This window comes from Danio rerio, chromosome 7 (genome assembly GCF_049306965.1).
Source record: "Danio rerio strain Tuebingen ecotype United States chromosome 7, GRCz12tu, whole genome shotgun sequence".
Classification (NCBI taxonomy): domain Eukaryota; kingdom Metazoa; phylum Chordata; class Actinopteri; order Cypriniformes; family Danionidae; genus Danio; species Danio rerio.
Window position 1 is genome coordinate 58,501,406 of NC_133182.1, and position 144,179 is coordinate 58,645,584.

The 144,179-nt window shown below is 35.8% G+C and overlaps 2 protein-coding genes across 8 annotated transcripts; one reads left to right on the forward strand and one right to left on the reverse strand.

Annotated features, from left to right (window-relative positions):
- Positions 1-9,154: 9,154 nt before the first annotated feature.
- pde5ab (phosphodiesterase 5A, cGMP-specific, b) lies at positions 9,155-110,817 on the forward strand. Of its 7 annotated transcripts, none has more exons than XM_068222294.2 (21): positions 9,155-9,397; positions 36,804-37,443; positions 46,711-46,800; positions 47,510-47,581; positions 47,668-47,757; positions 48,098-48,235; positions 60,275-60,342; positions 64,329-64,437; positions 64,655-64,739; positions 69,492-69,667; positions 75,426-75,485; positions 82,537-82,683; positions 92,270-92,395; positions 96,156-96,250; positions 96,325-96,412; positions 100,786-100,886; positions 101,017-101,094; positions 101,195-101,258; positions 105,849-105,923; positions 106,032-106,115; positions 109,457-110,817. In XM_068222294.2, the coding sequence occupies exons 1-21, from the start codon at positions 9,393-9,395 to the stop codon at positions 109,577-109,579; spliced, it is 2,514 nt and encodes an 837-aa protein (XP_068078395.1). In that variant the 5' UTR covers positions 9,155-9,392; the 3' UTR covers positions 109,580-110,817. The 7 variants fall into 7 exon arrangements, 4 of the variants coding, with proteins under 4 accessions (XP_068078395.1, XP_005166620.1, XP_009301761.1 ...); XM_005166563.6 differs by lacking the exon at positions 9,155-9,397 and adding an exon at positions 29,392-29,554; XM_009303486.5 differs by lacking the exon at positions 9,155-9,397 and adding an exon at positions 29,392-29,554 and having other exon boundaries at positions 75,426-75,476.
- A 9,157-nt stretch (positions 110,818-119,974) lies between these two features.
- Positions 119,975-128,373, reverse strand: mad2l1 (MAD2 mitotic arrest deficient-like 1 (yeast)). The gene is given in 5 exon segments (NM_001017739.1): positions 119,975-120,291; positions 122,548-122,651; positions 122,829-122,949; positions 126,972-127,118; positions 128,201-128,373. Coding segments are annotated over 5 exon segments (609 nt in total). The 5' UTR covers positions 128,265-128,373; the 3' UTR covers positions 119,975-120,118.
- Between the last annotated feature and the right edge of the window lie 15,806 nt (positions 128,374-144,179).

A 144,179-nucleotide genomic window follows, 5' to 3' on the forward strand; every position in this document is an offset into this window, starting at 1 on the left:
CTTGCTGATGGAACTGCAATGCCAGCGTAAACAAAATTTAATTTAAATGTAGTAATGCTCAAAAATTCTTCATAATAAAATATACAAATTTTATATAATTATCATGTAAATTTAATAAAATATATAACGTTTTTAATTTTCCCCAGATTGCTTATAGATTAACGTTGTGCATTGCTAGATCTTTACTGTTGGTCATGGACTGCGTTAACATTATATCTTGATTTTAAGCAAAAATGTGTTTATGAACACTCTTCTTGTTTAACACAAGTTTACAACTGGACGTCTTGTCTGTCACTAATAGTCGGACTTTAATTTTGCTTTCTGGACTGAAGGAGATTGTCAAATCCGCGCTACTTTTAACTACTTGCCAGTAGTTGTTTTAGTTTGACATAATGCATTAATTATATTGATATATATTTAAATACAGACAATTGTGTGGTGAAATATTTTAATATTATTGGGCTAGTTTCGGGCTCTTTTTGACTGGGTTCTGTGATACTTTTGTTGTGAAAACCTGGCAACCGGGAGCATTCATCAGTCTGAAGAATGGCCTGAAGAAGGAAAACCCATTTATTTATTCATTCATTTTCTTTTCAGCTTAGTCCCTTTATTAATCTGGGGTCAACTTATCCAGCATTTTTTACGCAGCGGATGCCCTTGCAGCCGCAACCCATCACTGGGAAACATCCATACATTCTCATTCGCACACATACACTATAGGGTCATATTTAGCCAAGTGGTACTCACTGCAGAGCCACTTGGCCAGAGCTGAGCTCTTATAGGAGGAGGAGTTGGAGCTCAGTACAGGTGAATTGTCCATAGTGTATGAGTGTGAATGAGTGTGTATGGATGTTTCCCAGAGATGGGTTGCAGTTACCCAGAGATGGGTTGCAGTTACAATGCTATTATATATATATATATATATATATATATATATATATATATATATATATATATATACAGTTGAAGTCGGAATTATTAGCCCCCCTGTTTATTTTTTTCCCTGTTTTCTGTTTAACGGAGAGAAGATTTTTTCAACACATTTCTAAACAATATAAGTTGAGTTTTTATGAGTTTTAATAACTAATTTCTAATAACTGATTATTTTTATATTTGCTATGATGACAGTACATAATATTTGACTAGACATTTTTCAAGTCACTTCTATACAGCTTAAAGTGACATTTAAAGGCTTAACTAGGTTAATTAGGTTAACTAGGCAGGTTAAAGTAATTAGGCAAGTTATTGTATAACGATGGATTGTTCTGTAGACTATCGGAAAAGAAATTTGCCTAAAGAGGCAAATAATTTTGTCCTTAAAATGGTTTTTAAAAAATTATTAACTGCTTTTATTGTAGCCAAAATAAAACAAGCAAGACTTTCATTAGAAGAAAAAATATTGACAGACATATTGTGAAAATTTCTTTGCTCTGTTAAATATATATATATATATATATATATAGCAAGGACATTTTCACAGTATGTTTGATCATATTTTGTCTTCTGGAAAAAGTCTTATTTGTTTCATTACGGCTAAAATAAAAGCAGTTTTTAAACAACATTTTAAGGACAAAATTATTAGCCTCTTTAAGCTTTTTTTATTTATTTATTTTTTATAGTCTACAGAATAAACCATCAATACACAATAACTTGCCTGATTACCCTAACCTGCCAAGTTAAGCTGAATACGAGGATCTTGAAAAATATTGTCAAATATTATTTAATGTCATCATGGCAAAGATAAAATAAATCAGATATTAGAAATGAGTTATTAAATCTATTATGTTTAGAAATGTGTTGAAAAAAATCTCCACTCCATTAAACAAAAAACAGGGGAAAAAATAAACAGGGGTGCTAATAATTCTGACTTCAACTGTATATAGCATTTTGTAAAGAATATGCTTTTGTAAACTGTTTATATTATGATAAATAAAGGGAAAGATCTTTGTAGTCAGATGATAATACAAGTTAATGAAAACTTGAAGGTAATGAAAATCAAACACTGTGATCAAAAATGATGATTTAATTGATGTGTTGCAATAAACAGTTGTTTTCTTTTTACATGCAAGGCATAATGAATGTACATAGCTCTGTATTGTAAATTATTTAACTATATCCTATTATTATTACTATTATTATTATTATTGCTATTCTTCTTCTTCTTATTATTATTATTATTATTACACATTTTTATGTTCTATCAATAATTTTATGCATGATGGGATGTCTGAAAATAAACATATATTAATAGTAAACAAATGTGGCAACATTAGTTTTATAATAAAACTAACAAAACATGCCATCAAACTCAAGCAATGGTCATACCAGATGTCAGCTAAATGCGATAAATATGATACATTTTTGATAACTGAAAAGAGAGTACCAATGTTACAATACGCCTTTTTAAAAATAAAGATAGTTTTAGACTTGAAAATAAAGCACCTTTTCTCAGTGCATGGCTGTTTTGATTGGAATTCTGTGTAAGTAATTTTAAATGTAATATTTATATTAAGACTAGGGGCATTAGTGCAGATAAATATACATTTCTGTAAAATGACCCTTATTACATGTGCGGGGCTGGGCGTTTTTCCTTTTTTTCAGTCTACAGGCATGACCCTCAGTATTCTGGGACCCTTTTTTTATCAAGAATGTTAGTTATGTTGGCTTTCCCTTCCTTGTTCGGTTTACATTCAAACCACCAGATGGCGCTGTCGACTACAAGAACGGAGGAGAGCAGGGGTGTCCAAACATTTTCTTATAAAGGCCAAAAAACAATCTTAAATAAGGCTAGTGGGCCGGAGGTAAATATAGTTGCCATTGGTAATTTTCTAATTTATTTTTTAATATTTAAAAGTAACTATGTATAGCATTATATGAACTAATAAAGAATAATTATTTAACATTTGAAGAGCCAACTGAAAAAATCGATGCGATGATCAGTTATAGCCGCTAACGAAAGCAGACGTGGTAATGAACTGGGAGGTGGTCGTCGTAAACTTACAGATTTGGCATTTGATCAGGTAATTAAAAAGAAAAAGGGCAAGCTTATTTATACCTACAAACATATCACACAATATGCTTCTCTTTATATCTAGCACATAGATCCTCAATTACCGGAGTGTAATTTAGAAAACCATGCGTCGATCATATTTAATAATGAACCTATTACAGTCAATACAAAAATAATTTAATTTACAACAGAATGAACTTACACTAATTTAGGCCTTGACTTGCTCACTGATGTCTTCTTATCTGCCGAGGGAAATGATTTACATTTAAAAAAAAATTCATATCCAACTTTTAATTAAAACAATTGAAACATTAATGAATCGTTTCAGCCAGCTTTTTTGTATATTCAGCAATAAAACAAACAAAATAGGTTACGTTAAATTAGAAATTATGATCTATTTTAAAGGCCCCGACCCTTTCCATCCTTCTCACTGTCTTCTCACATGGGATGGTTACAATAGGCCAACATTAGAGGAAGTAAAGATTTTAGCATTTTCCTTCATTACTCACAGATTATTTAAAAAATCTTTCTCGAAAAAAGTATACCTCAAAGTAATCAAGTTTTTAATGTATGTGGTTCAAAATATTTAAGATGTCAAGTAGGCCTCTATTAAAAAGCAAAAGTCCTATTTTTTATTTTATTGTGCATAAAAATAGGGAACTATTCTAGTGGTAACTATATTTTAGTTATTTAAATCTATATCTTACTCAAAATAATCAGCTGAAGAGTCGGGAATATTGTTTTAAACCAAACTTTATCTGATGGTGCAACCCAGCAAGCACAGGACGTCAACATGACTTCAGATTAACATTGTACCCCAACGTCGTGGGATGTTACATTTTGTTTAGAAGTTAAAATCAGGTTGATCTCAGAATCCAACATCAGCCTGACGTCAATGTCCAACATCGAACAGACATTGCATTTTGGTCACTTTATTACGCAATGTAAAATAAACAAAATATCAGCGTCTAACGATGTTACAACTTGATGTAGTGTGTACGTCACCAATATGGAGTCTATTAGACTTTGGATTTTGGTTGCCATACTTGATGAACAAATGTCAGGTTTTGACATCAATATGACGTTGGTTTAAGATGTTGACTAGATGCTGGATTTTGGTCACTTTCTAACACATCCTAAAATCAACAAAATATTAACATCATTTCGCATAATTATTGGATGTCAAAATAACGTTGTCCTTAGACGCTGGTGATCTAAATCTAACCTAATATTCACGTCTTATAACACTGTGTGCCTGCTGGGAGGACAGAAGAATAAAACAAAGTAACAAGATTATCTACAGAAAAAACATGTTTAGAGTTGTATTTTTAAAAATATTTGTAAGATATTGTATTTCACTTTTAAGAATTGTGTTTTGCAGATGTTGTGTCAGGATTGTCACATTCGTAATAATAATTTAAGCGATAACCAAAATGCAATTTCTGAAGGTCTTTTATTTCCAAACATAAAGAAACCGATATACGTTTCTGTTTCACTTAGTTGATATTTTTATTCAGTTTATTTAGTTTCAGTTCAGTTTTCCCCATTTTTATATCATGTATGTTCTAAGTTTAACTAAAATAAAAACGTCCTACATAAAGAAAACAAACCAGCAACTAGCAATAAAGGGGCTATAAAGACAAACTAATCAGAAACAAAACAGGTGGGGCAAATGAATTAATAATCAGGTAACAAGAGGGGTAGAAACATGACAGGGGAACACATGGCAACCCAAACAATGTGTCACAGCTCTGCCACAAACACAGAAATCACAAAACCGAAGTGGCAGAACTGTGACAAGGGTGTTATATGAATGATATTGAAACAATAAACATTGAAGCAATATTCATAACATATATCAGAACAATGCAATGAATTAGGAAGTGGGACTGATGAGGTAGGAAGTGGGATCTGATGGGCAATTACAATGCCACTATTGTCTGACCACTGGATTTCCTGATGTAGGTGACCTGTGTTGTCCGTGCCTGGTGTTGAAGTTATTTTAGGAAAGGATCTAATTGTGGGCAAAGTGTTAGCCATTGCTTTGTACAGTAGTTCACCATTGCTTAGTAGTTTAATGCTTTTTGTTGAACTCCTAATTTTTCTCTTTCTTTTATATTTGTGGTGGATGCCACAGTAGATGAAGCAGGTGCTGTTTTATTGCAGAAGGATGGAGAAGGTATTGACAATCCAATTTGTTTCTTGGAAGTTTGATAAAATTATTTTCAAGTGAAATTATTCATGAATTGAGAAGGAGTCTTTGCCATTGTTTTCGGCGTTGAATGTTGAATGTTTGATGTACTTCCTATTCAGATAGGGGTCCACTGTTCATAATTTTCTCACTTTCTGACTGTGTTGACCAGAATTTAAGGGGGATGCAGAGGGCTTCAGTGGTTTAAAATGACAACATTGAGATCCGACACACAAAAAAAAGAATTGGACATTGTTGTTTCTGACATGCTTTCTAAAGCAAAATGGCACTGATGATCTGCTGTAGGTGGGGTATTACTTGCTTTTGTTCTTGGTCTTTCTGTTTTTATTTGCTCTCTGCTGTCCTTCTACCATCCAGATATTTCAGTTGGCTTGCAGAGTTTTTGGAAGTGGACCAATGAGGAAAGGATGTGTGGTATTAAAGCTTGCAATGATGAGTTGAAAAAAACAGAATGCCCTGTCTTTTGTCACTGCTCTCTTTTTTGTTACACTTACACTATGTTTTTCTATCATTGCTTTGAGTTGTACTCCGTAATTCTGAATGTCCTAACTAAGCAATTTAAACAGTTTAGAGGGAAGGTAAAGTATGTCGCATGGTTATTTTCTTTGATTTAGCACTGCCTATATTTCTTCCCTCCAAAGGTTTTCTTCAGTTTGTTCGTGTTTATTTTTTGTGTTTATTGTACTTTTTTGTTAATATGTTTTGGTGGTTGATTGGTTATTCTTTAATTTTGCACTATTGTAATTAAAGCAAACCACTTTTTTGCAATGTTCTTGTCTCGATTCATAGCACCTAACCTCTTAGGGGAATTTAAAAGTTATAGGGTTGTGATTAATATATCAGTCCCTTTTGCATCCTCCAATCCACACAGGGCATAACACTAAACATAATACAAACCCATATTAAACAAAATGATGGAATTTTCTCCCCTGCTTTCCTTCACAAATGGCAAAATAATGTATAGACCACTTCAATGTGGTCATGTCATTGGTCCATGACCATTTCAACTTGTTATAAAACTATTTCAGAAGTGTAACAAGAGGCAATTCAATCATAACATTATTCATCAATATGTTACTCTTTTTGTCACATATTGATAAATAATGTGTTTGATAATGTTTGATCAATATGTGGCTCTTTTTGGATTCTTGGAAGCTATAGAAATTAAAAATGTAAAACAGAAAATACGTTGCAACCATTGTTTTTTTTTACATCCCTCAAAATGTTCTATATACAATAATGCATAATCTAAAATCACAAAGCAGAAGCAACAGTGATAAGCTAAATATTCTATTTTAGAAACTAAGATTCTATTTTTTTACCACACTGCAGCAAAACCTCAGGTACTGCTTATGTGTTTTATTCAGTGTTAAATGCTACCAATGTGAGTGAATTTTCTGTGACATGTATTGCCATACCTCAGATCTTTTTTTAAAGAAAGCCAACGATTTGAAAATCAAAGTCAGTGTCTCAGTGCAAACCAACAGCATTAGTGCTCATTATATGTATTTTTAATCATTTTAAATAAGTTATCTTTGTATTAAATAGATGAAAAGTAAAACTCACCATTTTTCGGGAGTGTCATTCATTCATTCATTCATTTTCTTGTCGGCTTAGTCCCTTTATTAATCCGGGGTCGCCACAGCGGAATGAACCGCCAACTTATCCAGCAAGTTTACGCTGCAGGGAAAATTTTCGGGAGTGTAGTGGCTGATATTTAAATGAATGGCTGATATTTAAATGTTTCTTTTGCGTCGCATCACGTTGGGTGCAGACAGCCAAATTGCCTGTCGCTAGAAACTTGTTGAGTCTTGTGTAGTAAGGACGTGGTGTTAATACAGCACTATGCCTGCAAGAAATCTCAGCACAGCAGTGCCCTTTATTTATTTATTTATTTTTAAATATAATCTAATGCTTTTAAACATGGGAAAGCAGCTCAGGAAAGAATATCCCATATTTTGTGCACAAGTGTGTACAGATTAACCTATAAAATAAGTCATGCCAGAGAGAATGAATTTCAATGAAAGTGAAATCAGATGGCATCTCTTCATTATAATAAAGCCTGCTTGGTAGATCTGCTGCTCTCCTGAGTCTTTTTTCTCTCTGTGTTTACCAGTGCTGCACCCCAGAGTCTAGTTACCTGGTTTTGTTAAACTCAGTGGCACAAGTCGTTCCTTGCTGGGACCCGACTTGAGAATACTTAATGACCGTGCATGTTTTTGTGTCCCAAGTGCAAATGAACCCTTTCATTTTCAGATTTCATCTATAGTGTTTTTACAATGCTTCATCAGTCACCACTGAACCAAATGAAATTTGCATACTTTGTTGATTACTGCTTTAGAAAATGATCAATAATTGTCAAGGTTTGGCATGTAATAATCAGTTGGACCCCAAAAAATAATATTTTAAGTAATAAAAACTTCAAATGGTATTGTATAACAGATGAAGGAGTATACACTCTAAGAAAAGCTGGTTTATTTAAACCAAAATTGGTAAAATATGGACTAACCCAAACTTTGGCTTAAATTTGTTCCTTTTAATAAAAAATAATCCAGCAGTTGGTTTAGTTTACATTACACCCAGAATTGGGTTAAAATGACCCAACATATTTTTATTTGAGTGTAGAGCCTATTAAATACAGTCTGTCAGAATATGTTTTTTTTTTCCTGCTTACTGAGTTAACATTACAAAGATTTAGCAGATTACACACATTTTTTCCTGTAGTTTAGACAGCCTAAAAGAAGCAGAACAAAAGTATTAGTGATTACATTTACGTACCTCCATCTTGACAAACACTGTAACCCTAGAAGCAAAGAATTCTGGCCCAGATTTGGCATAAAGCTGGCACAGCAGGCATTCATCCGGCACTGGCATACAGCATGTGGGCCAAACATGGCCCGGGTTTGGTAGAGGTGGCACCGTCTTTAAGGCGGCACACAAGATTTGGGCCAGATGAAAAATGTAGTATTTGGCCCAGATTTAAAAATTTGATAAGTGGGCCATGTGAGTTTGGCCAGTCTTGACCCACATTTAAAATACACTAAAATCATTTTTGAATAAAGAAAAAAAATTCTACCTATCAGGTCACTTTGAGAAAAAGGGTGCCCATAGTGTGCCTAAAGCGCATCACTCCATGGGTTTTTCAATTTCATTGCAATCGTGACACACCAACCTATCTGGCCCAGTTCAGGCCCAGTTATGAGTTATTAACTTGGCTGAGACTTGGCCCAGATATGGTCCATGTTTGGCCCTTGTCTGGAAGCCAGATTTGGTCCAGTCATGTACCGTAATTCACTGCGACATGTGGGCCAAGCAAAACCTGATTGTGTGGGCCAGAGCGGGGCCAGAGACATTTTGCTATGTGGGAAGTAATGCAATAAGACAGACAGGGAAACACACAAGTCTTCGCATTGAACCCATGGCCCAGACTGATCACCCGCCGGGCTTTCTCCAGCCTCCGGCACCTAGACTGCAACTGTACACAAGTAGTTTTGCCAGAGGAAAAACCTAACTGATTAGTTTCTCCCAAGGTTTTTTCCATCACTTTCGTCAATTGGTAAAGTTTTGTTCCTCGCCGCTGTCGCCACTGGCTTGCTTGGTTTGGGACTTGTGGAGCTGCGCATCAATGGATTTGCTCCTTAGTGCTTGGACTTTCAGTAGTGAAAATTAAACCACACTGAACTGAACTAATCTGAAATTCAGCTCTGACACTGTTTCAATTTACTAGAACTTCTATGTTAAGCTGCTTTGACACAATCTACCTTGTAAAAGCGCTATTGAAATAAACATGAATTGAATTGAACTGAACATACACAAGTTTCAATTTAAACACAGTCTTGTAAAATATACACAAAACACCTGGGTGTTATTTTCTGTGATTGGTTAAATTTACGTTTGTGGGGATTTGCAAGGGAGGCAGCCAGAGAGAGAGAGGGTGAGAGAGAAAGAGAGAGGGAGAGGGAAAGCAAAGTTTCTCGGGTATAACTGCAAGGGTGCAATGTAATGTTCTGCAAGCTCTCTCCATGCACTACAATCCCAAAAAAGGACATAAATAAAAGCAAGTCCACTAAAAGCCCCTTAAAGAGGCAAAGTTTGAAGATAGAAAGAGGAAAAGGAAGAAGAAAAGGGATATTCTTTTATTATTGGAGACATCTCATCTGAAGATTCAACATGGGGTGAGTTAAAAGTGCATCATTGTGTACTAATGTAATTGTGGCACAAGTGAGTCATGTGTATATATATATATATATATATATATATATCTGCACTGTGAGGTGGTTGATGTACCTCTCGACATTAGGATGTGCTGTGTTTGAGTGGGTGTGGGCTGTTACTCGCTTTTAGGCCTTCTATGAAAGCTGTGAGGTTGTGTAATGACAATAAAGCAAATATATAATTCATTCACTTTATGATTTTCTTCGTATCATATGACAGATATGGAAAAGGTGAACAGGTCTTTTTGTCGACACGACAGTTTTATGTTCTTTTGATTTACACTCTGCTTATGCCGTGACAGTAATTGTGTGCTTAAATTTCCTGCCTTGATTTGTTGAAAGTTATTGGGCTCATTTATCTCGCTATAGTATCTGTAGTTTCTTGCCTTGATTTGTTCAGTGTTATTGGGCTCATTTATTTCACTTATCTGCAGTTTGTCAAAGTTATTTTTGGACAATGTCTTAAAGGGCTCCTATTTTACCACTTTCACAAGGTGTAAGATAAGCCATATCTGCTAAATGTTTCTGTAAAGTTTCAGCTCAAAATACCCATCAGATTATTTAATAAAGCCTCCAGAATCTGACCATTTTAGTGTCTGAGTATACTGTAGCTGTTTTTGTAGCCCGTGGCTTTAAATGCAAATGTTTAAATGCTCCCCACCCATCGCTCCGACGTGCACAGTGACAGAGACAGACTCGGATGAAGCTGAATTACAGTTCATTAGTCACAAATAACAAGTAAGTTTATTTCATGAATTTGTGGTGGAGTTTAGCCAAGCCTTTCTGAATTGATGAGTCTCACACAAATTAGCGTTTACTGCCGTGGTGATTATAGACCATTTCAATGTAGTGAAGTCTATTGTTGTTGTTTACATCCCTCAAAATGGTTTATAGTGGTTAAGAATTAGATAGCAATTTTACTGTCTTTATTACAAACATGCTGTTTTAAAAACATTTTAAACTTATAAAAATCACAGAGAGGTGTAACAGATATTTTAATCCCGTTTTTTTTTTTTTTTTTTTTTTGCAAAAGAATGTTCTGTGGACATGTGTATAAATGTAATTATGGAAACATGGCGTCTGTCAATTAATTCGGTGGGTGGGAAAAACCGCATTCCTACGTCACGTTGCGGTGGGCCTCAATATCACTGGCATTTGCATCTTATTTTTACGTCAGGTAATATAATTTTTTTAATTAACGTCAGGAAAAATTTTGGTCCCACTTTATATTAAGTGTCTTTAACTATTATTTACTTACATCAAAAAATAAATACAATGTACTTACTGTGTTTATAATGTATTTGAGAACACTTGTGGTGCTTTTGAGTTGGGATAGAGGTTGGGTTATGGACAGGTTTGGTGGTATGGGTAGGTTTAAGGGTGGGTTAAGGTGTAAGGGATGGTCAACAGTGTATTTACAAATGTAACTACAAAAGGTAATTACATATGTAATTACATACATGTATTTAATCAAGCATAAGTACACAGTAAAAACATGTATTTACACAATGAGTACATTGTATCTAACAAACTATTAGTTCCTATGTAAATACATATTTGTTAAGGCCACTTCATATAAAGTGGGACCAATTTTTTTTTTTTAATTCCAATATGACTGTGGACACAGTATACCTACACACCAAACAGATACAAAAGATGATTTTCATCATAGGTGCCCTTAAAAAATAACTTTCAAGATTATAAGTTAAGTTCAAAGCTATGCAGCCTGGAAAACTTAACAATTAAAGAAAAAAGGTAAAACTATTTAAAAAAAAATATTAAAAAACAAAACCCTTCCCTGGCCTCACTTTAGGAGACCCTGTACATGAGTATTTTTAGCCAACATCAACTGTTCTAATGAACTAGTTTACATCCTGGAGTTAACATCCTTTTCACTACCAACAGTTAATATTTAAAGGGATAATGAGAATTTTAATGAGAATTTACTCACTCTCAGATGGTATACTTTTATGAGTTTATTTATTCTGTTGAACAAAGAAAGTATTTTGAAGAAAGCTGAACCCGTAACCACTGACGGACATAGTTGGAAAAACAAATACAAGGTTACATATTTCCAGCTTTCTTCAAAATAAATATAATTAGTAGTAAAATTCAAATGATAGTTTTGTGTTCAACAGAAGACATGTTTGAAACAAGTAAACGATGTACAACAAGTAAATGATGACAGAAGTATCCCAGTTAGTATTTTATGATGGAATTAATAAACTAATAAAGTTGCTAGCTAGGCCAGTTGGCATTTCTATGTAAAGTTTGAATCTTCTCTCCGGGTGCTGGGAAGGCAAGGAAAATGAAATTAATGAATGTTGTTATAAATTTTATGCTGTAATTTTATCTGTGGAACATTAAAGGTAGAAGTCATTCTCGAAATAAGAGCTAAGTTTTTTGTGACTGAGAAGAAATACTAATGCTTGGGTAAACTATTGGTTACCATAATGGTAAACATCTTGTTCAGATGGAAAGTGTTGTCAGTTGTGTAACCCTTGGTTAAATTGGTATTTTCAGCATTTGGCAAACATATGCAGTGTTGGGGAAAGATAGTCTAGAAAGTTCTGCATTACAATCTTGAGTTACTCACTAAAAAAGTAACTAGTTGCGTTACTTTTTATGGTAAGTAATCAATTACGTTACTTTTGAGTTACTTTTATGTTACTTTTTCGGAACTTTGCTGAGGCTTGATCTATTCAGAACTTAAGTTTTTTTTCTTTCTTTTTTTCAAATAGAGGAGCGCTGTGATTAACAACACTACTGTATAACCTTCATTTACCAAAAAAAAAAAAAAATAATAATAATAAAAAAATATATATATATATATATATATATATATATATATATATATATATATATATATATATATATATATATATATATATATATATATATATATATATATATATAATAAGGATAACATTATCTTCAGAAAAACTTCTTAAACATAGAGCTATACATGCCGTATATACAGATTAATATACAGGGAATATTAAATGTATATTTATAGGCGATTTCAATGTGGTCATGTCATTGGCCCATAAAAATTTAGAAGATAGCGATTGCTTACCATTAAAGGGCTGACTCCCCATACATGTTGTTTTGATGTCCTTCAGGGGGATCAAGCATTAAACAGGAGGGGTCAATTCTCCCCTGTAATTGGCACTCTGATTTTAACAGATTTTTAGTCCGCAAGACAAAACTTTTGGGAAAAAGTGGATCATGCATATCTCAGATCCCTTCAGAGGAAATCCAGTTTCCTCTATTATTATTTGGAGATCCCCTTGTGGTATGGTGTATGTTTAAGATTTGCATTTTTTTCCCCCCTCAAGTACTTGTATAAGTCACACATTCCCACAGGGGATAAAACTGCAGAGCCAAGTTCTCATTGTGTTGATCTTAAATTTCCATTTCTAGGCAAGAGTTATTCCAAGTCCCCTTACTAAAAATAACACTGTGATGAGATGTGATGGCTGAGAGCAGATGTGTTGATGGAAGCCAGAAAAATGACTAAATTCTCAACTTTTAAATATTTATCTTTAATAAGATTCTAGGGTATTAATGTATCCTTATCTGAATCATCACTGTCAGTAAATGTGCTGTTCTTTTTCTTCTTTTTGTGGTTTATAAAGTTTTTGTGGTTTTATGAAGTCTATTAAAATTTATGAAGAATTAAATAGTCTTGTTTAGCTTAAGGAAGTACTTAATTAAAAATAAATATAAAAATGTATAATATATAGTGGCCCAAAAAAATATTTGGCACACTTAAACATATGAATTTTATTAGAGTCAAAGCCATAACCATGCCCCAATCAACAATCTCTCTGCATATTTAAGACAATTCAATGTCATTGCTTCATAAATATGTTACTTGGTTTAATATTTCAATATCTAATCATATGTGTGTGAGATATACTGTACCTTGTATACCTTACTCAGTGGCAATCAAATGTCAAAGGCCAGTAAATTTTGATCTTGTTGGCTCATAAATCACACAGAATGAAGTATTTTGATTGTAAAAATGCAGATTGTTTCTTTTGAAAGGTTGATTTTAGGTGAAGTGGAATAGAATAGAATTTGTTCATTTATTCATTTTCTTTAGCTTAGTCTCTATTTAAAAATCATTGCATATATGGGAAGTCCACATTAAAATAGCTGCTCAAATGTGTGTGTGCAGTGTTGGGGAAAGTTACTTGGGAAAGTAATGCCCACAATATTGAGTTACTCACCAAAAACCTAACTAGTTGCTAACTAAATACTAATGCTTGAGTAAACTGTTGTTAATATAATGGTAAACATCTTGTTTAGAGACTTGGAAAAGTGTTAATGTCAGTGGTGTAAACTTTGGTTAAAATTGTATTTATAGCATTTGGCAAACATTTGCAGTGTTGGGGAAAGTTACTTTAGAAAGTAAAACATTACAATATTGAGTTACTCATAAAAAATAACTAGTTGCATTAATATACATTATTGTACAGTAATGCATTACGTTACTTTTCAGTTACTTTTGTGTTACTTTTTTTCATTTAGCTGAGGTTTGATTTCTTACAGAAATGGTAGGGTTTTTCTTCTTCTTTATTGTAAATTACAGCTCTGCAATTGACAACACACTTTATAACTTACACCTTCAGTTACCTTAAGAAAAACACATACAAAACAATAATTTAGGATAACATTATTTTCAAAAAACTTCCTGACTCTAGAGCTATACGCAAGCTATATACAAGCTGTACGCACAGATTAACGAAAGTTTAAAAGGGTGTGTGAACATAAACAACAATTCTGATTGAAAGGCGCTCAAAGTTCAATGGAAAGGGAGGGAATGGCTTTTACAGAGTTAGCTTAGCAAAGCTTACAGTGAATGAAGTTTGGAGACTACAAAAAAATGCATGTGGGTTAATGAAAAGCAGTGAAGGGTTATGGCCAGAGGCGCTGTAATGTTATAGCAGAGAAAGCTAAAATGCCATCCATACGCTGCAATTTCCACAGAGCTTCTGCTTCTGTGGCCGTCTAAAGGACACAACACAAAAAAAGAAATACTTACAGTTTTATTTTAATTATGTTCCAGAGCATTATAATAAAGATCTAGCTCTAGCATTTGACAAAGGACAGCTTCCAGATTGTCTCTCAGTTTAGAGCTGGATTCAGTTAAAACTTCTCTGACCAACAAAGCTGAGGACTGTGAACCACAACCTGTAAGTGTTTTTATTTGTTAAAATTGATCAATTACATGCACAGTTTCTAGCGTAGGCGACGCAGTGGTGCAGTAGGTGTTGCTGCTGCCTCACAGCAAGAAGGTCGCTGGTTCGAACCGCGGCTCAGTTGGCGTTTCTGTGTGGAGTTTGCATGTTCTCCCTGCCTTTGCGTGGGTTTCCTCCGGGTGGTCCGGTTTCCCCCACAGTCCAAAGACATGCGGTACAGGTGAATTGGGTTGGCTAAATTGTCCGTAGTATATGTGTGTGTATGTGTGGATGTTTCCCAGAGATTGGTTGTGGCTGATAGGGCATCCACTGCGGAAAAACGTGCTGGATAAGCTGGCAGTTCTGATATTTTCTTATTATATGATTCTACTTTGTCTGTATAATCATGCAAACAGTTGTTTGTAGAGCAAGTAGTTTGACCGTTTTCTGCCATTTATTATTCCTAGCCATTTCTCCCATTGGCAACTGAATGAAAAGTTTTATAACAATCGCAAAAATGATCGCAATTTCGCATGAAAGAATAAGGTCAATATTCTAATGAGAATTAGTGGGCATTTAGATGCAATGTATCTTAATTTCAACTAAATGTGTAAAGGGACCATCAAAATAATGTGATACTGAATTTACAATTCTTTGTTAATTATGGCTAACTGATTAAACTGTATTATACTTTGATTTTTGCTTCAGTAAACTGGTGTATTGTGTATTAGAAAACTACAGTATTTGATTGTTTATATTTTTATAGTTGTATTACCACAGAAACTATAGAATTACAATAATAGACTCATTCAAGTGCTTTACTATTCAACTTAGTCCCTTTATTTAGCTTATTATATTCACCTATAGCATATCCTATCTGCTAAGGAGCCTGAGGTAGTCTTGAGATGAAGGAAGGACTGGGCGATTTAACTGAGTAAATTTTCATCTGCATTTTGCCAGTAAAGCCGGTTCTGGTAAACCTCCAGCAAGTGTGTTTAGATGGAGCAGAGGTTACTTCACAGAATTGTAGTACACTGATAAGATACTTACAAAAAACGTTTAGAATTCATTTAATTGGCCAATAATGGCATTGAGATAATTGTACAGCGATAATGACAGCTGTTGTTTCACCTGTCAGTGACCCAGCAGGCACATAACGTCAGAAGATGATAATATTAGGTTGATTAGGTGATCCAAATTCAATGTCTAGTCAGCGTCTAAGGACAACATCGTTTTGATGTACATAATGACATTGATATTTGGTTGATTTTAGGCTGTGTTGGAAAGTGAACAAAATCTAACGTCAAGACAAGATCTTAAACCAATGTCATATTGATGTCAAGTACTGACATTTATTCATCAGGTATGGCAACCAAAATGCAACCTCTGATAGACGTCATAGTGGTAACGTGAACAAAATGTCAAGCTGTAACATCATTAGACATTGATATTTGGTTGATTTTAAGTTGGACAATAGACACTGACATCAGCCTGACGTCCAAAAAAAAAAAAAATGCAACGTCCCTGCGACATTGCGTTACAGCATCAATCTGATGTCATCTTGACGTCATGTGCTTGCTATAGGGAACTACGACTGTAGTAAAAGCTGCATGTGCTACTACATAATAATTTTTTTTCTTCAAACTCACTTCACAACAGCAGTTAAGTGTAAAATAAATCCATCTGTGAGATGATTTCACAGTCGTGTGTTTGTTAGTTTTTCAGAAACAGTGAAAGCAGTTAAATCTTCTGTTTATTCAGCAACTGCTCTTTTCCCTTTGCAGTGGATTTCTAGGGTTTCTTTGTGTATTTCCTTAAGAAATTATGTTAATTCAATTAATCACCCAGCCCTAGTGATATCGATAGAGAACTGCAAAGCACCAGTGGGGCAGTGACATCTGAACTGTGTGTAGTGAAGAGGAAACAATGCAGAGGGACATTGTTTATGACTGGGTCATCCACTATGATTTTGTCTGTGTAGGGCAGACTGGATAGTAACTTTACCGCAGTTAACATCTTACAATTCCAACAAGCACCTGTGCCTTTTAAAATCAGGATATCAAGTGTTTAGAAAGTTTCCTTTCTGATGTTGTGAGCTTTTTCAGAATCATTTGAACATTTATTAGATAAAAAGCAATTACCTTTTTTTTTTCTTTGGCAAAAATGGGCTTCAATACTTGATGTAGTCAGATATTATTGTGTCAGGTTTGGATGTGACTTCAGTAACTGCATGTTGCAAGTTTTGATGTTCTTTGCTGACAAATCCTAAACTAATCTCAAATTGCAGTCAATCAATGTTTGAAAAACAAGTGGACATAACTCCATTGCGTCAGCCTAATATATTTATATTATGTTTTCTATTACACTTTTAAAAACTCTCAAAAAAAAAAACCTGCATGAAACAACACTCATGGGGTTTTAGCCTTTATTTGTGTGCGACAGGAGCATGACAAAATCTTGGACACTGCCTCAGGGAAATCAACAGTGTTTTCACACGCTGAAATGAGCGTCTCTGTTCTTTCCATCAACAATTTCCACGGAATCAACAGCTTGCACAGAGGAATACCTGTACATCATTAGAGCAGAAAACCAGCAGAAACCTTAAGTTCTTGTTTATGCTGCATGTTTAGGCTGCATGTTTTTATCATGACAAACCGCAAATGCTGAGAAACTCATTTTGCGAAAGAAAATGGCCTGATTTATATGGTTTAACTCCATCATTTACTTTACTCATGTTCTAAAACAAATATCATTTTACTATTCAGTATACAAAATCAAATTGTAATTTTAAAGCATGAAATATGTTTAAAAAATCTTCATCCATCTCTTTTCTCGTTTTATTAACCAACTTTGTCAAGCTCCAAATAAGATATAAGACAAGTAAATATAACATCACCTTGGATAAGGTTCTATCTATGTTCTAAATGATTTTAGATATTGAGCTTCAAAGTTTTTGCATTACATAGCAAGCAATATGTGTGTAACGGTTCTCTTTCATACATTAACATGACAGAGACCCTAAATGTACCCTAAATGTAAATTAATTCATTCAGAGTTTGGGTGTCATCTTGGACAGCACACTCTCATTTGAAGGTCACATTAATAATATTACACGTACTGCATATTTCCACCTGCGTAATATCACTCGTCTCCGCCCTTCTCTCACAACTAATAACACAGCCATTCTTATCCACGCATTAGTTACTTCACATCTTGAATACTGTAATGCACTTCTTTCTGGACTTCCTTCCAAACTTCTCCATAAACTCCAACTGGTTCAGAACCATGCAGCTCGTGTCATCTCTAGGACCCCATCTCACGAGCACGTCACACCACTCCTCTATCAGCTTCATTGGGTTCCAGTAAAGTATCTAATTGATTTTAAAATATTACTTCTAACTTTCAAGGCACTTCATAATCTCGCTCCTTAATATCTCACTGAACTTTTCCATATGTACACCCCTTCTCGTACCCTTAGGTCAGCCAACAACTTCACCCTGGCACCACCTCGCACTCGACTGAGCAAAATGGGAGACAGATCTTTTAGCTCTATGGCTCCTAGGCTATGGAACTCACTTCCAGTAGATCTTTAGGAGCAGTGATAGTCTTCACAATTTTAAATCACGTCTAAAGACCCATCTTTTTAAGCAAGCTTTTACTTAACAATTTTTTTTATCATGTTTTTATTATGTTCTTTTATATTCGCTATTGTGTTTTAACTTGTCTGGTCAATGGTTGTTCTTAGTAATGTTTAAGTTGTTTAGCATGTCTGCTGATGCTTACTGTAAGGCGACCTTGGGTGTCCAGAAAGGCGCCATTTATAAATAAAATGAATTATTATTAAATGTAAATTAATAAAGTTACATTTGCAAATTAGAGTAAAAAACACAGTAAATGCAGATAAAACCTTCTAATTCTGACAAGCAATGTCTGGCAGAAGCATTACTTTTCAAGAAATACAATCAAAAATTTATATAATTTGGTGTTGTAACAATACGTTGATGCTTGAGAAAAGTTACATTTTTGCTTTCTATAACATGTATTTAATGTTTTAGAGGGAATATTTTTTTGTTCAAATTAAGCAAACAAGGCTGTGCTAAATATTTTGTCTAGTGCAGATGTTAATTTTATCTAATTAATATGTTAATAATTATCAAATGTTATGCTTTATATGAATTATTGAATTATATTTATTGAATTATATGCCAAATTAAGTAACATTTCATCTCAATGTCAGAAAATACTTCTAAATCACACATTTCAATTTTGTGTGTTGTGGCAGCATTATTTAGCTGATTCTGATTTTGTGTCATTTTGTCTTTCTGGTCTGTCCCGCTGTCAATGAAGCAGTCCGGCAAAAGGACAAAGAAATCAGATCTTGATTGGTCCTCGGGCATAAATTAAAAAGCGAGAGTTTGACTTTGTAGATAAAACCTTGTTTATTATTTTTTTTTTAATTCTTAAAATGTAACTAACTAACAAATAAAAGTTAAATCACATAATATAAATAGGTTTTCATTTAATAGGAATATGTCAATAATGCAATTTTGACAAAAATTTCAGATAGAACCTCATAATTCTAAGGTGATGATAATTAGAATAAAATAAAAAAGAATGCCTTTTTATGTCACTGTACACATATACAATGTACATTATATACAGTGCGATGATTTAAAATGCATCTAACTACTCAGTGCTGAAGATGAAGATAACTGTAGATGATAAACAGTAGTGCAAAAATGGATGAGAGGGGCATAGGGTGAGGTAAACAGTGTTCTACAACTGAAGTTAGAATTATTAGACCCCTTTGATTTTTTTTTCTTTTTACAATATTTCCCAAATGATGTTTAACAGAGCAAGGAAATTTACACAGTAGGTCATATATTATGTTTTCTTCTGTAGAAAGTCTTATTTGTTTTATTTTGGCTAGAATAAAAGCAGTTTTTAATTTCTTAAAACAACTTTAGGGTCAAAACTATTAGCCTCTTTATAGTATTTCAATAGTCTACAGAACAAACCATCAATATACAATAACTTGCCTAATTACCCTAACCTGCCTAACCTAACTAACCTAGTTAAGCCTTTAAATGTCACTTTAGGCTGTATAGACGTGTCTTGAAAAATATCTAGTCAAATATTACTTACTGCCATCATGACAAAGATAAAAGAAAACAGTTATGAGAAAATAGTTATTAAAACTATTATGATGAGAAATGTGTTGAAAAAATCTTCTATCCCTTAAACAGAAACTGGGGGAAAAAATAAACAGGAGGGCTAATAATTCATGGGAGCTAATAATTCTGACTTTATACAAGATATAATATGTAAATGTAAGATGATAAATGAATAGTGGTGCAAAATAGGGGGTGAGTGGGGGGTAGGGTGAGTTAAACAATTCTGAGGTTGAACAAGAGACATACAATATGTAATATGTATATCTAAGATGATAAATAGTAGTGCAAAAATAGCAGATGGTGAGGTGGAGTAAGCAGCTCTGGTAAGAGTAAGCAAACCTGCTTCCTTAGAACTGACAAGTTCACTTTATTTAAACAATTTAGAGAACCTGTTGTAACTTTAAAATATTAAGGTAACTTAATTTTTATAATTATGCAAATTATTTCCTTTATTCATTCATTCATTCATTTTCATTTCTTTTTCTTTTTTTTTCGGCTTAGTCCCTTTATCGATCCAGGGTCGCCACTGTGGAATAAACCGCCAACTCATCCAGCACGTTTTTAGGCAGCGGATGCCCTTCCAGCAGCAACCCATCTCTGGAAAACATCCACACACACTTATTCACACTCACACACTACTGACAATTTAGCCTACCCAATTCACCTGAACCGCATGTCTTTGGACTGGGAGAAACCAGAGCACCCGGAGGAAATCCACCCGAACGCAGGGAGAAAATGCAAACTCCACACAGAAATGCCAACTGACCCAGCCAAGGCTCGAACCAGCAACCTTTTGCTGTGAGGCGAAAGCAATACCTACCTACTGCGCCACTGTGTCTTCTTATTTCCTTCACTTATTGATGTTTACTCACTTATTTATATAGTCATCTAACCACTTTAAAAGCAATGGGTTTACTCAATGTTTAGAGTCAACTATTGCTATTTCAGTGTATGATTTTAATAACAATTTTGCTTTAATGTATTGTGACAAATGCATCTTTCATTTAAAACTTGACATCTAATAAACTATGTCTGTTAAAAGGTTTTGCACTTCAGTGTACTTAGGCTAGCTAATTCTTTAATGCGCATCCAACCAATCCATAAAACCTGCATTCAATTTTTAACACAGTTTAAAACGGGGTTCACACATATACCAATTATGCAGTGTGTTTGGACCATCAAATGTGTTCTAGATGTACTACTATTATTAGCAAGGACATACTTTTTACTATATTTCACAGCTGTTTTAACTGAAGAGACAGATGTAAATCAGAGGGAAATTAGGTATTTGACAAGCATCTTTATTGCACAAGATGGATTGGATGTTTAATATATTTCTAGATATAGCACAAGACAGTTAACTGTACATTTGGAAACGATATAAAGTCTCATCACCTAGAGTAAACCTTGTATTATATGTCATGGTTTCAATTTATGTTTTATTTTAAGTTTACTTAAAGTATGACATATATTATTTCAGTAGAAAATGTGCTAGAATGTCACATAGTTAAGTAAACTCACTTTGTTTTAAGGTACCTTTCCTGCTAGTAAATAACCATTCTCTATTACTTTTAGCTCTTAATTTGGTGCTTATAAATAGTTTTTAAAGTTATTATATGCTCATTTTATCAATCCAGTTTATTCTTCTGTGCATGACACTTGACAAAAAAAATATGTCAAAGGAAAGTGGGTAATTGAGTTATTAAAGTATTTTGGTTTAGGTATCAGATATAGGATAAAGAATGTAGCATAAGATCCTTAAGAATATGTGCTTTGATTGGCGCAATAGCCTAGTGGTTAGCGCGTCGACATATGGTGCAGTAACACATCAGGGCGTTCTGAGATCGAATCCCGGCTCAAGGACTTTTCCCTACCCTATCCCTCTCTCTCTTAAACTTCGCTTCCTGTCTAAACACTGTCCTATCTAATAAAGGCCAAAAATAAATCTTAAAAAAAAAAAAAAAAAAAAAAAAGAATATGTGCTTTGTACAGTCATGATCGCCTCACAGCAAGAAGGTTGCTGGTTCAAGTCCTGGCTGGGTTAAATTACAGAAATTTACTGTAAAATAGCAGACGTTAAATAGCAGAAATTTACTGAAAAACAACAGACATTAAATTACAAAATCTTAAAATAACAGACGTTATATTACAGAAATTCACTGTAAAATATCAGACATTAAAAAGCAGAAATTTACTGAAAACAACAGACGTTAAATTACAGAAATTTACTGTAAAATAACAGACGCTAAATTACAGAAATTTAAAATAAAAGACCTCAAATTACAGAATCTTAAAATAACAGTTGTTAAATTACAGAAATTCACTGTAAAATAACAGACGTTAAATAGCAGAAATTTACTGAAAAACAACAGACGTTAAATTACAGAATCTTAAAATAACAGACATTAAAGTACAGAAATTTTAAATAACAGAAGTTAAATTACAGAAATTTACTTTAAAATAACAGACGTTAAACAGCAAAAATTTACTGAAAAATAACAGACGTTAAATAGAAATTTACAATAACAAAAATGCCATTCCAAAAAAAATCTTCAGCACTTACCCGGTAGGCAAAAGAAAAGTAGAAAGGAAACCAAGATGGCTAGACTGCATTAGCAGTGACGTCAATGTTTTAGGAATAAGGAACTGGTGGGCAGTTGCGACATTGGTGAACATTGGCGGAAATTACTTGAGGCAGCCAGGATCCAGTAATGGATTGTTGCTCTAAGGATGATGACTGTAAAATAACAGACGTTAAATTATAGAAATTTACTGTAAAATAACAGACATTAAATTGCAGAAACTTAAAATAACAGATGTTAAAATACAAACATTTACAATAACAGATGTTAACTTACAAAAATTTTAAATGACAGATGTTAAATTCGAGAAATTTCTTGTAAAATAACAGATGTTAAATTAAAGAAATTTACTGAAAAATATCAGATGCTAAATGACAGAAATTTAAAATAACAGACGTTAAATTACAGAAATTGACTGTAAAATAACAGACCTTAAAGAAACTGAAAGTTAAAATAACAGATGTTTAATTACAAAATTTTAAATAACATATGTTAAATTACAGAAATTTACTGTAAAATAACAGATGTTAAATTTAGATTTTAAGGAAATTTCTATATTTTAACATTCATTATTTTACTGTCAATTTCTGTAATTTTTAGCGTCCATTATTTAATGTTTTTTTTTTCCGGCCCTCCATCCTCCCACCAAAATAACATTTTTTTTACAGTGTCTATTTTTCTATTCAAAATCTGATGATGTTAATGTTTTGACTTTTCAGTCATGAGACTTACTATATACTTATGAACAAAAAGTAAAACCTCAATAGGGGCTTATTCATACGAACCCATAGGAATTTTATTCATTCATTTTACTTTTGTCTTATTCCCTTATTTATCAGGGATCGCCACAGTGGAATGGAACCCCAGCTATTCCTGAAGCGAGTATCCTTCCAGCTGCAACCCAGTACTGGGAAACACCCATACCCTCTTATTTTCATACACACACACACACACTTAGAAAAGAGGTGATTTATATTTTTAAAAGCGGATCTGCAAAACCAGACATTCACCCCAGCATCATTATACCAGTTCATTTCTGCAGTTGTAATTTACATAATGTCTTTTTGAATGCTAGTTGGTGATGCAAATGTATTCCAGTTCATTTAGCATAAGAGATTTGCTCGTCCAGTTTAAACATTTTTAAAGATGCTTTTTTCCAGCTCACCTCCGATCGGGCTTTGCTGAAATCCTGTTATATATTCGTCTCATAAAACAATAACCTGAATTTAGGGGTAAGCCCTCCCCCTAGCACACTTTCCTTTGTGTATATTCCAAGTCTTGCTAGACCTTTCTGATGTTTACCAGGGAAAGCTCTGTGAATTCTCAAGCTTGAAAGACTCAGCCCCCTAAAAAAACCTCTGAAAGCACAGAACAATGTGTAGCTGGAGCTCAGAAGTGTCCACCTGGGAATGTTTCCGCTGCAGCAGGTTTTCTCTGAAATACCCTACTCGTGTCCCTTTCATGGTCCTTGAGGAGGCATTGTGATATTAAGGAGAGTTCTGTGCATGCTGGAGGTAACTGCAGAGCGTACTGTTCCTGTAGCTTAATGTGCATGGCATGGCATATAAATTAATATATAATGGCATTATATATTATAATATTATATAATATATTATGGCATATAATTTCTTGCATCGTTTACTTATTATCCAATTGTTCTAAACCTGCGTGAGTTTATATTATCTGCGGAATGCAAAGAAGATAAAATGTAGAATTTTGCAATCATTGACGTCTATAGTATTTTTTTGTTCCTACTGTATACTTTGGATGTCAAAGGCTGTAACATTCTTCAGAATAGTTTGTTTTGTGTTCAACAGAAGAAAGAAATTCATTACAGTTTAGAACCACCAAAGTGTGAGAAAATTTTAATGCAACTTTTGGGTAACTTTCCCTTTAAGTGTCATTCTAATAATCATTACTGTATATACATACTCACATACTGTATATACATATAATCTGGGATGGACAAAAATACATTGAAATGTATTTAATTTATTTATTTTTTTTAAATATATACCTATATTTAACAAATAACTCAAGTATCAAAATAAAATACTGTATTTTGTATTTTTAAAATACGACAGAATACTTTTACAAAGGAGCATGACATTTATTTGCAAATTTTCCATCAATTAGACCAATCCGATCATCTCTTAAACTGACTTAGTGAAGTAAACAATGTTTGATAGGGAATATGGCCAGTAAAATTGCCATCATCTCCGTACAATGATTATTCAACCTCTTAATATTTTAAAAGGGTATTAAATATATTTTATTTATTTAGGGTATTACATTTTTTTTAGAAATGTATATACAGTTGAAGTCAGAATTATTAGCCCCCCTGAATTATTAGCCCCCTGTTTATTTTTTCCCAATTTCTGTTTAACAGAGAGCAGATTGTTTCAACACATTTCTAAACATAATATTTTTAATAACTCTAATAACTCTTTAATTACTAATAACTGATTTATTTTATCTTTGCTATGATGACAGTAAAGAATATTTGAGTACACATTTTTAAGACACTTCTGTACAGCTTAAAGTGACATTTAAAGGTTTCACTAATTAGGTTAACTAGGCAGGTCAATTAATATTTTGTCATTTGTATTTGATAGGGTTGATGAAAATGGGTGAAGATTTTGTATAATAATTTAGTGCCTTGTATTTTTTTTTTTTTTAATGTTCTGTGAAATACTTTGTAAGAAGTCTACATGATAACATCATGAAAATGTGGCCTCTGATTGATGCTTTCTAAGTTATTTGTCTTGGCTTGAAATCAGAACAGAAAGTTGATTAAGAAGGTGGTCAATGCTTTGAGTATGGATGGAAATTGTACAAACATAAAGAAAATAACAAAGAAATGGCAACAAAAATTAACAATCTTTGAAAAAGTTTACTGCACTAGTACTAAGAGCAGCAATATGTAGTGTACAATTTGGCAACAGCATCTTTGATTAAGAAATGAGAGGGAATAAAATAGCCCCTAAGAACAGGATGAGGAGACTTCAGCACACAATCATTCTCAGTCTCAGTGCTGCAGGTGGAAATGCAGAGGAGGTTTAGACAAAAAACGTCTAGAGAATGGGAGAATGAGTAAACTGCACAAATAATATTAGTTTTGGATGAATTGTTGATGTAGATGCCAAAAATAAGACAAAGAACATAAAAATAAGTCCTACAGTGGCGATTCCTACAACACTTAATCAGCTGTTTCAGATGCCAGTAGCTGATCTGCAGGTGGTCTGTACAGTTAATGAAGAGATGTAAAAATGGCACAATACAGTATATGAGAGACAAATATTTAATAATTCTGCAGTCTATACAGACTGCTCAAAAACTCCAGACTCCTCTTACAGGCAGCAGCAGGATATATATATATATATATATATATATATATATATATATATATATATATATATATATATATATATATATATATATATATATATATATATATATATATATATATAGTTGTAGTCAGAATTATGTATCATTAGCCCTCCTGTTTATTTTTTTCCCAGTTTCTGTTTAACGGAGAGATTTTTTTTTCAACACATTTGTAAATATAATAGTTTTAACAACTTTTTTCTTATAACTGATTTATTTTATCTTTGCCATGGTGACAGTATATAATATAATATTTAAGATCTTTTTCAAGACACTTCTATACAGCTTAAAGTGACGTTTAAAGGCCTAACTAGTTTAATTAGGTTAACTAGGCGGGTTAGGGTAATTAGGCAAGTTATTGTATAACGATGGTTTGTTCTGTAGACTATCGGGAAAAAATTGTAGCTTAAAGTGGCTAATAATGTTGTCCTTAAAATTAAAAAAATTAAAAGTGCTTTTATTCTAGCTGAAATAAAACAAATATGACTTTCTCAAGAAGAAAAAATATAATTAGACATACTGTAAAAATTTCCTTGCTCTGTTAAACATAATTTGGGAAATATTTAAAAAAGAAAAAAAATCAAAGGGGCTAATAATTCTGACTTCAACTGTATATAAAGAGTTTATTTACAAAAAACAGATAACATTTTTAGAGACATCATGTGTTACAGTATGTTTAATATGCATTGAAGTGTACGATTGCAAAAGACATGATTTAGGAAAATTACTAAAAGTGACGATGTCAGTAGTTTTCAGAAATCATGTTTCTATGTTGGATATTGAAGATTTCGGGTGGAGCAGTGGCGCAGAAGGTAGTGCTGTTGCCTCACAGCAAGAAGGTCGCTGGGTCGTTGGTTTGAACCTCGGCTCAGTTGATGTTTCTGTGTGGAGTTTGCATGTTCTCCCTGCATTTGCGTGGGTTTCCTCCAGGTGTTCTGGTTTCCTCCACAGTCCAAAGACATGCGGTACAGGTGAATTGGGTAGGCTATGCATGTGTGGATGTTTCCCACAGATGGGTTGCAGTTGGAAGTGCATCTGCTGCATAAAAACGTGCTGGATAAGTTGGCGGTTCATTTCGCTGTGGTGACCCCGGATTAATAAAGGGACTAAGCCGACAAGAAAATAAATAAATGAATAAATGAAATTCCCAAAAAATACATGTATTGAACAAAAAAAAAATAATAAATAACCACTTCATATATCACCCTTTTAAAATATAAGACGGTGGCTTCACAATGGATGGAAACACAATGAAGAGATATACAGTAGTACTGTATTCCAATTCATTATCCGCATTACATGTTTTTTGCAGGGATTAAAGAAATCATCTTCAAGACAGGACTTTCTGTATGAACTTTGGACAAATTTTATGCTAAAATGAAAGAGAAAGTCTTTTTGTTTTTCAAATTTGTGTTAGCCCATAGCATCATTGTTTCAAGAGGTTTTGACCCTGGCGTCAACCCCAGTCTCTCTGTTCCTATTAAACTCGCTGTTAATAAGGGATTTTACTGCCATATTTGTCTTGTTGAGCTCCACATAGAACAAACTAAGCACTCAAAATTGTTTCCATTGGAGGACTGCATGGGACTTCTCTCCAACCAAGCTTTCCTCCATGCCACTGACTTTAGGGTTTACAATAGCGGCTGAGCTGTTTAATGTAGTGCGGGGAATTATGTGGTGGAATAGAGTGTTGTTTGACTTATGACTGAAAGGCGAAGCGAGTAGTTTAGCTTAGGGTGACTTGAGTGACCACATCTGGACAGTGTTTCGGCTCAGCTAGAGCTGAATGTGTTTAGTTGGGGACACCATGACAAACGTCGCTTGAAGGTTATGAAAGTTGCTGTAGATGGGTGCAAAATGGAATCCCACCAAACGTCCTGACGTGTTTCATCTTCTGTGGAAAGATGGCGAGGAGAAGTTCCTGCCAAAATGTTTTATTGAAGGATTTTCCAATACAGTTCATTCTCACTGATATATAGCCTCTCCAGAGACTGTCATTAGCTGAGCCAGGCCACCATGTACACAGTGGAGTCACATTTTACCCATGAGAGCACATATGCCTACTGTGGTCTCTTGCTGTCCCAGGAGAGAAGGAGGCACCATCTGCTGGTAAGGCTACACCACTGTGTACAGAGATGGACTATAGAGCTTTGGGTGTGGGTCAGGGTTGTTCAATATTAGGCAATCGTGCTACAATAAAAGTTCAAGGGAATGAATGTGTGGTAAGGGTTATCGTCTTATTTTTAAAATAAGGAAGTCAAATGGTTTATGATTTATTTATTTATTTATTTTTAATATTTGCTTATGACTATATATAGGCTACATGAAGCAATGGTGGTAAAGGTGCATTAAACCGGTTATGTTGAGTTTATCTAAATCAAAAATTGCATGTACAGTGCTCAGCATAGTTGAGTACATCCCATTTTGATGAATGTTTTTCTCTATTTCTCAGTGAATATAGGCAATATATTTTGGTGCATTTAAACAAAAAATATTTATTAAACCGACATATTTATGAAAATAATATTTTAGTCACCAAACATATTTAGAAATAGAGATAATACAATTAAATTCAAGCTAAACATAGCAACAAAAATTACAACCTACAAACTTTTAGCAATTTTTTTTTCCAATTTTTTTGCTTTTCTTAATTTTTTCTCTTTTAATATTGTGTATTTAATATTTTTCTATAACATAAATTTGCATTTTTGGCCTGTCATCGTAAGTTATTTTGTTAGATTAGCTCCAGATTTAGCTTCGGTACTGACTAATCTATGCACAAATATCCTATTGTATAGCTTCCTATTAAAATCATGAATTTAAAAGAGAGATTTGTGAGCGGAGTATTTATACTAAGCACTGTAAGTACTGTTGTTGATGCTCATAAAAATCAGCATATTTATATTCGATGCTAACTATTTGCAAAACAAAGTAGTTTTAAGACAGTGTAGTGATTAAGGTCAAGCCAAACTCCCATATGGTTTTCCAGGCATATTGATTTATTTGATGAATTGGTTGTGAGTATATTGCTTATCCTCAAATGGCAGTGAAAAGCATTTAAACTGAATTTTATATACAAAATTCAATAAAACAAACAATTAAAGTAAAGCAACATTGGTAATACACATATTTATTGTTATGAACATTGAAAAAAAAAAACATTCACTGGATTTTTTTAAAGGTACGTGCCATGGTAGCAAACAATTTATATGGGCTGAATTTAAATAAACAAATGAAGTTGAATTTAATTACTACTGCTAAATTTAATTTTCAGCCCAAATCAATTGTTTCAAACCACTTACCTTAAAAAAAAGTTGTATCCATTAAATCATTTTTCCAGTGTACTTTAAAATCATAAGTATGCATTGACCTTTATGCATAGTAAGATGCTTTAATAATCTTTCTTATCTTTAGATCTCCTTAAATTTATATTCATAATTTTAAGTCATAAAGTGTTCATGTTTTCCTTCACTGTAAGCTGTACTGCGCTGTGTGTGTTTGAGAGAGAGAGAGAGAGAGAGAGAGAGAGAGAGAGAGAGAGAGAGAGAGAGAGAGAGAGAGAGAGAGAGAGAGAGAGAGAGAGAGAGCAGTCAGTGTAGACTCTGCTGGCCGGTTGTGGTGGAAATGTGTTTGTGACTGAACATCCGAAGCGTGCAGGCGGATGATATTCACCGGCTGATCTCTAGGCGGAATGGAGGTCTATCCTTCCGATAGTGAAAGGATGATGGAGGCTTGGCTTGACGACAACCTAGAGTTCGCACATTCTTACTTTGTACGCAAGGCTTCCCGGTAAGTTAAGTCGCAGTTTAATGACAAGAAGTCTTGTAATGAGTACTGTATGTACACCAGTACTCGCGTGCTCCAGCAAAACAACTAGACGTTGATGGGTTTGTTTATTTGGTTCTAGCCAATGTCCTGTCAGTTCAACTTATGTTCCGAATTTTAAATAGCAGGTAAAGGAGAGTGTCAATAATATGTACTGTATTTTCCTTGTAAACTTCGATAACCAACAATTTTGAACTCGTGTTCAGACAATATGCTGCTATTTGTTTTGTTTACCATTTTACAATGTAGCTAATTTTGTGTTTTTGTTATGTTCGTCGTTGATATATGCAGCTTTGTCTAAATATAGCTACTACTCTGTTTTGTAAATCCTATTATACTTAAATATAAAGTTGTGATTTGTATAGGCTAAATAGATTTTAATGTTATGCACTTAAAAAATATAAGTCGCCTTGACATTCTCCATTCAGATAAATTAAAACACCTGCATTTACGTGTTCAAGCTGAGTAAAAACAGTTGTATAATATTAAATTGTACAAATACAGGTTTCCTACAAATTTGCCAAAACATAAAAAGTTGTGTATGTTAATTTCTTGAGAATGTTGATAAAACAAACAAACTACACAAAACTACATTCTATTGGCTGTGTAGAACCAGCATTAAGTAAAAAAAAAAAAAAAAAAAAAAAGAAAACTAAAATTTCTATGCATTTTTGGCATGGGAGGATAACCGTTTTCGAGGTATATCGTGGTTTGGAAAAGTCAAGGTTTTAAAACTGCCAAAATTTTGTGTTATACCATTCCTAATGTATGTCTAAGATTTTAAACTTTAAAATTTTAAACTTTTTTTATGACAACAGTATCTCCAGTAGAAAAGATATCCAAAGATATTGATGTACAGTTGGTTTTATTATCGCACATTCCTTTATTTAACGTTCCCTTCATTATTTACTTTGCTTATTTGAATATAGGGTCTGAAATAATATGTAAATATGACTTGAAAACAATTACTATTTGTTTGTTAAAACAAAGCACTATTTGTTTGACTGTGAACAATGTTGTACTTTGATATTCACTGGCTGCTAATATGACTAATTAATTCAGTAATTAATTAGTAATTTCACTATTTATTCATTCATTTTCTATTAGTTTTATTAGTTTTATTAGATTTATTAGTCGCTTTATTAATCTGGGGTCGCCAAAGCGGAATGAACCGCCAACTTATACAGCATTTGTTTTACGTAGCAAATGCCCTTTCAGCCATAACCCATTTCTGGGAAACATCCGCACACACTCATTCACTATGGACAATTTAGCCTACCCAATTCACCTGTACCTCATTTTTTGGACTGTGGGGGAAACCGGAGCACCCGGAGGAGACCCACGCAAACGCAGGGAGAACATGCAAACTCCACACAGAAATGCCAACTTACCCAGTCGAGGCTCTAGCCAGCGACATTCTTGCGGTGAGGCGACAGCACTACCTACTGTGCCACTGCATCACCCTTCACTATTTAGAAATGGCAATAATACTTTTCTAAAATTATATTAAGGAGAAAGTCTAAATGTGCAAATATAAAACCAACTTTACCTCAGTTCCAAAGATGCTGTTTTAAATTGTAAAGACATCAGTGTTTTGGAAACAAATGAAGACAGCAGAAGTTCATTCATTTTATAATTATTCATTTGAATTATTCAGCCTGACATGTTTATTGCTCCAAAATATTATAAAAGTTTCTCAAAATAAAATATATTGTGTTCAAAGTGGAAAATTTTTTTTGTTTTTCACCCAGTCATTTAAAAAAAAGCTAATTTTAGGGCAGTAATCACAAACCGTGAAACTAAGGCTGGGCGATATGGCAAAAAAAATAATAGTCACGATCATTTTTTTTTTTATATCAGTCGTCGATATCAATAATTATCACAATAAATGTCAAATCTTTTTAGCTATCAATTTTAAAGGATTTTCAGCATGCAGATCTCTTTGTGCAGCTGATTTAACACATTTTGTGAAATGTTTTAGCTGTCTGACAATTTATTTAGTCATCAATTTCTCTTCAGGTGTTTTAACTAGCTTTAACCAATTTTATCTCACAGACTGGCACGAATAGGCCAATGCAGATTCTCATTTTGTAAATCGTGCATCACGGCGAGACATGCAGGAAGCCTCTCCATTCACTCAAAGAGTTTCTTAGCTCTCTCATCCTTCAGACTGAGTTTTTTCTTCCGTGGTAATCTAACAATACTATCAGTGCTGCGAATAGTTTGTAAAGACTGTTACGCATAGTGCATAAATATTATCGAGCACTTATCGAACTGTCATTATAGTTTTATCGAAACAATATATATTGTGATAATTATTATTATCGCCCAGCTCTACGTGAAACCGTATTTTTTTTTTATCCAATGTTATCATACCATAAGAATCTTTTACCGGGCCTTGACTAATGCATGTATATACCTTTTTATTTATTTATTTATTTATTTATTTATTTATTTATTTATTTGTTTATTTACTTACTTACTTACTTATAGTAATTATCAGTTGTTTTCAAAAACAAAACTAGAAATTCTCAACCTGTGCAATCAGAACGCCATAGCAAGAGATATAAATCGTTCAAAAGCTTAAAATAAGTTTTCTGTTTTCGTAATTAAGTGAAGTAAAACTAGAATAGGGCCAGGGCCGGAGTGGGACTCCGTTTCAAGAAAACAGCTGCTTTAGAACTTTACATGTTCAACAACCCTAACGGTATTATGTCTTAACAATAAAAAAAAAAAAATAAAAATAATAATAATAATAATAATAATTACTCAGGTGAGGTTCAAACTTAGGTCGGCAGCATCATAACGCAACATGCTGACCACTGAACCACAACAACGCTGTAGCACTGGTGTGTTTGGAATAAAAAATAAATATTCTATTGATGACTTAATCTTTTTCTACCCTTTTTAGGTTTCTGATCAAGTTATGTCAGATTTATTAATGTAGTGAATCATCTGATTTTCATTGAGCAGTTGTAATATTCATTAACATTAATTATTCAAATTCTTATATTTACTAAGATGCCGCTGTTTGGGGTCGAATGATAGTTACATCATCATTAACCTGCAGGCTGCATTTTGCTCGATGGGCTGTGAGAAAATAAATAAAAAGAGCAGAGCTGCGGCAATGATGAATAAAAAGAGTGAGGCTATGGTCAAATGAATAAATAAATAAAAAAATGGGAATGCTGGGAGTGCAAGCAGCTAGAGACGCTGGCCCTCGCGGCCAAAAAAACATGACTGGCCCACCGGGTATTCTTCCGGTCCTCCCGATTAGCCAATCCGGGCCTGAATAGGGCCTATATAATATATATAAACTTATAATAATAAAACCTAATATAGCAAACTTAAAATAATACTTGACTTGAATCAGTTATTTAACTGTATCACATTTTACTAATGTTATTATTTCTGGACCACTGAAAAACAGCTCAGGCAAATTCCCACTTCTGATAGGCTGAGATAAATTAAGGCTGCTTAATATGAGAAACTTGAATGTTTAGGAAAGGGCTGGATGTTGTCTCTTCAAAGTGAATGTTATTTATTTAAACAGTTTCAGCCAAGGACAATTTAGGTCGAGTCTATGGAGACAGTGGTGAAGTTTGAATTTCCTCCCCAGATGATGAACATTTCATTGAAGTGATTTGTTATAGCCATAGGATATTTTAAAGCTTGCATTTAATAAAAACCACTATGCAGTGCTGTTTTGACAGGTTTGGAAATAATTCACCATCTAATGTTATGATTGCGGGTTCGTATTGACTCCAAGGGTTTAGTTGAGCTGCCAATCTGAATGTCCCATTTAGTATTTAATGAAGGCGTACTGAATTGACCATAGAACCTTCGTAAAAGATTATTATATATATTTCAGCAAACACATTAAAACATTAAATAGACCTGGCTTTTAAAAATCTGTGGCTAAATAAGAGAGAAAATGAGACAGTTGAGCAGTTTTTAAAACTGAATCAATCCATCGCTACTGCATTTACAAATATATGATGTATAATCAACCCAGTAGGCACAGGACATTAACATGTCATCAGATTGATGTTGTACCCACCAGCGAAGGGGGACATTGCATTATGGATGCAAATAAAATTGGGTTGATGTCAGAACCCATTGTCAGACCAACATCAGTGTCCAACATCGGCCAGACGTTAGATTTTAGTCACTTTACAATGCAACTTAAAAACAACCAAAAATCAAAAAAAAAAAAAAAAAATTACCACTATGACGTCTATCATTCTTTGGATATTGGTTTCCATACCTGACAAATAAGTCAGTATTTGACGTCAATATGACATTGGTTTAAATCATTGGTTTCAAACTCAATTCCTCGAGGGCTGCAGTTCTGCACAGTTTTGCCCTAATCCTAATCCTGATGCCCTAACCCTAATCAAACACAGCTGATCCAACTAATTAAGGTGGTTATCACTACTAGAAACTACTAGATCAACTGTGTCCTCCTGCTTACCTTAAAACACCTGCATGTATGTTTCTAGAAAGCCTAGTAAGAGCTTGATTAGCTTGCCCAGGTGTGTCTGATTGGGTTTGGAATTTTGGTCACTTTCCAAAACAACCTAAAATCAACCAAACATCAATGTCATTTGATGCTGGCTACACATTGAATTTTGGTCACCCGACATCACAACCTAAATCTAGCATAATATTAATGTCTTATGATATTGTGTGCCTGCTGGAAATAAATTTACACTATTTAATCAAAGCAGGTCCCACATTGTGGTAGTCTCGAATCCCAGTTCGTAGACCATTTCCTGACTTAACAAGTTGAGATCTGTTTAGATTTCAATTGCATGAAAAGTTCCAGGATGTGTTCTTGGCATCAAGGATCCACCGTTGCAGACTTGAGCGCCGACCTCGCTCTAGAAGTCCCAGAAGTCATTGTGGATAGTAGGGTTGTAACGGTATGAATTTTCACGGTATGATAATCGTCTAAAACAATACCACGGTTTGACGGTTTCGCGGTATACGGTATGTTACAAATGTTACAAAATAATAGAACAGTGAAGCAAATTTGACTTTTTCCAAATAATATATTTTTAGTTACTATAAACAACACCACTTACAATGAACAAATAAAAAAATAAGAAAATAATAAATAATGTGTCAAAGTCCAAATAAAGTCCAAATAAACATGGTGCAAATCCTCAGTAAAAAATAGATATAAATATTTACTATACTATAAATAGTTACATAACGAAACTAGATTCAATATGGAACATCCCTAGGTTTTATGTGCCAGCATGGATATGGTTGTCTATGGATTTGGATATGGTTGTCTGCAATGCAGACAAACAGCTGCATCTTCATTTGCGTCTTTTGAAAACAGCAAGAGCAGCAGTTCGTCTTTGCTGTGTCACTGTTTTGTCATGTTTCTGTGCTGCTGTGCATGCAAAAGTACTTAGTATGAGAATTATTTCATGCAAAACTTTTTTTTTTTGCGTTTTATTTAGCCGCGCATAAATGTATGCCTATCTCTCATTCCGTGTTGTTCAAAAAGCTTGGTCCACAAACAAAAGCGAAACCTATGCTTATTGGTTGTGATATAGCGAGTTTGAACCAATCTGGGCATGGAGGAGGGACAATGCATCAATGTATCATGTCTGATTTGTCCAGAGACACAGTGACGAGCGTTTCTTTGTCAAATCAGCGTTGTCAAATGTTGATGACGTAACCACACTGATTCCGGAGCCTCTGAAAGTCCGCGAATGTTATGTGATACATAACATAAAGCTGAGATTCTCTTCTTTATGCCAATCTTTGAATTGTATGAATCGGATCAGCGGATCAAAAGTTATCAAACATTTAAGAGCAATACTTATTTTTAGCCGCGGGCGGCTGTCTCGGTCTTTAAGGGTTAAAACCGTTGATATGCAATTGTTCATGGTATGATAATCGTGCACGTTCAAATCGTGGTAAACCGTCATACCGGTATATTGTTACAACCCTAGTGGATAGAGGTGGGAAGTGCAGCATTTTATATAGGTTTATTATTAAAGTAAAGGAGTATCCCTAAATGCTTATGTTTAATTAGGGTTGGAGCTAAACCCTCTAGGGCCGAGTTTGGATACCCCTGGTCAAGCTTGTTTAATCTTTTTCCTGTTGTTCACATGGATGATGTTGACCAATAGGAACACTGAATATCATTTGTACAAGCTTAAAATGGCCAGATGAAACATGAAATAGAAGAAAGAACATGCAAACTCCACACAGAAATGCCAACTGACCCAGCCGAGGCTCGAACCAGAAACCTTCTTGCTGTGAGGCAACAGTGCGCCCACTGCGCCGAACATCAAGATTTTATCAAAACAAATTGCATCATCTGACACAGTGACTGTTGTAATTAGGGTTGAACAATATATAATGTTTGAGCATCCATATCACAATGTATTTATAGTCACATTGCAGGAGAATTAGATTGTTTATTAAATATTAAACTATAAAGATATAAATAAAAAAAATGTATTTGAGTACTGTTAGACTCCCCAAAAAGCCTAAAGGACTGTTTAATTTTTATATTTCGTATTTATATATGCTTTTAATTTTATTATATTTTATGCAGATGCACTTGTAACAGAGCCTCCTTGGTAGAGGAACCAACTCCTATGCAGAACGTCACATAGGATGCGGGTTGTGTGGTGTGGGACTGGCGGGGTTACGTTGGTGCCATGACCCGGATATGAGTGAGGGTTAGGGGGGTGAGGGTAACAGTGCTGGAGGCCATGGTTTTTAGCCTCCTTGGTAGAGCAACCGACTCACATGCAAAAGGTCGCCAGTTCGATACCAGCTCGGAGCGGGTTAGGTGGTATAGGACTGGCGGGGTTACACACTGCATATAAAAAGACTTGTATCACACCAGTCAATGTAATTTATTAAAATATTTCCAAAAAAAGCTATTCAAATCATCCGATTAATTTTTATTCAAATTGCAACATATGATCACAGACAAACAAAATATTGCAGCAAAAATCTGATTTTGTCAATATCGTGCAACACTAGTTATAACCAACAGTACAACTCATGTAGTCTAAATGGGGCTTTAGGTATACTGCAAATGTAAAAGGCATTAAGCTGTCATTAAATTCTGGGTGGATGCTGGGAATCAACTTTTGTTTTGTTTTGTTTCAAATCAAGGGAAGTAATTTGTCATATTTTTTGTCGTATTCAACTCTTTTTTTTTTTTTTTTTAAAGGGAAATGGTCAATGCCTGGTTTGCTGAGCGTGTACACTCCATTCAACCATCTAGGGAACCATCAAAAGCTGTGCCAGAACCTGTAACAGCAGTCCATTCTCTTGGTCCAACTGACGTGGTGCCATCTTCAAGTCCAGCTCCATCCACCCCAACACGAAAGATCTCTGCATCTGAGTTTGACAGGCCGCTTCGCCCCATAGTCGTGAAAGACGCAGAGGGTTCCTTCACTTTCCTGAGTGACACAGAAAGGGTGCAGATGCCGCTTCCTCCTTCCCAGCGGCCAGGCTCAGACAATGGGACAGATGAGGGTGGAGGTATTAGAGATCGTGGTAATGGGGACCGATGTGCTCGTCTGTTGGAGCTTGTACGTGATGTTTCAAGTCATTTGGACCTTACTGCCCTCTGCCACAAGATCTTTTTGCATACCCATGAGCTGATAGCTGCAGATCGCTACTCGTTGTTCTTGGTTGGGGAGGACAGTTCAAACAGAAAGTTCTTAGTTAGCAGGCTTTTCGATGTAGCAGAAGGATCTACTCTTGAGGAGTCTTCAAACAGTGGCATCCGCCTCGAATGGAACAAAGGAATTGTGGGATACGTTGCAGCCACTGGACAGCCTCTCAACATCAAGAATGCATATGAGGTGAGGTTTTTTTGTCATTGCATTGGCTGTTTGTTGACAGAAAAATATCACTTAACTTTTACATTCTACAAAAATTTTCAATAAATAACTTAGGCAAGGCAAGTTTATATATATAGCACATTTCATACACAATGGTAATTTGAAGTGCTTTTCACAAACAGGAACAAAAGAAAAAATACTAGGAAAAATAAAAACAACAAAGAATAAAAAACAAGATTAAAAAAAGATTAAAATGTGTTAAAACAGTTTTAAAAGAATGAAAAGGAAAAGAATAGTGCGATCTGTGGGACGTAGCACAGTGCTCATTCAGTAAAGGCACAGCTCAACTGATGTGTTTTCAGTCTTGATTTGAATGTGCTTAATGTAAGAGCACATCTGATCATTTCTGGAAGCTGATTTCAGCAGTGGGGGGTGCTGTTAGTAGCTGTAGGCCAATTCACCCTGTTTTTGTCAGGGTTCTGCCACTTTGGTCCTGTAAATTCTTGTTTTGGTGGCAGAGCTCTGACACTTCTCATGTCGGGTCCTGTTTCTGTCTCTGTGTGAGCGCGCGCCGTCGTGGGTGTACGTAGAGTGTGCGCGCTCCTGCTTGACGCGGCCGCGCGCGCGCTCTGCGTCACTCAGACGCGTGCGCTCTTGTACTCGTGTTTGTGTTTTCGTTTGTCAGCAGCGTGGTGTTTCATTCCCAGCGTCTCAGTCTTGTTGGTTTCGGTTTTGGTCGGCGCTGGGATGAAGCATGCACGCTGCGTGTGTGTGCGCACGGTGAGTGCTTTCATTCATCGTGTGCTCGTGTCTTGCGTCTTTTGTCAAAGCACGTGGCTCGGTGTTTACCAATGACTGTAAAAAATATGGACGACGCGACAGCCCTTTTTCCCATTGAACGCCTTGAGGGCAAAACGCCTGCTTGACGGGCACAAACTGTCGCAAAAGACTGCTGAAATTGGAGCCAGACATGCGCAGAAGGATTGTCTGATGGAGCCAGAGGAGGAGCCGCGAAAATGAGCAGAGTCGAGCTTCCAATCAAACGCTTTATGTAAAATCAACTACGCCCCCCGAACTTCTCAGCATGCGTTTGCTGTCATATCAACACAAATGGATGTAATAACGTTAACAAATATGAGGGTTTTATATATTCAATCGCGCCAGCTCCAGGCCGCAGCGCATAACTTACTCGCGGCGTCGCGGGCTGATTCCGGCTCGCATGCGGCAGCGCCGGCTCGCTCGGCCGCCGCATCTGGCTCGATTGACTCGGACTGGAATCGGGCAGTGAGTCCAGGCATCCGGAGTAGGTCCAGCAGAGGTAACGTTAGTCAGTCTGCGCTCTAAGAGATAAGTCTCCGGCAGGCGAGAATCTAGCCGGAACTGTGTTTTGCTATCTGGGTGGCTAGGCGTGTATCAGCAAACTAATAAAGCCCGAAAAAAAGCCCTGAACTTAGCGAATAAACAGTGTTCCACCAGGATCATGTATGTCAGAAACTATAGTTTACTGCTGAACTCATTTTGTCATGGTAAAATAACACAGAAATCGAATAATAACATTTCAGTCTACTTCAGTCTCCTGCCGAAGCTCAGACGCCGCGCTTTGAGAAACTGTCAATCACAGCTGTGTATCACGATGACACGCCCAGCATTAAATTACTGCTAAAAACAAACTGTTTACAAAAATGAAGATCTGCACCTATTTCAGCACAATAACCAGTGCCTTAATCGACCAGAACTATCTTTCGGGACATTTTATTGCAAGTGTAATATTTTTTTTTATTTGGGCTCAAGTCTCCTTCATTAACACGGAGGAGGCGGGCTTTATGACTTGTACTGCAGCCAGCCCCCAGGGGGCGATCTAACGGCCGAAACCTTCACTCAAACGTAGGCTTGCGGCACACTTGGTGTTTACATTGTGGTCACGTGCTTTTGTCGTGTGCTTCAGTGTTGTGTTGTGTGAGCGCATGGCTTGTATTGTCTCTCTGTGTCATGCGCTCTCCCGTCTATTGTCTTGTCCCACCCACCTTGTTACCTTGTTTGTAATTATTATTTTCACCTGTCCGCCTGTCTGTTTATTGGTTTGTCTTTCCTATTTATTCTCATAGTGTGCTCTGTTCCGTGCTGGTCCGTTGTTGATTGTTCCCTTCACTGTTGTATCTGCTGATTTCTAGTCTACAACAGTGGTTTAAGTATTGTCTTGTCAAGTTCCAGACCTAGTCTAGTTGAGTGTGTAATATGATGTTGTGTTTTTCCCCACGTGGGGAGATTTGAGTTTTGTTTTTGTTTTATTTTTCATTAAACTCTTCATTCCCTGCATTTGGGTCCTCGCCCCCTCTTCATCACCCTCATACCGTGACAGAACGGACCAGCCAGAATGAGGACCCAGCGGAATGAAGATGGCTCCTTCGCTAGCCGCATTTCTAAGTTGCTGCATTTGCAGTCGCTGAAGCAATGTGGCTTGAATTTGGAGGAGTTTGCGGAGAAATTCCGTAAGACAGCTGAGGGGCTGAATTTTAATGACTGGCTGCTTATGACCCACCTAAATTTTGCTCTGGACAAGCCCCTTCTTCCTCTGCAAATCCAGAGAATGGTGGGCTGGTCATACCAGCAATTTATAGAGCACATGGTTCAGCAGCAGGAGAAAGGGATCCTTCAGGAGGAGAGGATCCCTCGCACCACCACCACCAGTGCCGCCTCCCAGCCCATGTCCAGCCCTCAAGGGCTGACCCGCACTCAGAAGCGGAGGTTAAAGAGGAAGACCTCTGCTGCAGTGTCGGCTCCAGCCCCAGAGCGCCCTCCAGTGTCGGCTCCAGCCCCAGAGCGCCCTCCAGTGTCGGCTCCAGCCCCAGAGCGCCCTCCAGTGTCGGCTCCAGCCCCAGAGCGCCCTCCAGTGTCGGCTCCAGCCCCAGAGCGCCCTCCAGTGTCGGCTCCAGCCCCAGAGCGCCCTCCAGTGTCGGCTCCAGCCCCAGAGCGCCCTCCAGTGTCGGCTCCAGCCCCAGAGCGCCCTCCAGTGTCGGCTCCAGCCCCAGAGCGCCCTCCAGTGTCGGCTCCAGCCCCTGAGCGCCCTCCAGTGTCGGCTCCAGCCCCTGAGCGCCCTCCAGAGTCGGCTCCAGCCCCTGAGCGCCCTCCAGTGTCGGCACCAGCCCAGCTCCTTGCCCTGCCGGCGCCACCCAGACGTCTTGCCCTGCCGGCCCCAGCCCGGCTCCTTGCTCTGCCGGCATCAACCAGACGTCTAGCCCTGCCGGCACCAGCCCGGCTCCTTGCCCTGCCGGCGCCACCCAGACGTCTTGCCCTGCCGGCGCCACCCAGACGTCTTGCCCTGCCGGCGCCACCCAGACGTCTTGCCCTGCCGGCGCCACCCAGACGTCTTGCCCTGCCGGCGCCACCCAGACGTCTTGCCCAGCTGGCCCCAGCCCGGCTCCTTTCCCTGCCGGCTTCAGCCCGGCTCCTTTCCCTGCCGGCACAACCCAGACGTCAAGCCCTGCCGGCCCCAGCCCGGCTCCTTGCCCTGCCGGCACCACCCAGACGTCTTGCCCAGCCGGCTCCAGCCCGGCACCTTGCCCTGCCGGCACCTACCAGACGTCTTTCCCTGCCGGCACCTACCAGACGTCTAGCCCTGCCGGTCTCAGCCCGGCTCCTTGCCCTGCCGGAACCTACCAGACGTCTAGCCCTGCCGGTCTCAGCCCGGCTCCTTGCCCTGCCGGCCCCAACCAGACGTCTTGCCCTGCCGGCCCCAGCCCGGCTCTTTTTCCTGCCGGCCCCAGCCCGGCTCCTAGCCCCGCCGGCTCCCCTCTGGTCTTCAGCCCCGCCGGCTCCCCTCTGGTCTTCAGCCCCGCCGGCTTTAGTTAAGTCGCCTCTAGACCAGCCGGCTCCCCACAGGCCTTCATCCCAGCCAGCTCCCTACAGGCCTCCTGCCTTGCTATCCCAGGACGATCCTCCTTGGGTTGTCCCACCTGCTCCACCTTGGAGCATGCCTCTGCCACCCTGGACTGATCCTCCGGCTCCACCCTGGTTCCCTGCCGGGGTCCCTGACCCATTGCACCTGTCCTGGACTGTCCCTCCTGATCCTCCCTGGTTTTGCCCTCCCATCCCTCCCTTGTTTGTCTTGTTGGGTCTGGCTTGGCTTCCCTCCCTCCCTCCCTTCATGTTGTCTTGCCTGTTCACCCCCCTGTCTTGTGTCTGTTGATGTTGCCTGTTTTGTTGTCTTCTAGTGTTTCTTGTCTGTCTTGTACCTTGTTGGATGTTCCCTTTAGGGACGCCAGGTGGCGTCCCTTTTGGGGGGGGCTAGTGTCAGGGTTCTGCCACTTTGGTCTTGTAAATTCTTGTTTTGGTGGCAGAGCTCTGACACTTCTCATGTCGGGTCCTGTTTCTGTCTCTGTGTGAGCGCGCGCCGTCGTGGGTGTACGTAGAGTGTGCGCGCTCCTGCTTGACGCGGCCGCGCGCGCGCTATGCGTCACTCAGACGCGTGCGCTCTTGTACTCGTGTTTGTGTTTTCGTTTGTCAGCAGCGTGGTGTTTCATTCCCAGCGTCTCAGTCTTGTTGGTTTCGGTTTTGGTCGGCGCTGGGATGAAGCATGCATGCTGCGTGTGTGTGCGCACGGTGAGTGCTTTCATTCATCGTGTGCTCGTGTCTTGCGTCTTTTGTCAAAGCACGTGGCTCGGTGTTTACATTGTGGTCACGTGCTTTTGTCGTGTGCTTCAGTGTTGTGTTGTGTGAGCGCATGGCTTGTATTGTCTCTCTGTGTCATGCGCTCTCCCGTCTATTGTCTTGTCCCACCCACCTTGTTACCTTGTTTGTAATTATTATTTTCACCTGTCCGCCTGTCTGTTTATTGGTTTGTCTTTCCTATTTATTCTCATAGTGTGCTCTGTTCCGTGCTGGTCCGTTGTTGATTGTTCCCTTCACTGTTGTATCTGCTGATTTCTAGTCTACAACAGTGGTTTAAGTATTGTCTTGTCAAGTTCCAGACCTAGTCTAGTTGAGTGTGTAATATGATGTTGTGTTTTTCCCCACGTGGGGAGATTTGAGTTTTGTTTTTGTTTTATTTTTCATTAAACTCTTCATTCCCTGCATTTGGGTCCTCGCCCCCTCTTCATCACCCTCATACCGTGACAGTTTTGACTGGACTCTTGGAATTTCTCAATTATTTGATTCTAAAGATCTGCGTGATCCGTCCTAAACCATTTAGTGAGTTATAGACAAGTAGTAATACTTTAAAGTTTTTTCTGAATGTAACTGGGTGCCAGTGTAAAGACCTGAGGACAGGTGGTTTGGAGGACTGGCCAGAATCCTGGCTGCACCGTTCTGGATGAGCTGCAACAGTCTGACTGCCTTTATGGGAGAGTCAGTAAGGAGTCCATTACAGTAATCCATCCTACTGGTGACAAAAGCATGAGCAAGTTTCTCTAAGCGCTCACTGGATACACAGCATCTAATTCTTGAAATGTTTTTAAGATGACAGTATGCTGATTTACAGGTGAAACTTATTTTTAACACACTTTATTTGAAATGTCCCTCAACAGATAATCTGTAATTAACTTGACAAGTACATGTCAACTTATTCCACTTGCCCTAATATAACTGTCTATTAATCCTCTGAAACTTACACAGCTTGGACAGTATTCACAGTGCTTTACTTGTTCCATGTTTTGTTATGTTACAACCTTTATTCCTAAATTGATGTTATGTTATAAATTGAGTTATTTTCCTTAAAATAATAATAATAATAATAATAATAATAATAATAATAATAATAATAATAATGATAATAATACAAAAAGTCTTTTCGAACACACTGTACTAAAATGAAGCAACCAAATTACAAAAATAATGTAATGAAAATTACACATTTCGTAAAATAAATAGAAATCATTTGTGCATATATGACCAAAATGATAAAGAAACAAAGCTGGTAATAATAATGTTTGCTACTCCAATTTAAATCCTATATTATAAATGCTGATTTATCAGGATTTGCCACTGCGAAATGAAGCACCAGTTACTCTGTCATATTTTTTAGGGCCCCTTCCACTGGGAGACATCTATGCACTCTCTCATTCACACATACAGCTAATTTTGTTTACCCAATTCACCTGTACTGCATGTCTTTTTACTGTGGGTGAAACTGCAATACCTAGAGGAAACTCACACAAACATGAGGAGAACCTGCAAACTCCACATAGAAATTCATCCTGGTCTGCACAAGTGAGAGTGCTAACCAATTATTTACCCTTAATTTACCATTTAAAAAAAAAAAAGTATTTAGTAAAAAATAATAATAATAATTCATATTTTGAGGCATTTGTATAAATTGAAACGTAGACTTCATGGCTTGATTTCTACTCTGACATGCACTGTTAATGGTGGGACCTTGGCTGTTTCTCAATATGCATTCCTTAGCGTTCTTGCATCCTCGTGTTCTCATGTAATGTCATAATCTACTGCCAAAGTTTAGTTCCAAGGCTCAAGAACGCAAGAACAAAGAAAGCATGAAACTTCCCGGATGTGTTCTTGATATCGAAGACGCATACATGCAAACTTGTGCACCGAACTCACTCTGAAAGTCCCAGAAGTCATTGCAACTGCAGGTGGGAAGCGCTGCATTTTATATAGGTTTATTATTAAAGTTTAGAGATATAACTTACTTATCTCAGGAGATTCCCTAATCGAAACGGGGATTATAAACATTACCATGAAAATCTTAATAAAGGAATGAACACATCAAGAGCAGTTAGCTAGCTTTTTTTTAAAAACAAAAGTTATGTTAAATAAAATACAATCTCTGTTAAAGCCATTCCCCATCATTAGATGAGTTGGAGGGCCAAATCAAAGGTTATCATGGGCCAATTTTGGCCCGTGGGCACTAGTTTGGGGGTCTCTGCACTAGTTTAAGCATGTGAAATTCTGTTGTACGGCTCTGCCAAAAGGGGCGAGATTACGCAAGATGATTAGACATTTAAAAAAGTGAACAATTGGTTCATATTTTACGTTTACGTACAGAGAGGTTCTCATTCGTATGAATGGAAGTCTATAGGGTAAAAAGTTTAGTGTGACCGCTACTTGAGGCCATAATATAACAATGTAGAAAAGGTAATTACTATAAAGGGTACAACCAAAATAAAGTATCCAAATTACAAATTGCATAAAATAAAGATTTATATTTTTTGTGAGTATATGACCAACATAATGACAAAAAAGGAATGTCTAGATCCGATCACATAATCGGAAATTGGGCCGGTTCATACAGTTTCAGACTAAATTGGAATCGAATATTACATCCTGATCCGGACTCAAATATATGTATGTGTATATATATTACATGCCTGCAAAGTAGAACACGGAAGTAGCTTGAAGCGGAAAGCGCGAGTAATTCTGTGGTCTGGAGGTATTATAAAGTTGATGACAACAACATTGCCATTGCAAACTGTGAGATATGTACTCTGTAAACTTAGGATTGCCTATCAGGTATTTTAAGTTGAGGTGCTATTTGTTTTTATATTAGATTAGCTCTTCTTTATTCATTAATTTTTTACATATCATAGAAGTATCGGATCAGGTTTCGGTATCGTTAGATACTTAAAATCAAATGACTCTGACTCAAGGAAAAAAAAAAAACCTGATATGGACATCCCTAACAAAAACAAAGCTATTATGGTAATAAATCTAGTTTGCTGCCACATTTTTTGTCCATGTTAAAAAAGTATGTAATAAAACAAAACAATAAAAAACATCAATTTGCAAAACACACTCTTTCTTGTGTTTTGAGGCATTTGTGTCAAAACAAGATGGTCTAGTTCTTCAAATATCTTCTCACAAGACAAATTTGGAATTCTTCCCTTAGATCAGGGTTTCTTCTTGCAATGTTTACTGTGGATAAAGTTCAGATGGACATCTTAATTAGATTCTAATATTACTTTTCTCTTGTGTATAGAAAACACTATTGCACGTCAGTGAAATAAAATGTACTGCCTTATAATAGCTTCCAAGTCAATAAAGAAGTCTTTCCCTAGAAACACAATATAGGCTATATCTCTTAAGGCCTTTGATTAGATTTAAATGTTGTTACGCAATTCAGTTGCTAACCAACAGTTTGTATAATGATAGCAAGTATTTTTAGCTCTTTGTAATCTAGTTTAACTTGCTTCCACTGGTTCTACAGTAATATGAATAGGGGAAAAAAGAGAAAAAACAACAACTGGGTGGGAGACTCTTAGTAACACATTTTTCAGAATGTGTTTGAGATAGCCTTAAATAACTCAAAACAAGGTTAATTGTTAACTCTGATCTAATCTCTGTTTTGTGGTTTTATATAAAGATTTAAAGACTATTCAAGCTGTTAGAGTAATCACCATGATGATTTTGGCATGTTAGAACAGTATAATTTATAAAGTAAAAATAGGTCCTGACCCTTGATTTTGTCATTAAAGCAAATTTGTCTTAGATAACGTGTTTATTTAGAGATCCGTCCAGAACTGCAGTCGTTCAGTGGTTGCAAGACCCAGCAGGAGAACACAATCTGAAATCTGCCTTCTTTGCTCAGGGACACAGCTGTGCTGGAAATGTCATGTAACTAAAGCCACAAGAAACGAAGAAGAAAATGACATCATGACAATGCTCATAGGCTAATGGTACTACGAGAATAGACATTCAGTCTGAAAGGCACTTGCTGCTCCTAAAGCTAATCAGGCATACAAAAAGACCCTATGGTTTGAGAGACTTAATCATATTCATTCATTTATTCATTTTTTTTTTCAGCTTAGTCCCTCATTAATCAGGGGTCGCCACAGCGGAATGAACCACCAATTTTTCCAGCTTATGTTTTACACAGCGGATGAACTTCCAGCTGCAACCCATCACTGGGAAACACCCATTCACTCTCATTCACACACATACACTACGGACAATTTAGCTTACCGAATTGACCTAGAGCGCATGTCTTTGGACTGTAGGGGAATCAGGAGCACCCGAAGGAAACCCACACCAACACAGGGAGAACATGCAAACTCCACACAGAAATGCTAACTGACACAACTAAGGTTTGAACCAGTGACCCTCTTGCAACAGCACTACCCACTGCACCACTGTGCCGCCTGACTTAATCACATGTTATAATAAATAAAATTTTATTTCTTCATTTTCCTTTAATTAGTCCTTCACATCAATATCAATAGGTTAATCAATAGGTATGTGATACACCAAATTAAAATGGATCGTCTTGCTGATGATATTCCGGATAACTAAGGATACCAAATAAATAGGATTTAACTTTTTCATTTTGTTCTTTATCAGGATTCACGCTTTAATGCAGAAGTGGACCAAATTACAGGCTATAAGACACAGAGCATCTTGTGTTTGCCCATCAAAAACCACAGAGATGAGGTGAGAGATTAAAGTAAACTGTTTTAAAAGTTGTACAATAAAAAAGATTAATTGCTTTACCCATTGCCTCAAAGGGATAGTTTACCCAGAAATTAAAATTGTCATCATTTATTCTCATGTCAGTTGTTACAAATAATTTTATTGTTCTTTTCTAAACAAAAGAAGATATTTTGAGGAATGTTGGAAATCTATAACCTTTGACTTCCATAAGAAAAACAAATACTATGGTAGTCAATGGCAATAGGTTCCCAACATTCTTCAAAACATCTAATTTTATGTTCAACAGAACAATAAAGCTCAAACTGGATTGGAACAACTTAAGGATGTGTAAATAATGACAACATTTTTTTATTTTCGATGAACTATTCTCAAAAATTTCACTTTTCTGCTTGTTCAAACTACTTATTTAGGTTTTTTGGGTACAACTTAATTTTTTATGTTCTGTTGACCTAAAATTGTATTAACAATTAAGTAACTTAATCGATTTGCATTGAGACACCATAAAGGAATTGGAACCCAAGTAAAAAGTGAGTAAAACCATTGTAACTTTTAACTGTTTACTTAATTAATAAAATATAAAATTAATATGCACATAGTCCATTTGAATAATTTTAAGGCAATGGGTTTACAATTTTTTTTACAACTTTTTAAAGTCAACTAATCTCTTTATATGGTGTACTATCAAAAACTTGATCACCAATGCTTTTAGGTTGTTGGTGTAGCTCAAGCGATCAATAAAAAGTGTGGAGAGAACAGCACCTTTACAGAACAGGATGAGAAGGTGAGTACTTTATGTTTTTAACAGTTAGTTTGACAGTATCTGTCATGTTTCTATAATAATGTGTGTGTTTTTTTTAACATAAATAGGACTTTTCTTCGTATCTGGCTTTCTCTGGCATAGTGCTACACAATGCCCAACTCTATGAGACATCACAGCTAGAGAACAGGCGAAACCAGGTATGCTGTTTCTTTGTAAGAAGTCAGTATATACAACCTGACTAAAGTCTGACCTGTCTGCCCTAAATAAATAATAAAAAAAATCAAGACATTATAAAATAATAAGGCATAATTTTTGTTTTTTTAATTAATTTTTTTTTATTTTGTAAAATGAAAGTAATCTAGCGGCCCTTGCCTTTCATATACCCAATTTTTTATTCCAAATGATCAACTAGAAGTCAAGTTGTTATTTGTTGTTCCGACATCTTGGATAAGTGACAGGACTTTTGTCAGGTAGTGTAAAATCAAATAAACAGTAACTGTGCTACAAGCTGTGATTATTTTCTGCGTGGTCTTGCAGGTGTTGCTGGATCTGGCTAGTCTGATCTTTGAGGAGCAGCAGTCACTGGAGGTCTTACTGAGGAAAACTGTGGCCACCATCTTATCTTTCATGCAAGCCCAAGAATGCACAGTGTTCATTTCTGACAGAGAAACAGCTGTAAGTCCAAACCATTACATCACATTTATTTCCAAATAGCTTTTAAGAAGTTTCCAAGACTTTTAAAGAAGTGATGCATTTTTCTAAAACATGGGAATATCTAGCATTCCTTATTTTATAAATGAAGTGGCATTGCCAAGTCATTCGCTATCTAAAATATGCTTTTAGGATGCTTGAAACACCCAAGATTTATGAAGGAACGAGTTGAAACTTGAGCCAGCTGAAACTAGCCCATTGAGAACTGTTAACCCATGTGGTTGTTTAGAAGAATGAAATGTGTTTTATACAAACAGGGTGTCTTAAATTCTTTAAATGTCTTAAATGTAAAAATAGAATGTAAGCCTTAAATTCTTACATTCACTGAAATATGGTGTTGTAGGCAGTGTTGGGCAAGCTACTTGTGAAATGTAGCTTAACTACACTAAAAGCTACCATTTGGGAAATGTAGCAAGCTAAGTTTGACTACCTGGCAAAAGTAGCTAAAAAGTAGCTTTATTTTTTAAATCGAAGCAACTTAAATCCTCAATCATATATTAGTGATCAATAAAACTCCCAATGAAACACATGAGACAGAAATGTTCAGTTCAGTCATTTACTGCGAATAATATGCTGTAACAAACAGAAAAAAATAATAGTATATACCAGCAAAAACAAACAATCCAATAAAACTACCTGTTACACATTTAAAATACTATAGTAATTTAAAGTAAAGGGAAATATTTAGGAAAAAGCATTATATTGTATATATTTAAACCTCTTCATTAATCAATTACACTACATAATGTGGTATCATTAGTAACTATTGTGAACTAATAGTAAATACCATAGTAATTTCCAAAGTTTATTGTTGACCGCCGTAAAGCAGGAAAAAGAAATCATCAATCTACCCATTATATGGATTTACTTTCATCGGCTAGACACCGTAAATGTAGCTTGTGTGGACACTACTGCACTACTTGACAAGTAGCTTCGCTACAGAAAAGCCATTTGATTTATAAAGTAGCGACGCTACCGTCATGCTACTGAGAAATGTAGTTAAGATAGTAGCGTCACCACTTGTAGAAATGCTATTGCCAAACAATGGTCTTTTAGGTCTTAAATAATTTTGAACAGATCTTCATTTTCCTTTGTCCATGTAAGGCTACCTCATCGATGCAACCAACAGTCCAAAAAAAACAACAAGTTGTTTTTTTTTTAAACAAAAGTTATGCTGAAAAAATGTGTTTGCTTGTTTTGACACATTATTTAAAAGGTGGCTAAGAAATAACAAAATTTTAATTTTAATAGTGCAAAACAAATATTTTCCACTGGCCATTTGAAAACATCTTTAGCATTTAACTCTGTATAAGTTAATAAAATAGAAAGTTTAAGGTATAGTAGGTGATCTGCCAAAATGCTAACATTAGCACATCAGCTTTGAACATGCACGTCTCTCTCCTGTTAAAAGCCACACCTCTGAGTTATGAACCCGCACCGAATAGATGACCATAGACAACCTTATATAACACCAGATAGTGTCATCCATTGTTGAAAAACTTCATAGAGGCAGACAGTTTGTCCAGCTTAGTTGTTGACAGACCAGCAGAGTGCTGGAGTAAAATTTCCCCTAAACTGGCATCGAGGTAAAGTTGGTTTCATATTCAAATATTCCCATTTTCTCCTTAATAATATAATCTCAGAAAAATTTTGTTTGCAAATTCTAAATAGTGAAATCATATAATCAGCCAATGATTATAAAATACAGAATTGTTCACAGTCAAGGAAATAGTGCTAATGTTGTTATGAAGTCATGTCTACATGCTATTTTAGACCAACTAAAGTAGCGTTGTAGTGGGAGCGTGTCACAGGCTGTCACTGTTCAAAAATGTACAAATGTGTAAATATAAATTTAAATGTACAAATGTGTGAATACAAACTTCCCCTCAGTAAAGCTGGTTAGGCAGAAGATCGCTGTTTACTTAAGATTTTTAATTAGTTGAATAACAACACTTATCAGACAGAATACCTGAAAACATCAAAATACATCAAAAACAGAAATATTCTGGCCTTGTTTTACATTACACTTATGTTAAAAAGACAACGACTAACTTTTCATTTTCTGTTTTACTTGTTGATCCTCATGTACATTGCTTGTTAGCATCTCTTTTCACACTTGAACGACTAAATGAATGCTCAGGTCTATTTAACCAACTATATCATTGATACTGTAAAAGATACCCTATCATCTTGAAAATAGCCAATTTTTCGCTGGATTTTCCAGTGGCTGAAAAACACCTCCATGCATATAAAGCCGTTTATAAAAAAGAACACAGTCTACATAAGCTTTGCATGACTAAAATAGTTTTAAAACTTGCCTGTCTAAAAGAGATACTTTAGCCATGATGTCATCCTTCAGATCTTGGGTTTGAACTGCATAACGTCATTTCCTCCAGCGTACAAGTAACTCCAATATTGATTCAAGAGTTAGGAAAGTTTCGATTCTGCAGTTTTGGCAGAAGCCCTTTCAAAAACCATCTTTCTTTTCATAGTTACAAGGCCATGTTGATCTTTCAGAAAGAAGTTCATGTTGATGCTGAGTTTACCTGATGTCTCTCTCTGTCAGCTGTACTTTAGGTGGCCATGCTTCACGTGTATGCACAAATAACGTATCTATCTGCGTAAAGAGGCAGTGAAGAAATACACATTTAAACTAGTTGACACAAAAGTTTGAGATACAGTACCTGTCGTAATTGATTTATTTGTCAGCCTGACAATATTTAATTGGATGAACATTTTTTTGTTGTATGCCGTACCCAGAATATAAAAATACATATAAATACATTAGGTCAGTGGTTCTCAAACTGTGGTACGTGTACCAATAGTGGTACGCAGGCTTCCTTCTAGTGGTACGCGGAGATATCAAATGTGTCATACAGTATTTATATGCGCAATATATTTCAAAATTTATCAAAAATGATTTATATATAAATATGACATTTAATAATATTTATTATATAACAAGTAGCCTATATTTCTGATGTCCAGGCAACATTTCCAGGTGTTCATGAATTGGCTACTATATATTAATACTTTACATTTCAGTATAGCAATTTTCTTTTTACTTTTTACGAACATTAACCTACCATTTTTAACTTTTTAAAAGCACATTTTAATTTTAAATGTTGACATTTTTAGTTAGTTAGTTTTTTTTTTTTTTTTTTTTTTTTTTTACATATAAGCACAGTACACTACAGTGTTAACGTTCAGACTATTTATAATGTTTAAAATGGCTGACAATAATAAATATTCTTAATAATAGGAATTAATCTGCCAAGTTTTAGAACTGTGCAGAGCTGTAGCTGCTTTACTGGGCTTACTAGGCCACTGTATTTTAATATTGCTCATTATGGTGGTACTTGGAGAGACACATTTTTTTCTGAGGTGGTACTTGATGAAAAAAATTTGAGAACCACTGCATTAGGTCATTTACTTTAATCATTACCATTGGAATGTGAAGAGACTTTCAACCAGCACAGCAAAAAAAAAAAAAAAATGTTTCTGAAGACAATCGCCTACTGCACCTTTAATTCATAATGGTCTTAAAAATGTCCTAAAACCGCTTAAAATTGACTCGGTGAAACCTGCAGAAACCCTGGACTAAGTAAATTGTTAATTTTGTTTGTTTATTTATTTTTTTGTTTGTCTTTTATTTAAAATTGAAAATGTGAAATCAATTGTAGAAAAATGCATCTCTGTAGACCAGGCTAGTCTATACAGAGCAACCCTTTCTTTTACACATTTCCCCCAATAGCGTAATATTTTGTAAACAGTTTTGGAGCATTTAGGCATTATAAAAGAGTTCTGTGTTAGATATTTCCATAGCCGAGTGAGAGAGTGAAGTAACACTTGCTTCCTTTATAGCAGACTGACTAGCAGAGAGCTTTTAAATTGCTTCCTTATTTGCCACTGGCAAAGAAATATGGCAACAAATACACATGTACCTAATGTACCCAAAATACCAGATATTTCAAATTACATCGGCATTTCCTAAACTAAACACACCAGTGCTTACAAAGCAGCAAAACTATGATGTTTTGTAGTGCAGGTAAGCTCATTCTTAATATACTATCACAGAAACCAAGTTCGGTAGTTCCCACTTTAACGAATTCGATAATAAATTAACACAAATTAAAGACATGATAAAAGGAGAATGGAAAAAAAATACAATACAAAATGCAAATAAATGCATCAAAAGGAGACCAGTCATTTTGGTAATTAACAGACACTTTACACAACTGCATTTCCTTGTAAATAAATATAGCTTGAAGTTACAAGTGCTACATTATGTAACAATCTGTCAATACAAGCAATTGGGAGTTTTGTAGACTTACATTTCTCATAATGCAGTGGATCGCACTGAGTTGACCTTGAGACTCACATGATTCCATGGTTATTAGGCCACAACCCATTTTTCCCACTTTACATATACACCACTTGACAAAAATCTTGTCGCCTATCCAAGTTTTAGGAACAACTAATAATAAGTTAACTTCTAGTTGATCATTTGGTATCAGAAGTGACTCATATGAAAATCAAAGGCTTCTAGATTACACTAATTTTACCAAAATAAAATATCATGCCTTGATTTTTAACTATTTAATTAGGACAGTAAGGTCTGACTTTGCTTAGACAAAAGTTTTGTCACTTAACAGAAATAATGTCCAGTACAGAATATAGAGTCATGCTGCTGTGGAAAAAAAATGAATATTGTGTATGACTCCCATAAGCTTAAAGGACTGCATCCATACATCTCTGCAATGACTCAAATCACTTATTAATAGTCATCTGGAATGGCAAAGAAAGCATTCTTGCAGGACTCATCAATAAGTTCATCAAGACTCTTTGGATTCATCTTCAATGCCTCCTTCATCTTACCCCAGGTGACTGGCCAGGCTATGCTTCAGGAACTTTGGTGTGGAGGCTGAAGTATGAGAAGGAACGCCATCCTGCTGAAGATTCTGCCCTCTCCTGTCATTTGTAATATAATGGGCAGCACAAATATCTTGATACCTCAGGCTGTTGATGTTGCCAGTCACTCTGCAGATCTCTTGCAGACCCACATACTGAATATAACCCCAAACCATGATTTTTTTCTTCACCAAACTTGACTGATATCTGTGAGAATCTTGGGTTCATGCAGGTTCCAATAGGTCTTTTGCGGTATTTGGGATGATTGGGATGCAGTTCCCATCATCTGAAAAATCATCTGTGATTCATCTGAAAAATCTACCTTCTGACACTTTTCCAAATGATCAACTAGAAGTCAAGTCATTAGTTCTTGCTCTTACAATTGGGATCAAGGACAGTGGAGGTAGTGTACATACCATCACATTTAACATACAGTTAACTTGCTGTACACATAAATTGAAGGAATATAACTAATGCTGAAGACTAATCATTAATAGCAGCCCTTAACTAGTTTTTTTTTATGAAATACATTTGTTTAAAATTGTTAAATGATTTAGGGCATGCTTGTTATTTATTTAGCTCTTTTTAATTAGAGATGCACAAGTATATTTTTCTTCTTGAGCAACACAACAAATAATAAAATTGCTGTATTTTTTAATTTTATTTTTTATGGGGTTTATGCAAGCTAACTTTTATTTTTTAGCTAGCTAGCCCTAGCTCATCCAGTAAACTGTCGTGAGATTACAAAATTGCTATGTTTAAGACAATTTCTTGAAAAATCTGTGACCTTTACTGCCTGATAGATGTACAATATAAAGTGGATCTCACACTAGGCAAGATTTTCATGTCATGTGTTTAAAGGGTCATAAAACCCCCCTCTTTTAGTTCAAGTCTACCTCAGAATTTTTTCAAAAAAAATGTTCTGAGATGGGCGTGGAGCACTGTGATCCGAGGGAGAAGTGGGCGTGGCCAGCCACAGTGGAATGAACCCCCAACTTATCCAGCTTGTTTTTATGCAGCGGATGCCCTTTTAGCCGCAACCTATCTCTGGAAAACATCCACACACACACATACACATACACATACACACACTCATGCACTACGGACAATTTAGCCTACCCAATCTACATGTACCGCATGTCCTTGGACTGTGGGGGAAACCAGAGCACCCGGAAGAAACCCACACGAATGCAGGGAGAACATGCAAACTCCACACAGAAACGCCAACTGAGCCGAGGTTCGAACCAGCGACCTTCTTGCTGTGAGGCGACAGCACTACCTACTGCACCACTGCTTCTCCCGTTTTTCATAATTTCATGTAATATATACAGATAGGTAGCGACCTTTTAAATAGAGACTAAGCCAAAGGAAAATCAATGAATAAAAGAATAGATATACACATAACCACAACCTGTTTTATTCATTATAAAGATAATCATGTTTAGTAAAACACTATAAATGAAGATGGATTCTCTTCTCCTAAATCCCTGGGTCTGAATTAGGGTTGGGCTGATAGACGATGCCATGCACAACACGATGCTGAGCTGGCATCGCCGATGCTCCGCCCCGCCCCCGTTGCAAACCCACTCGTGAAAAATACACTAATTTTTAAATGTTTTCACTAATATGTCTTGGTGTTGAAATGGCACTTTAGAATGAAAATAATCCACATCCATGACGTGTTTTACCTAGCGTTTCTGAACAGCCCTCCGTCCAATGAAAATGCACATCGTGTGACCACACACACACACACACACACACACACACAGACAACTAAATGAATGCTTAAGTTTATTTAACTGATTGTATGTTAATTACATTATGGTGTCAATGCTGTATATGGAAAATGAAAATAGTCACATAACCCTTTCACCAGAAGTTTACCATTGGCTGAAAAAAAAAAACTAGCTGTGCATGTAGCCCATTAAATCTACAAAAAAATTAAAAAATTTCCAATATTTTCAAAGTCATGCTTTCAGTGCTCCAGCATGAGCTTAGTGAAATGTACCTTGATTGGTTAGCAACCTGTTTAGTGAATAATTGTGAGGGTTCTTCCAAAGGAGTAGGCTTAAAAAAAAAAATCAATAATAATAATGATAATAATAATAATAATAATATATATATATATATATATATATATATATATATATATATATATATATATATATATATATATATATATATAAACATTGAAAACCAAAATAAACAAATAAACTCTTTGCCATACGATCAGCAAGTTAAACAATAATTAAATGAAACAAAAATAAAGTTTTACGCGTTAAAAGGTCCCAGTCCCCAACCAAAACTAAATTTAAAACCTACAAATCAAAATTTAGACTTTAAATTAAATAAATTCATCACTTTGGAAATAACAGAGGGATTATTCACATTCCAACACAAACAAATAAATAAATCTAAATTCACATATAATTCCAAACAAAAGTATTGTATACATAAATTATGAAAAATAAACAATTAATTTCTTTCTCATTGTTATACACCATTTATTGTGTGCATTTAAATAGATGATTATGAGCGATGCCTGTACATTTGCATGCTTAAAAGTTCATTTCAATTCATCTTTAGTTCTATAGCGCTTTTACAATGTACAGTAGATTGTGTCAAAGCAGCTTAACATAGAAGTTTTAGTAAATTGAAAATGTGCCAGTCCAGTTTTCAGAGTTGAAGCTGCAGTTTAGTTCAGTTCATTGTGGTTTAATTTTCGCTGCTGAAAGTCCAAACACTGAAGGGCAAATCTATTGACGTGTAGCTCCACAAGTCCCAAAAGTGACACCATTAACTACATAACTTAGAGCATGCCAAAAAAAAAATAAACCTTTACTTAAGGAAATATAAACAAGAAAAAATTAATGAATACATAGGAACAATTAGAACAAATAAACATATTAAATAAACATTTAAACCCATTAAGTTGACTAATAATTATATTTATATGTGACCTCTGTTCTCACATTGGTTAAAGCCAACTTGGCTGCCTCATACAAAAAGTCATTGTGGTCTGCCTCAAAGCAAAGTCCTCCAGAAAGAAGTAAGACATTCTGTCTCATCCCAGTCAACAATGAAATTGTTTGTATTTTACCGCTTTCCACATTTCTCTCATTGAACTACGCACTTGCATCCCACAAATAACCTGTGACTGGCACATTCCATCTGAAACAGCCTTTTCAGAGAGTATTTTTCTTGTTCTGATTTTCTCTCTGTCTTTGCTTTCACACACAGCTTTCAAAATTAAAACACTTTGCAATCCTCTCAAGAAACTTCTACAAGCACCTTTTGGGTTGCATCCCACTAGCTGAGAAGCAGTGCTATAAAGCATATCATGAATTCTAAAAATAAACTGTGTACCTAAAATAGAAAACACTGAATGACTAAAGAAATGAGAAGAGTAAGAGAAATTTCATTGCGTTCTAATAAATGCCCGTGTCATGTATTTCTGCAATATGCACCATTAACATCAAACTAATCACATGAAATGTTGAGTAGATGATTCAAGGCACAAAAGGTATAAAAGAATGGCTTTTTATGAGTCCTCGCTCCCCATTGAGCAATCAGGGTATGGTCTGATTCAGAAGTAGTCCACCTCACAGTGTATGTGTTTTTGTAGAAGGTGTACTTACTTTACCTGCAATGTTCCATGCATTCAGCTTTTGCAAATAACCCAAAATAGCTCCTCATTGAAGGTCTGTCTAGAACACAAAGTCGTCTTTGGTTAATATAAATGCTGTGAAAATGTGTGTATATTCAAAGCATTTAAAGACGTGTGTTTGTGTGTGTGTGTGTGTGTGTGTGTGTGTGTTTGTGTGTGTTAAGAAGAATTAAAGTTAACATAATGAAGTAAGCCAAAATATATTACATATATCATCCTCTTGCTGTCAGTGATTTGCTTATACAAACCGGAAGTCAGGTAGCATCGTGGCTCAGTGGTTACCAGTTGGCATTTTTGTGCTGAGTTTGCAAGTTCTCCCAGTGTTGGCGTGGGTTTTCTCCAGGTGCTCCGGCTTCCCTCACAGTCTAGGTCATGCGCTTTAGGTAAATCGAATAAGCTAAATTGGCTGTAGTGTGTATGGTATGAATAAGTGTGTATGGGTGTTTCCTGGTACTGGGCTGCAGTTATAGGGGAATCAGCTGCGTCAAGCATATGCTCGAATAGTTGACAGTTCATTCTGCTGTGGAGAGCCCTAAAAAAAAAAGAATAAATAAATAAATAATAATAACAACAACAACAACGATAATAATAACAATAATAATAATAATAATAATAATAATAATACATTTTATTTGTATAGCACTTTTCCTACATAAATGCAGCTCAAAGTGCTTCACAAACAACAAACAAGCATTGTAAAATAAACCAAAAAAAAAAAAGATCGACAAAAAAAGCAAAATAAACAACAAATATATACTCAGATAAAAACATACATGTACACACATCTCTACATATTAATTAAACATATCTACACAATCACACACACAAAACATATGCATATACATGCACACACCGAACATGCTGTGGGGATGTTTTTCAGTAGCAGGAACTGGAAGACCAGTCAGGATTGAGGGAAAGATGACTACAGCAGTCTACAGAGACATCCTGAATGAAAACCTGTGTCAGAGTGCTCTTGACCTCAGACTGGGGCGACGATCATCTTCCTGCAGTATAATGATCGAAAACACACTGCCAAAATATCAGTGGAGTGGCTGCACAACAACTCGGTTAATGTCCTTGAGTGGACCAGCCAGAGCCCAGACCAAAATTTTATTGAACATCTTTTGAGAGATCTGAAAATGGCTGTACGCCGTCGCTTCCCATCCAACCTGATAGAGCTTGAGAGGTACTGCAAAGAGGAATAGGCAAAAATTCCCAAAGACAGGTGTGCTAAGCTTGTGGCATCATATTCAAAAAGACTTGAGGCTTTTATTGCTGGCAAAGGTGCATTAACAAAGTATTGAGAAAAGGCTGTGAATACTTATTTACATGTGATTTTTCAGCTTTTTACTTTTAATAAATTTGCAACAATTTCAAAAAATCTTTTTTCACATCGTCATTATGGGGTAATTTGTGTGGAATTTTGTGGAAATAAACTAATTTAATACATTTTGGAATCAGGCTGTGACATAAAGAAATATTGAAAAACGCTACCCGCTGTGCCACCATGTCGCAAAAGTTATTAAGTTTAAATGAATTAGGTGCTGAAAATCAGTTGAGGCTCTGGCATTATTTTTATAGCTCCTGGTGTGTTTTGTTTAAGGACTGTTTGCAGGTGTAAAGTAGGGTGGCTGAGAGAGCTCTAATTGTCTAAAATACTTAAGAAAATGCAGGCATATAGTAAAACACAGTAAAACAAAACAATGAGAAAACAACAATTTGACAACGTCTGCACACATTCCCATGCAAATTCAAAAATGTACTGCAAATATTGCAGACCACAATGGAGATGTGTCAATGGTGTTGTCAGAGAGAGCTGAGTTTCTTGTTTAGTTTAGGGTCTTCATTGTACTGGTACTTGATGTTTGTATATTTTAAGTTTTTAGAGTAACTCTTGCTAACGTGGTATTAAAAGAACATTTCATTTATCAATAATTAATTTGTCAAATTATTAGGACTAAATATATACACACAACAAGAAACCATATGATCAGTACATTAAAGTAAACAAAAACTCATGTCACTGCACTATTTGGTGTAGGTTTCAGTATTTGCATGTTTTTCTATTTACACGTTTTTTTAACTTGCACTGTGATTGAGCTCTCTTGGCGACCAAAGTACTCAATATTCCACAGTGACAGTTTTAAAATCATGCTAAAAGACAAATCTGATAGAACCAAATTATGTTTATTTACATGTTTATTATCACAGGACAGATCGATCTTATTTTAGGGTTGAAACTTCAGTGGTTCTCAACCAAGTTTCTGGAGGACCACCAGCTCTGCACATTTTCCATGTCTCCTGAATCAGATTATCAGCTCATTAACAGAGACTGAAATACCTGTAATGGCTATGACAGACAAAGGAGACATCCAAGACATGCAGTGCTGGTGGTCCTCCAGGAACAGGTTGAGAAACACTGCATTACATTATATTATAGGCATTGCATTATTATGTACATTATATGTCGGCATACATTATATGCATAAATAGCAATTTAAATAATTTATATAGTCCAGCAAAAATGACAGTACAGGGTTCAAATGCATGCATTTTGTTAAGTAAAATGAACTTTAACGAAAATTAATAAACAATTAAATAAAGGAATGTACAAAATACGAATGACTTTTATACGTTTATACTGTATGTTTCTGGGAAGATGAGAAGTTATGAGAGAGGTATCATGAAGATAGACTGTGTTTGAGTTGTGTATTATAATTCACAGAGGTCATGTTGTAACCCAGAAACCCAACTCAGCTCATAAGATAAGCTCTGTGCTTCCTCAACTTGACAGAATGTTTTTATAGTGTTTGGAAGTTGCACAACAGTCCAGCAATAAAATAAAACAAAAGCTTGTTAATTTGATGAATTCATTCTCCAGGTCAGAGTCACACCGAGTGTTATGGAAACAGATCAACCCATAGTTAAAAAAAACAAAAAAAACAGATGCGCTGGTTCTTCTCACTCAACCTTTTAAAATGCACCTTAATTCCCTGAACAAAAGTGTTTTCAGATTTGAGAAAAGCAGCTGAAATGAAGGAAAGTCAAGTTTGTTGACGAACTCATGTTCGAGATCTGTTATGTGGTCTGGAATGTGAAAATTAACTTATAATGTATAGTATTTCTCCTCTGTTTATTGACTAGCCATTATGGGCATTTTTGTTTGACTGCTAGTAATATGTTGTCCCTGCTGAAATGTGCTCTATGACTATTTACTTGTGTTAGGCTGGAAACTCGAACCCTTCCAGAAATGCACAAACACAGGCACATTAAACCATGTGACTGCAGAGATTGAATGTGGAGTTTATATAGGCAGCCAGACACTAATAGCATTAAAAGCCACAGAAACACTAGCGTACCTCTCTGTTAAACCTCCTCAGAGTTTACTTCTGTCCAACTGCAGAGTAATTGTGCTTGTTTTACAGAACACATTTGCCAGTGTGTTTCACATGGAATATGAGGAGATTGCTGGATCCACAGACTTCCCAAACAGGTGGGTTTATCCTTAAACAACAGAAGATAACACAATGCAAGACAATGCATCATGTTTAACAGAATAAATGATATGCTACTAATTTGTACCAAACCTTTTTCAATTTGTACATTAGTAAACCAGTGAAACTTTTGTTCACATTAATGCACTTAAAATTAATGTGTTAATGTGCTGTTAAAGTAAATGTTAAAGAGGCCCTACTTTGCATTATAAAAGGTCATATTTTGGTTTTAGGGGTCTCCAATAACAGGCTAATATGCATGTAAGGTCAAAAAACACTTTCATTGTTATATAATATGCATTTATTTTCCCCTAATTATTCCAGTGACTCCCATTCGATTTGTTCAGTGATTTATTTGTTCCCAAATCCTCCTTAGCGCGAAGCTAAGCTGATTGGTCCAGCACAAGACAGAGATAAATGGAAGAAGCATGTATCGCGTTTTCAACGTGGTTTTATACACGACATGTGAATAGCCCCATGAAGATTTAACCTGAGAGATACAGTACAAGCACTGATCTTGAATAGATATGTGATTCAAGCTACACAGAATGATTACAAGTCAATTAATTAAACATATATTTTGCAAACTACACAAAACGAGGCAACAATTTTATTCACACTTACATGTTATGATGTGGAGGAATAAGAAACTGGTCCATATGAACTGTGACAGTTACTGACAAAGTCCCTGTCAAAGTCTGACAAAGACCCATACATAATAGTCTCTGCTGCTCCTTCCTTTAATAGCAAACAACACGATTCATTTATTCGACTCAATAGAATTAATCGTTTTAAACACGGTGCACTTTCAGATTCAAACCTCGGCTGGATGTTTTTATTCATTTGGAGCTGTGTACACTCATGCATGGAAAGTCATTTTCAAAAACCCTTTAAAATACACAATTTTTGAAGTGCATGATGGCATGTGAAAAAAATAAATATTTTGAATTTGTAGTCATGAACAGGTAAAGTCTGAAAGCATATCACATGACATCCACAAGGATATGATAACAGGACGTAATTTAACTACTGCAAATATGTGTACAAAGGTCAGCCAGTGAATTACATGTAACCATCGTACTCAATTGTTTTCATTTTTTTTTTCATGACTACTTTGTTTTTGAGTGACATTCATTCAGAAAGTAAGGCACACATGCTGTCTCTGGGGCTGTACCTTTCCAAAAGGTAAACATTTTTAGCTTAAGGTATCAATGTGGATGCCTAAACAGTACAATATTATATCTTTTCAAAATTGTTGGTAAAAATATGTGGCTTTAAGGTATCAATATGTACCTTAAATTGTAGAGTTTGAAAACCTTTAAACTGAACAATTATTTCTAAGATTGTCTGTTTTTAGATGAAGTAAACTAGTAGCCAGGAGTGTACAAACTCACTTTCATTTGTACATTTCATTGACATTTTAAATGACTTAGAGTTTTTTTAAGTCATATATGGTTGCTAAAACATATATGGTTGTAAATGGACAGATAGGTCAGGATGTGTCATAAGCATAGCCTTGACTTTGGCAGGTTTTTCTGTGTTTTTATGCCTTTTGCTTACATGCCAGTTTTCATTTATTTTTTGCATGTTTACAAGAAGAACTTTATTCTTTGTTATTAAACGTCTTCAAAGTGGTATGGGAAATATTTAATCTAAGAATGCTTTTCGCAAGTTTTTGACTAGTGTGCCAAACTAGCTCAAGTATTTTGAGTCATTTTGAGAGTAGTCAGATTGGAATGGGCATTTTGAACAGGTTTGTTTCAGGGTACTAGTAAGAAAAATTTAAATCATCATAATCTTCCCTTTCTGAGTGTTAAATATTGTATAACGTTGATGCAAACTTTAGTCTTTCCAGTAAAAAGATAGTAGGGATTGACTTGTAGTTGTTCTGGCTCTCAGATACAGTAGTATGTGTCATATCACAATGTCAAGAAAACAATTTCAAATAATGTTTGAGGTGGCGTCACGGTGGTGCAGTGGGTAGCATGATCACCTCACAGCAAGAAGGTTGCTAATTCGAGCCCCGGCTGGGTCAGTTGGCATTTCTGTGTGGAGTTTGCATGTTCTTCCTATGTTAGTGTGGGTTTCCTCCGGGTGCACCGGAAGTCCAAAAACATGTGGTTATAGGTGAATTGGGTAAGCTAAATTGTCTGTAGTGTATGTGTGTGAATTGGTGTATGGGTGTTTCCCAGTGATGGGTTGCAACTGGAAGAGCATCCGTGCGTAAAACATATGCTGGAGAAGTTTGCGGTTCATTTTGATGTGGCGACCCCAGATTAATGAAAGGACTATGGATGAATGAATGAATAAAATATAAATACATAATATAATTGTGTACACTATAACAAGTGATTATTTGAATTTAAGAGAAGTGAGTAAACTTGTTGAATAGTTAAATAGTTAAAAATAAACTATTAATATTAGGTTAAGTCAACTAAATAGTTCCTAGTTTCAACAGGTTAACTCACTTGTCGTTTTAAGGCGGCAATGTGTTTTCTCACTTCTCAAAGGCAAAGCAACTAGTCACTTATTTACAGTGCCAAAACATACTTTTATGGACACTTTTGTTGTACTTTATTTCAGATATTTACATTTACATATTTAGTCTTCCTTTAACTCCATTATATTGAAAAAGTGTCAGTTTTACTTATATGCATATTAAGTGTCCAGCAAAAATGAGTTCACTCCCCACAGATCTCACTTTTAAATTAATATTTTCTATAGGAAACTATACAATAATACATTTGTTCATATACATTAAATTAGTGGGTATCAAAGCCAAATCTGGAGCTAATATAAAAAATAAACTATAATCATAGTCTAAAAAACAGTACACCTAAATAAGAGAATCAAAAAATGTATACATAAAAGTCAGTAGAAATTTTGTAGTTTGTAATTTTTTTATTTATTTTAAATGCATTATCTTTTTATTTCTAAAGATGTTAGATGACCAAACTCTTATTATAAATATAACTGTAATAAAAAAAATTATTTAAATGCATCAAAATACAGTTGAAGTCAGTATTATTAACCTCCCTATGATTTCTTTTCTTTTTTAAATATTTCCAATGTGATGTTTAACAGAGCAAGGAAATGTTCACAGTATGTCTGATAATGTTTTTTTTCTTTTAGAGAAAGTCTTATTTGTTTTATTTTGGCTAGAAAAAAATCAGTTTTTAGTTTTTCAAGAACTTTTTTAAGGTCAAAATTATTAGCCCCTTTAAGGTATATTTTATTAGATAGTCTACAGAACAAACCATCATTACACAATAACTTGCCTAATTACCCCAACCTGCCTAGTTAACTTAATTAACCTAGTTCAGCCTTTAAATGTCACTTTAAGCTGTATAGAAGTGTCTTAAAAATTATCTAGTCAAAAAATATTTACTGTCATCATGGCAAAGATAAAATAAATCAGAGTTTAGAAATGAGTTATTAAAACTATTATGTTTAGAAATGTGTTGAAAAAATCTTCTCTCAGTTAAAAAGAAATTGGAGAAAAAATAAACAGGAAGGCTAATAATTCTGACTTCAACTGTATGTTATCTATATTCACTGAGAAATGGACAAATATTCATTTTCAAAATGGATTTAATTACTTATGCTGCTTATGGTCTATATTTACATAAAACAACAGTTTGGAAAAAATAACGTTTATTATCATGGTTCGCTTGTTGAATTTTAAGTTACCTGCCAACTAATTCTCATTAGATTACAAGTATACTGTTAGGTTAGGGTTAGGGTTAGTGTAAGTTGACATGTAGTTGCAAAGTTTTATAGTTAAATGTCCGTTGAAGTAACAAATCAACAGATAATAAGCAGACAGTCTACTAATACTGAAATTCACCATCAAAATAAAGTGTGACCTTTTTTCAAAATATTTAATCATCACTAGTATTATCAATGTTGCACATCTTCTGAAACTAATGCTGTCAATGAAGTTAAAAGCATGATCACTTAAACCTTTCTCCCCTGTGTTTTACAGAGAATGTGACGTCAACAAGATTAACTACATGTACGCTCAGTATGTCAAAAACACTATGGAGACACTGAACATCACAGATACCACCAAAGATCAGCTATTTTCATGGACAGTAAGTGCTCAGGGGAATGCTGCAATGGAAAGTAAGCTGCCATAGGGTCATCCCACTCTGGGTCACCCTGATGTTTCTGAGATTTCACAGGCCTCTTATTCAGACATTCTCCTCCCCCATTTTGTGTATGAATTGTCAGTTTTCCCAAAGATGCTTTACTCTGAACTAATTTTAACTCTATGGCATTCATGATTTTTTCCTCTTTTCTTTTTTAAAGAGTGAAGATCCACAGTCCACGAACTGTCAAATCAAAAGTCTGCTGTGCACACCAATAAGGAATGGGAAGAAAGACAAAGTAATAGGTATGTGTGATGTCCATTATAAAATAACACAATAAAATACACATTAATGGTTCGTATTAATACAAAAGAGTAGAACTATTGTTTTTAGGGGACAGAACATCAAAATGACTTAAGCCAATTAATATCCTTTTAGCAAGAACTCAACCCCTATCTTTTATTTTACTCAGAATGCATCAAAATAGTTAATAGGTTGTTTTTAATCTTGTGGTTCTGGTGACGCACGAAATTCAGATGGAGGGCAGGAAGAAAAAAAAAATGAATGGGACACATAGAGCAAAGTCCATATTTTTGAGATTTATACCATATTTGAAAGTACAGTAAATATAAATAGATAATAGTCACAATGTTGGGTATGATCTTTATATTATGGAGAGGGACGATTTTTCTCCTAAACTAAAATATATTTGCCTGTCATCAAGGGGGTAGATACTGTATAAGCCAACCCAGGCTCATTCTGAAAACGTAGTCCCATGGACGTTTCTGGAGACTGCAAAATACATCCCGAGAGGTATGTATTTTTGCAGTTTTTGTTTTCGCGTAAACCCACTAGAGGCCGCTGTCGACCGACTGAATGATTGACTGGGCGACCGTCTGAATTGACCGACCCACCCTCCTCCTTCCATAAATCCAACCAATTTTACAGATTGACCCGCCCGCCCGCTTATTTCCCTTAACCCAACCGACGGTTTACAAAAGCCGATCAGAAAAAGAAAAGTCCTCATCTGCTTTTTACCACTTTTTTGAATTTTACCACATTCTCACCCTGTTGTTCACTTGTTCATTTTAGTTTTTGGATTCTGTTTTTGTCTTACGTGATTTCTCTTCCACCGACTCGAACACGGTCGTCGTCGTCATGGTCAACTCCTCTCTGCGTCTCAAGTCCGCCGACATACACAACAAGCTAACTGGACAAACTGGTTGCGGCAGGAAAGTCCTCCACACAGAGGGCAGCGGTCAACCGGTAGGCACCAAAATGAACGGTGTCATACCGCCCCGTAGCGTTCACTTAAAAAATGAAATGCAGCCATACGTACCTCCGTCTACTTAATTTGCGGTCTCCAGAAACATCCGAATCGTCCAGAAACATCCAGAACATTCAGAATGAGCCTGTGTTGGTATAAGCTATTACGTTACATGTCATAGTAATTATATTGTTGCTGTGGTTCAACACAACTGTAGTAATAAACATATTATTCAATAGGCTTCAGTTTTCTACGCTAGAATTTTACACCATCACAATGCACCACTGTTTACACTAACGTTACAGTATCTATTACAGGTTATCAGTTTACTATACTACTTTATTCTGTATCATTCATTAACAACAAAAAAAAAAAACATATTTATTACAAATTACTATAGTTTTTCCCCCATGCAGATATCTTCCAGACATCCCAAAATAGTAGATGAAAGCACAGAAAAGCGTGGATGTATAGTCTACATTATTTTTTATGTATTTTTAAAAGACTGAAAAGTGCTCCACAATACACAATAATAGCTGTCTAGTTTTTGTCGCAAAGATTGCAATTCTTTTTTGCTGTCAATAAACTTACCATCACCAAACATTCACCGCTGCTGTGCATCTCTATGTTTACATCGGTTGTTTATTTCACCGAAACGTCAGTAAAGGCTTGGATTATAGTAAAACAAGAAGGAGATTTCATTGCAGCGATTAAATGACAGGGTGCATTATTTATATTCTCCTGGATTTTGTATGTGTGGTGGTGTTTGTATATGATTTTATATGACACATTATCTTATTTATACACACAGCTAGGCCTGTATATAATATTTAATGTGCTGTCAAATTAATTATCGCACTCAAATAAAGTTTGTACACATGGATGTATTGAATGAATGTTTATTACAAAGCGCTTTTTCCTCAGTTTTTTAGCCAGTTTTTTTAACTTTCTCCCTTTTATACGCAAAACTTTTTGGAAGTCTATAAATTCTGTGCGGCATTTTTTATTTTGGCCGATTTAAACAATTATAAACAACACAAAACGTAAACATTTTGATGTTCTGATATCGATTCCTATGTTGAAGAATAACTTCCTTCCCTCCATCTCAAATTTTGCGCATCATCAATGATGTCATGTGAAAACAACCAATAGCCCCTTTCACACATACAGACCTTTCCGGAAAATTGGGGAGATACGTCATACGTCAATTTGCATATCACTGGCGTCATCACGTTCTACCGTTTCTGTTTAATAGCCTATTGTTAATAAAGGGGCATTTATAATTGCACTACACTTTATATAAGCATGTTTATTTAACTAAATGTATTGCTGTTTGAATACAGTATGTCATTATAGATGTGTAGTGAATGTGCAGTAATCTCTCATATGTAATAAACTCAAGTTCAGAAACTGTCACTAATATCTGTGATTGTGAACAAGAAAAGAATAAACGGTCCAATTAAATTGTTAAAATAAAGTAGAAGTACATCGTTTTGACTGTACAAAGGGAATACCTTCACACTGCCTGTGCTAAATCATTTGTCGTCGGTACGCAGAGGGGAGATCTACTCTCGGGCTGCAGGTGGGAGAGGCTGCTGTAGAGGACTGACTGGGCCGCCTGTCAGTGCTGTGAGGCGGGGGAGGGGCCGGCAGCATCACACGCAGCTCGTTGAGAAGAGTAGGGACGGTACAGTATGGACAAATGACAGTCTAAAAAAAATCTCCAATAACACAAAAAAAAGTCGCTAGATTTGTCGCTAAGGGGGTCTGAAAAGTCGCTAAATCTAGTGACAAAGTCGCTAAGTTGGCAACATTGGCGGCAAGCAATCAGAATTAAGTAGTCCACCACTTGAGAGGTGTTCAGAGAACACAGACGTGTGAACTTTGGTTCCGACCACAGTTGTTCCCAAGAGTTTGATTATTGCGTTCGCCGGTGGATTTTTAATTATTGAAAATCACGACGACGCGGGGCCCCCTAATCACGCAGGGCCCCCCCGCGGTGCGTGCCCTGCGGGCCCGTCCGCTACGCCACTGCTTCAAGCTTTGTATGCGCCTATGAGCGCCTGCACACGCACATATTATGAACATCTCGACATGCGAAAGTGATCCTGCGAAAGTTGTTCACAATATTGATCATCCACAGAGTTTGTAATTTAGTCAAATGTTTACAAATACAAGCGCAGCCGTTTAAAGCTCATTTGTGGTGAATGATGTCAGAATTTACCGGTATTTTGGAATGGATGTGTGAATGCTCTTTTCCGGAAAATTTCCGTAACGTCCTCGCCTGTGTGAACAGCGCTTTTTTCAATATACCGGTAAAGTCGTTCCGGAAATTTTCCAGAAATTTACCGGTATCACTGTGTGAAAGGGGCTTATATATAATGCATAATTTATTTGACAATATTCTTATCAGTCTGCATTTGTCAGGTGTTTTTTTTTTTGTTGTTTTGCTGCTGATATTGATTTCTCAGCAGTTATCTCCATCATGGTGCTGGTCAAATATAAGTTTAATCCACAATGCGCATAGACATTGCTTACTACACTCAGAGGGATGCGCAGCAGCACACAAACATCTTTAACCCTATAGTGGCCCAGGAAAAAAAAAACACAGGTTTCATTTACAGACCAATGACATAGGGAAATGTGAATTTTTTTATGATAAACTGTATAAAACTTTGTATTTTTTTAAAAGTTACTTCTTAATTTCGCACTTATGCAGTGTTTGTGTGGATATTTTTAATCCATTTATTACTGCTTTCCTGTAATAAATAAGTAATAAAATACTTATTAATGGTTCATAATAAAACAAAGAGTAAAACTATTTTCCATATTTTTTGGAGGTTAATAAATAACCTTCTAACAAACTCAAAACCCACCTTGTATTTTATACAAAATTCATCAATATAGTAAATTATAGTTCAATAAATTAATTGTAAATTAAGTTACATATAAAATATAATTTGACAGTCAGTTTTGCTGCTGATATGGATTAACCAGCAGTGATCTTCATCATGGTGCTGGTTAAATACAAGTGCCAGATCAATAAAAGGAGATCAAGCTTACTGAACCACTTGTGATGAAAATAAAGCCAAGATTCTTTTTAGTTGATTATCTCCTTTTATCTGCCTCTATGCATAATTGAGGTTAATTAAATCGTGACTGATAAACCATGTAATTATCTCAACCTTAAAGGATCAATGGAGAATGTAATTTATTCACTCATGCTTGTTCCAAACCCTTATAGATTTCATTCTTTTCTATAATACAAACTGAGTTTTAGGAAAATGCCCTTGTGATTTTGGTCCCTGTGTAATTAAAGTAAATCACTGGCATCAGGTTAAAACATAGGTCTCAAACTACATTCCTGGAGGGCTGCAGCTCTGCACAGTTTTTCTCCAATCCTAATCAAACACAGCTGATTCAACTAATCAAGGTGTTTAAGACTACTAGAGACTATTAAGCAGGTGTGAGTTGGAGGTTGTTGGAGATAAACTAGCTGCAACCTTTCAGCAATTGAATTTGAGACCCTTGGGCCATAAGAAGCATACCACAAACATCTAAGAGTTTATAATATTAAGGATGAGAATATAGTGACCAAAATATGATTTGATTGTATATTTTCCTTCGAAATTTGAACACGATGAACGGTTTAACATGGATAAATTGTTATTGTTGTTTATTTATTTTTTATTTTTTTATAAACCACCACATAAAAGACTCCACTATTAGACACACTAGAGCTATTTTTAAAAGTTGCTTTGTTCCTTTGTGTTTTGGTCTCTGAATGTAGGCGTCTGCCAGTTAGTCAATAAGATGGATGAAGCTTCAGGGGAGGTGAAAGCCTTTAATAGGAATGATGAGCAGTTTCTAGAGGCCTTTGCAGTCTTCTGTGGCCTGGGCATCCAGAACACACAGATGTATGAAGCAGTGGAAAGAGCAATGGCCAAGCAAGAGGTCACACTTGAGGTTAGTGTGCTAATCTATACCTTAATGAAACAAAAATAAAAAAAAAATTTATATATAAAAAACATTATAAAATGAAAACGGATTGGACTGAAATTATGAAATTATTATTATAATTTTCAGACTCTTGTTTTAACTACAGGGATATGTTTGTGATTAGGAAACCATGTATTGGAAACTGTCAAGGATTCAAACACATGTAGGCTCTTTTTACACCTGATATTAAGATGTGCTTTTGTTGATCTGATCACAAGTGGATTACACTAAGTACAGGGGCTGTGTTTTTGTTAGCCTAGGTATTATTTTCACATCCTGCACCACATTGTTTAAATTGTAAATTCATTTGTGTGCCCATGGACCTGCTAGTCTGAAAAGGAAAATTTTATGACACATTTGTGACTTGTTGCTATTATGAAACAACTGAAATAGACTGCTAAATGCTTGTCTAAAGTCAAAGCCGGTTGGGATTTGTATCTGTAGGTGAGTCTACATTGTGCATACACATTGCTTAACACACACATTAGGGATGCGCAACAGCACCCAAACAACTTTAAATTAGTATTTCTGTTGGACAGGTAATTTTCTGTTTTAAAACTATTTTAGTCACACAAAGCTGATGTAGATTGTGTTGTTTTATGAATAGGATATATGCACAAAAGTCCAGTCATTGAAATCATCCAGTGAAAGATTGATGTGACTATTTTAAGTTTCATAAGGGACCTTATACAGCATAAGTAACAACAACGCATCAGTAAATAGCGCTATTCTGTCTAGCCTGCTTTATTAAGGTGAAGCTGGTTTTATATTCACATCACATTAGTTCATTTTTGAACACTGACAGCCTGTGACACGCTCCCTATATTGTTCACCATGCTACTCTGAATATTGGGTCTGAAATAGCATGTAGGTATGGCTTAGTAATTAGTGTAATTCCTGTATGCCGCCAGCTAACCACTAAGCATACAGTAGTGGCTTTAGGATAAAGCACATGAGAGTGAGAGCAGCGATCCTTGCATGTATGAAATATTGCACATTATGACAAGTTTTGCTTGTTACACAACTGAAAAAATGGTAGATATAATACAGTTTTTCGTACAGAATTGTAGTCTTATAAAGTACTGTAAAGTTTTCTAACTGGAAAATGACATGAACTAGTGGGTCTTTGTCATCTTTAATGTGCATGCATGTGTTTCAGGAGGAGTGGCTTTGGACCGCAGAGGAGGGATTGTGTTCGAAAGATATTGTGCTAACCGCATTCTGCACCTTTAAGCCTTAAAATTTTTGGATGATGTCTCATGTTTTGGATGATTGTTCTTTTCACATGATCAGTTCCTCTTCTATCTTTGCATAATGATTTCATTCGAAGACGCTTCATTTAATTACCTTCGAATACAAACAGAAGCATATATGCATGTTAAAACTGTAAAAGCAGAATAGTGTTTAGGTGTAATAGGTGTTGATCTGAAACAAAAAAATCTATAATTTCATTAATCAAGTAACCATATAGCTTGTTTATTTGATCTAGTTCTTTAAATTAAAGCACATTTATTGTGCTGTTTAAAATTTGCTTTGGCTTTCACAGTATTAGATTGAAAGACCAGAGAACACTCGCCCACAGACCGTCGCTCATCAGTAAAGGGGTTGATAGCAGTCGAAAGACAAAAAGTGGACAAAAGAGACATACTTAAATGCCAGCTATGAACAGTAATGTGATCCCTTTGTCCACTTGTGAATGGACACATCATAATACTAGGTGTGAATAGGGCAGTAGATGTTTTGTTTGCTGTTGTTGATGTAAACAATAAAGCAGCAGCTCATCTGCGTCTAAAGAGACACACAAGAGCGTTTTTGTTTCCACTCAGATGTGGACTTTTACAGCATGGAATAATAAAGGGTGCGTGAGGCATTTTGAACTGAAACTCAAGAGGGGCTTACCGATGCGGCACGACGCAGTGTGGCTACTCGCAGTAACATAACAGTAACATCTACTACAGTAAATAATTGAACAACTATTTGAACAGTACAACAGTTTGCAAATTATAAATTAACATTTATTTTATTTTATTTTTTATTCTCAAACTTTGCAGCTTTTGTCACTGCAATGTATCTTTGTAGGCTTCTGGAAGAACCTTTCCTGAGCCTCTTGGTTTGGAAAGTCAAAAATGTCTGGTCCATTTATTGAGACATTTATTAAACATGAAAGCATGAAAAATGTAGATGTGAACATGTCATGGCCAGAAGCAGCTTTACAAAAAATAATTTGTCCATTCATTTTACTGAGCTAAGGGCCTTATCATGGGTCACCAAAGCAGAAGGAACTGCCACAGGACAATTACAAACAATGCAATTTGGAAACACTGCAAATGATGAAAGATGAAAATTTGTTAAAATGCACATCTATAAATTGAATACTTGTTTTCTAAAAGGAAATAGGCCCATAAACGAATATTTATAGCAAAAAGGGCATTACAAGAAATTACATTATTAAATATTTTTGTAAAAAAAAAAATTATCTAAATATTCCAGCCAGCTTTTAGTGGACTTGCAATATTGTCGAAACAGAACTTTCAGTTCTTCTATATAAAAAGGCCACATCCAATATTTTGCTCGTCTCCAACTATTGACAGAATGCGGGATGTATTTGAGGAACGGGCAGGAGACGTGCAATTTCCAGGAGTTTATTATTTGTTTACGGGCATCTAGGAGTGTCTGTGCATTTGCAGGAGACTCCCGTAACTTCCAGGAGGCTTGGGATGTCTGCATCTGCAAATATTTTAGCTGCAGTGACGCAAGCACAGAAAAGAAATGACATGCTATTGTGTAAATAACATCTTACATACGACTATTTAGCTTGTTTATTAAAAAAAGTTGAGATCTGGCGCTATATAGATTATAGAATTAACGTGACTTGAAGAGGGCGGGGCACCCCCCTGATATATTGGTAGGGGAAACACTGTTTTACAAACGGCCGCAAACATTTTGCACGCTGTTAAGTCAACTTTAAGTGGAAAAAGTGCATTATGTTAGTCGCGTTTTTTATTCTACAATCAAATGAAAGCAGAGGCAGAGTTTCCGTTGAGGTGACAACAATGTTTGTGTTGTCAAGACGACTACGGAGACTTTTAAAGATGGAGGAGAGATATGTGGTTGCTGTTTTGAGTCATCCGTTGCACAAATCTTAAACATCACAAAATTATGAAATATTAAAATTATACCTACATCAAAAGCAATGTTCGCGCACAGTTCGCGTTTCCGGAACATAAAAGCTTGTTTTGTTTGATCAGCCCCTAAGGGTCCAATGATCACACCGAACGCACTTTTCCATTCTGAGAAAGCGAGGCGCACTGCAATGCCTTTATTTGTTGTCAAGAAAAAAAAAGCTTTTTATGTCACTAGGCAATGACTAAATAAGCTGCCTATTGTGCGCGAACGTTGCTGTTAATATTAGTATAATATTAATATTTAATTATACTGTGAAATTCAAGATTTGTAAAGTCATACAGCTACAAATAACAGCGAACCCAAATCTCTCCTCCATCTTTAAAAGTCTCTGTAGATGTCTTGACAATACAAAAACTGCTGTCACCTCAACGTAAACCCTGCCTCTGCTCTGATGTACGTGCTTTTTCCACACAGTGTTTCCTTTTTTTCAACTGCAGGCACACATCTTTAACGACAAAAACACAAGCGCAGTAGGCAGTTAAAATGCAAGGCGCACAGGGCGATTAATCAGTGCGTGAAACACTTGTGGTCCTTAGTAAATCGATGAAAAAGGCTCTTCTCAACACAAAAAGCCTGTTTGGTGTGATTAAAGGCCCTAAACAGTGTGTATAATGCAGAATTGTCGAATGACATCACTTCTAACAGGGGTGTCCAAATTTTTTCTTATGAAGGGCCAAGAAAACAAACTTTATGATGGGCCGAAGGTAAATATACCGAACAATTAAATTAAAGCTGGCATAGTAATTTCCTAATTTACTAATATTGAAAAATATATAGAAAGTAATTCAATGATATTAATAACTATTTCCAAGTGACTGGTTGCAGCTGGAAGGGCATCTGCTGTGTAAAACATGTGCTGGATAAGTTGGCGGTTCATTGTGCTGTGGAGACACATACTGTCTATCTTTGAGTGATAGTAGTTACATTTTAAAAAATCTGATTCATGCACAACAATTAATTAAAACATTTAATTTCAGTTGACTTTTTTGTTGCTCAACAATTAAATAAACAAAAGGTTATGTTAAATTAGAAATGACAATCTCTGGCATTTGCTGCAACCTTCATTCTAATTCTTCTCAGATGGGATGGCAGGCCAAATGATAGGTTACCCTACTTTGAGCATGTCTGTTTTATAATAATAAAAATAATTCCTTGCATTTATATAGCACTTTTCTGGGAACTCAAAGTGATTTAGTGATGTTCAAGGGATCTCCTCATCCACCACCAGTCTGCACCCTCCAGCTAGATGACGTGACAGCCTATTGATGGAGAGGAGACAAAGGGATGAAGCCCATTATAATATGGGATATATCAATTATGATATCCTTGGATTTGTAACAACCAAAGGGAGCCAGGATCTCTGTTCAACATCTCATCCAAAGATTGTGTGTAGAGTGTGTAGAGTCTGAAGTGTATAGAGTCCTCATCAAAATATTGTGATGGGATCCACATGGACCGCAGGGTGAGCATCCCCTGCTTGCCTCACTAACATCTTTTCCAGCAGCAACCTAGTTTTCCCATGTGGTCTTCTATTCAGCTACTTACCAGGAGCAGCCCTGCTTAGCTTTAGGGACGGCCATGTGAGAGCTACAAAGAGCTAGCTGCAGTGATGCTCATCCAACAGCCAAGACTTGGCCAAAAATTGGCTCACGCAGCAAGATAATGATCCCAAGCAAACTAGCAAATCTACAAAAGAACTGAAGCAGCAAAAGAAAAACATCAAGGTGTCGCATGAACAGCTCAGTCCTCATTTCGACCGAACAGCAAATGTTTTGAACCTGCAACAAACTCAGAAACTTTTCCAAAATGATCTGAAAGTCTAAGAAGGACATACAGAAAAGTATCACTTTAAGTCATTACTGCTAAATCTACAAAATTGATCTACAAGCATTTAAATCATAGGATGTTCCAGCAATGTCAGCCATTCTGTCTTGGCTTTATTTATGTTAAATAAATAATTATAATTACACAGTATGAGATGTCACATGAGATGTCAGGTTTCATCATCCAAATTTTAAGACGTGCCATGTACCATATAGTTTTTTCATTATGTCCTGAGATGAAAAACCATGAAATTCTATAGGGTGTTCTAACTATTTTACATGACTGTATATACAAGTATTTTTATCAGTGTATTTATCACACTCTATACCTGGGCAAGACAAGAGGGTAAAAAATTCAGGTTGTCCCAAATGAAAAACATTTACATACATTTTATATTTAGTGATTTAGCAAATGCTTTTATCCAAAGCAACATACAAATGAGGATGACAGAAGCTCTTTAAACTGAAAATGGGGGATGGTCAACATCGATCCTAGAGGGCCATTGCCCTGCAGAGTTTGGCTCTGACTCTATTTAAACACATCCGCACAAGCTTATCAATGTCTTCAAGGTGACTGGGTATGTTTGATTAGGGTTGGAGCTAACCTTTGCATGACTGAAGTTGCCCATCCCTCTCAATATTGATCAAAGGATGCTATTTTGAACATACTTTGCTGAACCATTAACATTGTGTGCCTTTTTGTGCATATTATGCAGGTCCTCTCTTATCATGCCTCCGCTGCGGAGGAAGAGACGCGGGCGCTCCAGGTAACGGCGGTAAATTACATTTTGTCATTATACCAAATAAAAATATGACATCAGGATTGTGTGTCTGCCATTTAAACTACACTGTGGATGTTGGCCAGTGTTTTCCTGTTATATCGATTCAGGAAACAGATTTCTAATCTGAAATCTGCTTGTTTGAAGGAGCACATACAATGCTACGATTTTGTATTTTTTATTTATTTATTTTTCATTATTTTACTTTTTACTTATTTATATTTTATTATTTTCTCATAGAAATCATTGATGCTTGTGTGGTTGTGGCTCATACTGTGTGAGAGCATATTATGGGCTAACCAGGATCACCTATCAATTTTAACATGTTGTTAAAAAGTTTCAAGATCTGTTGGCTTGAGTTGTGAAGTATGTGCAGTAAAAATAGCCAATCTGTTTATCTATGTGAAGTCAGCTCAGGCACATTCTGAAAACGTGGCCCTATAAACATTTCTAGGGATTTTGAATTATGTAGCCAGAATTATTTATGGCTGCATGTTGTCTTTAAAACGAACGCTACAGGGCGATATGATGCCGCTTACCTCCGTATGGACAACATGTTTCCAGTTTGTCCAGTTAGCTCACTGTGTACGTCAGTGGACTTGAGACGCAGAGCAGAATTGACCGCAATGAGCCTGGGCTATGTGAAGTTGACCAATGAGGAGGATAAACTCATTGAACAGCGAACTCTGTATGATGCCTCATTCATGACAGGGTCTTCAGATATACTATACCACATACATCACACACATTGTGGTGACCAGTCATCCTGGTTTCTGAACACTGAAAGCAATGTTTATAGAACATGAAATTTCATGTGATTGCTTCAGGGTTTGCCAGGTCATGAAATCTCGTTAAATAAAAATGCAGAGTATATCTTCCTCCTCAATATACCCATTTTCATAGGAACTTACTTGTGATCTGTGCATGGACATAAGATCGTCCAATTATAAGAATTGGCACCATGTATGCTCACCTTAAGTCAAAGCTATTGTAAAGTAGCTGAGTGTTCGTATACTCATTGGACATTGGTCAGTTATGCAAATATCTCATTTTAACTCAGTCCAGTTTGGCATGTACAGTAGATGTCAAGACAATCAGGACAATCTACTGAGGTTTGCATTGAGAATTAGAATGGTGAAGAAAGAGGTTGTTGACTTGTCAGACAGGCTAGTCTGAGTATTTCTAAAACTCCAGATGTACTAGGGTTTTCGCACACAACTATCTGGTTTACAGAAAATTGTCCGTAAAAAGAAAAGACATCTAGTGAGCAGAGGTTTTGTGGGAGAGAATGCCCTTAGTGGTATGAGTTCATAGAGAACCTCGACAATACTGAACAGTACAAAACTGAAAAAGTTGATTGATCTGATGTGTCTTGATACTGCTTGAATTTGGCATAAATGAGATGAAAACATTGGTCTGTACTGATGGTGGCTATTATGGAAATAATCCACTTTTCTGTTGTGTAAAACACTGCAAACCACTATGGTTAACAGTTTACAACAGGGGTGCTCAACCATGTTCCTGTTGATCTACCTACCTGCAGAGTTCAGCTGTAACCTTGATCAAACACACCTGCATTTAAATGAAGTGCTACTTTAGATACTACTCAGTTGGTTTAGTTGTGCTTGTTTAGGGTTGGAGCGGAACTCTGCAGAAGGGTAGATCTCCTGGATCAGGGTTGAGTACATCTGGTTTTTACTGGCATCTGAGATCTAACTGGCAACTCACCGCATGATAGTCGGTTGCTCTAACAAGGTTGCTAAAGACCATGGCCATGGTCTTTCACTAGAGCACCTTTTCAGGATCAGAGAAGTGAGGTTTATCTGCAGAGCACTTCACTAGCTGGCCTTTGTTACACTTACCTCCCTAAACCTTACTCCCATCCGGGTCACGACACCAACGTAACCCCGTCGGTTCTAAACCACCAAACCCGCTCCAAGTTGGGATGGAACCAGTAACTCTCCGCATGGGAGTTGATTGCTCTGACAAGGAGGCTAACAGAGGAGTGATGTTTACCAGCACAGCTCTTCACTAGCTGACCTCTTTTACACTAATACAAATATCCATTAGTTTAAAAAAATATATTTAGTTTGATTCACTTTTAGAATGTGCTATTTTGTGAATATTACCATGTCGGAAGGTGAAGAGTGCTGAGGAGTATCTAACAGAAAGTATCAGTGCTGCTAAATTGACTACATTATTAGGTATCTTAAGTTATATTATAGTGAAAGAAAGCTTAGAATTATGATTTCACTTTTATTTATATAATAATCAATAATATATTGATTTAAAACTTAGCATTGAATTTATTTTTTCATTTATAGACTACACACAATTTTTAATATTATAATTTATTTTAAGCTTGTTGTAGCTTGGGAAAAAAGCTGCAGTTTAATAATTTTCCCAGTACTAATTCTGTCATTAGATGCATTTTAGTAAAACATTGGGCTTTAGAAGTCAGTTGCGTTGCACCCTGGCACATTTGCTATTGACATGGTGGACTTTGTAAGAGTAAAAACGGAACACTTCACTAGTAGAAAACAGGTAAACAGAGCATCTGCAGTATGAGGATATAGAACAAGCCTTCTCAATTCGACCTCTTTACTTTCTCTTTACTTTACTTTTACTCTTTACTCATTTACCTTCGTGGATAAGGAAATGGTGGGAACTCACTTCACTGAAGACATCCATTAGCCTACATATTTAATTTAGTTTGTTAAGCGCAAAGATTGTTTTCAAAACTATTTCTAAATTCAGTTTTAATTTACAGCAAAGGAATAAATGAACAACAATAATGAAGAGTAATCAAAAAAACAGTTATATCCAGATACACGTCCTGTTCTTATGTCTCATGGTGATGCATTCGTCTCCAAAACTCAACAGATGGACAAAGCTAAGCTTGTTTTTATGAAAACAAATCTAAATATGCATATAATAAATAATACTAATAGTAATAATAACATTATACAAATGCAAATTCTCATGAATAGACCAACAATGCGCCTTAACACACCTCCTTAGCCCACCCATGAGTCCACAAAGTAGTGGATTTGCTATTTAAACAACGTGGCGCAAAATGTGAAAAAAATTAAAGTTGCGCTGCTAACACATCTTGTGCATTATTGCGCCGGGTGTATGATAGCACCCCTTACTTTGAAAATTCCTGTATTATATCATATAACTCATATTAATGCTGGGAGCTCATACGGTATTATGCTTTTTTTACTTATTACCTTTCATGTTGTGTGTTATGTAGCTATTTATACATTTACATTCAATCATTTGGCAGCATTTAATCAGCTGGCAGAAACTTTTATGCAATACAACTTACAAGCAAAGGTATTACAATTAATTTTAGCAACAAAAACACAACATGTAAATACTTAGTATACTTGCAAATGCTTATGATATAGTCTGATTTATTTAAAAAAATAGGTGACCTCCAAAATCTTTAAACCTTTAAAATAGCATAAGCGCACTTTTAGTTTTTTTTCTCCGGGTTTTTTATTCTACACAGTGTTTGTAAAACAAACCAGGAATTTCGTAGCTTCAGTCACGCTCTGGAAATTTCCCCGAGAGCACAGGTTGCTTGGATACAGCACTCCGATATGGAAAACCTGCACTGATTAGGCCTGCGGGAGTAATCAGGCAATTAAGACACTGGCAGAGGCAGGATTTCAGCTTCAGTTGAGAGTCATTTGCTTGTTAATTACATCAATTACTCTTAAAGTGAAGGTCAGCATGCACATTTACTATTTGTTTTATTCATAAGGCATGTAAAACACACATAGAAATGCTTAATTTGCAGTATGATAGAGTAGTAAACACTAATATCGGTTTGGTTAGTTTATTAATAACTAAATTGTACTTTAAGGTGCCATAAAATGAAAAAGTTATTCTCATATAAATAACTTGGACAAATCAAAACAAAATCTTTACTTTGACGATCTACATGGGATTATTAATATCCAGACTCCAGAGCATTTGATAGGCCACAATGTTTCTTACAATGATATTTTCCACTCATTTTTAAGTTTGTCTAAGCTTCTACTACTTACTATGTATGTGGGACACTTATTTTAAAAGAATAATTAAGCAGTTTTGTGAAGTAGGCAGCTTGCATGATCTTGTCTGTTCCCAACATGTTAGAATGCAAAATGTGGGATATGCAGAAAATTCAGAAACTCAATGCCACATAAGGTCTGTTAAAATGTATCTTTTGTTAATTTATTTTTTATAACTTTTATTTTTATTTAGTTTACTTTTAACAATACAGAACAATAATTTAACAGGACAAAAAGACAAAGAAAAAAAGCCAAACTCATAAGATTGTTACATCTCTTTCAATTACCAAATGGGGATGTCTTTATATAACCTATATATCCAATTTATCCAACACTTCCTAAAAATATCCATTTTCATCCTCAATATAAATGTCAGTTTTTCCATTACATGAATTTCTTCAAGGGCAACATGATTGCGCAGTAGGTTGGCTGTCGCCTCACAGCAAGAAAGTCAGCTGGGCCAGTTGGCATTTCTCTGTGGAGTTTGCGTGTTCTCCCCATGTTGGTGTGGGTTTCCTCCAGTTGCTATGGTTTCCCCCACAGGTCCAAAGACGTGATATAAGCTAAATTTTCTGTAGTGTATGAGTGTGCATGGATGTTTCCCAGTGATGGGTTGTAGCTGGAAGGGCATCCGCTGGATATGTTTGCAGTTCATTCCACTATGGTGACCCCTGATTAAAAAAAGGGAAGGAATGAATAAATGAATGAAAGAAACTGAAACGAAACGAAACCACTGCTTACGTTTCAACGTTGAGTCTTTAAGCCAGTTCCTTGTTATAGTCTTTTTGCATACCACAAGAAGAATCTTAAACACATATTGGTCACCTCTGGGGACAGTGTCCTTAATATCTCCCTTAAACAAAAATATTGCAGTCATAGGAACTCTGTATCCAAACACCTTAGAAATAACATTCTGCACATCATTTCAAAAAGGTTGAATTTTTCCTACAGCTTCAGAAGATATGGGTATGACCTGCTTCTGCCTGAGGTCTGTTTGCTTTTAATCTTGGGTGTTATAAAGAAGCATATAAGGCATTTTCTGGAAAATTCTGTCCAAACTTGTGAACTAGTGGTAGTTGGGTGTATTTCCCACATATCATACCAGCCGTCTTCTGAAATTTTAGACTTTAATTCTTTATCCCATTTTACTTTTACATATAGTGTGGACTGGGACCCATGACTAGGGCCAGACAGAGTCAGCAGACATTTTTTGCTATTTCTGCAGATAATTTTATAAAAATAATCTGCATTTATTTAAAAGTATCATAACTAAAACCTTAATATATATATAATATAAGGTTTTTAACTTATTTAATAATTACAATGCAAATCCAATTAGATCCACTTATTTGGTAAAAAATCAAGTCAATCATATTATATATCTACTAAAAGGCAAAAAATATTAGAAACTGTTAGAAACTGTATTGTAAAAAAATCATATAAACATTTTCATATTAGTCTATATTGTTACTGAAATAAAAAAAAACTGAATAAATGTAAAATTTGACACATTTACACAAGTAAATACATAGACTCAATGATGGACTAAAAATCTGGGTAAATCGGCAGATTTCTGCATGCACAGATTCCGTGTGTGCCTTTGCATGACCGATCAACACTACACGAACAGAGGGGATTACTTTTAGTATTGTGTAATTTTAGGCATTCATCATCATTTTAGTGAGTGAAGAGATATTTTTTATTCTGATTTTCCTTTTTTTTTTATTAAAATAATCTCTTAGCTGTAGATATTTTTAAAAAATCTTGATTGCCAAGTCCAAACTTATCCTTTCATTTTTATAACTTTCCATTTCTTCGTTTTAAATTACACAGCACAGTGATGTTATTCCCTTCTCCCTCCAACATTGAAATGTTGAGTCTTCCTTCCCTGGCTTAAATTCCCTATCCCAAGTAATCCACCTGAGTATTCCAGTTTCTTTCCCCAATTTAAGATGTTTGACCGTTTGAGTCCTTTTGTTAATATAAAGTGTATATTGTAAAATTTGATGCAAATGTTTATGATGAGGCAACAGGCACACATAAACAGCTTGTAGTAAGTGTTTAATACAGGTTTATGCATCAAGTCATATCACACAGCTCTTTTTCAGAAGTGAAAGGATGAGTAAAATTCATCTTTTTAGGTTGAGATTGGTTTTTAATTCCTCTCTCTTTTTTCAGATACGTCAAACCCACAAAATACAACTGTAAATACATCCTGTTTGCAACTTTTGTTGGGTATAATTATAGTTTAGCCTGTATTTTATCCATACACAACTGAGGAACTAACTAGGTTACTCTGGTGATGTAAAGTCAACCTCTCTAGCAATTCAGTTGAAAAGATTGTCATTTAACAAGGCATTGATTTGATAAAATATTTTTCTATCCGCTGAAATATCATAATTTGGCTCATTAATATGTACAACCCTTCCAAATATGGTCAAAACCAACCATATCATATTTGGGCCAATTCCTAGGGTTGGAAATATACCTTTAAAACCATTTCTGGAAAATCTTACCTAAGCCACAAAACTTTGGTGTAGATTTAAGAGATCGGTTTAATGTATGGCACCTTTAATTTATTTACTTAGCTAGCTATTAAAACTATAGCATGTCTGCAGGTAATTCTGGTTTCTGTTTGTCTACTTAAGCACATAGAAACAACAGGAGATAGGACATTATTTATGGGCTCTGCATTAAATGATGGACCATTTTCAGCAAGAGCAGACAAATCAAGCGCAGCACAGCTAAATGCTCATCCTGTGCACTGCAAACTATGCTGATGGCAGCTCATTGATTATTTATGCCTGACAGACAGCGATCTCCTTCCAGGCAGTTTGTTTGTCTGTTGAGTGAGTGAAGTGAATTAGTGAGGCTGTTCAGATGTGTGTGTGTGTGTGTGTTTGCTGTGTTTGTGAGTGACTTAAATGTATTTGACTTTGTGTTCAAGTGTAATATGTAAATATTGGCCTGTCCTACTTCCACAGGCAGCTACGATCCCCTCCGCTCAGTCTCTCAGACTGATGGACTACAGTTTCAGTGATTTTGACCTGACAGATGCTGAGACGACCCAGGCAACCATCCGCATGTTTGTGGACCTCAAGCTTGTGCAGAATTTTCAGATAAAGTACAAGGTACCTGTTATATTCTGTTATTGATACTGAGATCATGTCATTTATAGGGAGAAAAATGTCTTTTGATCTGGGTCAAATACAAATCACACACAAGCACCCATAGCTTCTTAGCAACTGTACTATCTAGAGATGCACCGATCCCAATACTTGTATCGGATATCGGTTCAATACCGCATATTTGTGCTGGATCGGGTATCAACCAGCTGGTATCGATCCAAATCTGATTTTGCGCATGCGCTATATTCTGTGTAATTTATTAGCCAACAAAAACCTTGAAGGTATTATAAGGCACTAAAAAGTTGCCATGTAGGCACACTATATCCTGAATGTTCTGAAGCCATTTTATAGTTTAATGTTAAGTACAGTTGAATATTTACATGCTTAAATTCATGTCGACTTCAGCGCTTCCCTCGCTGCGCCTGTCAATCATTCTCCATTCATTCATAAACAAACTGCGTGTCACATTCGTTTATGACAACACAAAAAAACTTTCAAAGCCTATTTGTAGCAGTTAGTTTAAAAAAAAAGAATTTAATTTAATGCTCCACTGTAATTGTGGTATCACAAACCTGTCATATATTTGCTAAATGTTTAATATAAGTCATTATTTTAAAGGTTATGTGCTGAAGATCTGATTTTTTTTCTCTGTGCTAATGTGCTTTCAATTTTTTCCATCTAAATCACAGCAAGTTTAGGCGAGGGAATGTTATTAAGTAAAACTGCCCTCAGTGCCCTCAAACCTGCAGGAATAAATCAGGCTTTACTAAAACGCTGGTTATTTTACCATCGATTAGGGTCAATAGTAGTAGCCGATTCTTTTACAGATTTCAAAGAAAAATCCTAATATACAAAAGAAGCATTAGCTGGACCACAGCTGATCAGTTTCAATGTCAATCATTCTCCATTCATTCATAAACAAACTGCGTGTCACATTCGTTTATGACAACACAAAAAAACTTTCAAAGCCTATTTGTAGCAGTTAGTTTAAATAATCAGTGGACAAATGGATTTAGTTTTGCATTAAATGGCTCCATTTTGAACTGCCACAAGGAGTTCACTGCTGTTTCCAAACCATGTTGCGCTTTGTGTGTTAGATCAGCAAATCGCATTCGCTATAAAGGAGTAGAAATGGTTATTACCTGCTCTTCACACACAAAGTAGGCCTACCTGAAACTTTAAATTAGGAAAGGCTCAATAATACAGTGGACAGATCCTCAACGCACTGATTTTTTCCCATTGTGCTGCTCTGTTTTGGACCTGTTCGCAGATACTGAAGGGCTGTGTCTTAGTGATGCATCAAGCTCTTCATTCATGCACTGGCTGCACAGACGCGACATGCGCCACTCCGTAAAATTATTCTCACAATGATTTTCTGTTCTCTTATCCTCCCAACTGAGTTTATTCTTCCGAGGAGAATACTTTCAGTACTGTGAATAGATTGTAAAGCCTGGCTGACTGTGGTCGTTTATTAAATTAAGTAAAACTGACGGGCGAAATGTGGATTGTCATTAACAGAAATTATTTAGCCTAATATAGGCTACTCTGGAACTAAGTATTTCACTGTAATATTATTTATAATAATATTTGATTTAACAGACCAGTTTGTGTTTGTGTGCCGGAGCATATAAGCGGACCTTGTTTTAAACTTCATCTCAAATTTTGTTTACTTTGTAGATAACTGACCAACAAAAAATGTAAAAAAAATTAAGATTAAGATACAAAATATACCAAAAGAAATTTGCTCCAAAAAGATATTTTTACAGACAAAAAAATAATTTCAGTCAAAAATAAATGAACAATGAACACAACTGTGTGGGTGGATGATTTGCTTCACTCCATGAAAAGTAAGGATTTAATTTAATGCTCCACTGTAATTGTGGTATCACAAACCTGTCATATATTTGCTAAATGTTTAATATAAGTCATTATTTTAAAGGTTATGTGCTGAAGATCTGATTTTTTTTCTCTGTGCTAATGTGCTTTCAATTTTTTCCATCTAAATCACAGCAAGTTTAGGCGAGGGAATGTTATGAAGTAAAACTGCCCTCAGTGCCCTCAAACCTGCAGGAATAAATCAGGCTTTACTAAAACGCTGGTTATTTTACCATCGATTAGGGTCAATAGTAGTAGCCGATTCTTTTACAGATTTCAAAGAAAAATCCTAATATACAAAAGAAGCATTAGCTGGACCACAGCTGATCAGTTTCAACAACTGATCAAATAATGTAGCCTAATTTACAGCAAGCATCATGTTTTTTGTTAGATTGTGCCATCTGTCATGTACAGTTGAAGTCAGAATTATTAGCCCCCTAAGTTGTTAGTCTCTCAGTTTATTTGTTTCCCTGTTTTCTGTTTAACAAAAAGAATATTTTTTAGCACAATTATAAACAAAATAGTTTTAATACCTCAGTTCTAATAATTAATTTATGTTATATTTGCTGTGATGACAGTAAACAATATTTTACTAGATATTTTTCAAGACACTTTTATACAGCTTAAAGTGATATTTAAAGGCTTAAATATGTCAAGTAGGTTAATTAGGCAGGTTAAGGTAATTAGGCAAGTATAATGATGGTTTGTTCTGTAGACTATCAAAAACAAAAATAGCCTAAAGGGGCTAAAAATTTTGTCCCTAAAATGGTGTTTAAAAAATTAAAAACTGCATTTATTCTAGCCAAAATACAACAAATAAGACTTTCTCCAGAAGAAAAAAATATTATCAAACATGCTGTGAAAATTTCTGTGCTCTGTTAAACATCATTTGGGAAATTTTTTAAAAAAGAGAAAAAAAATTGGGGGGGTAGGTGGTTGGGGCGGTGGGGTGCAAATAATTCAGACTTCAACTGTATAGTAGGCCTATAGGTCTGTTATTTTTACTAAAGAAGAAATATTATTTGAGTTTATCATCAGAACTATAGAACCTGTATTATGCTTTAAAAAAACTAACAGCATGAGCATCCGGATTGGATCTGTATCGGTCGATACTACGAATTTTGGTATTGGGATCGGATCAGTTAAAAAAAAAATTGTATCGTTACATCCCTAGTACTATTTCCTGTCCCAGTTCTTGTTCATGCTTTGTTGAATCTGATATATATTTTTCAGGATGATCAAAAAAGTTAATGTCAAGCCCTGCATGGTAGACTCTTAATCAGAGTATTGTCTTTATCGCAATGAAATCAAATTAATGGTGTCCATGTAAACATACTCAGTGTCACTGTCTGAACGTACAGATTTATACTGGCAACTATTCTATTGCTTTCCTTACTCTTTTAACCAAAATATGGGTTAAAACATGCTAAGATGGATATCTTGACATTTTGTATAATTGCTGTTCATTTAGATAGCATTAACTATCAATACAGTAATATAATTTAATATATTTCAGATGATTTTGCCAAGATGGCCAGTCAGTTTGAGAAAACTCAATATGTATTTAGTTTATTACATAGAGATTCAATTTTGAGTTGTGATTATGGAATGAGTTTATCATTTTACAGTGTCATTAAGCACCTTTAAAAAACAAATTGTCCAATCTTTAGCAACTTCCTTTGAAAATGAGTTTGTCATGTGAGGCAGTAATGTGACCAATACAGCTAACATGCTGGATGACATTGTAAGGCAAATGTTATGGATGCTGTCCATTTCAACAGTTTTTTTGAAGATTAATGTCAGTTTGTACATGCCCATATTGCCTCTCTTCAAGGGACACAGAATGTTTATTGGAAGCTATTGTTTAGGAGGAGAAGCATAGTAGCTTATATAGCTATTTAGTCAAGAACAGTAAAGGAAGGAGGAAAATGCTATTATCACATGACTTTCCTGTGTCAGTTGCATCGCTTTCACTTTTTCTTAATCTTTGGATGCCTAAATGAAAAATGAACAAAATTATCTTGCACAGCCTCAGTCATTTTATCATCATTTAGAACAAGAGGGTCCCCCTGATGATTTGGGGACCCTATACAACTTGTGAACTTTGTGAATATATGAAGTATTAGCCATTAAGATTATGGAGTATTTGCATAGTTTTTTCCCCCTTAATTTGCTAAGTGGAGGTCAGCGAAAATGGAAACTGTGGTTGCCTACATTGTTAAAAATGCATTATGTTCCATAGAAGAAAGAAGACCAAGTTTGTTCTGGTACTTTTTGGTATTTTTTTCCTTTTGCTCTCAAGTTATTGTATAAAAAACATATTCATAGAATAAAGTTTTTGTTACATCAGTATAGAAATTAAGCAAATGCAATTTCTTAACTATGAATAAAAAAAATAATACTTTGGAAGGCATTCACTAAAACCTTACAAGAAGAAAATTAAGACTAACACTCTTTCTTCTGCAGTTTGAAGCATAATTGCTAGATCAGGTTCAGCTGACTATTAAAGCAAAACATCAGCCTTCAATGTGTGACTGGCTGCAACAAGCTCCTTTTATGGCCTTGGGAGTTAAGTGAGGTATCTTCCTGGCAGGACATGAAGTCTCCCTTTCTTTATTGGTTTTCTGGGTGTGATTCACCTCTGACTGAGTGAATGAAAGCAGATCTAATAGAAGACACCACTGTACCGAGCCCTAATCAATCGCAAGCTCTGATGATAAACATATTTTATCGCAAGGACAAATAGAACAAAACGCACAAATGAATTTATTGTAGAAATTAATCTTGTTGGTAAGATAGCTGGACAGCACAGAATAACCCTGACTTAGCTTGTGTTATAATTGCTATGTCTGTGGGACTCTTGTTTTGAAAATGGGACAGGCTGTAAGGAAGAGTAATTGAGCAGTTTTGTGAAGCAGGCAGCCATGCATGATCTCGTCTGTTCTCAGCATGTCAGAATTTACAATGCTGGATATACAGATTGTATATATAAGTATCACCCTTACCATAGAACAGAACGCACATGAATGAATTTTTTTGTATCAATTAATCTTGTTGGTAAAGTAACTGGACCACACACAATTGTATTTAGTCAGTTTTTAACATAATAAAAGTTTAAAGCATAAAAATGTAATAACGCTGGAACTACCAGAATTCTACAAGTACTCGAATGGCCAGAGCTGTCATTCTTGCCATTTATATAAAAATGTACCAAGTTGAATTTTTCCTTCGATTGAGCATTTAAAATAAGTTTGAAATGTCTGTTGTCAAATGTTATGCAGACATTACCTAGTTTTCCTCAATGTAGCCTATAATTGTGTATAAATGTTACATGTTTCCCACTTTGTTCAGCAATGTTGTTTATGAAAGTTAAAAAGACATGTCTGAAGTAAAGTTTTTGCTGTCAGAAAGTTTTTTTTTTTTTTTTTTAGCAAAAAGTAGATAGCAACAGAGACATGAGAACAGCCAAGGCTCATTCTGATTACGTACCCCTATTTACATTTCTAAGAGAGTAAAATACACCTCAAGAGTTATGTTTTTTTGCAGTTTTTGTTTTCGCGAATCAGCGAGTCCGCTGTGTACGCTTATTCAGATCTCAAACGTCTCTCGTGAGTGCCATGTGCACCTGCTGTTCTCACGTAAATCCACCAGAGGCCGCTGTCGACTGACTAACTAACAGACTGACCAACAAACCGATCCCCCCACCCTCATACCCTTTCCAAAACCCAACCAATGGTATTTTAAAAAGCACAGATTGACCCGCCCACCCCCGTTCCCCAAACCCAACCACAGTGTTTATAAAAGCAATCCAGAAAAAGAAAATCTCTCACCTGATCTTTACCACATTTTCAGATTTTATCACATTCTCACCCTGTTATTTACATGTTTGTTTTATTTTTTGCCATTTGTTGTTATGTTTTTGTCTTACCTGTTTTTGCCTTATCTGTTGTCTAACCTGGGCTCGACCCCCGTTGTCGTGGTCAACTCCGCTCTGCATCTCAAATCTGTTCACGTACATAGCAAGCGAACTGGTAACAGCGTTCATTTTAAAGATGAAATTCAGCTATACGTTCCTCTGGCTACATAATTTGCGGTCTCCAGAAATGCATACAGGGCTGTTTTTTCAGAACAAGCTTTTGTTGCATGGGAAAAAGTAACGGACCCTGGATTGCGTGTGGTCAATTTAGATTATATGGTCATTCAAGATAGAAATTCTCAGATCACTTGTAATTTTATTTAACTAACAAAGTTAGAATTAAATATACACATGTTAAGTGAGGATACTATAGTTAAATGGGATTATTTTAACAAAATTATTAAATTACTAAATTTGAAAAAAATTAGCAAAATGTGTACCTACCTACAGCTGTAGTGATAAATAACACTTTAGACCACAGATATCAGTTACACTGAAGTCTCCAGTCATCAGTGGCCTAGAAAAAGCTGCTTTATATTTTACAAGTGGCAGGTTGCCTAATCATATTGAGATCACATGATCGCTTCAATGCTATATCTAGGTAGTCCTTGTATTTTTTTGGGCTCTTTTGGTTGCAGAATAAATAAATCATGGTTTTTGAAATAAGAAATAATAATAGCCCTGTTATGGATTGGCCATCTGTTACGGGTGTTTTACCCATGGTCACCGGGAAAGACTCCAGCATCCCCACAACTCCACAGAGCATATGTGGTTTGGTCAATGGATAGATGGAAATAATAATAGTTGGTGGAAATATCAAGTGGCATCTGCTTTGCAAGATATGGTTTTTCTATATACTTTTAAAATGTTGGTCTTAAATTTAACAACTTATAATAGCAAATGAATATTTTTTTGCATTATGCACAAAAAGAAAAGATTTCACTGTTATATTAAGTTTTTTCAGTCTAGAGTGCTGACATATTTAGGTCAATTCAGAAGTCAGCATCACCTTGGTTTTCTCTACAAAATCCCCAAAGGACATTTCTCTGAATATTGGATTATTTCAGCAAAGAAACAGTGTAACCAAAGAAAAAGAAGTTTGTTATTCTCACATCTTGTTCATGGAAGTATTATCACAAAAATGATCACGAAGCCTAAATAGAAAAGGCAGAAATAATCATTTTTAAAAACCTACGCTAGTCTAAACATTACGACTAAGCTTTGAACAATCTGTTTTTGTTTAAAACATTTTACTAAAGGTTACTGATTGTTTAAGTTAGAATACTTTAAAAAGGGCAATAATGAGCTATAAAGTAGATTTTTTTTATGTCCCTGTATCCCTTTTATATTGAAGTAATAAATATCAGACTAGGGCTGAGAGATATGATAGTACATTTTTAACACAGAATAAATTGTCAATCATAATATATTTTTGTTATTCCATGTATGAATAAGATCAGGTCAGCAATCTGAGGTGAACTTTTACCTGTAATTTAGGTTAAATCTTTTTAATTACTCACTTGAAACTTCGACTGTGAGTACAGAATAGCTATGTGTACAATACCTCTCAGTGTAAGGTAAACAGTCACTCATTATCACTGGTAACTTCTGTTGCACAACAGACAGTAACTAACAGCCTTCCCCAGGTCCTGATGACTACACGGTAACATGACTGATTTATATTAGATTAAGAAAATAAAAAAAGAAAAATACACAAATAACATTATGTTATGACAAAATGTTTTCTCTTATTAGTATAGGTCAGAATATATGAAAAAGGATTGACTTATGGACTGTGACACTCAGCATGTGACACTCAGACACTCAGCTCAGCATGTGCTCTGAGATTTTTTTTTTTTTTTTTACAATTAAACCACTCTGAACTGAACTGAACTAAACTGAATTTAAACTCTGAAAACTGGACTGACTGCTTTGACACAATCTACGTTGTAAAAGTGCTATATGCCACGGTCACAATTAGGAGCAAGAAGATGTTTGAAGACAAATCCAGAGTTGTAGTCAAAAACACAGGTGATGGGTCAGTATAGGCAGGAAGCAGACAACATAAACAAACAAGGCGAGGGTCAAAATCAAGGAAAAGCAAGGCGAGGAAAACGCATTGTAATGTTCACAATCAGTATAACAAGACTCAGAACAGTTGTATGTATGTGTGAGTGCTCTCTTTATAGTCCATGTAATCAGTTCATAAGCAGCTTCAGCTGTGAGTGTTTGCAATCAGACAGGATCTAGGCCAAGCGTGTGAGTGGTGCATGACTGGATCTTGTAGTTTTTTTTGCTGCCAAATTTGTAGTTCGTTAGTGAACTGTGTTTACCAACCATCTGCACTGGCTGGATCGCTGGTGACTGTGATGCTCTACTATATTTAGCAAGATCCAAATAAAAGAAGTAAAGTCATTTTCATTGATGAAGCAGTTAAGTTTTATTTATTTGAACCTTTTTGTAGATTTTCTGGAATAACCAGCTATTTAAATAACTGTATAGTTAAATATGTCAGTATTGTTAAATAAATTACCCAATATATCAGACCTTATTTCAACAATTTCACAAATAAAAACAAAACAAAACAAAACTGTGTGCTATCTGCTGTATTGTTTCCAGGCTTGGGCCAGACAATACTACAAACCCAAATCAGAAAAAAAGGGACAGTATGGAAAATGCAAATTAAAAAAAAGAAAGTAGTGATTTCCAAATTTACTTTCACTTGTATTTCATTGCAAACAATGTGAACACAAAAAAATGTCATGTTTTGTCTGGTCAATTTCATTTCATTTGTAAATATACATCCTTTCCTGTCATTCAGACCTGCAACACATTCCAAAAACAGTTTGGACAGGAGCAATTTAGGGCTAGTAATCAGGTAAATTGGATAAATAATCAAGTGATTTTAAACAGGTGATGTCAACAGGTGATTGTAATTATGATTTGGTACAAAAGCACCATCCAAGAAAGGTCTTGTTCGTTAGAAGCAAAAATTGGCCGAGGATCACCAGTTTGCCATTTGGATACTTCACCTACAACATGGCAGAACATCATTAAAATATTCAAGGAATCTGGAGAAATATCAGGTTGTAAAGGACCAAGGCACTAAGCTGAACAATCGTCATCTCCGATCACGGAGGTGGCACTTCATTAAGAATAGGCATGCATCTATAAGCGATTATCACCACATGAGTTCAGGACTACATTGGCAAACCTTTGTCAATTACCACAACACTTAGTTACATCCAGATATGCCAGTTAAAACTGTACTGTGCCAATAAGCCCTATGTAAACAGTGTTCAGAAGCGCCGTCGACTTTTCTGGGCTTGGAGGCATCTGGGATGAACCATCACACAGTGGTAACATGTCTTGTGGTCAGATGAATCAGTATTAATTATATTTTTGGGGAGAAATGGATGCCATGTGCACTGTACCAGGAAGAATGGAATAAAATTAACCTGAAACACTACATTACTGGGTGTCTTCAGTCCCTAAACATATTTTAAGTATTGTGAAAAGGAATAGAAGCATTACAAAGTGGTATATGCTGTTCCAACCATTTTTAAACAGGAACCAAAATTGGAATGCATGTGTATTTTGAAAAAATCACGAGGAACACAATAAATAATGTTTGTTGTATTGTTTAGAAATCACCACTTTTTTTTTTTTTATTTGCGTTTTCCATATTGTCCCAACTTTTTCTGATTTGGGATTGTAGAACTACCTGCACAACTGTATTTCTTCAATCATAATTTTGTTACCTATAAAATTAACTGGTTAACATTTTCCCATTTGCAGAGTTTGTGTCAGTGGATCTTAAGTGTCAAGAAGAACTACAGAAAGAATGTGGTCTACCACAACTGGAGACATGCCTTCAACACCTCCCAGTGCATGTTTGCTGTGCTGAAGTCTGGCCGTGTTCAGGTCAGTGATAACAAATATCACAAACCCAAGGGTCACTTCAGCAAGCTTATGGCGTACGACTTCACCTTCAGTTCACAAATAAGTAACCATGCTGACACCTATTAACACATTGTGTATGTTCCCTGTAACTAAACAGTAACTAGGACAGAAAACAACTAGGTACAATTTTATCACTTTAATGTATTAATACTTGGATAAAAAACATTTTGTTTACCTTCATTTTAGAGAAATTGTATATTTGAAAACAAAAGAGCCTTAGACTGTTCTCTTTTAAGGAGAGATCGTTTTATAGTTATAAGTAAAAATGAAACTGGCAGAACAGTTTTATTGTGCATTACACTATAAATGTCTTCTGTTGTTTACAGTGGTAGTTAATCATTTGCATTCATACACCTGCTTAGGCTGCTAGAAAATGCATGCTTTCTGTTTGTATTTTATTCATTTTTTATAGTAAACTCTAACATTGACTTTATGTTAATGTTATCAACTTTTGCAATTACTTGCAACTACAAATGATCACTGTGAATGTTTTGTTTACGGCTAGTGTTTTATGAATTGAGAACTACACTCATCGGCCACTTTATTAGGTACACCTTACAAGTACCGAATTGAACCCACTTTTGCTTTCAGAACTGCTTTAATCCTTCATGACAGATTCAACATTGTACTGGAAATATTCCTCAGAGATTTTGATCTGTGATAGCATCACGCAGTTGCTGCAGATTTGTTTGCGGCACATCCATGATGCGAATCTCCCATTCCACCATATCCCAAAGGTGCTTTATTGGATTGAGAACTGGTGACTGAGGCCATTTGAGTACATTGAACTCATTGTAATGTTCAAGAAACCAGTCTGAGATGATTCATGGTTTATGATATGGCGCGTTATCCTGTTGGAAGTAGCCATCAGAAGATGGGTACACTGGCCATAAAGGGATGGACATGGTCAGAAACAATACTCAGGTAGGCTGTGACATTGACACAATGCTCAATTGGTACTAATAGGCCCATAGTGTGCCAAGAAAATATCCCCTACACCATTACACCACCACCACCAGCCTGAACCATTGATACAAGGCAGGATGGATCCATGCTTTCATGTTATTGACGCCAAATTCTGACTTTACCATCCAAATCCTGCAGAAGAAATCGAGACTCATCAGACCAGGCAAAGTTTTTCCAATTTTCTATTGTCCAATTTTGATAGCCTGTATGAATTGTAGCCTCAGTTTCCTGTTCTTGGCTGACAGGAGTGGCACCCGGTGTGATCTTCTGCTGCTGTAGCTCATCCGCCTCAAGATTGGGTGTGTTTTGCATTCAGAGATGCTCTTCTGCATACCTCAGTTGCAACGAGTGGTTATTTGAGTTTCTGTTGCCTTTTTCTCTTGGTCAGACCATTCTCAGTAAATCCTAGAAATGGTTGTGCGTGAAAATCCCAGTAGATCAGCAGTTTCTGAAATACCCAGCTGGCACCAACAACCATGTTCAAACCAACGTTCAAAATCACTTAAATCACCTTTCTTTCACATTCTGATGCTCGGTTTGAACTGCAGCAGATCATCTTGACCATTTGTGTTAATGTGTAGTTAGACAGTAGTACCTAATAACGAGGCTGGTAAGTGCATAAGTAAAGCCTTGTTTTGGCATTCCAGATGACTTCTAATTAGACATACATATATGAATTTGTTTTTGGATGGCATGGATTTTTTGGGGAACACATTATTTTAAAGTGTTCTTGTTACAGTGTAGCAATTTATGTATCTGCTGAGTAATATTAAAGTGTTACCCATACTGGTAACAGTTTACTTGATGGGGTGTTCATAAGACTGCCATTAAAGCTTTATAATAATGGCATGACATGTGTCATGAATGTGTATGAGATTTTGTGCATACTTATAACAACTGTCATTAAGGGCCCTATCATACACCCGGTGCAAGATGTGTAGGAAATGATTTATTGCTATTTTCAGAACAGCGAAACAGTAATTTTCACGTTTTGCACCACATCGTTTAAATAGCAAATCCGTTTGGTGTGCTGGTCTATAAAGGTGGTGTGTTAAGGCACATTGTTGGCGCATTGCTATTTTGAAACTGCGCCATTGACCAGAGCAGAATGAGTTAGTTATGCGCCTATGTGGTTTCAAACGCTTACACATTGTTCAATACACAGGATGTACAGCAATACACAACTATCTTTACATATGATAAAAATTAAAGGATTAAAATATTACAAAAATTAGTATTTACTACATAAATATAAAAACCTCTGCCTCCATGCCCTCTTCATGTTGGGGGGCTTTTTCAGTTTATTTATGACAATTTGCATTTGTATAATGTTATTATTATTATTAGCAGTATTATTTATTATATGCGAATTTATATTTGTTTTAATAAAAACAAGCTTAGATTTGTCCGCCTGTTGGGTTTTGGAGATGTATATATCACCATTTGGGGCATAAGAATAGGACTTATGTTTGGAAATTGCTCAGTTTTTTACCACATTTCATTAATATTGTTCATTTATTCGTTTGCTGAAAATTAGAACTGAATTTGAAAATAGTTTTAAAACAAATCCTTGCACTTACTGAACAAAATTAAATGTGTAGACTAATGGATGTCTTCAGTGGAGTGCATACAACATTGTTTCCTTATGCGTGAAAGTAAAGGAGTAAAGTAAAGAGTAAAAGTAAAGAGGCTCAATGGAGGAGGCTCGTTTCCCATGTAAATAGAAAATGTGTCATGGCACGACGCAACTGACTCTTAAAGAGAATGTGAGATGAGATTCTGATTGGTTTAATGCACGTTATACTCAAAACAAACCCATAACTCATTAAGAGAGTAAGACCATGCGCTGGACACGCCCTTAATGCTTTTGCGCCATGCGATTTAGACTTCGCGCCTAGATTGTTAAAAAAGAGCCCTTAGTCTCATCCCTTCGGTTATGACATTTAAATGCAAAAATGGCCTTGCTTGTTATGACAACTTGACAAACAAATACATCACAACCTGTTTTTGTCTTTTTTCATGACAACTTGCAATGACTAGACAACAAAACTTGTCATAAATCAGTCATAAAAATGGTTTTCATAGGACCATTAGAAATATGAATATATATATATATATGATGACTTTTATAACACCCTCATTATTTTTATTTTATAAAAAAATATTATGCAATATTAATGACGCTGTTAAAATTATCCACTGAAAATGAGATTCGAAAAATATTCATGACACAATTATAATGCATCATGACAATCCTGTTTATGACAGATTTATGACAAGGTATGTTGTCTTGGTAATATTAAGTTGTCATGACAAAGATGAAGACTGGTTATGATGCATTTGTTTGTCAAGCTGTCATCTAAAATGGCATAACTGAACAAATTATACTTTATAAGCATCATTGTCATAAGCATGCAAAAAATCGCATTCATGACATCCATGACATGTCAAGATTTTAAAAGTTTCATGACAGTCTTATGAACACCCCTGTCTTACTCATGTGCTTACTATATGGGTGTAACTAGAATGTCGGTGATGTTTAGATTGAATTGCATGTAATTATGTTTAATTAGTTGTAACTATGGTAATTACATGGAACAAATGCAACAAGGACACCTTAAAATAGAGTTTTACGATTATCCTCTTTGCAGTCTTGTCTTGTAATAATTTTTAAATGTATTGAATTTATCAGAGGATTTGGTGTAATGGCTGTTCCGGCATATGTTTAACCAAAATATTGTGTTTTAATTAACAGAATAATCTGAGTGATTTGGAGACTTTAGCTTTAATGATTGCAACATTGAGTCATGATTTGGACCACCGAGGGGTCAACAACTCTTACATAAAAAGGTTTGTGCTGACACTAGTTTGATGTGCCAGATGTGTTATTTCTGTATGTAAAAATAAGCCTCTTGTTTCAACAGAAGTGACCATCCACTGGCCCAACTGTACTGCCACTCCACAATGGAGCATCACCACTTTGACCAGTGTCTCATGATTCTCAACAGCCCTGTAAGTAGTTTATAGACAGACTGATAGATTTACTGATTATGCAATGTTAGGGAAAATAATAGTATCTAATAAACAAAAGACTGGGTAGATTAAATATTTTGTTTTAATAGAAAATCATTGACAGCATCTACAAAATCCATGAATGTACTGACCTACATTACCAAGACTATATACAGTTGAAGTCAGAATTATTAGCCCCCTGTTTGTTTGTTTCCCAAATTTCTGTTTAATGGGGAGAAGATTCTTTCAACACATTTCTAAACATAATAGTTTTAATAACTCAATTCTAATAACTGATTTATTTTATCTTTTCCATGATGACAGTAAATAATATTTGACTAGATATTTTTCAGGACACTTCTATACAGCTTAAAGTGACATTTAAAGGCTTAACTAGGTTAACTAGGCAGGTTAGAGTAATTAGGCAACTTAATGTGTAATGATGGTTGGTTCTGTAGACAATATATATACAGTTGAAGTCAGAATTTTTTGTCCCCCTTTGAATTGTTTCTTCTTTTTTAAATATTTCCTAAATGATGTTTAACAGGGCAAAGATATGTTCAGAGTATGTCTGTGTAACGAGGAGACTGACACGGAGGGATCCATTATGCAGTATTTATTAGTCAAGCTTTCACTCAAACACACAATATGCACTAAAGTGCAAACACACATCAACACTAGTCTGTGAAGTATCAAGACTGACGGTGAATAGACACAGAGGGGTTTACCAGGCATTGGTCGAGGGCAGGCAGCGAGTATCAAAGTCCGAATATCAGGCGTGGTTCGTGAGCAGGCAGCGAGTATCAGAGTCCGTGTATCAGGCGTGGGTCGTGGGCAGGCAGAAGGCGAAGCAGAGTCAGAAACAGGCTGGAGTAATACACGAGGAATCAGGCAGGGAATAACGCTCAGAAATGCTGGCCAGGGCTAAACAAGACTTCGCACTGAACGAGTGTTTGAGTGCGGCTTAAATAGGGTACGTGGGTCGTTATCTAGATTCAGGACAGGTGTGTGCACAATCAGCGTAAGTGGATGATGTAATGCTAGAAGTCCGGAGATGGCGGCCTCTGCTGGCCAGCGAGGGGAGTGACTGGGACCGAGTCGGTGACAGTCTGATATTTTTTCTTCTGGAGAAAGTCTTATTTGTTTTATTTTGGCTAGAATAAAAGCAGTTTTTAATTTTTTTTAAAAACCATTTTAGGGACAAAATTATTTGCCCCTTAAGCTAATTTTTGTTTTTATAGTCTACAGAACAAACCACTGTTATACAACTTGCCTATATAACTTGCCTAATTACCCTAACCTGCCTAGTTAACCTAATTACCTAGTCAAGCCTTTAAATGTCACTTTAAGCTGTACATAAGTGTCATGAAAAAAATATCTAGTCAAATATTATTTACTGTCATCATGGCAAAGATAAAATAAATCAGTTATTAGAAATGAGTTATTAAAACTATTATGTTTATAAATGTGATGGAAAAAAATCTTCTCTCCCGTTAAACAGAAATTGGGGGAAAAATTTTTTTTTAGTTTTTTACCCGGGAAAGTTCTCATTTGCCGGCACAATTCCTTATTTTAGCTCTACCAAGATAACAATCTAGTAAAAGGTAAGTTAACTAAGTGCATCATAGAACAACAGATAAATTTGTTATGAAGAAAAGCCGGGATAGGCGGAACTATGTTAAATGGATTCGTAACTGAACCGCTGCGTTGGCCGCCTACGCAATCCTTTCCTTTCATAACCAAGACCGCATCCAACCAAATCAAATAACCTACACACCGAGTTATCAAAATGTCCACCACTGAGAGGTATCCACCTCTAGAAAATACATGGTTTAAGTCGAACTGAAACAATGACAGTTGTTATAAGCATGCAGAAATTACGTGTCATGTTAGAAAGCAAACTTTTAAATTAATGCATTTCCCTTTTTATCAAAATGACAATAAATAATCTGGAGTAATAAAATATTAGTGCTGGCTTTTACTAGACAGTATATCTGAGTATATCAAAGAAAAAAAAAAAAAAACATGCTAACCTTCTATAATTGATTAATTGAAGACCAAACAGGAAGTTTAAAGCTTAGATTTTAAAGAAATTTTAGGGATTTCTGCTCAGCTTAAGTTTAAAATAAACTTTTTAAAGGTAACCCTATTCAAAGTATTTATTGTAAAGCACTCATTTTATAAAGTCGGCTTTTGCAAATGTTTTTTTTTTTACTAATTTTGCCTGCCTGTTTAAAATTTGAAGTTTATGTTATGAGATTTTGTATGCTTGTACACGTACTTTAGTAAAATAGAAAACATTTATAATTATCAAATATAAATCAAATTGTGAAAAATTTGATAATATTAATAATTAGCAAATTATTGTTAATAATAACCACTTTTGTGAGGCATTCATTTAGTTTTTCAAGCATATAACAAAATGAAAGGCCGTTTAAATGCAAGCGCTGTCAGGAGCAGCAGGCAAACACTGAAACTCCCTTGAAAACAAACTCCCCTGGTAAAATCAACTTATGTCTGGTGTGAAACCCACTTTATATCATATCTCAGTCAGGCTGAGAAGAGCATTAATATTTAACAAACCAGCTTTTAAATGTGGTAAATTTATAATAGCATAGCAGTTCAGCGGAAGTGTCATTTTGTTAATAGTATTAATAAATAACTTCAATAGTAAACCTGTAATGTGATGACCTCTGACTCTACTCCTGATAAGAGTTATTTACTCCTGCATTAGAAAATCAGATTTCATATATAAGCATTATGATTTTGCTCAGAAAAAAAAACTCTTTAGGGCACATTTATATTAGGGAATAATCATCATCTTTCACATTCAGCAAATTTAATAAGAACGCCTTGCTTTTCTCATTGTCATAGCAACATTCTGACATCATCAGTGTTCATCACTTCATCATCTTAGAAGTATAAGGTTCTCTCTGACATTTTTGTCAAAATTGAGTTATTGACATTCTTATTAAATAACAACTTATTTACATTATGGGATGTTTTTTTGTAAGTTGTTTACATTTTAAGACTTTTTATTAAAAAAAAACAATTGTTACACACATTTTGTTTACTATATGGAATACAAAGCTCAATATCTCAAAATTGTTCAGAGCGCAGATAGAACCTTATAATTCCAAGGTGATGATTTGCCCTGCAATGTAGCTTTTGTTCAAAAAAACCATTGCTTGTACTACTAAAGGATGGGAATTTGAATACTGACCTATCTCAAGTATTAAACTACTTTACTGTACAGGCAAGAGTGATCAACTATGTATTTTTAAAGAGACATGCTATTTCTTTAATACCGTCAATATATGTGCCATGTATTTAATTGTTCTTTGTATATCAGGTTCTCCAGAAATGTTTTTTTCTTGTCCGTGTACAACCCTAGGATTTGTCCATAGAATAAAAAGCTCTCTTTTACCTTTTTTTGGAAAGGTTGTAAATTTTAGTGAACTTTGACCCAGGGTAACCTAGTTTGCTTCTGAGTTTTATGTTGAACAAATGTATAATTCGTATTTCCTGTGTTTGGAGGAACTTTGATTAGATAAGTTACTTCATGTCCGTTACATTAGCGATACTCAAAATAACAGTCCCAAAATAGATGTACACTCACTGGCCACTTTATTAGATACACCTTACTGGTTTCGGGTTGGGCCCCCTTTTGCCTTCAGAACTGCCTTTATCCTTCATGGCATAGATTCAACAAGGTACTGAAAATATTGTTCAGAGATTTTTGGTTCATATTGACTTGAGCATCACGCAGTTGCTGCAGATTTGTCAGCTGCACATTCATGTTATGAATCTCACATTCCACTACATCCCAAAGGTGCTCTCTTAGATTGAGATATGGTGAATCTATGCCACGAGATTTAAAGCAGTTCTGAAGGCAAAAGGTGGGTCCAACCTGGTAAGGTGTACCTAATAAAGTGGCCAGTGAGTGTATATCGTCATCTAAAATATCTTAATTTCTTTAATGAGAACAAAGGGTCTTGTGATATGTAAAACATTAGGGTAAGTGGTTAAAAGATTTTGTGGATGAATTAACACTTTAAATAGAGAGTTAATCCTCAACTTCCTAAATGCAGACAAAGTTATTCTGTAGTGTAACATCAATGTGTCATGCAACGAAACGTTATATGGCCAGATCAATATAATCTATAGTCTTGATCTAAAATCTATCCATCATAATGGTGTCAATTTAAAAGCCCCATCTGCTGACATAATGTTGACCTAATTCATGTTTCACAGCAAGAAACCACATCGTTCATATAAAAGGCCAGCATGAAAACAACCTGTAGTGTTTTATGGTCATATTGAACCTTCCTTCATTTACATAATATTATAGACAGAATATATTTCTCTCTCAGGGTAATCAGATTCTGAGTGGTCTTTCCCTGGATGAGTACAAGGCGACACTGAAGATGATTGAGAAGGCTATTTTGGCCACTGACCTGGCTGTCTACATGAAGTAGGTACCAGATGTCATGCACAGCCGGAAGCTCTTTGAGGGACCCTGTAAAGAGAGTTATTATTTGAGCACACTTGAGCTGATTATAATCCATTTTTTGTTGTCTGTTCATAATGCTGTCTGTCTGCAGAAAAAGAACAGAATTCTTCGAGCTAGCTAAGAACAGTCAGTTTGAATGGGAAGATGATTGCCACAGGGATCTATTAAGGTGAGCATTCAGTCAATAATGTAATGTGCTATTGTTTAGCTCACTGCATATATATATATATATATATATTTCCTAATTATGGTGTTATGATTTTCTGTAGGTCGATGCTGATGACAGCATGCGATATATCTGCTATTACAAAACCATGGCCAGTTCAGAAGAAGGTAAAGCTACACATGTTTATAGATTTATATACTCTATTTATAATTATAGTAATAAAAAAAAACTTTATAACTTATAATAAAACAAAACTATATACATTTCTATTTATATTCTTCTAAAACACTTTATATTTAATTAAATAGAGCATTATTCAGTGAATATCAGTTTATATGTATTTTGACATCCAGCTACTAGTTTACTGAGAAATGAAAATTCTGTTATTAATTACTCAACCCTTGTGTTGTTCCAGTGTCCTGAGATCTTATTTATTTAATTTTTTTAAGACAAATTAAAATGTATTAGATGAAATTCGAGAGCTCTCTCATCCTCCATATACAGCAAACAAGACGTTCAAATTTCAGAAAACGAAACCAAAAACACGATCAAAATATTCTGTGTGACTTCAAGGGTCCAAGTGTAATCAATCAAAGCTCCAAAAACACTACTTTGAACATGACTTTGTTTTCTCTGCATCACGTCCGGCATTATGTTTACTATCGGCAATACAATGCATGTTGCATTGCTGACTCTAATGGCATAAATGGCATAATGTGGTATTCCCTGCAGTAAACAGAAGCAAAAACATTTGGCTTTATCATACACACCAGAAAAATAATGCGCAAGACTTGTTTGGCGTGATTTGTTGCTATTTTTAGACCAGCGCAACTTTAATTTTCACGTTTTGCACCACGTTGTTTAAATAGCTAATCCAGTTGAGTCACTTTGTGGACTCATGGTCATGCTGGTCTACAAAGGAGGTGTGTTAAGCCTGGTTTATACATTTATACTTCTGTGCTCTCTGTTGGTCTGCATTAACACTAGTTGGCAGTGATGTGTTAATGTTCCTCTGTGTCGAGTTTCTTCGCTCGTGTTTATAGATTTATATACTCCATTTATAATTATAGTAATAAAAAAACTTTATAACTTATAATAAAACAAAACTATATACATTTCTATTTATATTCTTCTAAAACACTTTATATTTCATTAAATTGAGCATTATTCAGTGAATATCATGTATTTTGACATCCAGCTACTAGTTTACTGAGAAATGAAAATTCTGTTATTAATTACTCACCCTTGTGTTGTTCCAGTGTCCTGAGATCTTTTTTTTTTTTTTTAAGACAAATTAAAATGTACATTTTAGCCTGGTTTATACATTTATACTTCTGTGCTCTCTGTTGGTCTGCATTAACACTAGTTGGCAGTGATGTGTTAATGTTCCTCTGTGTCGAGTTTCTTCGCTCGTGTTTTGTTTTTTTCTGAACGCTTTCTGAATGTACAAGTTGCTCAAACTCGCTCATTTTGAGGCAGGAACCGGCGGACGTGCAACAACTTTACGGGACTCCACACTTGTAAACAATCGCTCCATTGAGCTCGCGCCACTTTTGGTGCCGCCCAGACTCATCAGCACTACCCAGCCGACCAATCACAGAGCTTGCGCTACGCGTCGGTGCAACGTGTGGTTAAATTTTTTGAGAGGTGCACGTCAGCGACAGCCACGGCGTAGGGCTATGCGTCAACGCGTAGGCTGCGCCGTAGCATACGTGTGCGCTTGACGCAGAAGTATTAATCAGCCTTTAAGGCACATTGTTGGTGCGTTGTTATGTTTAGTTTAGTTTTGAGGAACTAAAATAGACTTTGCTATAGACCAGCTGAAGAGCAAGTTATGTGTCTGTGTGGGTTCAAACACTTACACATTGATTAATACACACAGGATGTACAGCAGTTCACAAATATCTTTACATTGGAAAACAAAATTAAACGATTAAAATGTCACAAAAATTATTATTTTCTACATAAATATAAAAATCACTACATCCATACCTTCTTCATCTCTGTGGGGCTTTTTTCAGTTTATTCATGAAAATCTGCATTTGTATAATGCAATTATTATTAACAGTATTATATATTATATGCATATTTATATTTGTTTTAATAAAAACAAGTTTAGATTTGTCCTGTCGGGCTTTGGAGATGTATGCATCACCATACGGAGCATAAGAACAGGATGTGTGTTTGGATATAACTCAGTTGTTTGACAACATTTCATTATTATTGTTCATTTATTTGTTTGCTGGAAATTAAAACTGAACTTTTAAGTTGTTTTGAAACAAATCTTTGTGCTTAACAAACACAATTACAAATGTAGGCTAATGGATGTCTTCAGTGGAGTGCGTACAACAACGTTTCCTTAAACCACGAAAGTAAAGGAGTGAAGTAAAGATTAAAAGTAAAGAGGCTGAATGGAGGAGGCTTATTCTTTATCCTGGCGCTGCAGATGGTCTGTTGAACGGTTTTCTTTCTAGTAAAGCATTTAGTTTTTCCTTTTACAAAGTCTATCATGTAAATAGCAAATGCAACATGGCGCAACGCAGCTGACTCGTTTTTTTGTTTTTTTTTACCAAATATATTTTGTGCAGACACAATATCATGTACATACAAAAATAAGTAATATACTGTTCTTCTTTTTCACAACTAAGACAATGACCATAAAAACAATATAGTTATTAAATAACACAGTAAATGTAAAATAAATAAAATATATAAATAAATAAACAAATAAATACACAATTGACACAATTGGACTCTTAGGGAATGGGAGTTGAGACTCTCATTGGTTTAATGCACTTTATGCTCAAAACACACCCATAACTCATTAAGAGAATAAGCAAAACCCTGTTAGATCGTATTTTTCCATCCTTAAAATAGCAAAAGTGGATTCAGACATGCCCTTAAGGCTTTTGTGCCATGCGCGTTACACCTTGCGCCTAGATTGCTAAAATAGAGCCCTTTATGAAACAATGTTGTTTTTACAGTTGTTTTGGTGCACAAAAGTATTCATTGAGCTTCATATGATTACAGTTGAACCACTGAAGTCACAAAGAAGGTTTTAACAATGTTTTTGGTTGCTTTATTGGTACCATTGCTGAATATGAAGGGTCATTGAGCGTTTGGATTTCAATAAATGTCTTAATTTGTGTTCGAAAAATGAACAAAGTTCTCAGGGAATTAGTACAACTGAAGGTGAGTAATAATTAACTATCTTCATTTCAAGTTGAGTTTACAAAATATTTAAACGTTATTAGTATAAAATATTTCATTGCTTTGGAAATTTTAAAAACACATTCTGTATTCTGTATATGTCCTGTAAAGCTGTGGTCACACTTCACCATTCTCCCCATAGACTTCTTTTCATACACACGCGAATGCGTCAGACCGGAAACTCAAGGCAATGCGTCAAGTTTTGCAGTTCGCTGTGTTGGAAAGTTCAAGCTTGGTGAACTCTGACCTGCGAAATCGCATCACATGACTGCGTGAGACCAATTGAGGATCAAAACATTACCTCATAGTACATGAATTTACAACATGCACCAATCACTCGCTTTTTTTAATGTCTAATCATCTTGTTTAATCCCGCCCCATTTCGCAGCGCAGTATGACAGAATTTTGCAAGCTTAAACTCTGCAGCTTAAATCTTCTGTTATATGACATCATGACTATCTCCTCTCACTCATTTCCATGAATGTTCGCTTTGTCTTCGGTAATTAACAAGCTTGTTTGCTAATTAGTTGAGGGTGAAGGTCCAGCTGCAGCTCTTCTCAGCCCAACTAGAATGGTCACAATTCAGACTTCACCCTCTCATAAAACATCCAGGATCACTCTATAATCTAGAGTGACGCAACTGATGACCTATAAACAGGCTTATTATTTACAGCAAATACATGCATGCGGTTGTTGAAAATGACACACTGTGCTTTTGTTTTTTGTTTTGTGGCTGGTTAGAAATGAACATTATTCAATTATTACATTAGCATACATGTTGATTCACATGCTGTTGTTACACAGACAGCAGGATATTCAATTCAATTAATTTCAAGTTTGTTTGTATGGGGCTGGTCATGATAATTATTGTTCCAAAGCAGCTTTACAAAATATGCATGTTATTACAATACAACCATGGTGAGCTAACCCTTGTGTATTAATTATAAATGAATAGCAATGTTTTTCACATTTGTTGGTGCGATACTTTGTAGTGTGCAATTTAACATAAATGCATCTAGGAGTCGCCAAAAGAAATAAAACAAACACACAAAAGAAATGCAAGTTTGCCAGACATGAAGTTGGCGTGGTCTAACACACATTCTTGTGTTCATTTAATCGTTAGTAAATCCAAACGTGAGCATAAAACCTGGCTTATGCAAAGTTTTTGCGCATACGCAGCGTTAATACATTAGGCCCCTGGTGTATGGTGTGTGGTCTGGCGCAATATGGATGCCATCGGGTCATCCAGGTGGATGCTTCATAAATATGTAAAGCACTTTGAGTGTCCAGAAAAGCACTACATAAATGTAAGCTATTATTATTATTATTAAATCTTTCACATGGGAACATTCTAACCAGACTATGCACAAATGCCATAAATAAGCAAACCTGTGAGTGAATGGTGGAGAAATTTAATTTAAACCACACAGGAAAGTGTCATGTAATTGATCATTTGATGTGAAGATAATGTTAAATAGTTAAAAAGTTGTGAATCCCAAAAAATACCAAAAATAACCAATAATTAACATTTATTTGTGTCTCGGCAGATAGCAGAACTGGTTGCCACGGAGTTCTTTGAGCAAGGCGATAAGGAGCGGAGAGAGCTAAACATTGAACCTATTGTAAGCTCTTGTATTATAGAAAGATTTATTGAGTTTTATGAAGACTTGTGCTTAGAAACAGGCCAGTAACTGTGAAAATGACTAACTAGTAACTTTACTCTTTCCTAGGATCTGATGAACAGGGAGAAACAGGATAAAATTCCCAGCATGCAAGTGTCATTTATTGATGCCATTTGTACACAGTTATATGAGGTACATGTTCTCTGCTCGTATTTATTCTGTTTTCATTGTAAACGAACCTTCTAGCAAAAACAAATACTGCCTCACCTACTGATCTGAGTTTCAAGTGCCACTTCCTGTTGGCTACCTGAGGTGAAATGTAATTTTGCCACGTTTTGGTGTAGGTTTTAAACTTAAATCCTTTTACAGAAAATAAGTGTCACCTGTTTTTGAGACTTCAATTAGAATACCCCTTAGATTGTTTTGATATTATAATAATAATATCAAAATAAGAACTAAATAAAAAACACTAATAATAATTCTACAAAAAACCCACCTGTCAGGTTATGGTACAGATTGCGAAGTAAATGTAATATATACAAATTTATTAGCTCTCCTATGAAATTGTTACTATTTTTCAAATATTTCGCAGCACTTTTAGCTTTTGTTTGCATATTTCTTTAAATGCAGTAATTTAAATAACTAAATTATTTCTTTTGTCTTTCCCTTGATGACATTCCATAGTATTTTACTAGTTATTTTGCATAAAATGAGTTTTTAGCATAAAGTGCTGTCTTAACAGGGTTAGGTTAACTTGGCTAGTCACTTGCAGCATGCTGGCGCAGTGGGTAGCACTGTCGCCTCACAGCAACAAGGTCACTGGTTCGCACCATGGCTGAGTCAGTTGGCATTTCTGTATGGAGTTTGCATGTTCTCCCGGACCGGTACTGGGTGTGCTCTGGTTTCCCCACTAGTCCAAAGACATGCGCTAGGTGAATTGAGCAAGCTACATTGTCCATAGTGTATGTGTATGTCCTGGTCCTCCCGGTTGGGGGTTGAGCGTTGGGCTAACGACCCACCTTGTAAAAATGAGATGTTATGAAACCAATAGGGTGCAGTTAAATATCAACTTCGATATAAACAGCCCTGCGAGTAAGTAAAGCAAATCATTAGTTTGTGCTGTATTATTATTCAATTATTTATAATAATAAAATATTAAGGGGGCTAGTAATATTGACCTTAGCAGTTAGTATTTTTTTTGTATTCCAGCCAAACTAAAATAAATTATATTTAAGAAGAGAAATATAGCAGGAAATATAGTGAAAATGCCCTTGCTCTGTTAAATGTCACAGAGCAAACATGTGAAAAAGTAATACAAATTTCACAGCTGGACTAATAATTTTGTTTATAACTTTATTTCTGCATTCTAAAAATGCTGGGTTATTTATACCCAAATTTAGGGGGGAAATTACCCTGCAGTTTATTCTAATATAACCCAGCATTTTTAGAGTGCATATAAGCCACACACATAAAGTATCTTTCATGATTAAAACAAACTTTTTTTTTCCTAGTGTGGCCGTGTGAACACTACAACCTTAGTTTTGGCCTCATGATGTCAGCGTGCATGCTGTTTTCTCCTTTCTGATTGGCCAACATGGCTGAGTTCACATCAAACATGGATGATGTGAGAGGCAAATCTTGCACGTTCACAGCAAACTTAGAGCGTATTCAGCATAGTTTGACTGCAAGATGGTAATCTGTCTTTGTTTGCATTTCACTCGCGAAATATACTTAGTTCATTGTTTGGTGTGAACTCAGCATAAGTGTCATTATCTTCGCCTGTTGGTTCAGCATGCCCTTAACATGCAGTAGGGCAAAAAAGTATTTAGTCAGCCACCAATTGTGCAAGTTCTCCCACTTAAAAAGATGCCTGAGGTCTTTAATTTTCATCACATGTATACCTCAACTTTGAGAGACAAAATAAGAAAGAGCAATCAAGAAAAATCCGAATATTTAAAGAATTTATTTGCAAGTTATGGTGGAAAATATGTATTTGGTCAATGACAAAATTTCATCTCGGTACTTTGTTATATACCCTTTGCTGGCAATGACAGAGGCCAAATGTTTTCTGTAAGTCTTCACAAGATGCCTCCATGCAGATCTCCTCTAGAGCAGTGAAGTTTTGTGGCTGGGCAACATGGACTTTCAACTCCCTTCAAAGTTTTATGATGGGATTGAGATCTGGAGACTGGCTAGTCCACTCCAGGACTTTGAAACGCTTTGTACAAAGCCACTCCCTCATGCCCGGGTGGTGTGTTTAGAATCATTGTCATGCTGAAATAGCCAGCCATGTTTCATCTTCAATGCCCTTGCTAATAGAAGAAGGTTTTACTCAAAATCTCATCATACATGGCCCAGATCAGTCATCCTGGTCCCTCTACAGAAAAACAGCCCCTAAGTATGTTTCCACCCCCATGCTTCACAGTAGGTATGGTGTTCTTTGGATGCAACTAGGCATTCTTGCTCCTCCAAACACAACAAGTTGAGTTTTGACCATCTGACATTCACCCAGCAGTGTGTTACTGATAGTAGTCTTTGTTACTTTGGTCCCAGCTCTCTGCAAGTCACTCACTAGGTCCAAGTGGTTCTGGGATTTTTGCTCAAAGTTCTTGTGATCATTTTGACCCCTTGGGGTGAGATCTTGAGTGGAGCCCTAGATTAACAGTGGTCTTGTCTGTCTTCCATTTTCTAATAAGTTCTCCCACAGTTGATTTCTTCACACCAAGCTGCTTACCTGTTGCAGATTCAGTTTTTCCAGCCTTTTTAGGTCTACAATTTTGTTTCTGGCGTCCTTTGACATATCTTTGGTCTTGGCCAGGGCTGTCAAACTCAATTCCTGGAGGGCCGAAGCCCTGCACAGTTTAGTTCCAACCCTGCTCCAACACACTTACCTGTAGGTTTCAAACAAGCCTGAAGGACTCAATTAGTTTGATCAGGTGTGTTTAATTAGGGTTGGAACTAAACTGTGCAGAGCTGCGACCCTTTTGGAACTGAGTTTGACACCTGTGGTCTTGGTCAATGTGGAGTTTGGAGTGTGAGTGTTTGAGGTTGTAGACCGGTGTCTTTTAGACTGATAATGAATTCAAACAGATGCCATTAGTACATGTAATGAGTAGAGGACAGATGAGCCTCTTGAATGAGTTAGAAGTGTGTAAGAGCCAAATACTTAATTTACCAAAGAATTTACCAATTCATTCATTAAAAATTCTACAATGTGATTTTCTGGATTGTTCTTTCTAATTTTGTCTCTCGTAGTTGAGGTATACCTATTAAAATTACAGACCTCTTGCATCTTTTTAAGTGGATGAATTTGCACAATTGGTGGCTGACTAAATACTTTTTTGCCCCTCTGTACATCAGTGCTTAATTCATTTGGACAGAATTTTTTCTTATTTATTTTTTAAATGAAACCTGAGAAAACTCTCTAAAAATACCCCTAGACGTGGGTTTCTAAAAATACCCATAGACGTGTGGACATGGCCTTAGTTATCATGTGCTTCTTCTAATAGTTTTTGTCCTGTCCTGTCCCACAGGCTCTGACTGGGATCTCTGAGTTCTGCTCCCCCCTGCTGGAGGGCTGCCGGAAGAACAGGCAGAATTGGAAGATTCTTGCTGAACAAGGAGAGGAAGCAGCGCTGCTAAATGGAGAACTGTAACTGTTCATACTTCCTTTGACTATTCTCGTCACTCCACACACCTTTTCCTGAGACTGAAGGACTGCATGACTTGGGTGTAATGACACCGATCCAGGCATTTCACCCAGCACACTGGAGCAGGCTTTAAAAGGTTAATGTTGGGTTAAAGTAGCAGCAGACTACAGTAACATCTTCAATCAAGACAACAAGTGCTGTAAAAGACTTGATGGGGAAGCAAAGGATGGAAGGATCGAGTAATGCAGCTGATGAATAGATGTTTAAAACTGTGACTAAACCATCCTGACCCATTTGAGGAATGTTCCAGGTTCAGTTCAAGTTCTTACCAAAGCATGCGTGACACGCTGACTAATACCACAGAAACATATTTTGATATGCTATAGTTAGAATCAAAAGCTGGAATCTCTGGTGAAATGTCACCTGTCAGTCTGTCTGAGTCTGAAAACATTTCAGAAGTAGCGTTACCGACATTATTTGCATAATACTTAGTTGGATCATAACCAAAGCATAGCCAGAGCTAGCATCCATTTAGTTGTTTAAACATTTAAATGAGAGATAGTTCACCCAAAAATGTATAAATGCTCAGCATTTACTCACCTTCAGTTGGTTTTAAACCTTTAATGATTCTTTTTATTGTTGTTGAACAAAAATGAAGATATTTTGAAGAATGCTGGAAACTCATAGCCATTAATTACATAACAGGAAAACAAATACTATGGAAGTCAATGGCTGCAGCTTCTAGCATTCTTTAAAATACCTTTTTTGTTAACAGAAACAGGTATGGAACAAGTAAAGGACAAATTTAGATTTTTTGGTAAACTATTCATTTAAGCTTCATTAACTAATAGCAGCTAAGTATTGTGTTTAGAAGCACTCAATTCATTAAAACAACAAAGCCAAGCCTGTTGACCAGCAGTAGGGTCTACATTTCAGAATAATGCAAACTTTACCGAAACTGCTGTCAGTGATGTTTAGGTCACACACAGTGATAACATGAACTAGCTCACAATAGCATAGACAACACAAGTTATGAGAATTCTTTGATAAGCACTTACCTTTGCCCCGAACATGTCGTGCCGCAGACAGACACTGCTGATAGTGAACATACAGTTTTAGAAAACAGTGGCTCTCATCTCATCCACTAAATACGTCTACAAACAAATGATGCATGAAATGTGCATATGAAGATCATGATTAATAAAAAACCTTCCATTATAAATTGGATTCTAAATATACCAAAATCAAAACAGAAATAAGACGCAATATCACACGAGTAGCAGTGCGATATGGCTGTATATCAGCACTGATGGGATGCGTGCGTTGGCGCGAGGCCCAGGCGGAGTGCTTTAGTGTCCCACCAGTGCTGATATACAGCTATATCGCACTGCTACTCGTGTGATATTGCGTTTATACAACAGTTCGACTGCACAATCGTGTATATACATAACAAAATCAAACACGGAGTGTCCAAAAACTTTTTTGTATTAGGAACTACTTTCTTCCACCATCCATTCACATCTGCAGCTGATGTCAGAACATGAGAAGCTGTTACTAATTTACCTACGTCACTTTAGAGCTAGTGTTTGAATGACTCTCTATAGCGTTATTTCTAAAGTGATGATAAAACAGCTGATTTTGCTCACATTTTAAGATTAAAAGGCTGAACGTGACATGAGATGCCATCAGTCTACAGAGATATCTCCTTACAGTCTATTATAGTCTACAGTATTTCTCTGTCGTCGTTGGTATTGTGACGGGTGCCAGGTGTCCCAGCATTTACCCGAAGACTTTAGGGATTAAAAAATGTTACATTATTGAAACAAAAGAATAATACAGCGATGGAGTGACACCAACCTCCTCAGAGCTCACCAGAACTGAACTCCCATACATGCGTGCTTACATCTCAAAGGAAAAACAACCACAAAAGAAGTCCTTTTAAATGGGGACATGACATTTATACACAAAAAATATCAAACATTAAGCTACTGTTACAATATCACAATAATTAATCTCGAAAAAAGATCACTAAATCACTACCAGACTGCTGTTGTGTTTGCGATAAGGAGGGACGAGACTGAATCCAGCTTCTTATTGACTGTATCTGGTCCACCTTAAAACCTTAACGCTTCAGTTTTGCAGCTTCTTGTTTGTGCTCAAGTAAACATGCAAGCAAGGGCTTATTATGCAGTCCTGGCGCCATCTTGAGGATAAACAACGTCAACCGTCTTTGACTAATGGACACTGACACGCTGTCTCTCAGAAATTATAAATATTTTAAAATAGGCTCTATCCTCATAAATAAACTGCATCATTGCAATTTAAACAACTACATTCTCGACTAAAATAGTCTCAAAAGTGCATTATGTTGCCTAACAGCAGGAATATGTCAAACTGTAGAGCGTCCTCTGCTTGTATGTGGGCAATATATTAGAGATGCGCGGTTGGCGGTTATAGCCGCGGACTCCGCGGATAAACTGCGGATCGGGCGGATGACGTTACGAAAAAATAATATTTTAATTAAATTCGGGCGGGTGGCGGGCGGTTGTACTGTTTTTATATACATAGCTGGCGCACCAACGAAAAAGCCTAGGACTGACTTCACAGAATGGGAGGAGGAATTGGATACACTAATTCTGGATGAAGTGTACAGAAGTATTCCTCTACAAACTTCCGTATAGACGGATATTCAGAGCAAAATCTACTTTCCTTTTGGGAGAAATAAGGCAGGCATTCCCACGACTACAGCACCTTTCCAAGAGAATTCTATGCATTTCAGCAACAAGTGCTGCGAGCGAGAGCTCCTTCAGTGCAGCAGGGCGCATTATAGTGGCTATGCAGGCGCTCCCGTCTGAATCCTGACACAGATGCTATTTTATTCCTGCATTGTGCCAAGAAAAAAATCGAACTAGACCTAAGGTCAGGCATATTAAACCAATTAGCCTATGTTATTTAGGCTACACATATGTTCAATATAAACTTTTGAGTTCGGTCAGCTGATAATTTTACGTTCATATTGGTTTAGCCTATTCTATTCTAGACATGTTGGCCTCGCTTTTACGTTCCGAGGCTAAGGTTATTTTGCCAGAATTTCTTTGTCGCAACTTTAATGGCGTAGTATTTCGTTATGCTTCAAGTTTGAGGGGAATGGGGATGATCCTAAGTCTATGGGTTATTGGGGCACTTGTCATACATGCACTTTAGCCTGGTCAGAATATGTTCGCTCAAAGAGGGATGGCATATCTATTTTTCTAATTTAATTTCTAATTGTGGGGGTGACTGAGCCTACAAGGCTTAGGCACGATATGACGTTTTTATTAAAACATTTTCAACTGTTTGCCAAAGCATGCGACTATAGCCTATGCCTACATTAAGATATTTATGTTAATATTTTTTTTTACTGCCTGTTGTTTCTTTTGGCATATAAAATAGGTATTGTCTGATAGAGATATCAATATAGGTTCATCTGTGTCGCAGAACTGTGTTGTTTCCGATTTCTACAAGCTCAATAACATCCACAGCCAAAAATAAAAAATAGTCGAAAAACTGTGCCCATTAATTAGATGTGCAAGGCAAGCAGGTATGTTTTTGGGGTTGCTATGGACAACTGCAAATGTAAACATTATTAGGCTATAATGTAAATGACTTATTATTCTATCTATTTACTAAAAAATAAAGTGAAATATAGGCATTTAGTAGTAGGCTAAATAGCAGCATGTTGAAATGATGTGTCAATGCGTTTTCTATTAGGCTACAATAAAAAAAAAAGTTGTATAGTACAGTGCGTTTAATTTAGGCTATTTATTTATTTTTGTCCCTGTGCGCCGATTGGAGACAGAGTTCACTGCTGATATTCTGAGAGTTCGGGTGCTTCTCATTTCTTATTTGTGCATCCTCGTTACCTTTCCTTGCTTTCTTTCCTCGTGTTTCCACCCCACCGGGATAACTTTACGAGGGAAGGACGCAAGGAAAAGACTGAAGGACCGAGGAATCGAATCAAGTGAAAAGACACGTCCTCGAATCTTTAGCGTAACTTCAAAGCATCGTCAATTAATGACTTGCACGTTTGGATTAACTGCATGTCTACATTAAAGTCATTCTCTATTATATAATGATTAATAAAGAAACATTCATTTAATAAAAAAAGGAATAAGCCATTCAAATAAAGAGCTCAGTCAGCAGATGGCGGGCGGGTGCGGTTTTTAAAATTGGTCAAAAATGTTAGTGCGGATGGATGGCGGACGGATGATGAATTTCGTCATGCGGTTGCGGATGAAATAATAGCCCATCCGCGCATCTCTACAATATATACACAAAGGTGAAGAGGCCTTTGTGTGCTGTTACTGGCAAAATATCTCACAGCTATCAGCCAATCAGATTCAAGAACCAGACAGAACTGTTGTATATATATATATATATATATATATATATATAAACAAATATATATATATATATATATATATATATATATATATATATATATATATATATATATATATATATATATAAACAAATATATATATATATATATATATATATATATATATATATATATATATATAAACAAATATATATATATATATATATATATATATATATATATATATATAAACAAATATATATATATATATATATATATATATATATATATATAAACAAATATATATATATATATATATATATATAAACAAATATATATATATATATATATAAACAAATATATATATATATATATATATATATATATATATATATATATATAAACAAATATATATATATATATATTTGTTTATATATATATATATATATATATATATATATATATATATATATATATATATATATATATATATATATATATATATATATATACACACACACACACACAAGGCTTGCACACCTAATTGAAGAAATTGCGGCGCATGACCTGATTGCAAATTCCACTAGTACAATGTGAGGGCAGCATGGTGCATTTCCAATTCATTTAGCCAGAAGATTCGCCTCATTCACACAGTAAGAGCATTACACTTAATTTCTATCTAATTGAACTGAAAGTGCTCGCTCTTCTGTGCTCCCAACGTGTCAATGGAAATGCAGTATTGTCTTTCTCTGGACGAGGGCCACTTTGCGAAGCTCTTTTATGGAGCTGGTTTGGGTGTATATTATGCGAATGACTAACCTCATGCATATGAGCGCTTATAAGACTCCACATTCACTAATCCACGTTTGACCCAATTTCCCCGGTTTGTTTTACAAGTGTGAGTGCTCCGAATTGGGCCCAGGCACAGTTCAGATGGACACCCTGGCTCGGTTGAAAAGGTGTGGTAGAGCGCGATTCGATTGGGCTTTGGCGTGATATACTTGTAGCTCATTCATTTTCTTTTCGGCTTAGTCCCTTTATTAATCCGGGGTTGCCACAGCGGAAGGAACTTATCCAGCTTTTTATGTTTTATGCTGCGGATGCCCTTTCAGCTGCAACCCAACACCAGGAAACCCCCATACACACTTACATTCACATACATACACTATAGCCAATTTAACTTTTTCAATTCACCTATAGCGCACGTCTTTGGACTGTGGGAAACCCATGCAAACATAGGGAGAACAGTCAAACTCCACACAGAAATGCCAACTGGCACAGCCAGAGCTCGAACCAGCGACCTTCTTGCTGTGAAATATACTTGTACTGTGAGTGCAAAATGCACCTGAGTGCGAAACTAAAGAAGCGACGTCACTTTTAAGGGACTGTTTCATATGGATTTATTAATCATTCTTACTTTTCATTGAACACAAACCGTCATAGTTTATTTAATATACAAACCCCTCACTGCACATCAACCGCACCTTCAGCAAACCACCTCAAGGCTGGTTTATATTTCTGCGTCAAACCACAGCAGCGGCGCATGCCTTGTGCATAGCCATTCATTTATACTTCCGCATGCTGTTTGAGTTGCTCTTCTATAACACTTTGACTAAACGCTAGCTGGCAGTAGGTTATGTTCCTTTTTATCGAGTTTCTTAGCGGGTGTCTTGTTGTTTCTAATCATTACTTTGATGTACAAGTAGCTAAAACTCGCTCATTCAAAGGTGCATGCACATGGCGACAACTTTAATTATAAGCAAAATAAGGTAAACACAAAACATCTGGGGCCTCATGTATCAACGGTGCGTACACACAAAAATATTGCGTACGCCAGATTTCACTCTCACGTTTCGATTTACTAACGATGAAATGAACGTGGGAATATGCGCAGCTCCACGCCAACTTCATGTCTGGCGTACGTGCATTTCTTGTGTGTGTGTGTGTGTTTTATTTCCATTGGCGACTCCTAGAGGCAATTATGTTAAATTGCACACTACAAAGTATCTTTGAGCCGTGCAATGACAGCTGTATGGGACGGGATCATCCGCATGTCTAGCAGGTATATAAGGTTTCCATATCATGCAGTTGACTAGGCAAACATTAAAGCGCAACTTGCAGCGGTCGCCGGTTTTCCCAATGTAATTGGAGCGATCTACTGCATGCACATTGCTATAAAGGCGCCATCTGAAGACAAATTTGCATACCTGAATCGGAAACATTTCCATTCAATAAAAGTGCAAATAATATGTGATGCTCAAATGCGCTTAACATAATAAACACACTTATTAATGATTCCTACTTGTGTTGCTCGTGATGAAGAGTAGGCAAAATCTGATATGTAGTGGAGGAAAAAAGAAGAATGAGTTCAGACGCTGGATTCCAACTAGGTTCTCAGCACCAACCATGGTCAGCACAGCTACCAAGCTGACCAATCACGGAGCTTGCGTTACACATCATTATTAAATGTGTAGTTAAATTTTTTTGAGAGGTGTGGGTCAGCATCATGGCGAGGGCTATGCGACTGCGCGGAGGTTGTGCCGGAGCATACGCATGTGCTTGACGGAGACGTATAAATCAGCCTTAATTAATGCAGCACAAGACTTTCATGAACATTTATGAACGTCAAAAGAGGTGGATCTGTTCAGCAAAAGACTTGACTGTGTCACTGCATATCACACGACTTAAAATAATACAAAACAAAACAAGTAAAGAAAACGCCACTATACTGAGTAAAAGCGCTGCTCTTAACTGAACAGTCTTATAAGCACACTCAGGCTTAGAAGGCAAAAGATGCAATGTGAGTGCTGGCCGAGGGGGGGAGGGGAGGAGGGAGCACAGTTCAAAACAACTGTGCCTAGTGTGAGTACACCTTAAAAAGACTCCACTTACTAAAAGAAGTTTTCAATCATTGCAATCTATAGTAAATGAGAACCAATGTTGTCAGAATGTAAAGATGTGGACTTTACTAATAGATAGAACCAATAATAATGATAATAATAAATGACACACTGACAGTTGACAGGAAATACACAGGCCGGCTAATTAATACCAGAAAGTAACCACCATAGATATGGTTGATTTTAACAGTATCTTACAATACATGATCTGTAAGGCTACAGTTATTTGATCAAAATGCCAGTAAAACAGTAAATATAAATACAAATCAAATATTTATACAGTCATAAACGACTGCTTTCTATTGAAGTATATTTTAAAATGGAATGTGTATGTGTAACAGCAGTGATAGTTGTTTATTCCAGTTTCCACATCACAATCATTTATACACGGTAATAAACAATTAGCTGACTTTACATTCAAAAGTGATTAAACACTTAGCCTTATTATTATTATTATTATTATTATTAAGTGAACTATGTGCATAATTATAAAAATTGAGTTTGTTTAACTCCAAGCTAAGTCAACTTATTACAATTTAAGGCAACGTGTTTACTCACTTTATTTATCTAAAGTAACTAATCAAATTTTTTAAATATTATATTTCTTAATGCTTAAAATGATTTTTGCTAAGAAATATTTATTTACAAGTCATTTTTACGCAATTAAAACTATTATTCCGTACTAAACAGAAAACATTTCGGGTCTTCTTTTAAAACAATATTTTTAAATAGTTTACAAGAATATATTAAAGCTACAAACACTGTTTTCCAAACTAATCACAAGAATCATTATTAATAGTCCAGCATCAATAATACACAATTATCAAGCAGATAATGGAAACACTGAGTGGTAAGAGAAACGTATAAGATGTATTTTTGTAAGTAATTGTAAAGTTGTAAAAAGTTGTAAAGTTATCTAAAAAAATTATAATAATTACATCATTCTTTCAGCTTTGGGACTACTGTTTGTTCAGGCAGACAATGTTAGCGATTCCTGTAGGTGGAGTCTGTGTAAAGAATACACTGTAGATAACTGTGATAGTAAAGACTTGTTGTGGTACCTGGTGACCATATACACAAGCTGATAGGACAGAAGGTGAGATATTTGGGTAAAGGTTTGTACATGAAATTGGTTAACAGTTTTAGCACATTATAATCTCATGTGCAATGTTTATCTTCTAGATATACTTTCAGAACAGTGTAGTTTAAAGTTCTCCTAGTACCTGCTTTACTGCGTCTAAACATTTTTTTTTATGAAGTCATAATCAAAAACAACTTTTATTGATCCCAGAACATTCCTCATCCATTTTGATTTTGTGCAGCTCACTGAATTACGCACATTTACAAATTCTTGTTTTGCTATATTGCACTGCTTAAGCTAAGCTGACAAAAGAAACACATTGAATATTCTTTTCACTGTTTACCCATTTAACTTCACTCTGTAGAAGATGTTGTATATTTTTATTCACTTAGATGGCAGTAAAGAACCCAATAGCCTGTGATATGTGAATCTATTTATCATCTGTTACACAAATGTGTTCAATTTAAAATCACAGCAAATGTTTGTTTGAGTAGGTTGGAAATAATTGCTGTCACTGTGCCCATTTAACATGTTCCAATACAAACCCTTTCCCATACTTGACATGGATTTGTGCTTTTTTTTCCAATCAGAGTTCTCATTTTACAACATTTGGACAAATTATCATCACTCATCAGCCACTTAATTAGTTACACCTGTCCAACTGCTTGTTAATGCACATTTTTAATCAGCCAATAACATGACAGCAACTCAATGCATTTAGGCATGTAGACATGGTCAAGACAATCTGCTGCAGTTCAAACAGCTTTGGGATGTGGTGGAACAGGATATTCACATCATGGATGTGCAGTTGAAAAAAATCTGCAGCAACTGCATGATGCTATCATGTCAATATGGACCAAAATCTCTGAGGAACATTTCCAGTACTTTGTTGAATCCATGCCACGAAGAATTAGGGCAGTTCTGAAGGCAAAGGGGGTCCAACTCAGTACTAGTAAGGTGTATCTAATAAAGTGGCCAGTGAGTGTATAATTTATAAAGCACATAAATTGGCAGTTTCAGCTCATCAATACACTACATGGAGAAAAATATTTAGATACACCTCTTAGTTACTGTATTTCTGTGCTTCAGTCCATTAAATTTACAGGGCAAAATCCAATAATATTAATAATCTGGATGTACTAAATTCACTGTTGTCAGTATCCTGCAATCTGCTTGCAACTCATGTGGCTTAATGGGATGCTAAAGCACACTCAAGTTCTGTAAATTCAACATACCACTCATAACATGTTTTTTTTTACCTATTATATTGGTACAGATGTATACTATTCTAGATGGAGTCATGTAATATAAACCAACATGCTATAAAAAATGCTATAGGACAAAATGGAACAGCTTAATTTTTAGGCTGAACCAACCCTTTAAGTGGTGTAACAAAAACAATTGTGAAAAAACAAATTTCTGGTCTTGAAAAGCTCATGCAAAACAATTAAATAAATCAAAGAATCATACATACACATCTAGTTCATGAAGCAGTTTTTCCCCTGCTTTGTAGACTGATGAGCCCAGCCGGTCCTCAACTGAGCCACCAACAGCTGAAGACTTTGATCTCCAAAGAAGGAGATGTTCAAAGCAGAATGTGCCACCCTGCTTCACATCAAACACATTTACATTCTTTATGCAGCTACAAATTTTCATAATCGAGATGCTGGTCTCTTTTATTTGTGGCACACTTCTAGTCCTCCAGTGTAGCTAATTAATGCAACACTGCAAAGCAACAAGAAGAGCTACACTGAGAAGGTTTGAGTAAATGTAGTCCTTGTACAATATTTTACCTACTTATTGAGGAGCATAACATAGTGTTCCATGTTGATCACTAATGTCAAAGCAAATTTTTGAAATTGTAATGAAATTTTTATATGACTGCAAAAAAAAAAAAAAAAAAACTCTTTAAATTGAATTTGGTTTACTTCATCATGAAGCAAGTTGGCTTTTTTCGATAGGCGGCTGTGAAGAATTTACCCGATAAAGAAAATGTTAACTTGGATTTTGTCGCCATCTAGAGTACAACTACTGCAATATGCAAAAAAGAAACATTACAATCTTTGGAAACGAGACATTTATTTTATGTATTGGGAAATACATTAGTTAAAATGACAACAAAGAAAAATAAGAAAGAAGAGCTTTATATAGATATGTACAGAAGACTCAAAAGTTGTAACAAAAAAACAAAACGAGAACAGGAATCACATGGAGTTTGTCCTCTTGTAGGCCACCATACTGTTCACCTTATGAATAGACGTAGTAAAGGATCGCAGGCGCACCTCTTCTGACTGATCGATTAGCTGAGGCCCAGACTCTTCCCATTGCTCAGGTACCTCAAGGTCTTTGTCTGTGTAGATCAGAAGGTCGAAGGCACCTGTGTAAAGGGGACAACATTTAGTCATACAAGGAGTGAGGGAGAGGTGCGAGTAAATAAATAAATCAAATAACAAGTCTATCAATTTTTTTAAACAGCTTAAAGGTGCTGTATGTAAAGTTTTTAACTACTCTAAGACATCAAAATATGTTTCTTAAATATCTGAAAACATAAGTGAACAAAGTGTTGTTTAAAATAATAGCAGCACAGCATGACTAAGCAGAATAATCCAGGTTTGTAGTATATTTTTTATTGCTACATGGCAAACAATTACCAGTATGTGCAGTAGATTCTCAGAAAACAAACAAGACCCAGCATTCCCGATATGCACGCTCTTAAGGGTGTGCAATTGGGCAATTAGGTGAAATGGGTGAGTAAAAAAATAGCAGTTGTAAAGGCATTCAATCAGTGAGGTTATCAATATTGTGAAAAAAAAACGGTGCGAATCAGGTGGCCACTTTTTATGGATGAAGCCTGCACTTGTTGAACATCCATTTGCCTCAAGCTTTCAAATGTGTCATTCAAGACTTTGTTCAGAAGAACAGCATGCTTTGATTAAAAAGTTGATTGTAGAGGGAAAACCTTTAAAAATTTTAGGATGTTCAGCTAAAATGATCTTCATTGTCTTAAAATGAAAAGCAAAACCAGAGAGACATGGAAGACAACTATCAAAATGAATCGAAAAATAGCCAGAATGGCAAAGTCTCAGCCAATGATCAGCTAATCTATTTTTAAGAATCCCCCGCAAAGTCTCGGTTTAAAAAAAAAAAAGCATGCACAGAAGAGGTTACAATTTACCACAGAACACATCATCTGGCTTTAAGAGAAATGGAGGAATATTTTGTGGTCTGATGAGAGTAAAGTTGTTCTTTTTAAGTCCAAGGGCCGCAGACGGTTTGTGATACGACCCTCAAAATCTAAATTCAAGCCACAGTACATAGTAAAGAAAATGAATGGTGCAAGGTTCATGGTATGGGCATGTTTCTCCTACCTGTTGGGCCTATTTATATTATACTAGGGATCATGGATCAGTTTGCATATGCCAAAATACTTTAAGAGGTCAAGTTGCCTTAAACTGAAAAGGACATGTACTCAACAAAACAGTGACCCCCAAATACACTAGTAAATGAAGCAAAGCCTTGGTTTCAAAACAACAAAATTTATGTTATGAAGTGGCCAGCCCAATCACCAGACCTTAATCTATAAAAAAATAAATAAATAAATAAAAAAAATTTTTAAAAATTGTGGGGTGATCAAAAATCCTGTTTCTGAAACAAACAAAAAAAAACTGTAAATGAATTGTGGAATGTTGTTAAAGAATCATGGAGTGGGTGGTTAAAAAAAAAAACTATGGTCATACAAGTAAATATTAGTTTAGCGATTCACAGGATTGCTAAATCCTAGAAACAAAATGTTTCGTACCAAATAATTAGTTTGTACAGTCAACAGCAGACATTGCTATTTTTTTAAACCCACCACTTTCAACTAATTGTGGTCTGTTTAATCTGTCATTTAGCCAAATATATTTAAATATATATAACACAAGAATCTTGCTTGATGGAATGACAGAGAGGAGTTATTTCTGAAGCAAGATTCCTTGTAAGCATATCTCGAGAAGTACTTCTTAAAATGCAAATACTTTTATTGATACTGTGGACAAAACATACTTAGTAATTTATTGTACGTACTATAATGTTTTTGAACTACACAACAGTTAAGTACCCCTATTAATTTGTTGTGGTACTTGGCTAAAATACACAGTGGTAATTACTATTAGTTCAAGATAGTTACTATACTACTATATTACAATAGTAATTTGTATGTGTGTGTGTGTGTGTGTGTGTATATATATATATATATATATATATATTAAAAGTGTAACAACTGGTTTTACTAGATTAGTTTTGTTTATTAGTTATATACTATTATTTGTTTCTGTTTAGTACAGCATGTTAATTACAGTAAATAACTGAACTGAATAATTCTGCCTCATGTGTTTCATTGACAGTTTTATTTATCAATAGGATATGATTGACTCGGATTTAAATTTCTTTTGAATTAAAATTGAAAGTTGCAAAAATAGCTTACCTTGCGACATTTCCTAGAGGGTAGCTTTTAATACAATTAAGCTTAAGCATAAGTCACTACATTTTTCAAGTAGCTTGTCCAACACTGGGCTTATTATGGTATAAGCAATGAACACAGAGTAACTGAGCATAGAAATTAGACTAACAATTACACATGCAGTTTACTTACAGGCAGTTTCTAGCAATGGTAAGAAGGTGACTGTGGCAGTGATCTGTCTGATAACAGAGCGGATTTCCTCTTGGATAGCTTTAATGGACTTCTCCCTGGGTGCACTGGAATAGCCAAGGCATACAGATATTATTATCATTTATATTTGCAGCGATCAAGTAAAATAAAAGTAAAACTAAATTGCTTTTTTTTTTAAGTTAAAATGTTCATTAATTGTTGGCTATCATTGTGCATTTTAATAGCCAAAACAAAATTTGGAGATTGAAGAAACTTGAACATACCTGCTCTCCTTTGCTGTCTTGTCACACTGAATATCAAACTGCCATCGCTCAAGCACCTCATTGGTCTCCAGACATGTGATAACCACCACCAGTTTCTGAACTGTGCACTCAAACAACCATTCTATATAGAAAAAAACAGCAATACTAATGATTTTAACAGCACCCGTTATCAGTTTCAGTAAGTACACCTTGCATCTATGTATTGGCCACTAATGTTTTTTTTTTTTTTTTTGTAAATTGACTTCTGAAGTCATGATAAGCAATTTGGACCATCACTCAAAACAGCAATAAGTCAACATTCAGCATTAGTTTTTCCATTTATAAACACTTAAGTGTCCCATTTCTGCAAAATAGACATGCCTTCCACTTTTGATATGAACATCCAGTTATATTAAATGATACCCTTTTAATATTAAATAAAACCAGCTTTTTAATACCATAAAGGCACAATTTCCATTAACGGGTGAACTAAGACTAAATGCAAATGTAAGAGCGGCCAGTCTGTTGCACAAAGCCAGTTTAGAGTTTTCCCCAGGTAAGTTCATGTTTGGCTTCAGGTTGGTTATGATAATGTTTCGCCACTATGGTGACTTGCTCTACATGGCTAACCCACTCCGGAACAGGGATAGAGATTGCAAAGCAAACTGGACCAATCAGCTGCGAGTAAAGTAACATACATATCTCACGCAAAAGCCACTCAGAGTTTGTCTTTTTTGCTACAAATTAAATAAAAGTATTTTTGGGTCAAAACTACATTTGTTGACAATTATGTTTAATGTAAATAAATGATGTACATTTGAATAGTATGTATTCAAATACTTTAAAGTTGCCAATTAATATTAGTAATGGTATCAAATTAACATATGTAAATACATAAAGCTTCTGAAATGACTGTCATTATTAAAGTCAGTTGAAAGATTAGCATTGATGTTGCAGTATTTTCTTTAAGTTTGCCTTCAACTTTTTCTGCATCAGCACAGTCTTGTACTCAAATTCTTTATATTTTTGATAACGATACCTGTTAATGGACCCTTTTATAAGCCTGTTAGAATATGTTTAATGGTCATTAGCATCTTAAATCCTTACAAATATTGAAAAAAAAAAAACAATGTATGAACATTTATGAATGTATATAATCTTTGCTTCAAATTACAAAAAACAATTACCGTTTGTTTAAAAGGCGTTTCTAATACAGCTTCTATTAGACAGGAAAGTAAATTTGACACTATTCTCTCCTTTGGCTGCCGTCAGTCTCACAATTTTTTTCCTGGTCCTGAAAGTCTTTATAACATCATTGTGGAGTTTTTCTTTAATTATTTGGCCAAATAAGATTGTAAAAAAATAGTTTGTTGTATTCTCCCATTAACTGCGCTTTAAGTTTTCCCAACTATGACGACTTTCGCTACTGTGAAAACCGGAAATGTGAAAAGGGTCCATTTTCAACATAAAAGTGAACTGCACTGACTCTTGAGACATGAATCAAACTTTAAACTTTGTTGTTGACGAAGTCAAAGTTTTAAAGCTTTACTAAATTTTCTACAATATTGTTTTAAGGTACGTGTAAGATTTTTTAAATTTACATTTTTTGTAGTTTAGTACAAAAGTGTCTCCAGCAGAAAAGATCTACAGAGATGCAGTTTTAAATTGTAAAGAAATCTGTGTTTTTAAAACAAACGAAGACAGCACAAGTCAATGATTAATTTTCATTATTTAGCCTGACACGTTTACTATTTTTTCATTCATATTCTTGTCAGCTTAGGCCCTTTATTAATCTGGGGTCGCCACAGCGGAATGAACCGCCAACTTATCCATCAAGTTTTTACACAGCGGATGCCCTTTCAGCCGCAACCCATCCCTGGGAAACATCCACACACACACTACGGACAATTTAGCTTACCCAATTCACCTGTACTGCATGTCTTTGGACTGTGGGGGAAACCGGAGCACCCAGAGGAAACCCACGTAAAGGCAGGGAGAACATGCAAACTCTACACAGAAACGCCAACTGAGCCGAGGTTCGAACCAGCAACCCAGCGACCTTCTTGCTGTGAGGCGACAGCACTACCTACTGCACCACTGCCTCGCCCATTTACTACTTTAAAATATTATAAATGTTTCTCAAAATAAAATATTTCATGTTCAAAGGGGGGAAAAAAAGTTTTTTTTCTTACCCAGTTATTTAAAAAGAATGCATTAATTACAGTAATTACAATAATTACAATAATTCTTATTGTGAATGATGCCTTTTTGCAAAAAATGTAGGAAGAAAAAACACTATGTTATTTAAGAAAAAAAATAATAATAATTTTACGGCGCTATTGTTTTCAATTGCATAATCTGGGTGCTCCGCTTCCGGTGCTCCATCAGTTTCTATTGTAAATGCAGGACAAACAAACATACAAAACAATGATACGATGCCACAATATGCAACTTCTGCTTGTAATTTTTCAGACAAAGGAATGCTGGTTTTCATTATTGTTTCTATCACATTTACTGATATAATCTGGTTTGTTAGTTTATTGTTTCGTATTGCTTTCTCGCTACAATTAATTCGCTCCAAAGCTTGTTCTATCAAGCCGAGACCACGTGATTCAGGCGATCTCGGACTGATTGTTTTGATGTGTATCAGCACAATTGCTGGATTCACATATGTCAAACGAACCGCGCTAACGAGTCAAACGCACCATGTTTAGAAACAAACATTTAGATGTGAAAGCACCCTAAGTGAAATTGACGTTGAGAACAGATCAAACAAACATGCCGATACTAGCCAAAATCAGTGGGTTCATTGCTGATGCAGAAATTCTGAACTTACTGTTCGATGTGAAACAGCTCTCTGTTAATGAGTGGTGAAACTTTCTCCATCAGTGACTGATTAACATTGGCATGATCAAATACTGTCATTATATTGTGAATTTATCATTATTTTGCATCCTCATTTGTCCCACATTTACAATAGAAACAGATGGAGCACCAGAGGCAGAGCAACAAGATTATACACCAATGATCCAAGTAATTTTTTTTTTTACATACTTCACAAACCAGCATCATTTACATTATATTAAGACATACAAGTGTTGAAAACCAGTGTTTGCTTTAAAGAAAATATTGTGCTTCTAATTTTAACTGCTACATGGATTTTACTAACAATCTATAAAAACCCTTGATAAGAAATTAGTTCAATATCACCATTGTTTAATATTAAAGAAATACAACCGGCATAGTTGGGAAAATTTAGATAAATATGTACATATCTGTTTAATGTTTAAGACTTAACATAACCCAACTTCACCATTAAATCAGTTTGTAAATATTAGAACGACTGCTCACAGAACTACTAGAGGTGACAGAGGGGACTGCATTATTCCTCTCAAAAAAAGTAAATTCAGTCAATCTGTATTTTCAGTGAAAGCTGCTAGGAAATGGAACTCCATCCCACCAACAATTAGAAGATCATGCACTTTTTGTTCTTTTCAGTCTCATGTTAAAAATTGGTTACAGACAAATCAGCATTGTCAGCATTAATACTGTATTCTTGACACATTTGTACTGTTGTCTTTGGCTTTTTGTCCTCTGCTGCCATCAGTCTGTTCTTTTTTTTCCTTTACTTTTTTAACTGTATATTTTACATGAAAGTGTATTTAATGTTTAATATTGTGCTTCTATTTTAGGTGTGACTTTAACATTCTGTAAGGGGTCTACGGATGAAAAATAGCCATTCTTGGCTAATTCTGGCACATTTTACAGTAATGTTTACTAATGTGCATTGACCCTGTAAACAAATAAACTTAACTAAACTAAAAACTATAAATGTCTAGGAAAATAGGCTAATAGATAAGAAATTTCAATGTTTATTAATGGCATAAGACGCATTCCATTAAATAATAATTTAATGCCAAAACCAACTCTTCACTTGCATTTGTTTCGATGCTTGGTGATTTTCGTGTTATTTAGCTATGACAACAAACACTGCAATCCTGGACCATTTGACATTGACATTTCATTATCATCCAGTGCTTAAAGTCCCTATTACTCATGCCTTCAATGTATGCATCTCCTACTACACTTCATAGCTACTGTTGAAATTAACAGTCATAAATGTAAACTATATTTCTTCCCTTGGACACGTGGGTGAAAACCAACCTTTGAGTTGTGAGATGACATTGGTGAGGTAATTCTTCAGTTTGGTATCTGTGGTCAGTTGAAGGCTCATGTCATACTGTGTGACTCTGGTGAAGGTCTCTGCTGGGTAAATTCCTCGCTGGTACAGGATGCTGTTGATACCAAATGCTGCAAATAACAAAGATCTGTTTTATAATAAAAAAGGCAAATGCACACATATTTAAATGTAGTTCATTTTCCAAATAAACTACTCAGTGTGCAACATATTTGACACCGAATTTCTCAAAATGATCACCATTATAAAAACATTGCAAAAAAAAAAATAAAATAAAAACCAATCTACAACATGTCTTATGACTAGGCCCACATGGAATCTGCGCGCACAGAAATCTGTAATTATTAGCCCATCGAGTCCATATGTTTAGTTGTGTGTAAATCTAAGTTCATTTATATATCTTCGTTTTTTATTAATTTCAGTAGTATTATCGATTAAAATAAAAACGTTAATATGATAAACTTAAAGTAATAATATCCATCTTTTTGCAGATATATGGTAGCAATATTATATGAGAATTGCTTTGTTTACCAAATAAACGGATCTAATAGGACTTGCATTGTAAACATTAAAGTTAAACATTTTGTTATGATTTACCCAAAATCATTTGGCATAAATCTGCAGATTTTTCACAATATACTACACAGAAATAGCAAAGAAATGTGCGCAGATTCTATCTGGCCCTACTTATGACATTCAAATGTATTGTTTATCAAGCAAATTCATGTATTATATATTTGAATAAAAGTCTAGATTTTCATATATTGACAGTCATGTTTTAAAACAAACACCATCTGAACTTAAAACTATATTTCTTTCGTGTATTTTAAAAGAAAACTTGTGATTTGTAAGTGAAACTTTTGCATCAAGCTTTTTCTGGAACACTGAAGATGTTTAACGTTAACTTAACTTACTAAGTTAACGAACGTTACTTCGTTTAGTTACTGCCTCTAGTAATAACGTAACATTATGTGTTATATTTCCATTCTGAGCCATAAAAAAATATCAAATATGCAACTCAAACACGTGTGACGTTAAATTTGCGATAAACAGCAGCGCAAAAATAGAGAATAGTGACTGTACGGGACGTTAAAAAGCAATGGCCCGAAACAGAATCTTCAGACTCCTCACGACGCCACTCGCTTTCACCATTCACGCATCACAACGCATTCACGTGCCCAAAAACATTACTTACAGAAAAACTCAGCAACAAGCTCCGCGCTCCCCTTCAGCGTGATTCCCTTCAGCGTCTTCGACATCTTGAATGTTAAGTTTGGTTGAATCTGACTTCAGTCCTTGCTGCTTCTTGTGTTTTTCTTTTTAACCGCCGACTAGTTTGAATCTAGATGCTGCGTATGGCGGAAGCTTATACGTCATCACGTCAAACCCGGAACTACGTTGTTCAAATTTTTCCTTCTTCAGTTTTATGGCGGGGATCACTTGATTATCGCCACCTACTGCATTGAAGAAAAAAATAAATAAACAAAAATCTGTTCTCCTAAGATACACAGACCCTCTATCTGCATAAGTAAATATATAATTGAAGCTTTAGCTCATATATTCCAACCTACTTTTTTCAGTATTCCCATCCAAGTATTTCTTGTTCCTTCAGTATCTCAAGTGCAAATAACATGTTGAATCTCCTGTTCTACATTTCTGACAAAATCCTGTTGAAGGTTTATTTATTTGTGGTATTATTCAGCATAGTGTGTTCCACTATTCATCATGTTAGAATATTTTGCTTCTTTGCCTTTTTTATAGGCTATGAGTACAAAACATGCTGAAACAATTAATAAAAATAAATAAATAAACAAAGAAATAAATAAATCCATAAATTCCAGCATAAATATGTAAATAAATAAATATGCAAATGAATAAATAAATATGCAAATAAATACACAAATGTTTATAAAAATTCACAAATTCCTACTTGAATAAATATTTAAATAATTAATAGTGCGGGCAGGTAAATAATTAAAAAAAATTAAACGAATACTGGGGAAATAAGAAAATGCTAAGCTAAGTTTTTTTTTTTCACCCTTTCAAACATTTATTCATTCTTGAGCGTAGTTTGCGTATTAACATGCTAGTGAGAGGCTGCTTGTCAGTCATCAAAAGGGGGTCATCGATCGTTAAAAATAAATTGCATTGGATTTTTTGACAGGTTCATGTTGATTGACAGACAGCTTCTCAGCATGTTGACCTGAGGAAAAAGTAAATATGCAGCTATGTTCAAGAATAAATACATGTTTAAGAGAGAGAGAGAGGGGGGGGGGGGGGGGGGCAGTGTGTACATAGTGAAGTCAGAAATATTAGCCCCCCTGAATAATTAACTGTACTTTCGGTCGTCTTCATCAAAACTGATTAAAAATTGGTATAATCTACATACAAATTAGCTTACATACAAAGTTTAAAAGATGTAACACTTAAATTGGCTAATAACACTTCAGACATAATTAACACATTAGTAAATTGCAATATAGATAGTTGTTTCCAATTCTTCAAGAGTCCAGGTCCACTCAAAAGGTCTCCATGACCTCTGGCCTGGCTGGGTAGATCTTGAGGAGACAAATCATTTAACACATTTAAAGCAATCACACACATATTACCCCAGTTTTACACTGAAGCGGGATGAGGTCATGAAATAGTCCAGGCCCCTTAACATTCAACTTTATTAGTAATCATTAAAACAAAAGAAAGGATTGTGTTACTCCATCTAGGAGCGGACATCCACCAGGAAATCCATGCCATCCATCTATTATTACAGGATTGTCCAATGTTAGATGTCAATTGTATGCCATTTTGACACCATGGTAGTTAGTTAGTCGTTGTTGCGATGTTGGAGCATGAGGGTGAATTTAGCACTAAAAATTGGAGGCAGGATTTAATTTAAACTGCAAGTCAAGTGCTTTGCACACCTGGCAACCCAGGCTGGGCTTGGGAGTTGTGCGTGTCACTCGTTTGCTTGGGTGAGTGTGACATAACCACTTTTGTTTTCTTTTTACCAGAGTTCAGTTTCTTTTACCTGCCGCGTCCAACACAGGCTACAACTGCAGCCACAAACATTAACCATGCTTCAAATCCATGTGATAGAATGGCACCTCAGATATACTAAAAGCCATAATCGTCGTGAACCCAAATGGAATTAAGACATGTAGAGTATTCCTATTTCAGTTACACTATTGAAGAGCTAAGTGCAGAGTGAAGGCCGTAATCAAACTATTACCATCATGTAGGTTCTTTTAGCCACATTTTGCGACAGGATAAAAACACACACATGGCTGTTTGACACTACTCTCTGCACCTACTGAATCAGTAAAAGACCACAAACACATTTCAAAAGCTTAGTCCACACTACAGGATTTTTAGCCTGATTTGAGCTCGATTTGGAAGTTAACAAGCTCGCAGACAGGGCTGTGATCAGGGAAAAATCTGCGGGTGCTTGGCACTCAGCAGTCTTAATGTGTGAACTACTGACCAACGCATCAAAGAGGCTTGTTGAAGCGTTTCCGACACCTCAGAGACAGAAATCCAATATCTAGCAAGCTTAATATTCCAGATGTGCCCCCACATGCGGTCAGATGTAGTGACGAGCTGCAGCCAATGAGAGATCATATCAGCATGAGCTGAATGGTCGTGTGCTCAGGAGCTCAACAGAAACATCTGTGATTGGCCAGAATGGATATCGATGCACTTGCTTTATTCTACGTTAACACGGACACCAGAGTAAGCTATTAACAGTGAAACTAGAATTCTGTAACTATTAGAATTACCATACTTGTCATTCTGACTGTTCTCATATAAGACATCATACTGTCACATTATATTTACATTCAAAACTTCTTTTGAGATATTAAAATTAAGCTTTAAATGTCTGTCCTCATATTTTATGACATCATTACGCTAAAAATGCCTATAAATCAGCCTATAAAAATGTAGTTAAGATACTAGAACATGCAAAGGTCTGGGCCTTGCTTTCATTTTCACTATCAAGCAGGAGCTATTTCATGCACAAAATATGCTGTTTTCAAATATATGTCCGAAGTAAATGTTCAACACAATGTTATGTTCAAAACAGTTATGTTTTGCTATCAGAAAGTTATGTTTATGTTATTAGGATGTTGCTATGCGAAAATTTATTCATTCATTTTCCACTTAGTCCATTTACTATCCTGGGGTCACCACAGCGGAATGAACCGTCAACTTATCCAGCATATGTTGTACGCAGCAGATGCCCTTCCAGCTGCAACCCATCTCTGGGAAAGCTAGGCAAAAAAATGCACACATATTTAAAGTCAAAGTGAAAAGTAGCAGACATGCATGCAATCATTTTGACCAATATGGTAATTAGAAATGCTCGTTCTTTACTGTTTAGAAATTAAAAAAAATAACAATGTTAGAAAGAAATACACAGATATTTAGAAAATGTCAGGGTGTTTTAGATAATTTCGTTTTATTTCACATAGTTATTAAATTACAAAAATTAAATCTTTCTGTAATTCAGTTGTATTACTGAATTGTATCTTTCCATTTGAACCTTGATTGATCAAGCGATTGATCTGCTGATGCATCAGCTGACGATGTTTTTAAATGCTCCCTTGAAAGCTTGATGTCAGTGATATTAGCACACAAGCAGCCAATGGTGTTCAGCTTTTACTAACGGTTTCTCCCTCAACATTTCATTGGCTGTGGTTTGGTAGCTTGACTGAGCTGTTGGGGAATGAGCTGTTGTCAAATCATGTAGTATGTGACCCTCTTGTGGATCATTTACGTAGTGTTGCGTAGTGTGAACACCACACAAAGACACAGAATCAAGTCAGTATGAACGACACAGCAATCTGCTGATGTTTTAAATCCTGTAGTGTTAACTATAGGCTTAAGTGCGCACTCACACACACACACACAGTAAACTTCTAGAGACTCGAGACACATGCCTTCATCATCACTGAACAAACGTTTATACTGTCGGTGTGCAGGATCAAATTACATTCAAACATCTCAGAGTTTGCGATGGGGGCATGAATGAAATTTGCTGACTGGAAGTCAAACTGCTATAAATAAAAAAAAATTAAATACCAAAAAATATATGAGTTTTAAGTTTAATTTGTGGAAAGGAGTCCTTATGTGAAATTGTACCGGGGAGAAGCCAGTCAGTAGAGTTTACAGCTAGATATTTTGCTGTGTTTGCATGTCCTTTACTGCATAGAATTCATTAAATTAAAGAAATAAAAAATAGAACTAAAAAAATAATAAAAATAGAAATGACATAAGATAAATTAAAAAATTTTTAAGAAGAACTTAAATTGTTTTGTAGTTAATGATTTTATTCAGTTGAAAAAAAAAATCAATTTTCCATATATTAGCAAATATTTTGCTAATATTTAAAATTCTATATAGAAAGACAATTTTCCATTCACATAGGCAATAAGCAAAATATTTTGCAGTGTTTGCATGTCCTTTACTGTGAATTGATTAAAATAGAAGTTATATAACATTAATTACAAGTTGATTTAAAAAGCACCTACATTTTTAATAAAATAGCTAATAAAAGCTAATAAAATTATTTTCCATTTATATATTTCATCATTGAAGATTTCTTAAAAGTAGTGTAAAGATCTCGTCTTGTTCTCGTGAACCCAATCTTGTGTCTCGTCTTGTGGAGTAAGCATCTAGTCACACTCCTAATAGTAGTCATTTAACATCAAATAAATCTGTATATTTTCTGTGTTATTTATGTTAATTTATCATAAAAGTGTCCCCAAGAATTGACCAGAGATTTTGCTGAATGATGGACAGATGGTAGCAAAAAAAAATAATTTTCATTATTTTAATGTTGACAAAATTAATCGTATACCTTTATCAGAAAGCAGATAAATGGTATGTGAGTTGTAGGTATATGGGGGGAAAGGAACACTGTAAGTTGGCATTGCCTGTGGAATTGTGTTATATTCCTGCTTTTTACCACTTAGCAACGGATGTTTATCCATACTGCAGTGCAACAATGAAATATGAGTCCCATCATCTGTTGCCCAGCACGTCATCTGCCTGCTTCCTGTCTCCGCTCCCCTCGACACAGATGTGCTGTATTTGTCATACATGACAAACAGCTTTACAGGGAATTTACTGGCTATAAACTGTCTCAGTGTCTATAAACTGAGATTTTGGATTCTGAGCTCATGACTGCCTTCCAACACTTTTTTTTAATGAAGCATAGCTTGATATTATCAATGAATAGGATACCTATTATTTATAAAGAGAATATAAAACCAACATTTTACTATATCTGATAAATAATGTATGCAGGCCATGAAACAACATGTAGAGATATTATGTAATGTGATGTAAGTATTTATATGCAGTAAGTGTGATTTCACCAAATAGGACATGCTCCTGGACTAACATCTATGTTGATCCTGGAACAGCATTCCAACCAGTCAATCAGAATTAAGAGATATGTTTACAGTTTATGCTATATGTGGTTAGAGTTATGTTCTTCTGATTGTTATCCAACTATTATTCCCCTCTGATTTTAGGAATAATTTACAGCTATGGTTTGGTTTAGGGGTAGGGATTACATTTTTGAACAAAAATGATGTTCCAGGATCAGCATCAGGCCCGGCCCTAACCAATTTGGTGCGCTAGGCAAGATTTCAGGTGGCGCCCCGTCACATCGCAGTAAATTCCACTGCTACTGTATAGAATAAGAAACTAAATAGCTTTTTGATCGACTACAACAAGATGGGAAAACGTCAGATAAATATGCCAATGCAATTAACGTTATTGCTGAATAAATCTAATATATACACATTTGCTTGAGGAAGGAATGAAGTGGGTACTATTACTATTACTATTTTCCATAACATCTATGCCCTTCCATAACATTAGCTGACGTTAAAACTAACAGATGGCACTATAGCTATTTATTGATTAGCAATCTATCAACGTTGGGATGTAAAAATATGGGACAACAAATAGCTTCAAATGATAGAATACATTGCAAACATTAGAAAATATTGACAATAAAATAAAAGGTTTAGCCTATTAAAATCAATGGCCTATACTATAATTAAATATAGCTATAAAATCTACTTCACTTTAAATTGTATTTGCATATTGATTAAAGTTACTATCCGCTTATTAAGTGTGACATCACGCGAAGCGGCTTCCGGGTCCAAGCGCTCTTTTCAACTGAATGGAGAGACTCATGAAATGGTAATAATAAATGTTTACAAAGCGATTTAATGCTTTCGAAAATCACGATCGCAGTATATATGTCCATTGCCTAATATCCGATGGCCAGAAAGTGATACATTTTTTATAAATTGTTACATTTTTGGTATTTGTTATGCAGCAAGCCCAGAGATTGTTGTGTACACTATGATTTTATATAAAATTAACTTTAATGTGTGATAGGAATAAAACGTGGTCATAAACGAAGGATTTCTCCACTCAAATGAATGGCGGCTTGGACCCGGAAACAGTATTACATACGTCACAAACGCGTCACCACTTAACAAGCGAATAGTTATTTAGTGAAGAGCAGCAAATGAATCTCTCGTTGTGTTTGATATCAGAGGTGTCACTTTAAGAATGCACAGATCTATAATGAAAGCATTCGACCACTTTAGTAACTGTTTGTGCTTATTTAAGAGAAAATTAGTTGTGTTTAAAATAAAACACGCAGGATGGACATGTTTACATATTTTTAAGTGTATTTGTCTGTTTAAACACACACCCGAATCACCAAAGTATCGCTAGCTTAGCGAGGTTAAGTTGGTTTTGTTTTCGATATTCCTGACACATTCAGTGATAGACTGCAATAACTCTAAAACCTCTTAGCCTACCCTAAAAAGATCTAAAGTGTTTTTCATACAAAAAGACAAAGCTGGTTATGTTTCACAGGTGTCTTTTTCTTTTTTTTTCACTCGACATTTCGACCACTGCTCCGTTTAAGCCCTGGCAATATGCGTTTAGCCAGAAAAGCTCGCTCTGAATGGAACTCTCAGTAAGGGACCGTCGGCAATAATAACGTTAATTGCATTGGCATATTTATCTGACATTTTCCCATCTTGTAGTAGTCGATCAAAAAGCTATTTAGTTTCTTAAGACTATACACTAGCAGTTGAATTTACTGCGATGTGAAGGGGCGCCACGTGAAATCTTGCCTAGGGTGCCAAATTGGTTCGGGCCGGCCCTGATCAGTATAGATGTTAATCCAAAAACATGTCCTACTTTATGAAATCAGGTTATTATGTAGCACATGTACTGTATATGCCCCCCCCCTCCCCATTTAGACAAGCCATGCATTTCCCCTTCCCTGCTCTTCAGATCCGTTGCACACAATCGCATATCCTGCAATCTCTTGCAAATCATCTCTGTCTCCCCCGGAAATGAGATTTTTCCCAACTTGGAATGTCTGGATTTGGCCAGGACACAGGGGTTAAACCACTACACTTTACAAGAAGTACCATGGGATTTTTAATGACCACAGAAAGTCCTCAGTTTAACATCTCATTCGAAAGATGGCGCTCATTGACAGTATAGCAACACCCCTTTGTTCTACGGGGGCATTAGGGCACACACAGACTGTAGGTTGAGTGCCCCCTGCTGGTCTTACTTAAACCACTTCCAGCAGCAACCTAGTTTTCTCCTGTGGTTCATCACGCCGTGTGTGTCTTTGAGAGCTGCACATCAGAAGCGAGCTCATTAATATTCACAACCGTCCAAATATGGTCAATAACGGACATTCTGATTATCAGTATTTCATGGAGTAAGAAAATGAGCAATCAAAAATGTTTCTGGAGGTTTTTTGAACTTATCCAAGCCATATACCTACTATGTAGATTAATTAGTTTAATTAATTGTGGGTAGGTTGAATTTAATAAATCTACTTTTGTTTGATTGTTTTCTTACAATGATTAGCTCTCTTGCTGTAAATCGGTCAATAAACCTGATTTATATCAAACACTTTAGAATACACAAGACATGTCACTTATGTATAGATTTAAATGGAGAAAAGAGTAACAGTCAATATGGCAGTTGAAGCCCCACCTTCTAGTACAAGAGCCAATCAACAATCGCTAACGACCAGGGTTTTTCAAAGTCTAAGACAGTGGGCCTCCCTTTTGACACAACTTATCCATTGGCGCCCCCCTCCTGCCAAACACGCACGCACACACACGCGCACACACACACACACACACACACACACACACACACACACACACACAAATTCCGGAGGTTTTCCTGCTACCTCATCATGCTTGGTTTCAAGGTGTCGCCGAAGTTTAGCGGGTCTCATGCTGTCATTAGCCAAAATATCTTGACAAACCACACATAAAGGTCGTGGTTCATCAGCTGGTCCTGTCCATTTAAATCCTAAACTCAAATACTGATCATCATATCATCGTCTTTTGGGTTTAAGCCCTGAACTTGAAGGCTTTGAATTGGGGGGTCTCAGAAACCGATCCATTGTATTAGCAGGCAAATACCTGTATTGGCGGGCTTGCCAAACAGAAGCAAATTCACAGCTATGGCCTTCTGGGTAAAAAAGGTTTTCTTATTTTTGACGTATTATTTTTTTTAGCTTTGTTTAATTAAAACGTTTAAAAATAACAAAATAATACACTTAATAATTAAACTTAATAATTATATTTTTATTATATAATATTTTTTCCCGCGCCTCCCCTGACATGCTCTGGCGCCCCCCAGGGGAGGCGCGCCTCACCCTGCTATAGACTAAGGATTTCCCGGGGGAGGGGCTCAGACCAGACATGAATTTCTGCAGAATTTGTGAATCAAACATTTAAAATTGAAACTAAAGAGACAGTTGTGTAATTGGATTGTCATTTCCTAATATGAAATTTATTCGTAAGCTTGGCTAGCAATTTTGGAGAATTTGATGCCGAGCATACTGCCTGAGAGGTGTTTCAAAGATGGTCGCTGAGTGAAATCACTTGCCTTAAATGGACTTTGTTTATATTCAATACATTGGGTTACCACTACTGTGGTGACTGCTTTTTTTCTCTCAGGGTGGCAACTGCCACCCCAGTAGATACACCCCTGAGCATGCAGTAGCAAGAGTTGCATAAGCTTTTATCTTCTGTGAAAATATGTTTTATTATTAAAAGAAAAAGAGTGCATTGTTTTTTTCAGTTTGCTCAATCTAAATAGCAGTTATTAATTTAAGTTACACAACAAGACATCAATTCTAAAGTCCATGGACATCTACAGCAATAAGAAGCCAAACAGAGTTAAAAGATCTTTATTAACAAGCTGAAAGAACGCCACTGTATAACTACATAGTGCTCATTCATTTAAACTCGGAGCTGCAGACCCAAGGCCCAGTGATTACAACACATCTCTAGGTAAATGAACACCACTGGCCACAGTTCTGCTATAAATAGTGTGTCAATGCTAAATAGTGAGCTTTCTGTGTGCACACACTTTGCATCTTGTAAAAAGCAAGGAGAGCTCACTGGGGAAAGAGGGCTGCTGCTGACATATGACACGTGCCGGAGCGGAAAGCAGCCGTTTTTTCAGCTGAGTTGAAGTGCTCTGGCAAACACATACCTCTTGAGACCTGTTTGTTTTCTTACTGCATTTGCAACCTGGTAAAAAATATATAAGCGCATGAGAGAAGAAGAGAAGAACACTGATGAAGCCTCCTATTCTGTTGCCTCACTTTAAAAATCAGTTTATCCCTGATTTTTATTTTGTGTTTAGAAACCTGAAGTCGCACAGACTGAACTAGCAGCATTTTAACGAGGGACAACAGACTCTCTGTGAGTTTGCAGAGGGAGAGGGGGGGGGCAGAAAGTGGATTCGTCCCTCGGGGGACTTGCTGAATTTTGAGAAGCACAGTAAGTGGAGCTGAATATGTCCACTGAGACAGTAATGTGCACATGGGATGCAAGGGAAGTTATGGTACTTGGGTTATCCATAAGTTAGTTTTCCGGTCACCTATAGCACCTGGCAAGCATTTTAGTATTTTATTAGAGTTAAGCTTCTGTGGTATTTACAGAATTTTAATTATGGGCTGATGTGGCAGGTAGGTTAAGTCTTAGCTGACCTTTTAATGCACTATAGAGGTTTTTAGGATTAGAGCATAGTTCGGTAACGTGTTTAGAGATGAGCTTCAGGCATTGATTTCTGACACCGCAAGGCCATGACTTCAAATTCACATGATACAAATGAACAAATGAACAGTATAAACTCTGTTTAAATGTATTGGAGATTCTATATGAATATTTTATTTAAAAAAATAAAAATTAATAAACCTGTGTTATCTGTTTTTACTCATTAACCTATTGTATATTTAAAGGGCTCACACTGTAAAAAAGTAATTATTCATTTTATTTAAAGGTGCTTAAAGCATAAAAATACAATATTAGGTTTGCAGATATTAAAGAAACATACTAAGATCAGATATTTGCTTTGAAAATGTCTTTAACGTGCTAGAACATCGGTCTTTGTTTTGGTCATTTAACCCACCCAATGCCAGTTTAGCCAATTATATTTCAGCACCCTGGGTTGCCTTGGTGGAAACTCATTCATGAAGGCTCTCAAAGTGTGCCTCTGTGACTGAAATGCAACCTTCAGTAGAAATGAGATGCAGATTCCACATGAGGTTATTAAATAGCACATAATATAAATATTATAACCGTAAACATTGGTTGAGCAGGTTAAATTGTAACCCAGTGTCCCAACGACATGATACAAGACGAGATTTGCAGTTATAAGCAATTGAGCTGTTTGCACCAGACAAAACACGACCGAAATTTAAATGCATGCCATTCAGAAGCACAGAAATGTGCACTCATTGCACTCCAACCAAATGGTAAGGTTTAAAATCTAATTAATACATATTAAACCTCTTTAACGTTAATAAATGTAGATGCTGAATCACTGATATGTGTTGGCTTTAACTGAGTCACAGTACTGAAGTTAATTTCAAATGGTTTATTTTATTTTCAAGATCTGAGGTAAACTTTCTGCTGCTACTTTCAGTGGTAAATGACATTTAAACTTACATTGTTAGCATTTAACACTGAATAAAGCACATGAGGTGTACCTGAGGTGATCATTGTCACTTTCTTGTTGTTCCACTGCAAGAAGTTGTTTCTAAAATATAAATTTCAGCTGTTGGTTAGAACAAAAACTCCTTTTAATATATCATGTGCCCTTGCTTTTATATAAAACACGGTTTAAATCGATCTAGACTCGACCGTCACTTAAACATACTGTTGGTGTCGTCGATCTGGCAAGCTGGCTTGCATTTCTTTGGGCTCTCTTTGTTTCTGAACTTTGCTGTTGCGTCACCTGCTTCCAGACATTTTGTATCTTTTGATACATATTTTTCTGTTCACTAAATAAATTTGTACCTGCACTTGGATCCTCTCTGTCTGGTGTCGTGACAGAGACAAGTTGAATTTACCTAAATAAGTGAGTAAACCCATTGTAACCTGGAACTGTTAAGTTGATTTAACTTAATATTTATGATTTTTAATAATGCATAATATTTATGCGTTTTTAAGGCAACTGGTTTACTTAAATTTATTAAGCAAAGTCAACTAACTGGTTTAAAAGCAATAAAGTGATGTCAACTAATCATTTTTACAGTGCATATTTTGCCCCAGGCGAGGCAGTGGCGCTGTAGGTATTGCTGTCGCCTCACAGCAAGAAGGTTGCTGGGTCACTGGTTCGAACCTCGGCTCAGTTGGCGTTTCTGTATGGAGTTTGCATGTTCTCCCTGCCTTCGCGTGGGTTTCCTCCGGGTGCTCCGGTTTCCCCCACAGTCCAAAGACATGCAGTACAGGTGTATTGGGTAGGCTAAATTGTCCGTAGTGTATGATTGTGTGTGTTAATGTGTGTGTGGATGTTTCCCAGAGATTGGTTGCGGCTGGAAGGGCATCCGCTGCGTAAAAACTTGCTGGATACGTTGGTGGTTCATTCCGCTGTGGCGACCCTGGATTAATAAAGGGACTAAGCCGACAAAAAAATGAATGAATGAATGAATATTTTGCCCTTTTTTACAAGTTGTAAAATAAGTCTTTGGTGTCTCAAGAATGTGTCTGTGAAGTTTCAAAATACTCCAAACGCTCTTTAGATCAATTTTATACCGTGCTGAAAATGTCAAATTTTGGGTCAGGGGGAATTTGATCTGTTTTGTGCCTGTGCCTTTAAATGCAAATCAGCCGGTTCGTTGGGCATGTTGCTTTAGATTAGGATACTCAGTGTCAAATGTCAGTTGACACAGCACAATGAATGACTGAGCAACTCAGTCAAGTTTCCAAAGGGATATTTAATGTAGTTGTTAGTTTATTCAGCCTCTCTGCAATAATGAACAAGCCACACACAAATGCATTTCAAACTTTAACATTTTACGCTGTTTTTGCAAAAAAGCTTTTTATAAAAGCTCCACATGTGCCCACTTGTGGCATTTCACAGGCAAGTCGTTTTCAGAAAGTGTTGAAAGTATGGTTGTTATTTCTGAAGTGGGCAACTTCCCGCACTCAATGCTTCCCACATGCATTAAATCTGGCCACATAGTGTGCACTGAAACTCCCTGCTGTGTCAAGACTACTTGCTAGAATTTAGAGAATCTCTTCATTTTTTTCCATGGAGCACAACTGCTACTTTCAGGAAAAAAATAAACTTGTCATATGTTGAAAAATGATATCTGCTCCAAGTGGAGTAGTGCATGTTAAATGATGGAATGTATAACTAAAATGTTGCTGCAGTATCGAGGTGATAAGAGCACAGAGTGACATCTGCACTTATATTAATTCCATTGAAAGATACCACATGACTGATGTCTAAGAAAAACAACCCAGATGTGAATCTCATTTGATTATATGATTATATGATGGACAGCACTGGAGTCACAAGTGATCCAAGACATTAAGCATGCCATCAAAGCAGAGGTGAAGATAAAAAGAACATTCTTCATACAATCTCTACACTTGATCTTCGGTTTTAGGGCCTGCTTTTCTTCAGAGATCAGAGGCTGCAGACATAGTACAGTGACTTTTACGGCTACATTACAAGAGGAAATTGCATAATGTTTAGTTTTAAATCTTATTTTAGTTAAAGGAGTTAAAGGCTTAGATTTATATGGTTATTTGAGGATTGGTTACTGAAAATGTGCTTATGGCCTGCGGTATATAGATATATAATGCTGTGTTCATCCAGAAGGAGGTCAGAAGGCGGTGAAGATCATGTCAGAGGCTTTAGCAACCCCTGTCTGTCCCATTAAAATGGCCTTATCTTTGCTTGTGAGCCTGCTTGGCTACATATTGTCAGATCCTCTGATGGAAATGAAAAGGCACTGAAGAGCATTATTCTTGCCTCTAAACCCAAAGACACTGCTTTCTCTTTTAGGTAAGTCAACGGTGACAAATTTAAGTGCTTCTCTACATTGAGAGAAGCCAGTCGAGGTGGCTCAGGCATCTGTTTTGGATGCCTCCTGGACACCTACATTAGGGAGGGATATCCAGGACACACTGGAAGAACTATATCTCTCCGTTTGTCTTGGAACACCCCTGAGAAGCTCTCCACTTGTTAAGTGTGATATCATATGAAACGTCTTTTGGGTCCAAACGCTTTATCAAACTGTATGGGGAGGCTCACAAATGGTATTAATAAACGTTTACAAAGTGCTGCAATGCTTTCGAAAATCACAATATATATATATAAATCTTATCATCGGATGGCCAGAAGGTGATACATTTTTTATAAATTGTTAAAATATTGGTGTCTGTGATGCAGCAAGTCCAGAGACTTTTGTGTACACTATAATTTTATATACAATTAAATTTTAATGTGTAATAGGAATAAAAAGAGGTCATAAACAAGCATTTTCTCAATTTAAATGAACTGGAAACAGAATTCAATACATTACGACTTAACAAGTGGATTGGAAATGACCTGGCCCAGAAAAGCAGATGAAAATGTGTGTGCACAGATTGTTTTTTCCCCACCATTCACTTGTTTTGTATGTTTTTGTTGTGCACCTTGCTTATGTTGCGCTGGTCAAGTATTCTTGAGTTGCTGTATTCTATGTAACATGTTGTTAATTCTTACATTGGTCACATGTCTTGGTATTTTTGTGTTGTACATGTGTTGTGCATTGTGTTTTCATGTTGTCTTGTTTTCTGCAACATGGGCTCATTCTGAAAATGTCCCCAATATACAATTATGGAAATAGCCAATTATGTAGCCAGAGGTACATATGGCTGCATTTCGTCTTTAGAACAAACGGTATGGGGTGGTATGACACCGTTCCTTTTCGTGCTTACCAGCTGACCGCTAACTTCTGTATGGACGGCTTTCCAACTGTTACTTGCTTGTCCAGTAACTTGCCATGTACATCGATAGACTTTGAGACACAGTGAGGAGTTAAACATGATGACAAGGTTCAGGTCCGGCAAAGAACAGTTCCAGAAAACGGGTGAGACAATAACAGAATTTAAAAAAATAAAAGTAATAATAAAACAGTAAATAACAGGGTGAGATTGTGGTAAAATCTGAAAACGTGGTAAAAATTAGGCAAGGGCTTTATTCTGGATTGCTTTTTAGAAAACTGTCAGTTGGGCTTAGCGAAGTGGGTGGGTGGGTAAATCAGGGCTTTTGAAAACACTATTGGTTGGGTTTAGGGATGGAGCAGGATTGGTCAGTCGCTCAGTCATTCAGTCAGTTGACAGTGGCCTCTGGTGGGTTTACACAGCATTCGCAAATGTCAGTAAAAATTCGAGATCTTGAAAAGTGTACACAGCGGCCTATGGTGGATTCACTATAAACAAAAACTACAAGAAAATGTAGCTCCTGGGACATATTTGGCACTCTCCAGAAATGTATATAGAGGTAAGTTTTCAGAATAAGGGTTGGTTTTCTGGTTTTCTGTTTTCCTCTCCATTTGTACCAGACGTTTTTATATAAACACTTCATGCTACTGGGGAACAATGTACAACTCTGCGCACTTCTTGTAGGTCTGTGGGTTTGACAAACCACCTGTAGGAGACACACTGTTTTCCTCTCTATATGCACCAGACATTTTTTAATAAACATTTCTCGTTTTTGGAGTGAGCTTCACATAAATGAGACACTTTCTTCTTTGTGTGTATATGTTTATATGAGTGTGTAGTATGTGTTTAACCCCTTTATGGGTACAATCACCACTGTGATCAGTCTGGTCCATAAATCGTATGATCACACTGGTGTGATTAGAATGTTCAGAATGCATACCATCAACTGCTAAAATTAAAATCTGATGGTTTACGCTGAAGCATAGAAAAAGATGTAATAAATCACAATTTCCAAACATATAACATTTCTATTAGGTTTCAGATATCCAAATACACATAACTACTTGCAAAACAGCATTTAAGTTTTGAAAAAATAATGTGAAAATACACGCTGACATCTATGGGGATGGCAATGATAATAATTTTTGAATATAACCGGACCATGTTCTGCATTCATATAAGATGTAATTGTTTATGTTGCTAGAACATTTACTCTATTTCTCTCCCAGTTAAGCAGCTTCTTACTTTCAAGTGTTATGGAAGATAATGACAAATAAACAAGTTGTAAATCCTGCAGCACTGATATCTCCTGCAGCATAGACCAAACATGTATGCGTCCATTACCCATCATATATCAATTAATTTGGTCATTATTTAGCTGTTTTTAAAAATAAAAAGCTTCTAAACACAGGTTTATCTCTGTATTACTGTTCTCAGATGAGCTGAAGGGCTTCTTTCATCCTTATTTGTAAGTCGCTTTGAGTAAAAGCAACTGCTAAGTGAATACATTTAAAATGTTTATGTAATGCATGGTTTTTGATTACTCTCATTGACCATGTGCTTGTGTCATGTTTTGTGCTGGACTTGTTTTGTTTGGCTTTATGTCCTTCTTGTAGATTTAACCAAGTACCTCTTATTGGTTTATTATTGGTTAAGCCATCCGTCCTTTTTCATTATAAGCTCCATGTTTGTTCTCCTATAATTCTCCTTGTGTCATTGTTTTTCTATAACCCATTGATTTCTGTCATCTCCTGCTCTGCTTTGCCAGAATGTTTTCCAAGTTAGTCTGTGTTTATTGTTTGAAATAATAATAGCTTATTGTACCCTGCAATTGAGTCTTCAGCTCATCCATACCCTTAAGCCTGAAAG

Coding starts and splice junctions, on each gene's coding strand:
- pde5ab (XM_005166563.6), top strand. CDS start 29,457: ATGGAGGTCTATCCTTCCGATAGTGAAAGGATGATGGAGGCTTGGCTT. Junction 60,343..64,328: donor TCCACAGACTTCCCAAACAG/GTGGGTTTATCC, acceptor TGTGTTTTACAG/AGAATGTGACGTCAACAAGA. Junction 101,259..105,848: donor CATGGCCAGTTCAGAAGAAG/GTAAAGCTACAC, acceptor GTGTCTCGGCAG/ATAGCAGAACTGGTTGCCAC.